The sequence below is a fragment of the Malus sylvestris genome, chromosome 10, assembly GCF_916048215.2.
Source record: "Malus sylvestris chromosome 10, drMalSylv7.2, whole genome shotgun sequence".
NCBI lineage: Eukaryota > Viridiplantae > Streptophyta > Magnoliopsida > Rosales > Rosaceae > Malus > Malus sylvestris.
The window spans coordinates 20,634,480-20,778,658 of record NC_062269.1 but is presented as its reverse complement, the minus strand read 5'-3'; the positions used below and the strand labels follow the sequence as shown (position 1 = coordinate 20,778,658).

At 38.3% G+C, this 144,179-nt stretch overlaps 5 protein-coding genes, 1 long non-coding RNA gene and 1 pseudogene across 26 annotated transcripts; 3 read left to right on the top strand and 4 right to left on the bottom strand.

The window, feature by feature from the left end:
* Positions 1 to 15,532: 15,532 nt before the first annotated feature.
* LOC126587247 (aspartate--tRNA ligase, chloroplastic/mitochondrial) lies at positions 15,533 to 20,523 on the bottom strand. Of its 2 annotated transcripts, none has more exons than XM_050252283.1 (13): positions 19,850 to 20,523; positions 19,654 to 19,765; positions 19,474 to 19,545; positions 19,178 to 19,269; positions 18,980 to 19,100; positions 18,046 to 18,168; positions 17,288 to 17,483; positions 17,006 to 17,193; positions 16,840 to 16,911; positions 16,445 to 16,543; positions 16,254 to 16,334; positions 16,092 to 16,149; positions 15,533 to 15,955 (listed from the first exon to the last, which is right to left on the bottom strand). In XM_050252283.1, exons 1-13 carry the CDS (start codon positions 20,467 to 20,469, stop codon positions 15,786 to 15,788), a joined length of 2,004 nt encoding a protein of 667 aa, XP_050108240.1. In that variant the 5' UTR covers positions 20,470 to 20,523; the 3' UTR covers positions 15,533 to 15,785. The 2 variants fall into 2 exon arrangements, with proteins under 2 accessions (XP_050108240.1, XP_050108241.1); XM_050252284.1 differs by having other exon boundaries at positions 19,654 to 19,779; positions 19,850 to 19,985.
* A 9,612-nt stretch (positions 20,524 to 30,135) lies between these two features.
* On the bottom strand, positions 30,136 to 42,781 carry LOC126586565 (protein GAMETE CELL DEFECTIVE 1, mitochondrial-like). Of its 17 annotated transcripts, none has more exons than XR_007610847.1 (13): positions 42,477 to 42,777; positions 41,908 to 42,002; positions 41,293 to 41,383; positions 40,695 to 41,173; positions 39,961 to 40,005; positions 38,583 to 39,151; positions 38,100 to 38,208; positions 37,248 to 37,359; positions 36,540 to 36,806; positions 36,034 to 36,092; positions 35,445 to 35,726; positions 35,034 to 35,223; positions 30,136 to 30,994 (listed from the first exon to the last, which is right to left on the bottom strand). XR_007610847.1 is itself a non-coding variant. In XM_050251420.1 (4 exons), the coding sequence occupies exons 2-4, from the start codon at positions 35,627 to 35,629 to the stop codon at positions 34,440 to 34,442; spliced, it is 432 nt and encodes a 143-aa protein (XP_050107377.1). In that variant the 5' UTR covers positions 35,630 to 35,726; positions 36,034 to 36,521; the 3' UTR covers positions 34,355 to 34,439. The 17 variants fall into 17 exon arrangements, 1 of the variants encoding a protein (XP_050107377.1); XR_007610851.1 differs by lacking the exon at positions 30,136 to 30,994 and having other exon boundaries at positions 34,580 to 35,223; positions 38,571 to 38,623; positions 39,006 to 39,151; XR_007610857.1 differs by lacking the exon at positions 30,136 to 30,994 and having other exon boundaries at positions 34,580 to 35,223; positions 38,583 to 38,623; positions 39,006 to 39,096.
* Positions 42,782 to 47,902: 5,121 nt separating this feature from the next.
* Positions 47,903 to 50,556, top strand: LOC126584714 (uncharacterized). Of its 2 annotated transcripts, none has more exons than XR_007610097.1 (3): positions 47,903 to 48,211; positions 49,647 to 49,706; positions 50,421 to 50,556. It is a non-coding gene; the product is annotated as an uncharacterized LOC126584714 (long non-coding RNA). The 2 variants fall into 2 exon arrangements; XR_007610096.1 differs by lacking the exon at positions 47,903 to 48,211 and adding an exon at positions 48,233 to 48,828.
* Positions 50,557 to 53,566: 3,010 nt separating this feature from the next.
* Positions 53,567 to 79,850, top strand: LOC126585412 (serine/threonine-protein kinase TOR-like). Its single transcript, XM_050249842.1, has 56 exons — positions 53,567 to 54,044; positions 54,333 to 54,671; positions 54,757 to 54,831; positions 55,068 to 55,339; positions 55,875 to 56,034; positions 56,158 to 56,301; positions 56,435 to 56,604; positions 56,708 to 56,912; positions 56,990 to 57,169; positions 57,732 to 57,884; positions 58,127 to 58,248; positions 58,354 to 58,453; positions 58,549 to 58,644; positions 58,807 to 58,937; positions 60,225 to 60,327; positions 60,404 to 60,586; positions 60,803 to 60,895; positions 61,022 to 61,057; positions 61,430 to 61,528; positions 61,621 to 61,719; positions 61,855 to 62,017; positions 63,650 to 63,774; positions 63,877 to 63,929; positions 64,704 to 64,827; positions 64,933 to 65,118; positions 65,744 to 65,896; positions 66,220 to 66,372; positions 67,441 to 67,512; positions 67,629 to 67,763; positions 67,870 to 67,931; positions 68,197 to 68,294; positions 68,477 to 68,586; positions 68,657 to 68,830; positions 70,046 to 70,111; positions 70,807 to 70,875; positions 70,971 to 71,081; positions 71,556 to 71,696; positions 71,788 to 71,919; positions 72,050 to 72,215; positions 72,295 to 72,509; positions 73,017 to 73,223; positions 74,519 to 74,632; positions 74,727 to 74,930; positions 75,166 to 75,246; positions 75,720 to 75,794; positions 75,882 to 75,948; positions 76,028 to 76,188; positions 76,331 to 76,504; positions 76,850 to 76,978; positions 77,068 to 77,151; positions 77,677 to 77,738; positions 77,848 to 77,920; positions 78,008 to 78,142; positions 78,567 to 78,740; positions 78,816 to 79,078; positions 79,634 to 79,850. Exons 1-56 carry the CDS (start codon positions 53,925 to 53,927, stop codon positions 79,650 to 79,652), a joined length of 7,410 nt encoding a protein of 2,469 aa, XP_050105799.1. The 5' UTR covers positions 53,567 to 53,924; the 3' UTR covers positions 79,653 to 79,850.
* A 7,736-nt stretch (positions 79,851 to 87,586) lies between these two features.
* Positions 87,587 to 89,186, top strand: LOC126587347 (GRIP domain-containing protein RUD3-like). The gene is made up of 3 exons (XM_050252381.1): positions 87,587 to 87,713; positions 87,789 to 88,288; positions 88,362 to 89,186. Coding segments are annotated over exons 1-3 (1,173 nt in total). The 5' UTR covers positions 87,587 to 87,712; the 3' UTR covers positions 89,034 to 89,186.
* Positions 89,187 to 98,565: 9,379 nt separating this feature from the next.
* LOC126587348 (inositol-tetrakisphosphate 1-kinase 3-like) lies at positions 98,566 to 103,170 on the bottom strand. 3 transcript variants are annotated; one of them, XM_050252382.1, is made up of 10 exons: positions 102,602 to 103,160; positions 101,435 to 101,516; positions 101,172 to 101,204; positions 100,655 to 100,775; positions 100,427 to 100,555; positions 100,005 to 100,124; positions 99,737 to 99,913; positions 99,502 to 99,557; positions 99,338 to 99,422; positions 98,566 to 99,210 (listed from the first exon to the last, which is right to left on the bottom strand). In XM_050252382.1, exons 1-10 carry the CDS (start codon positions 102,793 to 102,795, stop codon positions 99,119 to 99,121), a joined length of 1,089 nt encoding a protein of 362 aa, XP_050108339.1. In that variant the 5' UTR covers positions 102,796 to 103,160; the 3' UTR covers positions 98,566 to 99,118. The 3 variants fall into 3 exon arrangements, with proteins under 3 accessions (XP_050108339.1, XP_050108341.1, XP_050108340.1); XM_050252384.1 differs by having other exon boundaries at positions 100,463 to 100,555; positions 102,602 to 103,145; XM_050252383.1 differs by lacking the exon at positions 101,172 to 101,204 and having other exon boundaries at positions 102,602 to 103,170.
* A 38,064-nt stretch (positions 103,171 to 141,234) lies between these two features.
* Positions 141,235 to 142,059, bottom strand: LOC126587798 (uncharacterized; annotated as a pseudogene).
* Positions 142,060 to 144,179: the final 2,120 nt, after the last annotated feature.

Here is a 144,179-nt window from a genome sequence, read left to right as displayed (position 1 = left end):
TTAAAACTTTTATCATGGAGAAAAATATTAACATTGGGAAAAGGAAAATAAAGGAATTTTGAAAAGCAAACTGAGAGTATGGATTATATTGAATGGAAACCACGGACGGTAACCAAAGGAAAAATGAAGAATAACAATTGAAAAAATATATATAATAATCGATCGAACCATAATCGAATAAGCTATCTGGTTTTGAATATTACAATTATGAAGCACTACTTATAAGATGAGTCAATCGAACTTACAAAGCAGTGAGGAGTGTGCAATCTCGGTATCAATTTGCTAAGCCATGATCATCTACACAAATGACAACATTTTAATCCTTCAAACGGCTCCTAAAAAAAAGGAAATTAGATGAGGGAATCTATACCTTAAGACAACGGAAAACATAGATTAAAATTGGAAAGTATCAAACTTTACAATTTTCTCCAAAAGCATATATCGCTAAAAAAAAGTATCAAATTTTTCGCTTTAATAAAAAACTATACACTATTATTTCATATTTCCAATGAATTTTAAACACTGAAATTGTCACACTTAGACGTTCTTTTACTCAAAAATGTATTCAAAAATCACTTGTCATATGTTTGACAAATTTTGGGAATTCGAACAAAATCTGCACAATGGAGTGATCACAATCCTCAAGACCAACATTTGAAAAATGCAGATAAATTCACTAAAAACATTCTTATAAATTCACTAAATACATAAGAAAAAATTAATCTAAACTTATAACAAAAACAAATAATAAGCTGACAACAACGCTAAATAGTAATGTTAGGCTTCCTGTCTCCATCAACTTTAATATGCCACACGAAATACATAGGTTGTAGATGTTTGTGATCACATTGTACGAGAATATATAAAATTTATTAAAGAAATGGATATCCAAGTTTTCAGACCAAGAAATCAACACTGAGTTAGGCTCAGCAACACCAAGAGATGCAAACAATAAACCTAAAAGTCACACGAAAAACAAATTATGACAGAACAGAATCTCAGATAAATAACATTACACAAAAATTGGACCATAAAAACATCAAACCCAAACCCATTTATTAATCAGTGCGAATCTTGTTGCATAACAGAAAACCAAACCTTTTTTTTCAAAAAGATACAAACTCTTGTCATCCTTGGGAGACCAAAGTTGGACCCAAAAGAAAAACTCTCACAGGAAAACAACTATACTCCCAAAATGACCACCTCACAACATAAATTTTTGCTTTGACTTTTCCATCAACTAAACAAAGCTTATTGCATTTTCTTTCACTTTACCAACAAGCATACAAACCAAAGATTGCTCAAACATAAAAGGAAAAAAGCAAAATTCTGATTGAAAGTAACGCATTAACAAATGCAATACACAATCAAAACATCGAAAGACCATAACTGATCAAAACAACGGAATTCCAAAAAAGACAACGCCAAAACAAGCACACCCTTGTTTTTGCCCAACACAGAGGTCAATCTTTGTCCACACAGTGTATACCCCTCAACAAATCAAAACTCCTCAATGCAATTGATCACCAACTGAATCAGTGCTCTTTGTCTCCTAGACACAACGAAAGCATAACCAAATTGCCCAATAATATATAAAGTTCGCAAAACTAATAGGATTTCAAAATTTTGAGACAAGGAGATTAATACCTTAGTCAATACCGGAAATGTTCATAGCTAGAACAGAGAAATGATGAGCCTAAAAATCATAACCTAAACAAATGATAAGATAACAATAATCTCACACTGACACGCCCCGATCCTTGTGTCCGAAAGACAACAGGAATGCCACATGTTGGCCGCCATCTGAGGGTGACACAAGTCATTTCATGAATGCATATGCCAAGAACATGTGAAACATGCATAAAAATTTCGCACGTAACTACACAATGTAATATTCAAATACAAACCCTACAAAATAATATAATAATAATCAATTGCCAGCAAAGTAATAGTGATAATGCATGACATGTTCAAAGCACACTACTAATTCAGAATACAAGCGGAAGGTATAATAGAAGGTGCTATTACAAGAGATGTCCAACGCGGAGAGGAAGACACAAGTTCACTGATATGGGAATGCCTCGTAGCTTTGATCGTATGCCTCGTAGCTTGGATCATATGCCTCGTTCCTAAGTCCTGAGGGGGTGCAAAACAAAACATAAGTGGACCAAATTTATATATAAGTAATACTAAAATAGTTGTTCATCTACGTACTAACCCTCATTTTATGAAAACTCATATAGCATAATAAGTAATAGGTTTTCTGAAAACCCTAGCATGCCATAAAACCTTTGTAAAACATATATCATATAGCGTGCTTAGTAACGGTATCACAATCGCCCGTAGGCACTACATCTCCTAGCCAAAGCCATATATAAATATCTTCCGTCCGAAGGTGCTACATCGCCCGGCCAAAGTCATATATAAATATCTTTTGCCCGAAGGCACTACATCGCCTGGTCGAAGCCATATATAAATCTCTTCTGCCCATAGGCACTACATCGCCCGGCCAAAGCCATATATAAATATCATTCGCACATAGGCACATAGTATGAATAACCACTAATTAAGCACAGAAAATCATGAACATAATATTTCCAAAATATATCTCATCGGAGCTTAATAGCTCAAATATCATATCATAAATCCATGTTCATAAATATCTCAGAAAACATAAATTCAATATAGTATGATATCTCATAAAGCGTAAATCCAATTTACTCATAAACGTTTTATAAAACGCAGTCATAAAATCATGCTTTTCATGTATGCATTTCTAATAATAAAATAATGTATTTTGGAAAGGGTCTACTCACAGATACTCCTTCGTTGAAGAGCCCTGTGAACTAGGGTGGACGGAAACGCCACTAACAAACGCACCTAAGCACATAAAGGGACTAATTAATAAAAGTATATTAAAATGATTGAATTTGGGAAAACAAACATCATAAACGGATTCAGGATGTCGCAAAACCTAAGGGGGAACCTCGAGTACCCCCACGCGGTGCCACACAAGCCGAGTTGGGTCTCGGAAAAAGTCGTTGGCGCCACCGTGGACGGCAGTGGAGCACAGTACCTCTGGTAGAGGCACGTGTGCTCCACGCGCTGGTCATAGTAGGCACCCATGCATAGGCCTATGCGCGGACCAACATGCTGACTGGAATTTGGGAACTGATTAGGTCGGATCTAGGTTTGGGTTTGAGCTTGGATTAATCGGCCAAAGGTTCTGGGTTAGGTCGGGTTACATAGATGGGTTTGGATCTGGTTTAAGGGTAACGGGTCGAGTCGACCTGGTTTCAGGACGTGGGTCGGCAGAAAACTGGGCAAACCTTCTAAAGCTCTGTTCGAGCTTATTTCTTCACCATTTTCAACATACGATCTATGGAAATGAAGCTTAGGATAAGAGGAAGAAGTTCATACCAATTTCGAGACGTGTCGTGGTCAGAATTAGCCGAAAAATCACTTAGAATACACGGGTTCTCGCCGAAATCTAGGGAAAGCTCACTCTAAGCTATTTCTGCGTCCAACAAACTTAAACAACTTACAACAAGCCTTAATTTAACCTTAAAACACACCCCGAGGGTTTCAAGGATCTTATCAAAGTTGGAAAAATTACAAAAGTCATCGGAGCTCGTCGAGGGAGATAATGAATGGTGACCACGTCACTGTTGAGGTTCCACGGTGTTTGCCTGAGGTTTTGAGGTCACCACGTCTTGTTGGTGAGGGATGTGGTTGTTGTTGTGGAGCTCGGAGATGAGAGTGAGAGTTTGCAGAGAAGAGAGAGCTCGAGGAGAGTTAAAAGGGAAGGAGAGAAAGTGAGGGGGAGAGAGAGAGAGATAAGAAAAACTGAAAATGGGGGGTAATCCAGATAGGGAAAGGGATAAAGGAACCAAAATCCGAAGTGGGTCCCTTTGGTTCACAATTTAAGAACGCATAATACGAAACACAAAATATTCAAAAACGTTTGACGTTTCAAACGTAGAATCTTTGTTGCAAAACCAATTTTGAATCCATTCATGCTTACACGTTCGTGGCAATACGTATAACAAGAATAAATTAATAAAATTAGAAATACACGTTTCGACGAAACGGTCAATGAAAGTCAACTCAAGGGAAAAATGGTAATTTCATAAGTTTGACAATATGAAAATACAACAAATTAGGGGTGACTTTGTTCTCAGGGTTTTATCCTGTCAGTCGATAATCGCCACTGGTTCTTCAACATAATTCATGTCCTAACTCAGTTCTAATGGTTGCGGCTGAATAACGTGAGAGGGATTTGGTACATACTTCTGAAGCATTGAAGCATGAAATACGTCGTGTATTTGTAACAACTATGGTGGTAACTCTAATCTATAAGCAACCGCGCCAATCTTCTCTGTGATTTTGTAAGGGCCAACATATCGAGGACTCAACTTCCCTCGCTTACCAAAACAAACCACACCTTCCAGGGCAATAACTTCAGAAAGACAAAATCACCAATCTCATACTCACGATCCATGAAATGTCAATCTGTGATGCTTTTCTGTTGATCTTGTGTCGTCTTCAATTTTCTCTTTATCAACTAGATGTTAGTATTAGTGGTGTCAACAATTTTTGGCCCCACTAACACCCGCTCACTGACCTCAGTCCAACACAATGGTGTCCGACACGCCTTCCTATACAGTACCTCAAACGGTGTCATGTCGATACTAGAGTGGTAACCGTTATTGTAGGCAAACTCAATCAAAGGCAAATAGATATCCCAACTACCCTTTCACTGGAGAACACACACCCTCAACATGTCCTTGTTGGAAATATGCCCTAAAGCCAATCATATGATGATACTTTACGGACATTTCACATGTTAAACTAATCTAGTTTAATATAAAGGGCAAAGATTATTGTTTAAAGCATTTATATGAGAATATTGTTTAAAGCATTCTCATATAAATGTTATACGCTTAAACGATAAGTCCAAGGAATATGTAATTGGGAGAATGTGATCTAAAGAAATTAGATTCATGAGACAATTCTCTTTCGTATACATACCCTAAACGTTCCTGATCATAGGATTGCCAATTAGGCATTGACAGTCAGTTAAGATCAATACGTGTTATGTCTTCTCTTATAGAGAGTGACTAGTCTCGAGTCATTGGTGTGGCTAACACCAAGACAAACATGTAGGTGCTCAATAGAGAATGAGTCCACTGAACTCGATCAACGAGGAGTTCTCATACTCATGTCACATGAGAACTCATGGTTGGGATAATGCAAAGTAGTCATTTGATCTGAGGCATCATAGTTGTCTTATGGTTAGGTCATTGATCTTTGACTATATCAAAGTCACTCTGTCAAAGGGTATCCACGGCATAGTTGGGGTTAAGCCACTTAGCCATGGAGGCAAGTGAATGCACAACAAGAAATCTCTAACCTTCAAACCGTTTGAAGGATAATGCTTTATAATATGATTAAGAATCTCTGGTCAGAGTATGAATGAGATTTAGGAAGTCGTTCCAAATCACGTTCAAGGTAATCATATAAGTAAGAGAATCACATTAGATGGTAGACATGAATAAACTATCAAACCAAACAATGTGGTCAAGAGTATTGTATTAGAAAAAGACCGTATTGCATTGTAATCCTAAACTGAATAGGTTCTCCACCTCTTCTGATTTACTTGGGTAGTCATGACATACTACTAGGTGTCACTCATGATTTGTGGAAGCACTAAAGGTGTATAATCACTAAAGAGAGAATTGAAAGTTTGTTTCAATTCACAATCGATTTGAAGAGTTCTAATCGCTCATTGCCTCGCTAAAAGGAACCTAATGGATCGTACACCGTGTAAGGTAGAGATTGAATAGACAACAGAGATGAGTAAGGATAATTAAATGGTTTAATTATTTATGGCTATGATTAATTAATATGTTAATTAATCAAGCGAAATAAGTTCGTTTTAGCTTTTGAGTAATTATTGGACCTCAAGGCCCATTGGGCTTAGAACCGTCAAGCCCATTAACTTAAGTTGTATGACTACTTAATGACTAAAGACTCAAAAGGGCCCAAACAGCCCAAAGCCTTGAGAAGGCCGGCCATATTATGAACGACAGGTTTTGTTCCTTTTGTCACTTAATTGAAGTGACTATATACTTTATAGCCAAAAGTCATTAGGGTTCTCTCTTGAGGAAATTGGAGAGAACAAAAGCTCTCTTTTTCTCTTTAGGAGGCCGGGCCCCTTGGAGGGATTTACTAGTATAAATCCTTCTCCAAGGTCACTCACCTCTTCTTCAAGTCCCTCCTTGGTGTGGAAACTTAAAAGTTCCCTTTCTTGGGAACTTGGAGAATCCATTCATCCATCCTCCTCCAAGAAATCCATGGAGCTAAGAAGTAAGGAATGAAGGCTCTCTCTCTTGGGTGATTAGCCTATGCTTATGCAAAGAGGAATTAACAAAGGTATAATATTTCTCAACTCACTTTGTTCTTGAGTTGAGTCTTGGTTCACCAGAACGACTATACCTTGAATTTCATGGGTAAAGTTTTGTTTTTTAGTGCATACAAGCATGATTCCGTCTTTTAATTGTTAATTGCATGCATAGATGTTGCTCAAATGAACTAGTTTTCACAAATATTTCCTTCAGTCCTCCAAAGTCTAAATCGTCCTCTCAGATTGACCATCAGTTTGTAGGTGATAAGCAATGATGTACAACAGCTAAGTATTCATGCCGTCAAGGAATGCTCTCCAAAATCTGGAGGTGAAGTTTAGATCTCTGTCAGAAATAATGGTGACGGATACACCATGAAGCTTAACAATATTATCAATGAACAACTGTGCTAACTTCTCCGATGTGTAAGTCTGTCGAACCGGTAAGAAACGAGCAGTCGTAGTGAGTCTATCCACAATCACCCATATGCCATCAAACTTTGACAACATGCTCGGCAAACCATACACAAAATCCATGGTGATATCATCCCACTTCCAAGCTAGTATAGGGAGATTTTGCATTAGCCCTTCAGGTTTCTATATGTCCGTTTTCACTTGCTGGCAAATTATACGTCTCTTCACATACTCCGCCACATCCTGTTTCATCCCATACCAGTAATAGAATGGACGAATAGTGTGATACAATTTTGTACTTCCCGGGTGCATAGCATATGCCGAAATATGGGCTTCATCAAGAATTTCCTTTTTTCACAACTTCATTGTCCTTGGGCACAAACAACCTATTTCCCATCATCAAGGCTCCATCTTTCCAGATCCTCAAATCTTGCCTCGAACCATTCTGCACATGTTCCTTCAGATCTATACACTGTTGGTCGTGCTCCTGAGCTTCCCGAACCAGATCCACCAAAACAGGCCTAACCTGAAAGTGCGCCAACAATGATCCATATGAATCTAGTGTCACTGCAATGCCGATTTTTTGATAAGAAAACAATAGTGGAACATAGATAGCTCGAAGGGAGGCAAGTTATCCATAGGATTTCCAGCTAAGTACGTCCGCTACGACATTTGCATGACCACCTCCTCTGCCTTAAAATCAACTCATTTTGGATGAAAACATACTTTAAACTCTTCATCTGTAAAGATGCGACACTTCTCGTCGTATAAGTAATGTCGCCAGATCTTCAAAGAAAAAACTAATGCTCTAAGCTCCAGATCATGAATGGGGTAATTTCTCTCATGGCTTTTGAGTTGTCTAGAAGCATAGGCGATGACTTTCCCATGCTGCATCAGAACACAACCCAATCTCGACAATGATGCATCACTATAGATTTCAAACTCCCCGCCACTGTCTGAAATAGCAAATACGGAGGCATGAGTAAGACAATGTTTAAGCTCCTGAAAACTTCATTCACAATTTTCATCCCAATCGAATTTGACCCTTTTCCAGGTCAATTTAGTAAGAGGCAAGGTGATCATCGAGAAGTCCTGCACAAAACGTCAGTAATAACCAACTAGCCCTAAAAAACTCCTCACTTCAGAAACATTCCTCGGTTATTCCCACATAAACACTGCATAAATCTTCTAAAGGTCCACATAAATTCCCTCAGCAAAAACCACATACCCGAGGAAACTAATCTGGTCCAACCAAAACTAACACTTAGTAAACCTCGCATACAGTTGATGCTTCCTCAACCTCTCCGACACCAATCTCAAATGTTTCATGTGCTCAGCATTACGCTTGGAGTAGATCAAGATGTCATCAATAAATACAATCATAAATCGATCAATATACTGTCTGAAAACTCTATTCATCAAATCCATGAAAGTTGCAGATGCATTCATTAACCCAAAAGGCATGACATGGAATTCATAGTGTCTATACCTAGTGCGAAAAGTAGTCTTCGGTACATCTTCGTCCCAGATCAGCAGTTGATGGTAACCTAAACGAAGATCGATCTTAAAGAATACCTGAGCACCCTTCAGTTAATCAAACAAGTCATCAATCTGACGCAAGGGATAACGGTTCTTCACTGTCACTCGATTAAGTTACTTGTAGTAGATGCAGAGTCTTATCGACCCATCCTTCTTTCTCACAAATAGTACATGAGTGCCCTAGGGAGACATGTTGGGTTGGATATAGCCGTTATCCATGAGCTCCTAAAGTTGAATCTTCAACTCCCTCAACTCAACTGGTGCCATTCCGTATGGTGCCAGGGAAATAGAGTTGGTACCTGGAAGAAAGTCGATGGTGAATTCAACTTTCCTTGTATATGATAACCCCGAAAAATCCTCAGGAAATACATCGGTGAATTCATTCACCACTGGCACATCTCCAGCATACAGAGAAGGTCCACCCTGCATAACCACGTGAGCTAAGAATCCCACACAACCCTTCTGTAATAACTTCGTCATCCGGATGGCGAAAATAATATTATTTTGAAAGATCCGTCGCTCACCCTGAAACGTGATCACTAGTCGTCCAGGCCGATCAAATGTCACCATTTTCTTTCTACATTCGAAATAAGCATTGTGCTTAGATAGCCAATCCATTCCCAGAATGATATCGAATTCCACAAGTTTGAAGGGAATCAAATTGGCCTCTATGAGTTCCCCTTCAACTATAAACAGGCAACCCCTAAACTCCCACTATGCACAAAATAAATCTCCAGGGGCAATTGTATGAACATATCAAATCCGAGTGATGTAGGTTCCGGGTTCACAACTCGTGCAAATTATGGAGATATGAATGAATAAATCACACCCGGATCAATCAGAACATAAGCTCAATTACCAAAAACAAGTAATGTACCGGTGATAACTCTGGGATTCTGCTTTGTCTCCCACTGAGTCATGGCATTGATATGTCTATGGGATTGACATCCAGAACCCACGTCATAGGATCCATAAGTCCTAGCACCCTAACTATTGCTGCCTGCTCAGTTCCCCTAAGCATGACTGCCTGAAGCTGCACCAGAATACTGTGGTTGTCTCTGAGCTAAAACAAAACCTAAGTACTTGAATTACTACTCCCACCATAACTCTGAGTACTCAGATTATTACCCTCACCGTAACCTGAACCAGAAGCATAACTCTCTGATGGGCGCTCAGAAAAGTCATGTGCCACCACATTTGAAACATGGGCCAGCATTTGCAATGCATTCACCCCGATGACGCCTACCACAACGCACACAATCCGCGACTGCTAGATTAAAATGGATAAAAGACTGCTTTATTATCTCATTGCCTGAGCCCTCACTGGAAGATCACGAACGTTGACCACATCGTTTGAACGACTGAGAGTGTCTAGGGCCGAAGGAAGAAAAAGAATTGGAAGATTCCCTCATACTCCGGGATAAGAAGCCATGACCCCACTGATTCTGATTCCGAGGCTGGTTCTGGTTTCAGTGCTGGTCCCCGATTAAGTCTGTTCCATCGCAACTGCTCGACTCTCAAAGCCACCTTAATCATCTCCTCGTAAGATGCATAAGTCTGTGATGCCAAAATCTCGCAGATATCATCGTTTAGAGCAATCTCCAGCTATACCAACATCTCCTAAGGGTTCCCATAAACCGAGAGATGGTGTCTCGCCAACCGTCGAAATGTGTTATCAAACTCTGTAATAGTCAAGTTTCCCTGGTGAAAATTTAGGAATTCCTGTCTCTTCCTCACCTTATACTCGGGGCTCAAAAAGTGTTTGCTAAAAAGTCTCATGAACCCAACCCAAGTCATCATAGAGTTACGTGGGCGAGAGTCATTCACTGACTTCCACCAAAATCTTGCATTACCCTGGAGAAAGTAACCAGCGGTCTTCGCTCACTCAGCCGCTGGGCAATTCATACCCTCCAGAGTGTCCTCCATCTTCTCTAGCCAATCATCTGCCTTCTCACATGCTCCAAATACATTAAGGTCAGTAACACCATGACTCCAAGCAATCTCTATGTAAGTACAACTTTGCCCACTATTCCTAGGGAAAGCATGTCGTAGAGCTGAAGTTAACTGCTAGATTCCACCCATCAATCCAGAACAAGGCCAACAAGGCACATTCCTACTAGTAGGATCCATAATTTTGATAAGAGGCAAATAAGATTTAGAAGAACAAAAGATTGTAGCTACAGGAAAGATTATGATTACCAAGTGGAAGAATGAAGTCCTAAGTATGCTCTTATACTAATCTGACATGCCCCGATCTCGGTGTCCGAAGGACTATAGGATGGACACTTGATGGCCGACACCTGAGGGTGACGTAAGCCATTTCATGAATACATATGCCGAGAACATGTGAAACATGCATAAAAATTTCTCACGTAACTACGCAATGTAATATTCAAATACAAACCCTACAAAATAATATAATAATAATCAACTGCCAACAAAATAATAGTGATAATGCATGACATGTTCAGAGCATACTACTAATTCAGAATACAAGCAAAAGTTATAATGGAAGGTGCTGCTACAAGAGATGTCCAACGCGGAGAGGAAGACATAAGTTCACTGATATGGAAATGCCTTGTAGCTCGAATCGTATGCCTCGTTCTTAGGTCCTGAGGGGGTGCAAAACAAAACATGAGTGGACCAAGTTTATATATAAGTAATACTAAAACAGTTATTCATCAATGTACTAACCCCCAATTTATGAAAACTCATATAGCATAATAAGTAATAGGTTTTCCGAAAACCCTAGCATGCCATAAAACCGTCGTAAAACATATATCATATAGTGTGCTTAGTAATGGTATCACAATTGCCCGTAGGCACTACATCTCTTGACCGAAGCCATATATAAATATATTTCACCCGAAGGCACTACATCACCCGGCTGAAGACAAATATAAATATCTTCCACCCAAAGGCACTACATCACCCGGCCAAAGCCATATATAAATCTCTTCCACTATAAGGCACTACATCGCCCGGCCGAAGCCATTTATAAGTATCATTTGCCTGTAGGCACATGGTATGAATGACCACTAAGTAAGCACAGAAAATCATGAACATAATATTTCCAAAATATATCTCATCGGAGCTCAATAGCTAAAACATCATATCATAAATCCATATTCATAAATATCTCAGAAAACATAAATTCAATATAGTATGATATCTCATAAAGCGTAAATTCAATTTACCCATAAACGTTTCATAAAACGTAGTCATAAAATCATGTTTTTCATGTATGCATTTCTAATAAAAATCATGCATTTTGGAATGGGTCTACTCATAGATACTTTGTCGTCGAAGAGCCGTGCGAATTACAGTGGACAGAAACACCACTAATAAACGCACTTAAGCACATAAAATGACCAATTAATAAAACTATACTAAAACGATTGAATTTGGGAAAACGGACGTCATAAATGGATTCAGGACGTTGTAAAACCTAAAGGGGAACCTCGGGTACCTCCATGCGTCGCTATGGGGCGGCGACCCAGAAGCCCACACGCCCCCGCACGCGCTGCCAGGCTCCGAGTTGGGTCACTGGAAAGTTAGCCTGAAAAGTCGTCGGCATAGCCGTGGACAATAGTGGAGCACAGTACCTCCAGCGGAAGCGTGTGTGCTTCACGCGCTGGTTATAGTAAGCGCCAACGCCCAGACCCACGCGCTGACTGGAATCTGGGAATCGATTGGGTCGGGTCGGATCTAGGTTTGGGTTTGGGCTTAGATTAATGGGCCAAAGGTTCTGCGTTAAGCCGGGTTACATAGATGGGTTTGGATCCGATTTAAGGGTAGCAAGTCGAGTCAACCTGGTTTCAGGCCGTAAGTTGGTCGGAAACTGGGCAAACTTTCTAGAGCTCCGTTCAAGATCATTTCTTCACCATTTTCAACATACAAGCTATAGAAATGAATCTTAGGATGAGAGGAAGAAGTTCATAACAATTTCAAGGTGTGTCATGGCCGGAGTTGGCCGAAAAATAGCCTGGAATGCACGAGTTCTCGTCGAAGTCTGGGGAAAGCTCACTTCGAGCTATTTCTGCGTCCAACAATCTTAAACAACTTACAACAATCCTCGATCTAACCTTAAAAAACACCTCGAAGGTTTCAAGGATCTTACCAACATCGGAAAAATCTCAAAAATCGTCGAAACTCGTCGGGGGAGATAATGAACAGTGACCTCATCACTATTGGGGTTCCAAGGTGTTTTCTTAAGGTTTCGAGGTCACCATGGCCTATTGGTGAGGGCTGTGGTTGTTGTTGTGAAGCTCGGAAAGAAGAGTGAGAGTTTGCAGAGAAGAGAGAGCTCGGGGAAAGTTAAAAGGGAATGAGAGAAAATGAGGGGGAGAGAAAGAGATAAGAAAATCTGAAAAATGGGGGGTAATCCAGACAAGGAAAGAGATAAGGGGACAAGAATCCCATGTGGGTCCCCTTGGTTAGCAATTTAACAACGCATAATACGAATCTGTTCGCGCCTACGCGTTCATTTCTATGAGTACGATAAGAATAAATTAATAAAATTAGAAATGCGTGTTTCGAAGCTACGGTCAACGAAAGTCAACTCAAGGGCAAAATGGTAATTTCATAAGTCCGACAATATGAAAATACAACAAATTAAGGACAGGGTTTCACACACACAATAACATTATACAAAAGTTTAACCATAAATAGAAAATTGATTTATTAATCAGTGTCAATGGTCTTTTATGAAAACAACTACACTCTCAAAACTATAGACATATAACAGTTTATTTAAAACCATAACTGATTAAAAGAATGAGATTGCTAAAAGGAAAACCCTTTAAACACCAAGAACCAAACTTTCTGTCTAAAACGTTCGTCTGTAACCACACTCTTTATATCCCATTTCTCCATTTCTCCAACCTCTGCTTCAACAAATCACACACCCGAACCTCTCTTTCCACATTTGCTGACTCTCTCAACAGTTTAAAACCCTAAAATCTAGTCGAACCAAGCTTAAATATTTGTAAATACAATAGAATAATATTTTTTTTCAAAACCAATATAAAAATTTGAAGAAGAAAAATCTCACAAAATGCAAGGTTCTCCAAGGAAGGAAAAAGTTGCGAACTGTAGAAGACAACAGTTGAGAACGACAAAACACAAATTCACCATAAACCGAAGCAAATTTTTTTGAACGAACAAAAAGCAAAGCTTGAGAGTGAAAGACAATGACTTATAGAAATAAGAAACAGAAAGAAAAGTGAAAAAACACAACCCCAAAGGAGCAATCCACGATGATCGACACATGGCATGGACAATTCTGACCTTTTCATTGTAGCAATGAGAAAAAAACAAACATAAACCAAAAAGAACGCAAAGGCAATTCGGGCACTCGTAAACACCTGGCCAGCATGGGCATACTCGACATTTCACTGTAGACAAATAGGAAACAACACAACAAGAATAGAAGAAACCAAGGGCATTTCCGCCCTTTCACTATTAATGAATAGTGTCGGCCTCAACTAAGTTTTAGTATATATAATTTGAAAAGAAAAATGGTATTTGATGGAAGAATGGTATCTCAAGGTGATGGGCATATGTGTCAGCTTTATCATGATAAAATTGGCAAATAAGTCCTTTAATAAAGGTGCGTCAATTCAAACAGACATAAGACTTCAAGGATTTAGTCCTTATAAATGCAAGGCACAGTGTAACAAGAAAAGGATCTTCAACTCAACACACAAATTAACGCTCCACGCAAAATTCTCTCACACCCTGAGAAAAACACTAACTGATCACTAACACTTCCCATTGGCAGATATTCAGTTTGGTTCAACATCAATGTGCCACAACCGGCTACACCTTCAATTTGGTTAAACAACATTGGACCGTAGAACCTACCTTGCTTAAGAGACTTTCAGTTTTGTTAAACAGCACTCTCATATCCTTGTTGGTTATCTACCCAAGTCTCGATAGATGAGGAATTATCTATTATTTCGTCTCAAGAGGTCATCTCATCACCTTCGGCGAAGTGAGGTATTCTCAGGTTACCCCTTGTTCGGCAAAACAAAAGCTGAATCATTTATTAAACTTCGCAGCGAGGTAGCAACCTTGTCTTCAGGTTAGCAGAACCCTAAACCGAGGGTGTTTCTTCCTCGACGGTAATTGATCGGTCTAGAAATCAGCAGCTCGATTCAACATCACCACCACATTCATCTCACTTGCCCAATTCACCACAGCAGCGAGTTGGCACGCATGCATTAACCACAAGAAGAACGTAGTTAGCTCTTAGTTACTCAGCATGCCTACCACGTAGGCTTAGGGTTGGTTTGGTATTACTGTGCTTTGGAAAAAAACTGCTTATGTTGTGCTGTGAGAATAAGCTCATTTTTTTTGCTTCACGTTTTCAGCTTTTTCACCAAAAACTGTGAAAATAAGTTGTTTTTAAATGTTTACCAAACACATTTTTGAGCTCAGCTTTTTTTTATACCCACCTTTTATAAAAGCATCTCAGTACTAAACAAGTACTTAATAGTTTTTAAGGTGAACAATTTGACATTGCAATATACAACTTCCCAAGAATTTTCTATGTTGATGAAGTTTTTATGGTAGTCGTGGCCATCCCGTGGCTCATTCTCCTCAAAATCCATAACGGGGAACGAATTCAAGGCAGAACAGTACTACTTTGCCATTCGTTGGTAAGAAAGCTAAAGCGGACAGCATATTAGCGGGAAGCAATTTCTGGGATCTTTTCGTGTTGCTTTCCAGGCCTTTTGTTTGAGTTTGATTGCTTTGCTGTTAGGTTGCGATATATGTGCCTCCGCGGTTTCAACCCCACCATACCCTAGCCCTAACACAAATTCGTATTTCTAACTTGAATTGCAACTCTATTTTCAATTTGTTTTGGTAGCCCTAATAGGCATTTTGATATAGATGCCTCATTTATGTTGGGTGTTCATTTTCCAAGCACGATTCCAAATCACTTATTGGACTAATTTCAATCCCAAGTTAGGCTTAACCTTAGGCCCAAATATGTTGGAAGCCTTGTACTCTAAATTTTTTTCTTCATTTCCTCTCCAATTTCCTTTTCAATTTCTAGATTAAAAAGAAAAGGAAAAAAAATTTTGAAACCGAATAGTAAATTTGGTTTGATTTTCTGCCTTGACAAAAAAAGAGACAGAAAATCAAACCAAATGAAACCGAACTCAAAAATTCAATGAACAAGATCTCCACCTAATTTCATTATAATTTCACTTCGAAGAAAATAGAGAAATATAGAGCATACAGTACAATGCAGAAGCTGTGAAGACGAACCACATCAATCTACTTTCTTTGTTCAACTATGGGTCAGGAATGAGACGATGGTATCGTAGGGTTTATGAAACAGATAAAAATAATAGACATTATGGAACAAAATAGGGGTCGCTATATCTCTCTGAAATGGATAAGTTGATCGAAGATCGTACTACTGAGTCCGGTATGATAGGTCTTTCAGCTGCTGGGGATCCACTGGAGATGGTGTTCGAGTGAGAGCACACTGTGCGGTGGTTGTCTTTGGGAAAGCTATGACGTCCCTAATGGAATTAGCACCTGCTAACAACATAACCAATCTGTCCAAACCATATGCAATTCCCCCTGTACCAGAAAATTGAACATATACTCAATTAGTAATCATTCGGAAGATTTAGTCAGTGATGTACAGATATTACTCCTATTTAAGTAAAGTAATTAGGCTGTTATACAGCCATGCCCTATGTATAGAATTCAATACCATGTGGAGGGGCACCCATGTCTAATGCCTCAAGAAGATAGCCAAACTTCGTTTCAGCCTGCAGGAAAAATACAATGCAGCCACATAATTGAGAGAACAAGGTAAAATATTACTGGCTAGTTATATGTCCACAAGCCTAAATACTATCTAAATTAGGTGTACCTCTTCAGGGGAGACGCCAACAATCTCCAAAACCTTTTGCTGTACATCACGTTTATAAATTCTCAAACTTCCCCCACCAATCTGTTGTCACCATAGGAAACAGTGCATCAATTTATTTTTAAGGAGAGAGCATTATCAAATGCATTAAACATAAAGTTGCTGGAGGAGAAAAATAACAAAAGAGTTTATACCTCAACTCCATTGTAAACCATGTCATAAGCTAAAGCACGAGCAGAAGACAGATCTTGTATGTCTTCAGGATTCGGGGCAGTGAAAGGGTGGTGCAAGGACTGAAAAGAAGTGATGCAATAAAGAATTACGACTTACTAAGAGGTTCACCAACACTTGCCCACTAATCCTGTCTTCAAATTCAATTACAATACTGAACACATAATTCCGATTAATTGTTTTCGTCTTCAATCAATTTCTTTCATCGACTTTAGATGCTAAGGGTATCTTGACATGCAGGGATTAATGTCTCATGCATAAAATAAGTTCCCTTTGTTGACATATTTTTCATTAAGTGAAACATATAACACTTAGATCAATATAAACTGCAAGAGACAAAAACAAACAAGAAACAGACCTCAAGCCTTTGCTCAGAATCATTCCATTCAAACATTGGGAAATCAGTCACCCATAGAATTGAATGCCTCGACTAGATATCAGTCATAAAATCCACAGGAAGAAGAGTCAGAAAATGAGAAGAACTAAGACCATATTGACCTTATACTGTAAATGGTAAAACTTACATCATCAACCAAACCAAGTTCATGTGCCATAAAGAGCCGTAGTCGATCTAGAGTTTTATTAACCGATGTATGATGACCCACTGCAAACAAGATAAGATCACCTGGTCTGGCAGAGCAACGACTCAGAAACTGCTGTGTCGTTGTTGGGTCCAAACTAGATACCAATGCAGGAATTCCCTCCATTCCGCCTAAGAGAAAAATATAGAAACTGCCAATAGTGAGATACTAAAATAGAAATATATGTTAACCATCATAGGTAAAGAATAAAATTACTCTTTTTACCATCATTCAAGACCTTCAGGAAAGGCAAACCCTTTGCTCCAGATTTGATTGCTTCATTGTAAACTTCGCCCTTCTTTAGCGCCGTGTTTGAATATCTTTTACCACCTGAAGGTATGCATAAAACTTTGATAACTCCCCCACTTTTCAAAGTATCAGCAAAAACCCGGAACGGGGAATCTGAGAAAATATCAGATACCTGAAATTCAAATATAAAAAATAAAAAAATAAAAAATAAAAAACCTCATTTTAACAAGAAGCCAAATTAAATTTTATGTAAAGATACTGTAAAAAAGATTTACAAAAAAGAAAATTGTTGATTAGGTATAACATGTAATGTACATTGAAATGATGCAGGCAATTACGGAAGCTGTGATAAGGAAGTGTGTCTTGACATTCAAAGGGTCCTTGTAGAGTTTTATAATGTAGCAAGTAGAGGATCGGAAGACTACAGATTATTTAGAAATATGAAGAAGAAAAGAAGTCTTTCATGTTTTATTGGGATATTAAATGTCTATCATATATTCTATCAGGGTGCTTGGGAGAAGGAAGAATCATTAGAAGTAAGCTATACCAGATAAATCTTTTGAAGTTGACACAAAAAAAAATTTATAAAGATGTAAACATCATATATTGAACCATATCCAATTTAAACTTAAAGAAGCTGTCAACTGCATCCAGGGATGCCTATAAGTAATCTGCTATCTGCAAAATAGAATACATTAAATGCTAAAAATGTAAGACAAGGGAAAGATGATTACATCTTTTAACTCTAGTTCAAATCTAATATCTGGCCTGTCCGAACCATATCGACTCATTGCTTCAGCATACGTAAGCCTAGGAAAAGGGTTTGGGAGATTTACGCCTTTGATCTCTAGAAAAACCTGCAAAAAGTACAGATAGATTTCTAATTACCAGTAAAGTGCAGATGGATGTACAAGAGATGTAAAACATAACATAAATCTGCACAAACAAAATATGTAAGATAATCTTACATGAAAAAAATGATGCATTAAAGCCCTTAATTGTGGGAAAAATGTCAAAAATCCACCAAAGTCAGTAAGCTTTCAAGGGTTACTTGGTGAAACAACTCAAGTACATACTTATGGTTACAATGAACTTGGCCAGTTTCATTTGTAAGTTTGAATCATAGAATGAGGCCGAGGAATATTAGAAAACGCAAATGCTACATAATTATGATACTCACAAACAGCAATGAGAAAATTATAATAACTAATTAAATCATCAGGCCTTGATAAACATTTATCTAAATGACTCTACAAGGGGGAAAATGGTTTAATATGCAAACTAGACATTGAAAAGGCTTGTGAATGTTAAACTTGAGGCTTTTTATTTATATCCTAAATGGGGGTAAAATACATGTGGAGAAAGTGGATTCAGTCTTCAACTTCCATGCTACTACTGGCTGCCCTTGGTTCCTATACAATTTGTCCTGCCTCAATTACGATGATTCCTTTTCACCTTTACCATTTTCGGTTATCTAGGTCCTGCAAAGGTTTAATTTTTTTGTCACTCGAGTCGTGGAGGCGTTTAACAAAATCATTTGTAGGGCACTTGAAAGTAGTTTAAAATTTCCAGGGTTCCAAATTGGACAGGGGGAGAGTCATATTTCAAATCTGTAGAGCTCTCTCACCCTTTACCTCTCTCTTTAATCAATAGGAAGCAAAAACTGACCTTTCTAATCAAATCTTCATTAAGCTTCAGCATCTCCTCCAAAGGAGTGAAAGCAAGCTCCATATCAAGCTGTGTGAACTCAGGTTGTCTATCAGCTCTTAGATCTTCATCTCGAAAGCACCTGCAGGAAACAAACAGAAGGTTGGACCATCCCGATTATGGTTAAAAGTCTGCATAAATATCTTGCACAAAATTTACCTTGCTATTTGATAATACTTATCAAAACCAGAAACCATCAACATTTGCTTGAACAGTTGCGGACTTTGAGGCAAAGCATAAAATGTTCCTGGCTTCAAATTAAACATAGAGAAATAAGACCTCCAAGCCAAGATAAATGGAATCAACGAGTGCATATATCCCGTGTAGCATGTGTGTATGTGTTTGTTTTTGTTGGGGAGAAGAGGGGCGGGAAACGCAACAGCTTTCTTTAGAAGTGTATGGTACTCCAGACATCAAAACTTTAAATGAAAGTAAGGTGAATAACTGCAAAGTACCTGAACTCTCGAGGGCACTAAATAATCTCGAGCACCTTCGGGTGTAGACCTAGAGAGTATTGGAGTCTCAATCTACCTTATAACCATGAGCAGAAATCAGAATCCAAATAAAACTTAAACCATTTCTATCTTTCTTTCTGAAAATTCAAAAAAAACTAAACAACGAGTATCGGAATGTACCTCCACAAAACCATGTGCATCCTCTAGATGTCTTCGAATCAATTTCACAACTTTATGCCGCAACATTATGTTCGAATGCATTTGCTGCCTGCGTAAATCAAGGCACCGGTACCTAACACCACGTATCTGAATAGATTTAATTCAAGTCCTTTCAATCAAAAGACAAACAATAGAAAGTGTGAGTGAGATTTGTTACCTTAACCGTATCTCCTCCTTTGCAGAATCCTTAGCATCATCAGCAGTAGTGACCAAAAATGGCAGCTTTGTTCTAACGGCATTCAACACTTGAACGCTCTCCGCCGCAACCTCAATTAACCCGGTTTTCATCTTCTTGTTGATGGAGTCGGCCGGTCTAGACCGGACGAGTCCTTCAATGGCTACGACGTACTCGAGCCTCAGGTCGTTAACGGCGGAATGAGCGTCGGGGAAAGTGTCGGGGAGAGTGGTGACCTGGACGGAACCGGTGTGGTCACGGAGGTTGAGAAAGGTGAGGCCGCCGTGGACACGGTGGAGGGCGACCCACCCGCAGAGAGTGACCCTTTTGCCGACGTCGGCGGTGGATAGGTCGCCGCAGGAGGCGGTTCTGGTGACCCATTGGAGTTGGGTTGGGGAAATTGGGGGATTGTGGGTGGGATTGGGAATGGGTGTGGAAGTGGAAGTGGAAGTGGAAGCGGAAGCGGAGGAAGAGAAGATGGAGGTGTGTTTGGGAAGGGGTTTAGGGAACGATGGTTTGAGGAAAAGGAAGGAGTGGGATAGGAGAGGGAGGTGTTTGGGGCGGAGGGGGAGGAGAGGGAAGGTTCTGCGGAGGAGGGACATGGCGGATGGCGGATGGCGGACGGCGGATGGCGGATGGCGGATGGCGGATGTGGATAGAGAAGAATGAGACTTTGGGGAGGAGCGTTTAACGATTGAGAGTAAAAAGAAAGGCCTCGGAATATGGGCTTCTTCGTAAGACCCAATAGGCTTGTTGGACCTAACCAGCCAATTGAATTTACAATTTTTTTTTCTTCTTTCTTAATGTTCTTATGTGCGAAATTAAAAGTGTGTTGATAAAAACCCACCACAGTGTTTTATCTCCTGATTCACTTTTTATTTAAAATTTTAATACCTATTTTACCTTCTTGTGAAATGACATCTAAGACCAAAGCAAAAATAAAGGTGCTACTTGATACACTCCGACCCAGAATGTCCACTAGAATTTTGAATCGAGGTGTGCTGGCTGACACTTGGAAAGTAACGAAGCCATAAAGTGTGATGATGTGAAAAAATGTGAATAAATTTAAACCTAAGAGTGCCTAAATACCAGAGTGCATTGGTGAGCAGGAATGAACCCTCTTCACACGTGACGTTAGAGCATAAGTAAGTACAGAATAGTGAATTAAGAATCATACCCTCGAAATAATCTCCAATACTAAGAATTGCCACGAATCTTCAACGATAAGAAAGCTCAACTAATAAGACCTGGAGGGTGAAGACAAGACAAAGGTAAATGGCCCTGTAAATAAAATTTTAATAGAACCCATATAAAACATTATAATCCCTCGCTACAACACATGCATAATTTCCAGAAAATATCATAAATATACCACAATACAGCATCTCGTCAGCAATGTCAAATAATCATGTGATTAATAACTCATATTAGTACGCAAGTCGGAGTCACCTATGGTGACCTGTACGACTTACCCGTATCTCATCACATATACTAGTTCATCACATATTTCATCACAGATGCTAGCTTATCACATATTCATCACATATGCTAGCTCATCACATATTCATCACATATGCTAGCTCATCACATATTCATCACATATGCTAGGTACGACTTACCCGTATCTCATCACATATACTAGTTCATCACATATTTCATCACAGATGCTAGCTCATCACATATTCATCACATGTGCTAGCTCATCACATATGCTAGGTACGACTTACCCGTATCTCATCACTGATGCGTAAAATAACTAAACACACAAATTAAACCCTCTTTTTGACAATTGTAGTATAGATGTAAGTAGGGTATCGTTCTAGGCCGGGGATTAGGAGGGATTGCTAATCTATTCTAAATTAATTTAAAAATATTAAATAAGACTCAAGGACACAAAACTAGGCTAAAAACTCTAATAACTTGAAACACACTTAGAATGACTCAAAATAATGGAAACACTCAATTTAGACACTATGAACTGAAATGGACGGAAATTGAATTAAAAGTCTAACAACAATGAAAACTAACTAAATAATATAATTTAATAATGGGGGGTGTTTGGTTTTGACGAGAAGTAAATTAAACTTAAATAAATTACAGAATTGACAAAAACATGAAATTAAGGTGAAAGGATAGGTGATGGATTAGCTAGAGGGTTCTTCTCTACACATGACACATATGCAACCTAAATTGATTTTCAGTTGTTCTTTCAATAAGTTGTGAATCTCAACACTTCAGATTAACCGTGAACAGCACTTTTTTAATCTTCAAGTTTTCCTTAAGTTATTGAATTGGACGGGAAAACGCATACAACAATTCAAAACATTCTTCAAAAGTCCCCTACGTGAAAAGCACAATAGAGATACAATCAAAGATCATTAAACTTTGTGAAAACTATAAGCATTGATGAGGCATTCGTAACTATGAAAAGCATGATACTCTTGCCAAGAATTCACTTAACACGATTGTGGATAACAACCTTCACTACTTGTGAATATAAGTTCATAACGATTAGGTGAAATTCACTTATATTCTAGCATCAAATTCATGCATGTAAATTAAGTATGCATCCTTAATCGACATACAAAAATAAGTTATCAATCAAGCAGTCAAGCAAATTAAATCACAACTCATAAATCACAACTGAAGGTAATCAATTCATATTACAAATATATTCATGGCTTTGAATTAACCTCTAGCCAAAATAAAATTAGTTACACATTATTATCAAATTAAACTAAAAGTAAAATATAAATTTGGAGAGAATTAACCGAGAGAGGAGAGAGTGATTCAGTGCCAATCTGCCCCTCGGTTTCTGCTGCACCGTTGTCAGGGCTTCTTCCCACTCTTACTGTGCTCGCTCTGTTTATTCTCCTCTCTGACCTGCTGACAAGTCCTCCCTACTTCTTCCCTGTTCCGTAGCTGTCGCACTCTTTCTTCTCTCCCCTGACTTGCCCACGCTGCCCTTCCTTTATTTTTTATATTTTTTTTTCTTTCTTTTCTGGCAGCCTCGCTGCCTTCCGATTTCCTCCTCTTTTTTATTTTCTTTTTCTGCTGTTTTCTTCTTTCCCGTGTCTATTCCTTTTTCTGCTGCCTTGCCAGTTGCTGTCTCCTCCTTTTTCAATTCTGCGCCTCTGCCTTGCTTTTATTATCTCCACATTTCCTTTTTTTCTTTCCGTTTCTGACCTCCCCTTTCACGTGCTCTCCTCTCCTTCTATTCACGCCTACTACTCTCTCCTGCCTTTGGATTCTTTTTCCGTCCCCCGTGTGGACTCCTCCATTTCCTCTGCTTTGCCAGTTGCTGTCCCCTAATTCTTCTGACTTCCTTGGATCCCTTTGTCGCTGACCTGCTTTCCTCCAGCTGCAAAGGCAGCTTGCTTTCCTCTATATTCTCCTCCCGATGCTCTCCTTTTATTTTCATTTAGTTTCTAGCAGCCCCACATAGCAGAAAAATAAGTTCTTTGGATCATGTTACTCCTACAAACACAATATATCAAAAGTATCATAAATACTTAAAGCTTCCAAATAAATTAGACAAGAAAAGAAATATAAAATGATGAAATATATAGTTTAAATATTGGTTTATCATTTAGCGTCACAATGGGTTAGTAATATTGTAATTTAAATTTGCTTTTCACGAATAAAATTTCACTTGTTCTATTTTTATTTTCTTTGCATAACAAATCCTATAAACACAAAAATAACGTAAATAGCTCAAAAATATAAGGAACTAACTAAGAAAAGACGAGTGAATTCGAAGTAAAAATATATATAAATATGATCCGATCAAATACCCCCACACTTAACTTTTGCTAGTCCTCGAGCAAAACAAAGAAAACATGAAAAACATTAGCTTCCCTCTATGTGACCCTCATAGAATTTCATTTAAGAAAACAAATCATCAAGAACCATAGCTAGCATCAAGGAACTAATCCAAGTTCATCTTCCTTATTCAAATATTAGCAGTAATCTTTGAATCATCCTTGAGGTGTAGTGTGTGAGATAGCCATGCTAATGCAATTTCAAGTTTTTATTTTTAAAATCATCATATGCGAACTAGCGACCTTCTCACGGGATATGCACTCAATCACACATGTGTTTAGTTTAAATGTGTTTCGCTCAAAGAATCAAATGTGAAATTTCTACCATAAGCTTGCATAAAGATCTCATCTCCACAATCATAATTGCAAAACTTAAATCAAGAGGACTTTTATTGGATGTAATGAGGCTTAGGGATAGGGTTATTGAAACGAAAGAATAGGAAAACACAAGTTCCAAGCTACATTGCAAGCAATTATTTTCTTTAGATTTATAAAAACTCAAGCTCTCCAACGATTCTTCTGAAACCTCCAACCACACCCTTAAACTGAAACTTTAAAAACTTTTTATTTTCTTTGTATACAATCCTTCTTTTTCTTTTCTTTTCTTTTTTTTTTTTTTTAAATACAAACATGAAATACCCCCACACTTATTCTTTTGCCAAACACCTTCAAAGTACTTCACAAACATTTCTCATAAGACAATCTCGCATTGCTCGCTTGGAAAGGGTAAGGAAAAATGTTTCAGGTATAAGGGTAGACATATCTGGTGATAAGAAATAAAAGGCTCAACAAACACGGCTCAAATTGGCAATCTAATGATATCATTTTTCTTTGGGAAACATGGTTATTTGGGCCATAGTGGTAAACCTAAAGCCTCTATCATTTCCAAATTCATGCAATCAATGACAAACATTTCGAAAGATCGTTACGCAAGTTCTAGAGATGTATCTCACATAAGTTCATCACACATAAAAAAATAGGAGTGTATGAAAAATGCACACACTTTCAATAGGCTCAAAAACTCACATAGGATGTATATGGTCACTAAATTCACATATGAAGCTTTAAGTCATGCTTTAGTTTCACATTAACAAGGCTATGTGCATTTGGTTTTTCAAAGATGATCAAACATGTACAAAACTAACAAGAGAATTAGAAATTTCACAAAACACATGTTAACTAAGTTCTTGATGATCATGATTCAAATTTGATCCAATTATATCGTTGGGTCGGGAAACTAACAAAAATCTAATTCAAAACAATAAGGGAAACAAGACAATATTTTTGGATTTTTTTTTTTTTATTTTCCCATTTTTTTTTTAAATTTTTTTTTTTTTTTTAAGAAAACAAAAAGCAACAATACAGAAACAAATGAAATTCTAGAGATTTCTACCCCCACACTTAAACTTGACATTGTCCCCAATGTCAGAAAACACTATAACGCAAATAAAATAAAATAAATAAATAATAAGAAGCAAAATAAAGCAATTGGACTGAAAACTTCCCTAATTTGCAGTAAAACCAAGCGATGACCCCCCAAGCTAAAATTCTGCAATCAACTTCAAGGGTGGAAATAACCAAAAGTTCCTGCAAAAAAAAGAAATAATTCAGTTAAGTAACGCAAGAAAATAAAATAATAATAAAAAATAAATAAAAAAAATTGCAAACGAAAAATTGAAAATCACGATAAAAGACAATGAATAGAACTAATAAGTGATCATTGGTCGTGCTTGTTGACTTTCCACAGCTTTCCTCTTGAACGGGGTGACACTTAGCTTTTTACTTGCAAGTGATGATTTGATGATATTGTACGGCGGAGCTTTGCTCTTTGGTGATGTTGCAGTTCCTTATTTGTTCTCCAAGCAGATGTGGCAGCTTCTCTAATTCTTCATCTCAGACTCCTTCTGCTGGGATGATTGTGCAAGCTGCATTCTTCTCTGCTTGTTTCTTCTGCACGACGGGCGGGCACGAGGTAAAGGTGTTGGTCTGTTTCTTTCTTCAATATTTCCAAGTGCCCACCTTTTGCTCTCTTTCTCCTTGTCCTTAGTTGAGGATGAATCAGCACGTTGTCTCCACATGCTTCGAGGTATCATCTTCACTTCCCTTATAAGTGAGAAACAAAGAGAAAGCATAAGATGATGAGTACTCGAGAGCAAGGGCTGGCTGGAGAAAGGACAGGGAGAAAGCATGATATGAGATACTCTTGCTTTCAACCTTCATGATATGAAATACTTTTGCTTTGGATGGGTTGTTTGCAGAGGTACCCCAAGGAATAAGGAATACAGAGTAACTCGAAAGGGTTCTTTGGGAATGCATTCTTGGAGATGAAGAAGTGCTGAGAGGGTGTGCCTTTGCTATGGAAGGCGAAGGTAAATACTTATAGGACTTTTCTTCACAACCGGAACTATTCCCTCACTCATTGTCGGCAGCCGGTGGATGGATGAATAGTACAAATTACGCGCTTTCTGACAAAGCTGCCCGTAATTTCCGCAAAGCAGATTCCTCATTGATATCTGGAATCGGCGCTTCGAGCTCTGAGCATCGTCGATTGTAGAGGTAGCATGTGACACGTGCAGATAAATCTGGAAAAGAAGATTTGCCCGTGGGTTGAAGCCCAGCTTTTGAGAAAGCTAGCGTGTCTTTGACTGTTGAATTTCCCTCTTCGATTTCTGAATTGGTGCTTCGACAAACTGCCCGAGATTTCCGCAAAGCAATTTGCGTGTGACAAGTGACGACACGTCTGGACAAATTGATCTTTTGAAATCCGGGGTTCGGCTCGTGATTTTTGAGCAAGCCCAGCTTTTGAGAAATGCAACGCCTCTTTTGAGAAAAGAATCCGGCTTTTGAGAAAGGAAACTCCTTTTTTTTGAGAAAAGAATCAGGCGTTTGAGAACGGAGCCCCGACTCTTCGATTTGCGAGAGGACGCTTCTCTGAGGAGCGCCTCTTTGATTTCTTCTTTTTATAGAGGCGTTAATTTTGTTCCACAACACACTTGAGCTCCCTCCTGTAAACACTCCCTCCTGTAAACTTCCAAAATCTTAATCAGTCCGACTCTCTTCTTTCTTCACCACCTTCAGAAAATGTCTGGCCCTTCCGATCGTCGTTTTGACTTGAACATTGGTGAAGAGGCAGCTCCGCCTTCACCAGACAACATATGGCGCCCATCTTTCATATCCCCTACCGGTCCTCTTACCGTTGGAGATTCGGTGATGAAAAATGACATGACCGCTGCGGTGGTGGCCCGGAACCTTGTCACCTCAAGAGATAACAGACTGCTCGCTAGACGGTCTGATGAATTGGCGGTTAAGGAGTCTCTGGCTCTTAGCGTGCAGTGTGCCGGTTCCGTGTCCAACATGGCCCAACGTCTATTTGCCCGAACCCGTCACGTTGAATCGTTGGTGGCTGAAATACAGAGTCTCAAAGAGGAGATTAAAGGACTCAAGCATGAAAATAAACAACTGCACAAGCTTGCACACAATTATGCCACAACCATGAAGAGGAAGATTGACCAGATGCAGGACACTGATGGTCAAATTTTACTGGATCATCGGAAGTTTGTGGGTCTGTTCCAACAGCATCTGCCTTCATCTTCTGGAGCGGTACCGCGTAGTGAAGCTCCAACTGATCAACCTCTGTTGCCTCCTCCTTCTGTTGCCCCGCCGACTTCTGAAGCACCGCCGACTACTAAAGCACCACCTGACCAATGAATGTTATTAGTTCACACATCATTGTAAAATATTTTTAAGTTTATGTTTTTTTTTTTTTTTTTTTTTTAAATTATATGTAAATTAATGTAGAAAGACTTTGGTTAACCTTCCCCCCACACTTAAACTAAATAACACAAACTTACAGAAATTAACCAAATAACACAACTAACTAAACAAAACAAAATGAAAGCAGTAAAGATAAGGGTGTAAGAATTCAAATCTGATTTGGTTAGCGATTCCAAAGTCTCCCTTCGTTGAATGCTTGGGTTGCCTCCCAAGAAGCGCTTGATTTAACGTCTTTAGCCGGACGAATCTTTCCTTTAAACTCCCTTCGGCTCCAAAGCATGGAATTTATCTTTTAATGGGAGGTGATACTTGAAATGATTCGGCAATGGTTTAAATTCAAGAGTGGGTGCCTGAATCATCAAAATCAGAAACATGTTAGTATAAGTTAAAATTAAATTTGGAGAAGATGGCTTACTTTCTTTTTCCGACATAAACTCAATGACAAACACCACATTTGTGAACATTTCCGGGACTTTGAACTTGGCCAGGTTTACTATGATGGTTGTGGCTTGTCCCGGGTCATCAAACTCAACTGCTTTGGGCTTGATTGTCTCATGCACAGCCCCTTGGATGAATTCTTGATATGTTTCAACCACTTCATTCTCTTGAATCCCTTTTCTTGGTGTGCAAGGTTCTTTGAAAGTTTCAATACCATCGGGAATTTGTTTTGGTGCACCAAGAATTGGGATATCACTTTGCACCTTTGGAAGAGCTTCCACAATGTCTTTTTCACTCTCTTTGATATTTGGAATCAAAAACCTGCAAGGACAAAGGACATTCGGTGGAATAATGTTAGAATGAAGTGAATTTAGAACTTCCTCACCTGAGTTGGATGACATAGGGATTTGAGGAGCTTGCAGCAAGAATTCTTCTAAACTGCCCAGGTCGTCCTCCTCCTCTTCTGCTTGCAGCAGCAATTCATCCATGTTCGGGCTGTGTTTGGATGGTTCTGGGACAGCTTCATCCTTCATGTCACCTTCCAAAGTGATGGCTTCATCGACTTCACTTTCTGCCTTTGAATTTGCAATGTTTGAGTTGGAAAGTTCACTTTGATCTCGAATCTGTGCCATGAATTCCACAATCTGCCCAACTTGCATATCCAATTCGTCCACTCTTTTGACTCGGTCTTGCATCTCCTGGTTTTGATTTTCTACTCCCTGATTCAAAGAGGTGAGTAACTTATTAAGTGTATCATTATCCAAGGACGTACCTGAATTGAATTGGGTTGATTGTTGTGGTGGCTGTGACGGTTCATATGGCCAGTGATAGAACTCCTCCGATGGTGGCAGATATTCTTCTTGTTGTGAGCCCTGCACCATAGAGTTTAATTCATTAAGAATTTGATTGTAATTTATTGACGAGTCTGAGTTTGATTGGGCATATTGTATATGAGGTTGTGGTGGCTGCATAGGTCCTGAATAGAACTCCTCATATGGCTGCCAATATCCTTCATGTTGAACTTGTTGAGCTTCCCACCACATAGAGTTTGAATGATCACTCCAATCTCTTTGTGGGCATTGATTGGCTTGATATCCTTGCCTATAAGACGCACCAAATGTAGGGACACTTTGCATTGTGGTCCTTTCGGCATACTGTGACAATTGAGAAGTAAGATTTGCCAATTGAGTTTGAATGCTAGCAAAATCCATGTCTTACTTCTCTAGTACCTAAAATCAAAGAGAGAAAACTAAATCAAATATCAAAAGTAAAATACACAAACACCAATATAAACATAAACAAAAACAAAAATAAAGGGATTAGCAAAATTGCTAATCCCCGGCAACGGCGCCAAAATTTGATGCGTAAAATAACTAAACACACAAATTAAACCCTCTTTTTGACAATTGTAGTATAGATGTAAGTAGGGTATCGTTCTAGGCCGGGGATTAGGAGGGATTGCTAATCTATTCTAAATTAATTTAAAAATATTAAATAAGACTCAAGGACACAAAACTAGGCTAAAAACTCTAATAACTTGAAACACACTTAGAATGACTCAAAATAATGGAAACACTCAATTTAGACACTATGAACTGAAATGGACCGAAATTGAATTAAAAGTCTAACAACAATGAAAACTAACTAAATAATATAATTTAATAATGGGGGGTGTTTGGTTTTGACGAGAAGTAAATTAAACTTAAATAAATTACAGAATTGACAAAAACATGAAATTAAGGTGAAAGGATAGGTGATGGATTAGCTAGAGGGTTCTTCTCTACACATGACACATATGCAACCTAAATTGATTTTCAGTTGTTCTTTCAATAAGTTGTGAATCTCAACACTTCAGATTAACCGTGAACAGCACTTTTTTAATCTTCAAGTTTTCCTTAAGTTATTGAATTGGACGGGAAAACGCATACAACAATTCAAAACATTCTTCAAAAGTCCCCTACGTGAAAAGCACAATAGAGATACAATCAAATATCATTAAACTTTGTGAAAACTATAAGCATTGACGAGGCATTCGTAACTATGAAAAGCATGATACTCTTGCCAAGAATTCACTTAACACGATTGTGGATAACAACCTTCACTACTTGTGAATATAAGTTCATAACGATTAGGTGAAATTCACTTATATTCTAGCATCAAATTCATGCATGTAAATTAAGTATGCATCCTTAATCGACATACAAAAATAAGTTATCAATCAAGCAGTCAAGCAAATTAAATCACAACTCATAAATCACAACTGAAGGTAATCAATTCATATTACAAATATATTCATGGCTTTGAATTAACCTCTAGCCAAAATAAAATTAGTTACACATTATTATCAAATTAAACTAAAAGTAAAATATAAATTTGGAGAGAATTAACCGAGAGAGGAGAGAGTGATTCAGTGCCAATCTGCCCCTCGGTTTCTGCTGCACCGTTGTCAGGGCTTCTTCCCACTCTTACTGTGCTCGCTCTGTTTATTCTCCTCTCTGACCTGCTGACAAGTCCTCCCTACTTCTTCCCTGTTCCGTAGCTGTCGCACTCTTTCTTCTCTCCCCTGACTTGCCCACGCTGCCCTTCCTTTATTTTTTATATTTTTTTTTCTTTCTTTTCTGGCAGCCTCGCTGCCTTCCGATTTCCTCCTCTTTTTTATTTTCTTTTTCTGCTGTTTTCTTCTTTCCCGTGTCTATTCCTTTTTCTGCTGCCTTGCCAGTTGCTGTCTCCTCCTTTTTCAATTCTGCGCCTCTGCCCTGCTTTTATTATCTCCACATTTCCTTTTTTTCTTTCCGTTTCTGACCTCCCCTTTCACGTGCTCTCCTCTCCTTCTATTCACGCCTACTACTCTCTCCTGCCTTTGGATTCTTTTTCCGTCCCCCGTGTGGACTCCTCCATTTCCTCTGCTTTGCCAGTTGCTGTCCCCTAATTCTTCTGACTTCCTTGGATCCCTTTGTCGCTGACCTGCTTTCCTCCAGCTGCAAAGGCAGCTTGCTTTCCTCTATATTCTCCTCCCGATGCTCTCCTTTTATTTTCATTTAGTTTCTAGCAGCCCCACATAGCAGAAAAATAAGTTCTTTGGATCATGTTACTCCTACAAACACAATATATCAAAAGTATCATAAATACTTAAAGCTTCCAAATAAATTAGACAAGAAAAGAAATATAAAATGATGAAATATATAGTTTAAATATTGGTTTATCATTTAGCGTCACAATGGGTTAGCAATATTGTAATTTAAATTTGCTTTTCACGAATAAAATTTCACTTGTTCTATTTTTATTTTCTTTGCATAACAAATCCTATAAACACAAAAATAACGTAAATAGCTCAAAAATATAAGGAACTAACTAAGAAAAGACGAGTGAATTCGAAGTAAAAATATATATAAATATGATCCGATCAATCACATATACTAGTTCATCACATATTTCATCACAAATGCTAGCTTATCACATATTCATCACATATGCTAGCTCATCACATATCCATCACATATGATAGCTCATCACATATGCTAGCTCATCAGTCAAAGTCACCTCTAGTAACCTATACAACTTATCCATATCTCCTCATATATCTCATTAATCATTGCTAGCATATAAGTCGAAGTCACCTATAATGACCTGTATGACATATTCGTATCTCATCACATATGCAAATGATATGTCAGCCGAATCCACCTCTTGTGGCCTGTACGGCTAAGTCTATAGCTCATAGCTCAATCTAGCCTGAGTCACCTCTAGTGACCTATACGACACTACATCTGCACACGAGTCAGAACCACTGTAGTGGTATGTACGACAGGACTGGTGTAAATGAATACGCTCAAGTGCTACAATCACGTGAAGAGTCACCTACGAGTCGGAACCACCTATAGTGGTCTATACGACAAGCATGTGCACCTACCTTGAATTCAAGGTGAGCGTATGGTGCAGCATGTGAACATTACGTGAAGGACTGTGCCCTGGCACGGGCGGAAGCACTAACACCGAGGTGCAGGTTTATGAGCTTTAAATAAATCTAATACAAAATGTACGATTCATAAGCAACATGTACGACAATGCCGGAGTTGCCTACTATTGCATCTTGTACGACAGTGTCGGAGTTGTTTAAAACATAAATGTAGTCATAACATAACCCCATCAGTTCAACTAATACCGTATACTTACCTGAACTTACATGTGTGTCATGCGTTCCCCTTTGCACTTCAGAGCGTTCACAATAATTATGTACAAGGAATATACATATGAATATGCCATGATGAAATCTAAAATTAAAACATTTCCTAGTATTTCCAATTATATAATATGGCGTACTAACTATTAATCACCAAAACATAAGGTTAAAACACACAGTTTTCACCAATGTCCCTCACATTGCTCAATTCCCCAAACGATGCTATTGTCTCAATTATTTAATCTCATTTATTATATGGCTGCATCTAACGTCTCGTTAGACTATCTACGTACCCTAAATAGGGATCAAGCCATTTGTAGTTCACCATAATTATGTGCAGGTAACATGCATAAATCAATTTAGAAGTGTTTGTGGAACTATCAATTTTATATATATATATATATATATGATAAAAAAAATAAAAATAAAAAGATCCACTCACCTGGAGCCCACGGTATAATTCTCTAGAATGCACATCGAGGCATCCCGAACGATTAGTGCATGTAACCAATTATCGAATCACATCTCAGAACTGTTATTGATAGAATACGTAATTCACATAAGGCACATTCTCAAGGACATCCCAAAATAGTTTGAGACTCATTGACCATAAGTCAACCGTCGATCAAAAGATCGACGGTAGGGTCTATAACCTTGTTGAACTCGATCCGGAAGATCCGCATATCATATTTCTAATCCGTAACTTCCAAATATCCACATTATGCTTCTAGAATAATATACTAAAATTTCATTTCGATCCAACGGTCGGATCTTCACCAGTTGCCCAAAACCAAGTGGCGGTTAACGTTTTATTTTATTAACTTACAAATCCAATTCAGAAAGATTTGTTGATCGGATTCCCAATTCATAAGTTCCTACATTCTTCAAATATTACGTACTACAATGTAACAAAGTTTGGTGACGATCCAACGGTCGGATCGTTGATTCATATAAATACCTAGTAACGTATCGTAGAGAATTTAGGTTCCAATGATCAACCTACGTCATTCCAATATCCAAAATGGAATTCAAGACATTTAATATAGCCTAAAAATAGCATTGGTGGCCCACTGACCACGCGCTGCCGGTGGTGGTCGGCCACCCCAACTCGCCGTAAAATCCAACTATTTCTAAAAATTCTCAAAAATTACAGAAATGAAAATCTCAAAGAGTAGAGCAACTTTCATACCTGTGACCAATGTCAATTTGGACTGGAAAAGCCCCAATTTCGTAAAAACCCACCGAAACCCTAGATGTGGGTGGTTCTTGATTCGTTTTCAAATCAACTCCAACGTCCCAACCAATGAATGGGCTTTGTTCCATACCTTAAGGAGAGTCTAATGGTGGTATTAATAGGATGGAATCGTTTCAAAATTGGGGAAATCGAAGACACAAACCACCCATCGGTGCATTTCTTGCGAATCCAAGGCCAAATTGCGTGAATTTTGGGATGGAATTAGTAGAGGGAAGGCTAGAAAGTTGTTTCCAGGTGGTGATTTGGCTCAATTTGCCGTGAAATGCCATGAATGGCGTCGGGAAGCATGGAGTGCCGCCAGTTAGGTTGAACCAAAACGGGTCGGGAATCTGATACCGTGCGCCCTCTCTCCCTTCTTTCCCTGCTTTCTTTCTTCCCTGATTCGTCCTCCTGCTTCCTCTCTCCTCCCCTGATTAGTCCCAGCTCCTCCAATTCTCTCCAATTCTCTCTTCTTTCTTCCTCCCCGTAGACCCCCCATTCCTTTTCCAAAAACCCTTAATAATAAATATAATAATAATAATAATATGAAATGAATGAAATAATAAATAACAATCCTTACCAACATACTTTTGGAATATAGTAAGGTAATAGTTCATACGCGTCATGAACTAACGACCAACGAAAATCAATACCCTCGCCTCTAGGGTATTCTCATAAATTTGACCTTCTAGGATTTATAAAATAATAAAATTTGGGACGGGTTGTCACACTACTAAATTCAGCCCACATCCACTCAACTTTTTCCTTCACTTAGAAAAACATATTAAAAAAGAATTTAGATATATACTAATGGTTATTTTAGGAATAATAAGGGGTGGGATAATAATATTTTACTTTTTTAACCTTTTATGGTGAGCGAGATTATAACGTGGGTGAAGAAATAAGATAATGATGTTAGGTTTAGCAGCACGCAATTAAATAACTCGTAAATTTTAAATGCATAAAATTAATTTAATTAAAAGAAGATATATATATACAAACGGTTTCAGTTATGATTACAAAGGGTTCAACTATGATTCTTCATCTAAGTTTAGGTCTACATGTTAATGATACTATGGCCTCCTCTAGGAATATAGTTGTGGTAGAGATAAAACTAGGATATAGTTAAGGACTAGAAAATAAGCCCGCGCGTTGCGGCGGGAACCACTGTTTCAGGCGTAACTACATAAATAAAACACATTAAACTTGAACAAATTCAACACAATCATGAATGAACAAAAGGGCACATAAGTGAATGAGATCGATAAGATAAACAACTTGACTTTTATATACATTCAACTAAGCTAACATGTAAAGACATTGCACAATTAGTAGGAAGAAACTGAGTTAAGACTTGCTAATCTATCACCTTGTCTTACAGAAACCCACTTAATACTCTCATAACCAGTTTGCTTGTACACCGCAAAGTCCATCAGTTGTTCGTATAAAGAGGTATGCAGAGGAGAAATACAATAACTATTGATGCCACTTTAGTGGGAAAAAGAAAAGCATGATGGAAAAACATATATGCTTCCAATGATTCATCCTCGAAGACAAAAATATGAACAAAGAGAAAGAAAAGCTAATAATAATGAGAGACGTAACAGTAACACCAATAATAGCAGTAAAACTTTGTAGTATAGAACTATGCTTTTTTCTTAATTATTAATGTTGGATTGCTTTCTTTTCTCATGGAAAAGTCAGGATTATGGAACTTACTTTCATTTTGTTGAAGTTCATTCTCTGGACAAACTCTTGATAGAGCATTTCATTTTCTTTCTTTGAGATTTCACAATGAACTTCATCCAAATCTCCGGTGGTACCGTCCCAACCCTCTGGCATAACCTTGAAATCAGGTTTGTAGGTAAGGGATACCACGTGGAATTCGCGGTCATGAGAATTAAAAAATCTGAAAAGAGGAAAGGAGTTATGCACTATGAGAAATAAAATCTGGCTATTAGATCAGCCAAGCACCACTAAGCTTATAAATTTGCGACTACAATTAACGCAGCAGGAAACCTTTACCATCAGTATGAAGTATGCACAGAATATTGATATCATTACAAAATTATTAGAACTACAGGACCCATTGTATATAATAGAAGTAATGCTTGTGAATTGATATCTTACTCTGGGCAGGTGTCAAGCAGGAGCTCAACAGAATCATCTAAAGGACGACCAAGCTTTTTCTCCTCTTCCCCCTCAAGCTCTTTAAGCCAAAGCATAGCATGCACTCTCTGCCTCATAATCCTATAATCCTTAGCCAGCCTCTCAACAGTATAAACTTCAGGGATTTCCTTGTGCTTCTTATACATCTCAGCCTTCTCTGAGTCTTTGAGATAAGACCCTCTCGCACCAGGCTCACTTCCAGTTCTCTTATCCTATCCTCAATTTCTTGCAAACCAGATACCACTGATGATTGAGATAAAGAAACATAGATTATGAGATTAAAACAAAACTGACCAAAAAGGATACAGAGCCGACGACTTAAAATGTAACTATTTACTGTGTTATGAAATACGAATTTAAAATGTAACTATTTACTCTGTTATCAAGCAACCAAGTTATGAAATACGAATTTAAAATGTACTATTTACTGTGTTTGTAATGAATCTGTGAAATCAAATAGTTAAACCCTAAAAAGCACCACTGTAAATAGCATAAGAAAATTGAATTAACCCTAAAGAAATTGGGAGAGAAGAATATGAAAAGGGAATACCTTTCGGCCCTTGTTTTTGGAAAAAAACCCAACAGAGCAAAAGCCTCCAACTCCAAACACTGTTGTGGGATTTTGAAGAGAGCAAGAGAGAGAATATATCAGAAGAAATAAAGCCAAACTGCACTGCTTTTATATATCAATGTTTCAAACAATCTTTCAAATTTCTAAAAAAAATTAATAATACTTTTAAATAATGAACAGAATCTCCCTTTTGGTCCAAAAGAGAGAAACAAATAATAAAAGAATAGAACCCAGAACCCTTTAAAGCCAATTATATGTGGGGGTGGGGTTGTGGGATCACAAAAAGTCCAAAAATTTTTTGCACCACCCATGAAAATTAAACATTGACATTGATTCACAGAGAAGAATATGGGCAACGACAAAGATGGGATGCAGGAGGGTAGGATGAGAATAGAGGGAATAGACACAGACCAAAAATATAATTAACAACTAATGGCATATATATATATCAAGGACACAAATAGTTGCAGAGGCGTGGATCATACCTTTTCATCTTGGATTTGAGAACTTCGTGGCCTCCGCCTTATTTTTGAACACCAGATTTGAGCTGTGTGCTCAAATTAAATGAGTTCATCCAGGCATGGGCTTCAGATCTCACTAACTCTCTGCAAGCATGGGCTTCCTCCTCAATTTCCGTCATATTCTCTCTGCGCTCTATCCCTCCTCCCTCACTCAATCAGGTCAGAGAGCAGACAAATCTGATGTAGACTTCAATGTATACGAATCCATGGTTGAACTCATTTCGTGACAAACTGAGTGAAAGAAATGAATCATCAAATTAAGATCCACATAATTAGTTGCATTTGTCACTCTTAGATATCTACAATTTAAGATCCGCATAATTAGTTGCATTTGACACCAAAATACCAATCATTCCAAAACACCATTGAAGCACTGACAAATCACAAATTTCATCAAATTCAAAAGCACCCAACACCCACCAATAAAATTTGGAAAAAGTCCGATCGAAAGGATGAGATTGCTTGAAACAAAACCCCCAAAATCACAAAAATGAAATTTTAACAGAAAACCCATTTCTAAGCCCAAACTTAACACTTCTAACACATAATTTTCAAACCACAAAATTACCCACCCTAAAAAGTGAACCTGTTCGTAATGGTAGAGAAGGGTTGAGTAGTGAAACCCATATGATCAAACTCACCAAATACTGAAGAAAAAAAATTAATAATTACCTCAACAGCTAACGGAGCCAAAGCCAAACCCCAGAGCTTCGAATGGCAGAAATGATAACGGAAACATGAATGGTCCTTCTTCCTTCCCCACTACTGCTGCCACTTTCTCTCTCTAAATGAGTTACCATTACACCAAACCATTAGCATGCAAGTATTTAACTACAATGTTTAGTGCTTTGCAACTGAGTCATGATACTGAATCAAAAGAATAAAAAATCATATATTCTTGGACATTTTATCATGAGATCATACCACCACAATGCTCAAAATCCTAAATTAGTATACATTTGCTTACGCAAAATCTATGCTCGTCAATTCAGACCAACCCTCATACATTTGCAACTCAAATCAGCACAGGAAAAAAGTGCTAGGCATGTTCCCCCAAAAGTCAATTTATCAGTCTTTGAAATGGGCAATAAAAACCCATCAACATTGTGCTTTCAAGAATCATTTTTCTTTAAAAATAAATAAATAAATAGAATAAAAAATCAGCTTTTTCGATAATGAATCCAATTAAACAGTTCAGAAGTCAACAGAGCAAAAAACAAAAATCAAGTCACTTTTTATATACATTTTAAATCAATTAGATCAATCAGATAACAGATAGAAGATGGAATTCCACAAAAACTATAACAAAAGTCAGCTCATTTAGGTACAATTACTACGAAGATTGAAGTTGAAAACATAAAAGGAAGTAAATTTAAATCATTTTGCCCACACTTTCCCAGCAACCGAGCAGAGAATTAAGAAATTGAAAGCAAATGAACTGATTGGCGCAATCAATTTAACCAAAGAAATCCGATTTTACTACGATGGGGGTAAATATGAAGAAAAGGGTGAGAAATTACTTACAGAGAGAGCTTCGACAACTTGGCCCAGAAAGCCAGAGAGGAGATCCTTTCTTATGAGAGAATCAAATCAGTGTTATGAACCTCACGAAATTCGCATTACAGAAACCCATCTGAAACATTTTCATTCAGAAGAATCATTAGTTTCTCTCGTTCTAAATTGAGAATATGTTGAAGAACTGACCAACTGCATACCGCATAATAAAACCTAAAACTAAAGCCAACCCAGTTCAGCAAATGAACATACTATTAGCTAAAGGGATACAAAATTTTGTGATTAAATCAGATAACACATATCTACTTTCAAATTGCAATCATATGAGAAATTGGTATCTCTATAACAATGTAATATTTGAACTCCAATTATCGAAATCCAATTAACAAATACACTAATATCTGTACACAAATATAATAACCCAATAATTTAGCAAGAATGAAAAGGAAATAATATGAACAGAGAGATATGTATAATGACCTGGAGGTATACCTTACAGACAGAGTCATTCTTTCGCTTCTTCCCTCTTGACGCTTTACATAATTTCATACCAACAGTAAGAACAATGCAGATTATATACACTTTCAAATTGCAAGAGAAGTTAATAAAACAGGATATATTTTCAGTACCTAACCTCTTGGCATCCTAATTCAAGAACCGTATTCAAGTTATGATCATAAATGAAGAATGCATGTTGGTAAGTTAGTTAACTACATTGTTACTTTTTCAGTATCCCATATCCATTATATTTACCCCTATGAAGGGTATGACCGTTAAACCTCAAAGCTCGCCCAAAAATAGGATGGTTCATGTCACATGCCAGAATTACACACCCTACATCTAACATTCAAGAATAAATCCAAATTTCATGATTGGGCAACAACAAAAGAAATGTTAAAAGATGATAAACCCAACCATGATAACTTCTTAGTTTAGTATGTGTTGTGTGTATTAGCATTGCATTCTTGTCTGTTCTCTGTTTCTGGTTGAGGTACTCATGCTTCTTCTTATTCTCGTCAGTGTTTTTCATCAGACGATCCAACCCTACCCATTCATCCCAACTGTTGAGAGAAAAGGTCAATAAGATAAATGAAATCAAAAGTTTCAAGAGATATTAACCACTGAAAGCTTAAGCATTAGCCTTCATCTCCGATAAACCTCCGTCATCATAATCGATTACAATATAATGGTCTCATAATAACATCTGCTGTGGTCTAATAAACTAAGGTGAAAGGACCACTTAAACTGAAGCGAGATGGCAAATGATAACCGAAAAATTAAAAAAACATACAAACTGAAGTAGGGCATGGCGCACCAATTAAATGAGAAATGTAAAACATTTTGAATAAAAGAAATAGAAGAACAATCACAGTAAGAGCTCCAAGAGGACATTTTAGAGACGAAATGAGCTCAAAAGTTCAGAACACGCAGGTCAAATACTTTAGTAAAATGCAATGATTTACCAATCTCACTACCACAAAGGAACATACAACACAATCTGAGAATTAGGAACTTCTGGATTGAATCCAAAATCACCTGGTCAATGAATTTAATAAGCTTAGTGATTAGGTTGCTGAAAGATAATTGAAATTATAAAGAAACGAAAAAGGGGTAAAATTATACACATGGAAAGACAGTGAACCCCAAACCCTTATTTTCAAACTCAATATATTAGCCATTTTTATCATGCGAACACATGAAAAGCCAAAGTTGCTGATAATGTTTACAACAACAAACACATCACAACTTGGTGTTCTCACGCAAAACACATGCAAAAGTCAATACATTTGGTTGTTTTTATTAAAGAACCAGGCTCAACTTAAGACATAACGATTGCACATTCCACCATAACAACCGCAAATAAATATACCTCAAAAGCCAATGGGCCAAGTTCTCTGTCCAATGATCCAAGTTCCTGAAAATCGCAACACAGCAAAGCCATTAACACTAACTCACAGAACAGCAACGAAAATAACAGCTAAGAAATAACAATGAAAATCTATTTGCACCAATCAAACACCGCTGGAACAGGGATCATAGCAAAGGCACAACAATTAAACGATTAAAAACCACTAACTCAACCATTTTCTCGTGCAAACAAAATTGTCATCTGCATCCACTTTAAAACCATGCTTGTTCAACGATATAATCACACCAAACAGAAAGACTCGATCCATTGTTAACATCACCAACCATAATTCCCCACCAAAAAGAACACAGCTCCATACATTTGTTAGGAAATGATCACAGTCGCTGCGAACCACAGAAAGGGGAAACAAATAATAGGGTAATGAACAAAAAGGGACAAATTGCATACAGTTTGATTTCTGCAGAGAAGCTATAACACTAAAAGACCAACACAACAGGAAGAAAAAGAGAAATGAAGAGGAAGTGGTATTATCAGACAGTGAAGAAAGCAGCACAAAATATCTGTTTTTCTGTCCCAATTTAATCATTTAAAAACATATCTTGCACTCCCAACTAAAAGTTGAATAACCGAACCAGAACTAGACAGAAAAATAAAGCAGGAAAAAAAAACAGGTTCCTAAGCAGGTTCAAACCAGAAGCAGTGAAATAAGGGAAAATTCGGTTCAAAAGGGACACCTAGATTTGAAAGGAATTGAAGCTGCCAGCTGGGAGAAATCCTCATCAATGCTTGCAGAGATAGCTTCCAGCTGGAACCAAATCTCTGAAACCAACCCTCGGTTTAGGCGTCTCTTCATGCCTTACCGCTTCTCTAAGCATACCTCACCGAGAAAAAACAAAACCCAAATTCCGGGCAGCCCTACCTATTGCATTGCTCATCCTACCCCTCCCTCTCTCCTCCAATTTTTCCTTCCAGGAGTCCTGCTCTCTCTTCTCTCTGGCATCGCACGACCCCTCTCTCTTATCTGCCATCGGACGACTCCTCTCTCTCTTCTCTCTCGCATCACACGACACCTCCCATCTCTTCCCATCTCTTCTTGCTAGCATCGTTGCAGGCTAGGCCTGCCCGTGGCGCCATCCATCCGAAAAACCCAACCACAAACAAAACCCACCAACCCAGTCACAGCCCAAACCCGCAAAAGCCCATACAACTAAATCTGAAAAGAAAAAAGCCCAGCTGAAATCCTTAGTGAATGGTAAGTCCGTAAATAGAGTGAAACCAGAAAAACAAAATATTATCAAATAAGTAATAATTGGAAAAACATAAACAACTTACAGCCTCCAGCTGTATGAAAATGCTTGTTTAATTTTCTTATGCTGCTTTTAGGGTGCTCAATGATATCAATTTCAGCTTGCTCCCAAACGTACTGCAAAAGCTAAAAGAAAGTTACAGACTTTGCAAGTAAACAATAGCCACTAATTTTTCTCCAAAATTTTCAGATACCTCATTCCCAACCATACACACAAATAAAATAAAAGTAAAAACTCCACAGTACCAATACACAACCAAAATTTGAACCTGAAAATCCATCTTCAAAGTTCTATCAAATGCGAGCATTTACTCAATTTTAAGAAGTTGTATTGTTAAAACTTAAATCCCATGATGAACCCACCTTCATTAATCTTTTCTAAAGAAGCAATAATTCACATAATGTATCCAAATTAGAAAATAACATATGATTCATGATATCTTATACTTTCATATCCAAGTTATGTTTATGCAAATCATGAGAGGCACACATTTAAATCTCATCCCACACTCCCTAAGTAAAAAAGAAACCAGTTCCTCCATCATTCAATGTCCAAACAGATTTAGCATGTGGAGTAATAGAATATCAAAACGCAAGTTACAATTTTTAATGTACTTTAATAATTATTTCTTCAACATTACCTCCAAGTAGTTCTTCCGATGGAAATAATTGATTTCAAGTGCCTAACCAGTGAGGCACCCTTTCTTTCCCACACTCTGCTTAACAATCCATGAACCTGAAGAGAGAAGAATCAGTTATAAGTTAATTGATCTTTAGTTGGTTCCATAACTTGCTAAAAAGAAAAGAGAACAAAACAAATAAAGTTAATCGAAGGATTTTACAAAAGCTACAAAAATTAACTAAATCTCACATCAAAAGAAACCAGAAATTTAATGAAGAATTCTCCAAAACCCACAAATTAAAACGTAAAATTCTACAAAATCAAGAAAAATTTAATACAATCTAATTATATTAATCACCAAATTGAATTAGATCTTCACATCCAATAAGTAACAGAATTTGAAAACATTATACCCCAAGAAACCCCAAATTTACAGAAATTGGGAGCAAAGATCGAAGAGATCTCACGAAGCCGACATCGAAATCGTCAATCGTGTTGCAGAGCACAGCCACACCAAATTTAGATCAAACCCTAATTTCCAGAATAATGATAAAAATCGACAAAAAATATATACAATTGGCACGTTACCATTGATTCGAGTTCTGGTAAGGAGTGCAGCGGCGAGGTAAGGCGAAGTGTGCGACGGCGAGGGGAAGGCGAGGTGTGCGACGGTGAGGCGCCGAATCGACTTTGTCGTTGAAGAGCTCTGGAGCAACATGGGTTTGTCGTCGAAGAGATCTCTAGAACAAAAGTCTGGGTTTGCTTTCTACGATGCTCGAAACGTGCACGCTGAAGGGTGGTAATTTCGTAAATAAATCGAAATTTTCAATCTGAAACTGAAGAGGCGGTGGCAATCTTGTAAATAAACTGAAATCAGGTACAATGAACAGTAAGGAACAGTGCCAATTGCAATGCTTTCTTTAGACTAAAGTAATTTGAACTTTGGCTCTCATTCAACTAATTTTAGTTAAGGATTTGCTTTTATTTATTTATTTAATTTTACATTGTTAAAATATTACTTCATTACTTTTTATTTTTTTGTCAAAGGTGAAATGATATTAAATCTAAATAGCAACGTTTACATCGAAAATCAGAGTATTAAACAACCAATCTTGTTCAAAACTATTCCAAATATACAGACCACCCATTCCAGAAACAAAAGAAGCCACTAGATACGATGCCCTATTACATAATGTAATAGGAGCAAAAATAAGCTCTACGTACCTCAGTTGTTGTTGGATACATTGTATATCAAAGCGAATACCTCCAAGAACACCATCAGGAGGCGTGATCCCATTAAGCATTTCCACAAGGCTTCTGGAGTCCGTTTCCAATTGAACCAAATTAAATCCTCGCTCCACAAACCACCCATCTCATAATCTTTCCCACCTCATTTGCACTCTCATATCGTCGGCAAAGCCACTACCAACACTTGAAAAAATCATCACTTTCAGGCTTGAACCAAATTCGAATCAAGTTGAATTTGTGTCCCAAACAAAAAAAATCGTGCAAATCCAATGCAACACCGCATTGTACGTCTCCAATCGAACCCCACGCCGCTGGAGATTGGTTCTCACAAGAATATTTTTACAGCAACACCAAATAAAATGCCTCAACACTTGATTCACCCACCCCCTTGCAACCAAGCTCTCCATTACGATTTAAGTCTTGAGCAATCATGAGTTTAGCAAGCATAGCGAGGTTGAATGAAATAATTTTCTTAAACCCGAGCCCTCCTTTTGATTTTCCATTTGACACCTTGTTCCACACCATCCAATGCACTCCTTAATTTGTTTTTTGGTCCCTCCACCAGAACTCTTCAATCACCTGCTTACTTTCCTTTGCCAACTTTATCGGAAGTTGGAAACATGACATTGTATAATTTGGTAAAGATGAGGCTACACTTTTAATAAGTATTTTTCCGGCTAAAGAAAGATTGCTTCACCCTCCTCAAGTCTAATGCACATCACCGCCGCCCGTTGTGACTTGCGCCGGAGTAAATTAGAACTGAAATGGATAGAACTCTTGTCCAATTTTATGGATTGCCCAGATCCCTCAGCATAACGCCGGAGTAAATTGTTTACACACACTGTCTCAGATTCTGTTGCTTGACAAAAGAAAACGGAGTCGTCTGCAAAGAAAACATGGGACAAAGGTTCAGCATTGGCTGACACTTGGAGTCCCCACAACCTACCATCCCGCTCCTCCCTTCGTATAAGTGATGAAAAACCTTCGGAACAAATGCGGAAAAGGAATGGGGAGAGAGGGTCCCCTTGCCCAAGTCCTCGACTTGGTGTTATAAAACCAGTAGCCTCACCATTTAACATCACACTGTACGTAACCGTCATCACACATTCCATCACCCAATTACAAAAGACTTCATCAAATCTCAACTTACACATAATTGCCTTAAGAAAAGACCATTCCACTCGGTCATAGGCCTTCGTCATATTAAGAGTTCCTTCTTCATCTCCACATGTTTCATCGTATGTAATAGCTCATGTACAACCAAAATATTATTCGAAATTTGTCTACCCATGACAAACGCGGACTGGTTTTTGCTAATCACCTTCAGAAGAACTCTCTTTAATCTATTCGTAATCACCTTCAAGATAATCTTATAAGCCACATTACATATGGAAATTGGTCTAAATTGAGACATCATTGTAGGACAATTAACTTTAGGAATGAGTACAATATTCTTATGATTCAATTCCTTTAGCATGCGTTGAGAATGAAAAAAGCACTTTACCATACCCATGACATCCACTCCAACTATCTCCCAATGATTTTGAAAAGAAAAAAACAACCAATAGTGAAGCCATCCGGACTTGGTGATTTTGTAGGATACATTTGGATAAACCATGTTCAATCTCCGCGTCATTCACCAGTGTCATTAAGAGAAGTCGAGGGCCTTGTTTTTACTGTAGCTGTGAACATGCAACCCCTCCAACTTTAGAATAGATAATGAAACGTAATTTTTTTCATTCTAATTAGACTACTTTAACTTTTGTTCTCATTTAGCAAGATCATCCTAAAATGATTTGTACTAATCATGTTTGACATGACCCCTAACTTGGACATTATAATTTATAATGTAATAGTTCTAACAACGATTGGAACATATCCAATGTTTCACAGGTGAGCCATTAAGGCAAGTCGATTTTTGTCTTGCAAGGCAATGCAACATACCGCACTATTTTTTGGAACAAAAACAAAAAAAGTTAAGAAATAAATTATACTCTATAAAATTGATAATTAATCATATCCAGAATATATTTTTTGCATTCACATTGTTTATGGAAAAGTTGTGGGTGTTTAAACATGTTAGTTAGCTAATGATTTGCCTAATCCTATTACTACATAACCATACGAGGAAATAAGGAGTTGAACATGTTATTATTAGCTACATAATCATACGAGGAAATAAGGATTTGAACATGTTATTATTAGCTAAGAATTGATTTACATTTAGACAACATATATGTGTGTATATATATATATATATATATATAATTTTAGATTTGTGTTGGTGTAGTGATAAGATTTTTACCACCTGCAAAAGTAGGAATAAAAATACTTAAAATACTTGCAAAAGTACAAGGTAATAGTAGTATAACAGCTCTAGCAATGTCATTCTCCACAAGGATTGAATGACTAATTTTATGCCAAATCAAATCTTAATTAATTATTTAAAACAAAGTTTGGAAAAAAAGTTGATTTTGTAACTTAAGATATTAAAAACGAATTTAATAGAAATAATTAAATGAATAGACAAAATAAAATAAACTAAAAGAAAACGGTTTTTGAAAATTAAATTGTGAAAGCACTAGGGTTCCACCTTCACCTTAACAATCATACATAGTTCTTCTAATTACTTATGACTTACACATGCATATTCTGAAGGTTGGGTTTTCCTAAAGTATGCTTACTTGGACCCCTAACATAAAGCATATATCAAACATGCAATCCGTCTGTGGTATTCATATCAAATCTAAACATGCGTGACTTATTAAGTTTTGTGAAACTTTTTGAAAAACCATGCAACCCTTAAGGCGTGATATTCATCCAAAGTGAACTTACATATATTAACCACAAGAAGCTTTCGTCAATTTCAATGACCAACCTCCAACCAAAATTGCATACTTTTCTAGATATTCTAATGGGGATAAAGCATTAAGACAAGTAGATAGTTTAAACCGATGATTAATAATTCAAAACCTGCATGCATAACATCATAAGTAAATTGAAAATAAACTACATATTCTTGCTAAGACTTATGGCCTCGCCCTAGCAAAAGGAAATTAGTTACGAACAATCATAAAACAAAATATTATTAAAAAAAAAGATAGAAAACACCTTGAAATATAAATCTAATCGTCAAAACCTAGCAAAGTTCTCCAAAATTTATGTGTTATTCTCCCTCCCTCCTAGTGGCTAAAAAGCCTTATTTATATTACTAGAAATTAAAATCCTTACTAGAAAATGTGTTCTAAAAATTAGGAAACATAATAGAATAAGATAATTAGGAAATACATTCCTATTTTAACTTTGGGAAATCTGCCTAGTCACAAAGAATTCCACCTTTCTGGATATTCAGGGCTCCAAAACAGGCCCAAAATGACTAAAATTAAAACTTAAGATATTTCGAACATATTTTAGAAGGTCTTAAACCCAAAAGACATCATCTTGGATGCCAAATAAGCTCAAAATGTCACTTTGACAGCACTGCGCACTGCTTCTTTATTTCATCGCCAGAAAATAACTATTTGGTAGAAAATTTTGAAACTATGATACAATTATCTTGAAAGACTCACGAACATCCTCTAATTGGAATCACTCCAATATTGTCTGTTTGATTACTTTTTGCTCAAGAGGAAGTTGAATGTCTTACATTATAAATATAAATCAAAGTATCAAAATTCTCATAAAATAACCACTAAATTAATACTAAGATTAGGATATAATATATAGTATAATATCGAATCATGTGTAGATGGGGTATATGTGAATGGATGTTAGGTTGGAAGGTCTACTCACAATGAAGACCAAATCTAAGCATAGTGTGAAACTGAAAGCAACCAAGCTCAAAACGTAATTTGACAGAGAACAGGATTCAACCTTTGTTTTAAAATTTTCATACTTTACTTTCATTCTTATGAATGACTAACATGTATTGAGTTTAGAACTTTAACCAAAATCATTTGGTGGGTGTTTGGAATTTCGAAATTAGATTTTCAATTGGTTTTGTGAATTCTTAATTTTAATCTCATTTGGGTCTGACCCTTTAGCTGTTTTTATTATGAAGTTGTTAATTGATTGCGTATTGTTAATTTGATACATTTTGTTTGTGTTAGCTCCAATTTCTTGCTTTAAGAAAACCACTTGGTTCTAAGTTTTTCTACTTTTCGTTGTTCTGTTTGCATAAAAACATGTTTTACAAGTTTAGGGACTTATGTAAAATCATTTGATGGATGTTTATAATCAAAGTTTTCGATTAGGTGTGCTTTAATCTCAATTGGGGTGGACTTTTTTTGCCCAAAAGGTTGTTAATTAATAGAGGCTGCAAGCATAACTTGGTGTTGTGTTGGATTTTGGTTGGTTTAGAGTGTAGAAGGTGTGGGCTATATTGATTAAATATTTTATATGTACATTTTTTTCAACGTTTTGAATATAACTAGTATTAATCTTCTACCACACAATCTTTCATATCTTACAAACATAATCTTCCATATAATTTATAATCTGTGACGACCCGTCCCTACTTTTCCTATTTACTTTCTTCTCAAGTATGTGTATTAATGACTATGCCCTTATCGGCAAGTGACGTGGACTTATTCTTATCACTTTCCTTTTTATTTCTCGCTATCGCATTTAAATTGTACACGCTAGTACGAGTAGGCGTAAATTTTAAAGTGTAAAAATATCTACTTCGGATAGATTTCGATTTCCTTTTACTGTAGGAAATCTAAAAACCTATCCTTGGATTCCTTTTAAACCCATCCCGTGCACTTCCCCCTTCATTATTCACTGTCACCTATCCCATCTCTTCTTTATTTTCTGTTCCCTCAATCAGAAAAAGCATCTCTCTTTCTCTTCTCCCTCTCCCACGCCACATTTCTTCTTCTTCTTCCTTTCTGCAACAACCACAAAACACACCAAAACTTACAAACGTGACAAACCAACTACACCATTGTGATCATCTCAGTCCCACGATCACAACCATGTCCTTGAAATCTGATGTAGACAAGTTTTGACTCACCAACTCGGAAGGTCGACTCGGCAAGTTCGACATATCAATTTCCAGGCCATGCATGACTTAGGTAAGCCTTGAGTGTGAGGACCTGTATTTTCAAAAATAATTATATATAATTATGTGTTGTATATACTTATTAATTTCAGAAAGTTTTGTATTACTTCTTAATTAATCGTTAATTCCTTTATTTCATTTTTCTATACTCGAATTTACGATTATTTTGAACCAAATAAGTTCAGTACACCATTACGGTATTCATATTATTCATTTTCTTTTCTTTTACATTATTTTATTAAGCTGCATGTTTTGTTCTATTCTAATTGGACCAAAAACCATAGCCAATTAAAGGGCTTTTAGTTCATTCCTATCTAAGAATCTGCCGACTTTGTAAGACTATAAGTAGAAACCCAGGGCTGTAGAGCAGTGCGGTCTGCGAGAGCGAGAGAGAAGTGATAACTGGATAAAAGAGGGAACGTTTACAGAGAAAGATGTAGAGGCACATAGGGAGAGATTAATTTGCTGGAAAATACAAACTGTTAAGTTGTTTATGAGGCTATGGTATTGAGAAGGCAACTCTTAGGGAAATAGATGAAAATGCAAGAGAGGGAGGTTTTGTATAATCAGTAAGCCACTGCTTGTTCTCGTATGCTACTTTACCGAAGGAGTATTTGATGTCTGAAATAGGTATGATGTTCAATTCGAATTCGATTAACTACCAATTTACCAAAGTCGTGGTTGGTCTCTTCTTATGTTGTGATTCAGTGTGTGCTTTGTTCACTAGTCCTGATCATAACATGGATTTTGTATGATATGATGGATTGTTGCAGTGGAGTAAATTTATCCCTTATATATAACTACTAATAATTAGGGCTAGTTTTATGCATATGCTTTCTTTAATTTGCTTTATATAAAAGTTGTTGGTTGAATGCAAAAGACTGTTAGGCTTATATGGATACCATTTCTACTGCATCTTTTATTAGAGGAGCTGTTGTGCAAACAGTTGTATAAATATGGCATCAGCTCATCAGTTTATGAATTGAGTAATTTCAAAAGAAAGCATGTTTTGATTTTAAAGGATAATATATTTACAACTGGTTTTATATCTACACTATCTATGCATCCTTCAAGTAAAGCATTTGGTTGAAGTTGCAATTGCTAATATACACATTCCATTATCCATGTTTTCATCACAAAGACTATATATGCATGTATGTATTGGAGTTAGAACCAAACTTATGGCTCACGTTTTCAAGCTATATGTCTACTATATTAATAAACCACCTTATGTTTAGAGTTGGAATGATTATATTAGCTACATATATTTAATTCGGATAAAGCAGTATTTTGATGTACTGATCCTTTATCAACTATACAAACACATCTTATTTATTTCTTAGAAGTATTTGAATCTATTTGTGTTGAATTAGTAGTCACAAGTAATTATTCAAATAGGATTAGAGTTGTAGTTGTGCATTTAGTGATTTTCTTATACATGTGAATAGGACTTTATCAAGGTGGTGGATTCTTGTGTTAATATCTCAGAGCAATGCTTTGGAATCCAGGTAGGGGAAATACGGCAGACCTTTACGGAGATTGGCTTTATTAAATTTCGTGAAGCATTATATTGTTATTGATATTGATCTTGTTGGTTGATTAATGTGATCTGGTTTACTAAGTGGACAAATACTGCTCTTGCATGTTTACTTGTTGGTTATGGAATTATTGGTGAAATGCTATTCACTGAGAATATGTTGTGGTACATGTGAATGATGAAATGAGATTATTTGTGCATTACTCATGTATGAGAATAGTTGGAAGTTCGGGGTTGAGAAAGGAACTGGAAATGAGGGTTGTTGGAAAGGATCTTTTGTGTAGTTGAGCCAAACTCTTAGTAGGTACCAAGTCTCAGGCGAGCCCACAATGCACAGTTTCTTTGAGGGTAATTTGGGATTGGCAACGAAGGGTTTTGGCAAGATGACTAACAAAAGGGGAAATTGGGATGATTGAGTTACAGGGGTTAATTTGTATAATAGAACATTTGAACCACCACTGCAGAGGTAAAATGCACGGTATAGGACGTGTAGGTCCGCGTGTTTTATTATATGAATTAACGGGTAGAGATGAAGAGTATTGTATTGCACTCATGAATTGTTGATGATAATGGTTTGGTACTTGATTACATGATTTTATGACACGTAATTTAATATTGTCAATTTACTGTGATAAGGTTATGTCCCTACTGAGCTGTTGAAGCTCACCCCTCTATTGTTATGCAGGTTCACGAACTAAACAATCTAAGAGGGTAGACGGGATGAGATCGGATTAAGTGTGAGGATATAATTATGTATTTCTTTATTTTAGCCTTGTAAAGAATTATTGAGTTATTTTAAATAAGATGAATTTTATTTTTCACTCCGTTATTTCAGTTTTACTTTAATTATTTAGTTTTTAGTTCGTGTTTCGGATTCGGGTTCAAATTTTTACTACCGACCCCGGGTTCGGGGCGTGACATTGAGAAACCCTTAGAACCTTCATTTCACTTCTATGGGTTGTTGTTGATCCTTTGTTTGTGTTTTAAACGTGTGGTTTTACCCAGAAACTCGAGAAGAAGGAGAACCTGCCATTTTTCACTTAAGAACTGTGGCCATTTGGTCACTTTCATACCATTTTTCTGGTCAACCTCGACCACAATTGGACTTCTTCTAGGTACAAACTTGTTCTCTACATTCCTAACTTCAAAATGGCTTTTGAATCACTGAGTTTGGTTAAGTAACGAGTTAGAAATCAACTCTGGAAGTTGGGAAGAAAATTTTAGTTTTCTGGAAAATTTCAACCATGGTCGTTTGGCCACTTTCAGACCAAATTTCTGAATAACATGGACTATATTCGAACTTTCTGTAAATTGGGATCGGTAGATCATATTCCTAGCTTTAATTTAACTTTTGTAGAAGTGAATTTGGTTGAGAATCGAGCTCGTTAGGGGTTCTGGAAGTTGGCCCAAAAATCTGCAAAACTGCAGATTTTCGCGAAGAAGACGAGTACAGTGTACTTGCGGGGGCAAGTGGACGCGTGTGGACAGCCACTTTGGAAGGCTCGTCTGGCCTCCGGGCGACGAGTGGTTGACACATGTGTGTTTGTGTTGTCGAGTAGATTGATTTCATATATTTATACTCTAGGTTTGAGCAAATTATGGGGGGTTTTATTTAGGTTTCCGTTATGTACTTTAATTAATGTTATTTAGTTATTTCACATATAGGGGAAACTTATTCCAAAGATTTTCGAGGCCAAGCTAGGCTCGGGGGCTACCACCCAGCGACGTACTTGTGAGTGGGCAGTTGTTTTATACCTATATATATTTATAGTTTCCATAAATGCGTATTTACTTCACTTTTACGCCTATATTGCCTAGTATCATTATTGTGATATAAATTGTTATAAATGCTGCTATCTGGTTGTGATATTACTGTCATGGCATTCATACATACTTGTGTACATGCTCATCTTGCTGCACCCCGTGTTAGTACTCGCCCCAAGGCCAGGGCCAGTCCTTCACGTGTATGTTCACATCCGCACCGTTCGCTCACCTTCGATCCAAGTTTAGGTGCCAGTCTTGTCAGGTAGATTGCATTAGGCGATCCGACTTGTATGTGATGTGCTTTTGCACTAGTCTTTACGTGATCGTAGTATTAGAGCATATTGATTACACTCAGTCCTGTTCGTATTAGAAACCATCTGTTCCAACTTGTGTGTCAGCTTAGATGGATGAGCACTTAGTTATATTGATTATCACATGATTATTATTGTGGCATATGATACATCATTTACTTGGCATATTTCTGGTTATATAGCTGATATATTGCATTTCATACTTACGTAGTATGTTTTGAGGAAACTATACTTGTTTTACGGCGATAGGTTAGTATATTCAAATATAAAGGTTTTCTTATAAGCATTGTTTTGCTGACCCACTCAACTTTGTTTTTCACCCCTCCAGGACCTAGATAGTTGTACTCTATGTGGCACTCGAGGAATCATAGCAGTTCCGACATTTCCTTCTGTTTAGACGTACAAACTTATCACTATTATATAATAAGTGTACTTTGGTTGCTTTGACTACTCTTTCGTAGTCTCACTGTCTATTACGCTATGAATAATTGTAATGGGTTCAACCCACGAATTGCGCACTCTTTCACTGTTTAGTTCTAATTAGTTTTAATTTTATTCACTTTTTGCATCACTTACCCTTATGGTTACGTCACCTCATGGTGACGGCCAGCATGCTTCGACCTTTCCAGGTCGGGGTGTGTCATAATCTGTAGCAACGCATGAGCATAATTTCTAGTATATACTAAAACATCAATTTTTTTTCATTTATTTGACATAAAGGCAATTCATTCAATAGGGTTCTACTTTTTTTTATAGTTCATCAAAGGTATAAATTTATTCCCAAAAAAAAAAACTAGTTAAATTAGAGAGGAGATGCAAAAATATTCTCGAAGATTCACCAGTTTAATCTTTTTCAAATTATGATAATGTCATTGTCGTTTAAGTTACGCTTGCAACTAATTGCCAGTTACATTACATTTAACTTGAATCTATGTCTAAATTACATATTAATAAAACATTCTTTGTCAACCAAAAGAAGGTGAAAAAACTATTTAGATTTCTATCACAACAAAAAAGTTAAGAGTAGTAACGTAATTTTACAAAACAAAATTTGCTGTTTTTTGCTTAAACCTTAACTACAGGTAATTTTAACACCTCTAATTTAAAAAAAAATTAAAAATTAAACCTCTCTCACTCTCTCCCCAAAACAATATTAACTAAAATTAAAAGAAATAAAAATAAAAATGATATCGTGAGGCTAAGCCAACCTCCCTCTCCTTTAGTGTAGATAATATTGTTTGTTAAAAAAATAAAAATAAAAACAATATAATTATCAGACAAAAAACTAAATAATAAAATAAAAAGAGTCAATTACCACCTATACACTATATGTGGTTAGTAAGTTTATTATTTTCTAGAAATAAATTTATCTGCTAATAGTCTAGTAGTGGACAAATTGGCGTATTACACTCCCATGACATGATTCCAATTTAAAGTATACTCCGATCTACTGATTTAATATTTCTAAAATATTATAGACAAAAAAAAAATGTTAATTGTCACGTATGCATGTAGCAAGAGATTAATAATTAATTATGTTAATACATATTATACCCAAGAATTTGTGTAGTGATCGTTGCAGAATATTCATATACGCAAATGCAACAACTTTTGGAAGTATATATTTTTTCGTAACAGGACTGACGGGTGTATAATAACTTTTTTGGAAGGAAAACTGTTTTGTATTAAAAAATTACTTTACCCTTTATACTTGGTAGTAAGTGAATAAAAAATGAAAGAAAGTTTGAGTCGGTGGAATGAATGATGAGCATGATCGGTCTAGTGCGTTCACAAAGCCCAAGAATTAACGAGATTTACACGCACAGCCGCAATAAGCCCCCACCCCAGAACCCCCAAACTACCCTTTTTTCCTCCTTTCGCTTTCGATTGCGTTAATTCGAAGCGTAATCTGCAGACAGCTGTTGGTACTCTCTCCCCGCTTTAGCCCGCCCGCAACTACTCGCACGCCTGCATTTCCCATCGTCTCCGGCGGAAGAATCAATCTGCCATTGCTCTCTCGGCGGAGCTTCGATGCCTTGAAGATCCGATTGCTACAGAGAGAGGGGGTGGGAGAGACAGATTGGGGGTTTTAGGGTTTGGGGAGCCTGAGACACATGGCGGCCTCGGGGCAGTCCCTCAGGTTCTGCGGCCCCGGCTCTGCCGGACCCAGTGGAGGAAGTTTTGACGCGCTCAATCGCATCCTTGCTGACCTCTGCACCCGTGGCAGCCCCAAGGTCAGTACTTTGTGCTCTCTATCCCTCTCTGTTTCTTATTTTCTGTTTGGTTCCCGAGACGTTCGAACTTTTCACTTTCTTGTTAATAGGTTAAGTGGATAGCTAATAGGTTTAGTGGATAACTAATAGGTTTAGTGGATAGTGTAAGCTATGAATTGTGTGATTTGTTAGGTATTATGTTAGTGTTATTGGAGCTAATATAATAGGCCAATTTTAAGCACTCCTCACTCACTATAGGCAAATTCGATAACAGAGGACTTAAACTGCTTAAACTGTGTTGTTTCCTAGGATGGGGCTTCGTTAGCATTGAAGAAGCATCTGGAAGAAGAAGCCCGTGACCTCAGCGGAGAAGCATTTTCGCGTTTCATGGATCAGTTGTATGATCGAATTTCATCTCTACTGGAGAGCAGTGATGTTGCAGAAAATTTGGGAGCTCTAAGAGCTATTGATGAGTTGATAGATGTGGCACTGGGAGAGAATTCCTCCAAGGTTTCGAAGTTTGCTAACTACATACGGACTGTTTTTGAGGTAAAGCGTGATCCGGATATTCTGGTGCTTGCTAGTAGAGTTCTGGGCCATCTTGCTAGGGCAGGGGGAGCAATGACTGCAGATGAAGTGGAACGCCAGGTTTGTTGCATTTTTGTGTACCCCCTTGACATGAAAGAATATGATTTAGAATAGTAAAGTATCTGATAAGCCTTGGTCCTCTTAGATAAAAATTGCTCTGGATTGGTTGCGGGGAGATAGAGTTGAGTATCGCCGTTTTGCCGCTGTCTTGATTTTGAAAGTAAGTGCAACAATTTTACTTTTGTACTCATTTATTTATTAGCGCTCCTGAGTTTGTTTCTCCGAGGACACTCCATTTATAGGTGAAGAAACTTTTCATATCATCCCATCAAAGTTCTATTCTTAAAAAAAGTTTCATAACATAGAACTTTTACTTTTTAACTTTAAAATTCTTTTTAGCTATTCTCATTAGATTTTGATATAGGAAATAGTTAACTCTATGTTTTCTTATTATAGGAAATGGCAGAAAACGCTTCAACAGTGTTCAATGTTCATGTGCCTGAATTTGTTGATGCTATTTGGGTTGCTTTGAGGGATCCAGTGTTGCCTATTCGAGAGCGAGCTGTGGAAGCTCTACGTGCTTGCCTTGGTGTTATTGAGAAACGTGAGACACGCTGGCGTGTGCAATGGTATTATCGTATGTTTGAGGCTACCCAAGATGGGTTGGGTAGAAATGCTTCCATTCACAGCATACATGGTTCTTTGCTTGCAGTTGGAGAACTTTTAAGGTTAGTAGAGTTCGTGGGGATGATAATTTTCATTTTTAATTCTATTTTTTTAATGTGAATATGATTGTCATTCACTAGAAGTATCATATGTACCAGATTGGCCAATTGTAAGTGAAACCCTACCACATATGTACAAAATGCATACTGTGATGATTTTTTAGCTCATGTTGATGATCAGTTCTTCAAGAGACACGTGAACATATGTTCATGCAATTCTAACTACCATTTTGGAATAGACTTTGTTATTGTGCACATTCATTTATACGAATGTGTAATGGATTCTTGTTGGCTTGAATAAAGTTTTTGTATGAATTTTATATGACCCTGTTGTAGTAGTGACTCTATTCTATTAGGTGGAGCCTAGGAAAACCAAAATGGTTACATGTGGTTCCAATGTGTGAGCAAGGAAAACCTAAATTATTTTAAGTAATGTAAAAATGTAAATGTGCTGTGTTACTTTGTGCTATCTTGACATTTTGACCCAGCCATCAACTGCTCCTTCATCAGTTTAAAAAAGTTAATTTCATCTGGGCAGGAATACAGGTGAATTTATGATGTCTAGGTACAGGGAAGTTGCCGAAATTGTCCTTAGATATCTTGAGCACCGGGACAGGCTGGTTCGCCTGAGCATAACTTCGCTGCTACCTCGAATTGCTCATTTTCTGCGTGATCGATTTGTCACAAACTACTTAACGGTTTGTCAACTGTCCTTTATTATTATATTGTAACTGGTGGGCAGAATGGTTTGGGTGAAATCTGTTTCATTTATATTTTCTGTTTGTCATCCTGAATGTGTAAGGATGTGCTATTTCTTGCAGATATGTATGAATCATATTCTTGCAGTTTTGCGAATACCGGCAGAACGCTCCAGTGGTTTTATTGCCCTTGGGGAGATGGCTGGTGCTTTGGACGGGGAACTTGTCCATTATTTGCCGACAATAACGTCTCATTTACGTGATGCGGTATGTTGATTGGAGTGATTGTGGCCATCACCATCATATTTATCTCTGCTGTGTTGTGTATGTAGACTGCAGGTTGAGTTATAATTGTGATAGTGGACACATCTGTGACTGTTATTAATCATTTGTTCTCCAGATTGCTCCACGTAGAGGTAGACCCTCTCTTGAGGCTTTGGTTTGTGTTGGAAACATAGCAAAAGCAATGGGGCCGGCTATGGAACCTCATGTTCTTGGTCTTTTGGATGTTATGTTCTCTGCTGGTCTTTCCCCTACGCTTGTTGAGGCACTTGAGCAAATAACTACCAGGTACACTGGGTTTTCAAGAGCTTCTCCTTGCACAATTTTGGTGATTAGTCTATGTCTTCCATGTGCACTGACTGGTTCCCTGTTCAATTGGTTGTTAATTCAGTATCACATCTTTGCTTCCTACCATCCAAGATCGGTTACTTGACTGCATTTCGGCGGTTCTTTCAAAATCCTACCAGTCTCAGGGAAGGTCGGCTGTTGGCATGGGTAGAGGAAATTTAATGAATGTCCCTCAGCCAGCGTCAGACCTCAGTGGTTCAGCCCTTGTGCAGCTTGCTTTGCAGACTTTAGCTCGTTTTAATTTCAAGGTTTGTGTGAATACCGTTGCCCATTTTGAATCCTAAATGCACCTTTAATCTCACATAGAAGCTGATATATGAATTAGGGCCATGACCTTCTTGAGTTTGCAAGAGAATCAGTTGTTGTATATTTGGATGATGATGATGGAGCCATCCGGAAAGATGCTGCCCTATGTTGTTGCAGATTAGTTGCAAATTCCTTTTCTGGTATGCAATATGCTTCTGGTAGGGCAAATCGGGGAAAGCGACGACGTCTTATTGAGGAGGTTTGTATTTGTACATTAAAATTTATACTAAACATTCCAACCTGTGTTTCTTTTGAACTGTTTGTAGACTGTAAAACCAATTTTGTGCTTATCTAGTATATTCAATAGTATGTTTAGCATAACAAATTTTTTTGTCTTTTCGTATTTCGCCAATAAACGCCTACCTTTAGGTTCCAGTTCAAATATGCTGATATGGTCATATGACAACTATTAAAGATGTCCATTGGCTGTGGGGACATTCCTTTTTTTCTTTCTTTGCAATTTGGAGGCTTATAGAAGGCAATACTCTTTAGAAATGTTTTGTATCTCATTAAATTTAAGATCGGTTCTAGTGGACATGTTGCCCTCTGTAATATGTGATTACGCAAAACATGTTTTGAAGATATGCATTAGACTTAAGAATTTGGATAGCTTTTTTTACAGTCTGCTACTGTAATTATAATTTTTCAATGTCTTTATAGTAATGTATCATGTGAAGTCTCAAAATCTCATTGAGTATTATTAATTTTCTTTTTCTCCTTCTTGGTATATGCGTGTTAACTAGAAATCGGCCTTTCTGCAGATTGTGGAAAAGCTTCTCAGTGAAGCTGTTGCAGATGCTGATGTTATTGTTCGTCATTCAATATTTTCCTCCCTTCATGGGAATAGAGGTTTTGATGATTTTTTGGCGCAGGCTGATAGTCTGAGCGCAGTTTTTGCTGCTTTAAATGATGAGGTGTCTTTTTACTCTGGATAGATGTGTTCATGACTTAATCTGTGATATTGGAAGCATAAGCTTTGCTGCTTATGCATGTGATATTAGATACTATTTTCTTTTAGTTTGCTTTCTCTACCATATAACTGTGCAGTTTTGATGTATGGTTTTGCTGGAATGTATACTTGTGAAATAGAGTTTGTGAAAATTTCTGTTCCTTTGTGTTTCCCATCTTAAAAAAAAAAAAAATGATGTTGTTATAGGATTTTGATGTTCGAGAGTTTGCAATTTCTGTGGCTGGGAGGTTGTCAGAAAAAAACCCTGCTTATGTTCTTCCAGCACTTCGTCGGCATCTTATACAGTTGTTGACTTACCTGGGGCAGAGGTGATGTGAAAGGATTATCAATTTTGGTTACATACAGTTATGGATATCAATGCTAGAATTAACTGTCAAAGTGTCAGATATTGACTTGTTTTGCTATGTCAGCAGTGCAGATACCAAATGCCGGGAAGAAAGTGCGAAGTTACTGGGTTGTTTAATACGAAACTGTGAACGACTAATACTTCCATACATTGCTCCGATACACAAGGTTTAATAAATCATTTAGTGATTGTTTATCTTAGTCCTTTATCATTTATTAATTGTATTTTCCCCCTATCTCATTGTAAATGTCTGATTGTTCAGGCACTTGTTGCAAGACTTAATGATGGCACTGGTGTGAACGCAAATAATGGCATTATTAGTGGAGTTCTTGTAACTGTTGGGGATCTGGCTAGAGTGGTGGGTATATTTGTGTTTAGCCTATCATGGTGTTTTTTTTATTTGTGTTGAAGGTTGGTGCGTAAAGCGGGAGCCTTGTGCACTGGGTACGACCTATAAAATTGTTTTGTGTTGTCCTGATACAAAATAGTGTTTTCTTTTTTGTTTTTGACTTCTGTCTAGGGTGGTTTTGCAATGCGAAAATACATTCCTGAGCTTATGCCTTTAATTGTTGATGCTTTATTGGATGGAGCAGCCGTCACCAAACGGGAAGTGGCTGTCGCTACTCTTGGTCAAGTTGTACAGAGCACTGGGTATGCACTCTGTTTGTTACATTGCTCTATGATAGGTTCTGTTATATATATATTTTTTGTTTTCATCTTTAATCTTGAGTTAGAAACAGCTTCACTGAGGCTTATGCTTATATAATTATTTGATGCAAATATCTGATTGAATAACTATTTAATTCTCAATTGGGTCTTTAAACTTTGGGCTCTTTTTCCTTTTTGTCAATATAGTAAAAAAGAAATAAATATAGGGTAGGTAGCAGCACTACTCTTAGGTTCTGATACCTTGTTGAGTTGTTTTAGTAGTATTCAAGTTAGTATGTGAGGTTATGCAAACCATGCCTCCTCCCTTCCGAACAAAAGATTTCTTGGCAACCAAATCTCTTATGCCCAGTAACTGTTAATCTCAAGTATTAAGCTGTTAAGAAGCCCACCAACCATAGTTAGATGTCGTAGTACTATCCTTAACAGAGGGGTCTTTCCCTTGAGGTATGAGCCGACAATAGATGATATTGCATTAGGTCTTGCATGTGCTGTAGTGAGCTAGGAAGACAGTGGATTACCTTATTTTACTGGAGTCAGTTTGTCACTGCTTTATACTTGCATCTCTTTGGTTTTAAGAAGCTTGTTTGCTGGAGAGGGAGAATTGGTAGATGGTAAAATAAGGGTTGAGTCTCTAGTTCCTGAAATTGATGTATGCATGGTCAAGGCTCTAAAAGACGCTACGCGCTAGTTGGGCGGCGGATTTAAGTAAATTTATTATATATCGTATAAATAAGTGTCTTTCATTGGGATACATAAACTGCAAAGTAAACTGACGTATAGATTATAAAGTATTGGAACATAATGAAAACATGGGGAACAAGCATATAATGTGTTTTCATCTAAGTAAGTATTCAACAAGTCTCTTTAACAATTTATTGAAAAAAATAAAATGCAAAATGAAAGTTATCTATTTTCTGTTTGAGTGAGAGTTGCAACCTAGGCGGGTGCCTAGGTGGTCAAGGTGGGCGCCTAAGCAGGTCTAGGCGCTCTTTCTTAATTTTCAAACACCTAGGGATTAATCAGGGTGGTGGCCAGCCGCCTAGTGCACATGTGGGGATTTTTAGAACAATGTGCATGGCCAACCACTTCCATTAGAATATAATGTTTCAACTTACTTTTGGGCGCTGTGTACCATAGAAGATAGACTCGGTCCACATATTTGGTAACATGGAGCATTGATTTGAGATACTTTGTTGGCATCGGGTTTTGTGAAGTCCTGTATTATATTTTGGTTTGTATTAGGAAACTTTTGTTCTTTGATTTTGACAGGTATGTCATAACTCCATACAATGAATATCCACTGTTACTTGGCTTACTCTTGAAGTTACTGAATGGTGAATTAGCATGGTCTACAAGACGTGAAGTACTAAAGGTAACTTGTTAATTAGATTGCATGGTTGTTAACTGTAGCCAACTTTTTATGTTAACCTGTTCTTGGGCTTCGCCAGGTTCTCGGAATTATGGGCGCTCTAGATCCTCATGTGCATAAACGAAATCAGCAAAGCCTGCCTGGGTCACATGGAGATGTTACCCGTAGTGCGAGTGAATCTGGTCAACACTTTCAGTCTGTGGATGAATTGCCTATGGACCTTTGGCCATCATTTGCAACCTCAGAAGACTATTATTCTACGGTAGCACATCAAACCTGCTAGGACCTTTGTATTTTATTATATGGATGTGTATAAATATATATTTGATTACAATGATGCTCCTCATGGTCGCTGATTGCGTTTGCATTGTCCACACAATCAATGGACTATGATGATCGGATCCACAACTTAAAATCCATTAATATGCACATCAATATTATAAGTGACTGTCGTTGTGTTACAATGTTATGACCACAGGTTGCAATCAACTCGCTCATGCGTATACTTAGGGACCCTTCACTTGCTACTTACCACCTAAAGGTGGTCGGATCTCTTATGTTCATATTCAAGGTATTTAGCATACAGTCATGTGGTTATTGTTTTTTGATTTACTCTTCTTATAAGATTGTATTTTGATATTCTTACCATTTGTGTAGTTTTTGATGTCTAATATTATCTTTTTTGTTGCGAGGTTAGTCAATGGGTCTTGGTTGTGTTCCATACTTACCAAAGGTCAGTGTATAAACATTTCAATTGTGATTGGTTTCGTTTTAGGTTTTATGCACATGTATTAACATGTGTGTGAATGCAGGTGTACAGAAAAGCACGTGTACTCTCCTTTTAAATCTTAGTTTGATGGATGTGAATTGTGTTATACGTTCTCTTTTTTGTACAAAATACATATTAAGTTTCATGCCTTTGCAATTCCATTTATCAATTTTTCGAAAAGAAACAAGATTCATTTATCATGACTATTCTACTGTCCATTTTCATCTCGAATTAGACCTGTTATTTAGCTTATCGATGGTTCATGTGCTGGTGCATTTGCTTTTGATTTTGTCTTTTTGGCTTTAAATGGTGCGTCTTTATTTTTCTTACCTATAGGTTTTACCTGATCTCTTACATATAGTCCGGACATGTGATGATGCTTTAAAGGATTTTATAACATGGAAGCTTGGCACACTAGTGTCTATTGTGCGTCAGGTATAAATGTCTTGACGGCTTTTAAGTTTTCATACATGTAATGATTGTGCATGATTTCTTGATGATCACATATGGTATGATGTGCTGTGCAGCATATTCGGAAATATCTGCATGAGTTGCTCGTTCTAATTTCAGAACTATGGTCAACCTTCAGTTTTCCTGCTGCTGGCCGTCCTCAACTTGGTTATCCAGTAAGTTTGGCCTTTTCTTATTGGTTACAATCGGTTGTATAATGAGATTGATCTATTGTGTTTGAAATTGTAGTACTTTTTTTGAAAAGAACTTCCCATTGTCATTTTTTTCTGTTCTCTTGTAATCTTTCTCAGGTTCTGCATCTGGTGGAGCAGCTTTGCTTGGCTCTCAATGATGAATTTCGAACATACCTTCCTGATATTCTTCCATGTTGTATTCAAGTTCTAAGTGATGCAGAACGGTATAACGATTATACTTATGTTCTGGACATCCTCCGTACCCTTGAAGTGTTTGGTGGTTAGTACTCTTCATTTTTCATTTAATATATTGATATTTATTGATATTAGAAACTTATATTTCAAGTCTCGTAAGAAAAGTCCTTGTAAGACTGGATTAGTTTGTTAATGATATGAAAGTATCATAGATATTTGAGAATTAAATTGGCAACTTGAAGAATTGGATGGAGTGTAATAGAAGAATTTTGGAAGATTTTAAGGGAGTGGGAGTAGGTGAACTATGGGACCAAACTAGATACTGGGCAAACTTTGGGCATCTGTTTCAACTGAGTTTAGGGATTATTCTTTCTTCTATAATGCTGGATGGTTAGCAACTGTAGTTAGTTTCAAGTTTAATTTTTGTAAATTAGTCCTATTTGAGAGGTCTAGTTTAGTACTTTAGGTTTGATTTTAGTTGGTGGATTTCTTATCCACTTTTTGTACATTCTTCTTTTGTTAATAAAATTCTTTAAAAAAATAAATGGTGGCTTGAATTTAAGGAAAGTGGTTGTGTAGATATGCAAGTTCTCCAAGAGTAGTGCAAGTAAGAACCAGATGAAAAAGAAGGAATTTCATTTAGGGAGTTACATGTAAAATACATGCAAGAATTAGAAAATTTGACCCCTTCTTTGTAACATTCACGAATAGAATATTCATATTTGAAAATCCTGCTTGAATATTGGTTTCTTTTTTTTTACTCAAGAATCAAGATGGAACCAAAAATAGTGGGCAAATGTATGCTCCTATTATATTTAGAACAGTTACTTTGTGTTGATTATGAGAGGTATGAAAATAATGTCCAGGCAGTTTAAATGCATGATTTTAAATCATGGTAAAGTGAGAGTAAGTGGATTTGATTTATGGATGACTTAATAACTGCAGGGTTAAAAAGAAAATTGCTGAAGATAATATGATTCCTTATTAAAAAATACTGTACCTTTGTTTTTTTCATAAGTTTTATTAATGTAGCTGTCGGAGATGCATATTAAAAATTTGGAACAACTCGGTTCCATTGGTAACTACAAAGTCTTGGGAGCAAAATTACTGCATATAAGCACAACTTGAGATTCGAATTCTGCGATCTAAGAATAAGCATCAAGTGGTATTCAAATATTGGTTAACAATTTGGATAGTAATTGTTGACCATGAGTAGTTACTGACCTGGCAACTTCAAAGTGATTGGGTATGAAGTTTATAGACTGATGGAAGAAAGCCTTCCATCTATAAGCATAAGGCTCTGGGTTTATTTGTTTAATTTGTGTCTGCATTCTGATAAATAGATTAGTCATCAGATGTTGATGGAGATTTAAAGTGAATGGGCATCAAATTTTTAGATACCTTATAATGTTGCATTTATAACTGATAGCTTTATTGTGCCTTTTCTATTTGCATTAACGGATTGTGCAAAATTGCTTGTTATCTTTTTAGATTTGGAAATACAAAGACTTTTTGGGTTTTTGTTTCAAAGGTCCCTGAGGCTGGCTGTATGGGACTTTTTAAGTTCCAAAGAGCATTATGGTTTCCTCTGTTGGAGGCTTGGAGCCCAAAAAGCATTTTATTAAACATTTTTTTTACCATGATGAAAATGTGAAGCTGCTATTCTTGAGTATATATATGCCAACCTGTATAGACTCATTTCAGTTTCAAAATGTAGGAACATTGGATGAACATATGCATCTTCTTCTTCCTGCACTCATTCGCTTGTTTAAAGTTGATGCTTCAGTGGACATAAGACGTGCTGCTATTAAAACTTTGACGAAACTTATTCCTCGTGTGCAGGTTATCATCACACCCCGTACTCTCTTTTTTTACTCCAGTTATATTTGGATATATTGTTCTTGGACAACATGTTGATTGTAATGTGTGATTATTATTTTTCAGGTTGCTGGTCACATATCTTCTCTCGTGCATCACTTAAAGCTAGTGTTAGATGGGTCCGTTTCCTTTTCATCACCTGTCCATTAGCTATATGATCTGAACTTGTTGTGCAACTGTTGGTCTTTTTAGACATTGGTTGAAAACTGTCTTCAAGTTTCTTAAACACATCCTCCTTTTCTGTTTTATATGACTATTTGAGTTTTAGATAAACTTTCCAGATGATTCAAACTTTGTTCTGGGTGTTTCGCAACTACGAAATCTATTTTTTTGGCTACTATTATTGCTTGTTTTAGAACAGATTCCCCTTCCTTTGAAGTGAATTCCAATTAATGACAGCTCGCTTCCGTTTCATTGTAATTCTCTTATATTTATTTTATAAATATTTGTTTGAGACCATTTTGTAATGTATAATATGGATGGTTAAACTGTGAAGGTCAGGACTTCAACTTTGATCTTTCTTTAACTTAATGCTCATTCTGTCACTCTGATTCTGTGATTGCATTGCCTGAAAGTTGAGGATGTGAGTTCTGTTTCACTTTTTTCGAGCTTTCCATTTTTTTTTTTGTGTATGTTGTTTTTTTGTTTTGTTTTGGGGTTGGGGGGGGGGGGGGTGGTGACTTGTGGATCAGTATGCATGAGTTCCTTCTTGTTTGGTGTGTATCCCCTGAATATTTCTGAGGTTGTTTTTAATGGTTTTACGTTATGAATAATTTGGGAGAACCTTTTCTTCTGTTTGATGTTATAACTTGTGGCTTAAGACTGCTCTGGGATCTTTAGTACCGTGGAATACTTATCTACCAATCATAGCGGTTTAAACTTTTGTATTACAGCAAGAACGATGAGCTCCGGAAGGATGCTGTTGATGCCCTTTGTTGTCTAGCTCATGCTCTTGGGGAGGACTTCACAATTTTTATCCCATCAATACACAAACTTCTGCTGAAACATCGTTTAAGGGTCTTCCTCATTCCCTGCCTTTAGTGCCTTATTTTTATTTTAAAAAGAAATTGTTTGTGGTTTCTTACTTTTGCTTCTTAAGTAAAAAAGGTTATTTCATTTCAGCATAAGGAATTTGAGGAAATTGAAGGGCGGTTGAAGCGACGTGAACCTCTAATTTTGGGGAGTACAACTTTTCAAAGATTAAGCAGACGGCTTCCAGTAGAGGTTATTACTGACCGTTGGAATGATTTAGAGATTGACCTTTATGATAATGGGTCAGATATGCAGAAACAACTTCGAGGCCATCAGGTATCTCTCCCGTGGCTACACGTTCTATAAGTTGTGTGCTATAGTGGTTCTCACTGCTGCAGTCAAAACTTCTTGGAAGACCAATGTTGTGAGATCGTATTTAGATATATGAATGTGCTGAGTGCAGTGGCTAGCAGTTCCTAGGCATTTAGATGTAAATATTACTTATTAGGAATGACATGTCAGCAGATCGTGTACTGCATAGCCAATTCAAATTTAGTGGCAACTGTTTTGCAAGTATAGAGGTTGGTGTCAAACACAGTGCATAGGGTATATTACTGCAGAACCTTTTCTTTGAACTTTTGTTTATGTAATTGGTGAATCTTTACGTTGATGCTACGTTCATCTAACTTAGCACATAATATGGTTGTTAAACATGACAATCTTTCCTTTTATTCGCTATTGGAATTGGCTAGGGTTATTATGACATGATCTATTATATTTTATTCAATGCTAGTATTAAGTGTTCCTGTTTTGCTGTGCTGCTTATTTATGTCTTTGAGATGCATATATCTAGTTATGTCTGTTTGGCTTTACCCTCATATTTATTTATTTATGCTAATACTATTTTTCTATATTTATTTTGGCTGTAAGTTGATTTTTGACTTCTACAAATTATATACAGGTCAATGATGGTCGATTACGCACTGCTGGGGAGGCTTCTCAGCGCAGTACCAAAGAAGATTGGGCAGAATGGATGAGACATTTTAGTATTGAACTTCTGAAGGAATCTCCTTCTCCTGCCCTACGAACCTGTGCAAGGCTTGCACAGTTGCAGGTATTACCAAGGTTCTAAATGGCGTTAGGGTCTAGTCAGGTGGCGGGCAAAGGGCCAAGCACCTAGATGTATGGGCGGGGCCTAGGCTGTTTTTTGAATTTTAATTAAATTTGTTATATGACATATAAATAAATGTCAACTTATACTTTAAAAGAATACATAATTGTATTGGGATACACAAATTGCAAAATAGAAAGACATAGATTATAATTATTAGAACATATTGAAAGCATGGGGAACAAGCATATGATGAGTGTTACATATTTACTTATTTTTATATTACTTCTTTTGGAGTTTGGGCTCTGATATCCTCCTTTTTGTAGCCATTTGTTGGGCGGGAGCTATTTGCAGCTGGTTTTGTCAGCTGTTGGGCACAGCTGAATGAGACTAGTCAGAAACAGTTAGTTCGAAGTTTGGAGATGGCATTTTCATCCCCAAATATACCTCCTGAAATTTTGGCAACACTTCTTAATTTGGTATGTCTTTTTCATTATATTATAACTGGACATGAATCATGTGATTTTAGCTTGGAATGCTTAAAGCCTCTGTTGCATGATTACATTTACATATTTGTATGTACGAATGTATATAGTTTTCTCTGTTGAGGGTGTCCATTTATAGTTAAAGCAGGAACGTGTCAGTAATATTTTGCTAACAAATGTTAGGAATAACATGATTATTGTCAATTTATCCCCATTAGTTCAGTTTTTATTGGAGACAGCGTGTTTGTCTATTTGTTTGATCATAATATGATAACAAAACTATTTCAAACTTTGCTGACATTTTGTAAGAATGATCCTTAACTATAGACAGCTTGCATCATCAGATAACATTTAAGTTGGGCCCACCAATGTGATCTCTTACTTTCCCTTATAAAAGGATCTCCTATACATACACATCACACACACACACACACACACACACATTTGTAGTCGAGTCCAAGCTATCTATGTGGGACTGATTTTAAGTGAGAGAAATATTCTATTGGGATCTCATGGGCAAAAGTGTCCATAAAAAAAACCTACAGTTCAAATTCGAACATACAAAAAACTAGACAAGCACTTGTCAAATAAATAAAAGGTAAAGGTCGTACCCAGTGCACAAGGCTCCCGCTTTACGCAGGGTCTGGGAGAGGTGAATGTCGGCTAGCCTTACCCCCATTTATGGAGAGGCTGCTCCCAAGTCTCGAACCCGAGACCTACCGCTCATGGGCGAAGGCACTTGCCATTGCACCAAGTGCGACCTCTCACTTGTCAAATAAATAATGAAAAAAAAAAAAAATCTATTAGGAATGTTAACCATCACCATATTTCTGCTCTAAGTCTAAATGTCATATATGTCATGGAGAAGAAAAGGAATCATGTATGTTCTGTATGTCATATATATATATATACACACACACACAAACTAAACAACTAGAGGTTCTGTATGAAACAAGGAGAAGAAAAGAAAGGAAACTATGTCCTGCATCAATTTCTCTTGCATGAGATTCTGTTTCTCTGGTTTGACTTTTGTTGATTTTGTTTAATTAATTGTGTCTGAAGGCAGAGTTCATGGAACATGATGAGAAGCCTCTTCCTATAGACATTCGCCTGCTTGGTGCTCTTGCAGAAAAGGTGTAGTTATATAATTTTTTTTACGTTTTTTTAGGGGAGGTTGGGTGGTGGTGGTGCCAGTTTTTGTTCTCTGTTACATGTTTCACGTATGCTTGCTTATCTATTTTACATTTCAGTGTCGTGCATTTGCAAAGGCATTGCATTACAAAGAAATGGAATTTGAAGGAGCTCGCTCCAAGAAGATGGATGCCAACCCTGTTGCTGTAGTTGAAGCACTTATACATATAAACAACCAGTTACACCAGCATGAGGTTCTCTGGAAAAGAAAATCTTTATACCACTTCCGTACTATATTTTGAGGTTTGACATTTCTGTGAACATTGGCTGCCATTTATGAATAAATTTGTATTTTCTCAGGCTGCAGTTGGAATATTGACCTTTGCCCAACAAAATATGGATGTCCAACTCAAAGAGTCATGGTAACTTTCAGTAGTATACATTCCAAGAATTTTCTTTCCCTTGTAACAAACCCTTTTTTTTCCTGCCACTCTTTGACAATAGGATTTTCAGGAGCCTTTTTTCTGTTGTAAATAATGTAATTTTCTTTTGTAATTGTGTTGTGCCTTTTCCATGCCCTTTGCTGAATTGTCATTTATTTTAAAGAAAGCAACTTTAGTTTCGACTAACATTGCAGAAGAATATGACTCATAATACCTGGTCCACTGCATCTCTGTACGTGTTTAGGTATGAGAAGTTGCAGCGATGGGACGATGCTCTCAAGGCCTACACAGCAAAAGCCTCTCAAGCGTCGAGTCCACATCTTGTTTTGGATGCCACTTTAGGTCTTTGTTGCTTATTTTATTGTTGTTTTGGATGCCGCTTTATATTTAATGTGCTATTAAATATGCCGCTTAATATTATTAAATATCTTTAAATCTGTTAGGATCTTGTGACCATTTATCTTTATATATATTATCAATTTTCCTTGCATTTTGAATATGCTTTGTGTTGGTGGCTTCTTTAGGTCGGATGCGATGCCTTGCTGCTTTGGCACAATGGGAGGAGCTTAACAACCTGTGCAAGGAATATTGGACCCCAGCTGAACCGGCTGCTCGATTGGAAATGGCACCAATGGTTGGTTTGTGATTACACATGGCTTGTTGATGTCCTTACTTCCCTAATTTAACAAATTTGTTTGTGCTAGGCTGCTAATGCTGCTTGGAACATGGGGGAGTGGGATCAAATGGCAGAATATGTGTCGCGGTTAGATGATGGTGATGAAACCAAACTTAGGGGCTTGGGGAACACTGCTGCTAGTGGTGATGGAAGCAGTAATGGCACATTCTTTAGAGCTGTTTTGTTAGTTCGAAGAGGAAAGGTATAATTAACTTTTCCTATAATCTACTTTTTGATAATTTAATATATAATTCTATTGATAGATTCTACTTTATGGCATTTAAAAAAAAAGTTATATATCACCTTTTTTAGGTCATGGAATATTTGTTGAAAAACCCGCACGCTAGACCTTGTTCTTTAATGCAACCAACGGCAATAGACTAAACTAGCAAATATTAGAAAACTTAGAAACACACAAGAATTATACTGGTTCGGCAGAACTTATGCCTACGTCCAGTTGTGATTTCTCTAGGCAGAGAAATCACCGCTCATTTGATTAATAATAGAGATTACAGAACTTTTGCAAACCATAGAACTAATTTCAAAACTCTTGGCTGTCTGGCTGTTTTCTTTCTCTGTCTACAAATCAGCCTTGCCGCACCCTATTTATAGACATAGGGTTGGCTTACATGTCCCAAGGCTGATTGAATTCCTATTTCTAAGTGGACTAGGAAATTACACTATCCATATCCAAATAGACTTCTAGAAATCCAAACCTAAATTGAATAAGGAAACTGAAATTCTTTCCTAATCCCTCTAGGACAAGAATCGGTATACCTCTAGGTTTCCTAAAACAATCCTAAACCAACTAGGACATATTTGACGAGCCAAAATCCTAACAATATTCATGTTACTGTTTTCTCTAATATTTATTAAACCTAACATGAGTAAGAATATTTGTGAATCAGCAAGGATCAGCCTTACAAGCCATTAGAATATTAAAACCATTTGAAACATTTATGCCTTTCATTAATAAATAGTCAATATAGCTTGTTTTAATATATGCAAAAAATCTACTTTAGTTGAACTTTTTATTTACAGATTAGACAGTGTAATAAATTGTATTTGCTGGTTAGAAGGACCACTTATTTGAATGAAACAGAATGTCTCTTTGTCCATCATGGACCTGGGATCATTGAGGATTTCCAAGTTCACGTTTTGTTATGCAGTCAAGTCAGCTTCTTAGTTTTCATATTATTTGTGCGCACACACACACAAACACACACACACACACACACACATATATATATATATATATATGCTGATTACAGAGGAGAAACATTTGAAGTTCTCATTGTAGCTAAAGGATATATTAAGTGGCAACCAGTAAAAGGGTGCCTGAACACTTTGGGAACATTCTTTATTTCTTATTGTATTTGACCTATTCTATTTTGTTTTCTATTGTTTCCGGACACAGTATGATGAAGCACGCGAGTATGTTGAAAGAGCTAGGAAATGCTTGGCAACAGAGCTTGCTGCTTTGGTGAGTCTTCTATTTTTTTTTTTCTTTATTAACTCTTTCATTTGTGTGTTATGTCTACGAGTCGATGTGATTGGGTTTCACATGCTGAGGTTGAAGCCTTCTGTTGGGATTTAGAAATAATGACCATATTGATTTAAATGCTAACATATTGTCTGTCTGATCTGAGCTTTACTACCAGTTTGGGACCTTTGTGCTTAACTACAAACGACCTATATACAGGAGAAGAGGAAATAATGACATCTATTGTTAGAGTCGTGTCTTCGTCTAAGTGTTCAGTATGTTGGATTTTCTAGTCTTAGGTGCAGAGATTGGGAGGACAAAGTCGTTACCTCTTTCGATATGCTTATTTCCAGTGGTTTGATTATGTCTTTCCTTTATGTTTTGCGCTTGATTGGCCGTTTCTTCCTGTTAAGACGTGTTTTTACTAGATAATAATATTGGGGTGTTATGTTTATAAGTTATGTTTGTATTACTGATGTTATGCTAATCTGAAAGGCTGAAAAAAATTACGTGCAATTCTATGGTTTGAAAAACTTGGTCAGAGGAAGCCATACATTCCATTTTCAGCAGAACTTTCTGAGTTACTTTCAATATCATTATCTTGGCGATGTAATATACTGCTACTACAATAGCACTCCGCATGTAATAGTTTTTCCTTTCGGATATTGTGATTATTGACTTTCTTCACTTTGTAGGTTTTGGAGAGCTATGAACGTGCATATAGCAATATGGTCCGTGTTCAGCAGCTGTCAGAACTTGAAGAGGTTTGCTCTTTGTTTTTTTCTTTTTGGTTGCGAGGCAGGAGGTTGTTCCCTTATATATTTGTTGCATGAATTTTAATGTGAAAATCTATAATCAGGTCATTGATTATTGCACACTTCCTCTGGGAAATCCTGTTGCTGAAGGACGACGGGCCCTTATTCGCAATATGTGGAATGAGCGGATACAAGGAGCAAAACGTAATGTTGAGGTGAACATGCTTTATTTATAACTAGTTATTTATAGCTGAAATATGAAAGGATAATGTTTATGTTAAACTTCTGCAGCCCTTACTCTTGTTTGTTTTTCTACGAGGTTTGACATGGCCACATTTACTTGGTCACGGCTGGGAAAAAAAAGGAAAACTAAAACTCAGTATTTATGTATTTTATTGATATGTAGTTGTCGGTGCATCTGTGTGAATATATAGTATGGTATTTACAATCTTGATATCTACAGATACTAGAAAGTAATTGTGTGATTGCTGCTACTCCAGAAAAACCTAAGAGAACTAGATTGTTCCATCAAGTTCTGTTTCATGCCTCCATACAATCGGATTGGGGTTATCAGTAATTAACACCAGCTCAAGAACATATGCATGCCAATACACATCTCATGGTTGGTGTACTGAAACTTTTCTGGCTGCATCAGCTACTTCTAAATGCGACCATACTTGAATATGCAGGTATGGCAGGTACTTTTAGCAGTTAGAGCACTTGTTCTACCTCCGACAGAAGATGTTGATACTTGGCTTAAGTTTGCTTCCCTTTGTCGGAAAAGTGGGCGAATTAGTCAGGCTAGATCTACTTTAGTCAAACTCTTACAGGTTGGTGATGCATAATTATCGAAGGATGTTAGCTTGCATTTATTCTCATTTTGTTTGTTTGTTTATTGAACATTGTTTAAATTGTGTTCAGTATGATCCTGAAGATGTTACTCATGAAAGCCTGCGGTACGATGGGCATCCACAAGTGATGCTTGCATATTTGAAGTACCAATGGTCGCTTGGAGAGGATGTTAAGCGCAAGGAAGCATTTGCAAGGCTACAGGTAGAAAATGTTTCCCTTTTTGTGTAAGCACTAATGAACAAGTACTTCTGCTTCAACTACCTATGCACTACCTGCTTCCAAAATTTCTTATTGTGTAATTCTGGCAAACGGCTGTCGGAATATGGGTCAGAATTTGGCAATAGAGCTTTCAAGTCCACCTAGTATTCAACCAGTTACACCGACTGGCTTGATGAGCTCTAGTAGTCCAAGTGTTCCACTTATCGCCCGTGTGTATCTCAAATTGGGAGTCTGGAATTGGGCTCTTTCTCCTGGATTGGATGATGATTCTATACAAGGTATTTTTTACTTATCTAAGTTCCAGATAACGGCTGCAGAAATTATCAATCTTTTGTTGATTAATTATAATTTGTGTAGAAATTCTCAATGCCTTCCGCACTGCAACTCAATGTGCCAATAAATGGGCTAAGGCATGGCACAAGTGGGCACTGTTTAATACAGCAGTGATGTCACTTTATACTGTAAGAGGTTATGCAAGTGTCGCGTCACAGTTTGTTGTTGCAGCGGTCACTGGATATTTTCACTCAATAGCATGTTCAGCGAATACCAGAGGTGTTGATGATAGTTTACAGGTAAATATTGTTCCTTGACCAAGCCTTATTTGCAACACGAATGCCATTCTGGACTTGCCTGTTCAGCCTGAGCCAGATTTGGGTATGTTGTATGATGTGTTCAATTTGTCTTTGTACTGCCTTTGAAGAGCTGGGCTTTTCACTTGATTTCTGTTCTAAAAATTTCTCTTTTATACAAAATCACCTGCTTTCTTTGAAATTCAGTAATTTTTGATAACTTTCTAGTTTCTATGTATTGCAAATTTTCAATGGCTTTACAACTTCAGGTTCTTGCATGCAAATTGCGCTTTCTATAATCTGAGAAAGGCGTTGCTGTGAAAATTGGGTTATGTGGTGGGAATCTAAGTATCTTCTGCTATCTGTGATTTGTGAGGATTGTAATAGATATCTGACTATGCATTTGTATATCCTGATAAAAGCATAAAAGGAAAGATATTATTCTCATTTATAATATCTGTATTATTACCTAAATATTGTTTGTCATATAATTTCTGTTATGTGCTTCAGGATATTCTTCGTCTTCTTACATTGTGGTTTAACCATGGAGCTACTGCAGAAGTGCAAATGGCACTACAGAAAGGGTTTGCACATGTTAATATTAACACATGGCTGGTGGTTTTGCCTCAAATAATCGCCAGGATACATTCTAATAACTATGCTGTGAGGGAACTGATACAGTCGCTTTTGGTGCGAATTGGACAAAGTCATCCACAGGTATGCTTTTGATGATCTTTTACTTGTATTTTGATGATTTTGTACTTGTACTATTTTGTGAATATCAAGATTGCGAATTTGGTTTGTAGGGCTAGATGTTGATGGACCAGTAAAATTTCTTACATTGATTTTTTATTTGAAGTTTCGTATGCGTGTTTTTGTATTTGTTTGTTTACCATAATATGTCAATTAAAACTAGCATGTGCTTCAAAAAGGATCTATCCTTGATTATCTCCTGCATTGTTTGTTATTTGTGAAGGGGAGGGAGAGTCCTTGTCATTTGTCTTTTTGCATTGATCCTTCACAACACAAAGTGATCCATTTTCAGTCTTGAGTTTTATCTATTTTACTGATAAAAGAATAGAGATCAAGCATGTGAACGTTATTCTACTGATTTTTGGTATTTTTTAATGACAAATTCTTGGATGGCATTCCACTTTCAGTCTGAGTTTCACAATGTGTAGAGGAAAACCAATCATGTATATGTTATTTAATAAGAAACAACACTATACAATAAATAGAAATATACCAAGGACAAGATGAGGGATTTGCAAGTACCAAGGGATTTAGGATAAATCAGTTAGAAATGAACTACAAAACATTAGATGGAGGATTTGAAATGCACCACATGATCTAGAAAGACATAAACAAGGAATTTACGAATGAATCTTTTCAAGTAGTCATGTGTAATTCACTTTCAAAGTGTACTAGTTATTCAAGTGCCTCCTTCTAATCTTTTATTGTGCTCCACTACAGATCTCTCACCCAAACATACCATAAAGGAAACAAAGCAGAAACTAAAACTGTCGACTACCTACACAAATGAGCTAAAGCATTCTTCAGTCAGACTAGTTCTTTATTTTAGTGACTCCTTTTCACTTTATAATTTTGGATTTCACTTGATATACGAGATGTAGCCTCCAAGTGTGTTGTGCCTTTGCGCTGCCTTGTATAGTTATTCATTCTTCTGTTATCGAATTTCATGTTGTATGCAATTGTGATAGCTGCTCCTTAATTAACTTGTAGGTTAAATCTCATTGGTAGTGCTATCCACACACCCTTTTTTACTTCTCACACACCCCTCTCAATTTCCGGTTGTTGGATCGAATAAATTGAAGAAGATCAATGGCCAAAAGTTAACAAGGGTGTGTGGGAGGTAAAAATGGGTGTGTGAATACTACTATCCGTATCATTTTGTGAAGTTCCTGTAGCATGTCTTGCAGCAACTATAAATGCCAATAATTTATATAATTGAGACTTGCTGAAGTACTATAGTAACTCAATTCCTTTCGCAGGCTCTTATGTACCCTCTTCTTGTAGCATGTAAATCAATAAGTAATTTACGTAGAGCTGCAGCTCATGAAGTGGTTGACAAAGTTCGACAGCATAGTGGTGTGCTTGTGGATCAGGTGAATAGTTCAATTTAATTTCCATCAACTTTCCAAGTTCTTTCTCCCTGTTTGGCAATAGAAAACCCTTACAGAAAGTTGATTTTGGCTACAGGCACAACTTGTGTCAAAGGAACTAATCCGGGTCGCAATACTTTGGCATGAAATGTGGCATGAGGCTCTGGAAGAAGCTAGTCGCCTGTATTTTGGCGAACATAACATTGAAGGAATGCTAAAAGTATTGGAGCCACTGCATGAAATACTTGAGGAAGGAGCTAAAAAGAACAAAACCACCATAAAAGAGAGAGCATTCATTGAGGTTGGTTTCATTGCTTTTGCTGCAATTGGTTTTAAAATCATTTCTGTATCTTGTGCCAGTCAACATTAATTTTCCAACCTCTTGAATAATTAACTGTGAAATTAAACGCCAAATCAGAGTATTAAATCCTACCTGAAATAAACTGCTGTTTCACTTTCTCACCCTTCAAACCTTCACTGGAACCCTATGCTTAAGTTTTTAACTTAGGAGTACATCACCATGGTGTGAATCTCAGGCATATCGTCATGAATTGCTGGAGGCCTACGACTGTTGCATGAAATATAAGAGAACAGGGAAAGATGCTGAGCTTACTCAGGTATGAAGATTTTCTAGAGCAAAGTGTTTGGTGGTTTTACTTTTTGAACTGGTTAAGCCTTTTCTTTCTTCAAGAATGACTTGAATTCATTAGTATCTTTGAACTGTTAGGTCATAATGGTCAATCTGTTATCGTGTGTGTGTGAGTTGGATCCTTATTCTAGATACAATGGAAACATACTTGCTAATTATTGGTTTTCCTTCATTATTTTGTTTCTCCACTATTGAAGTCAGATGTATTGTGTGAGCCTGCTCTTTCCAACAACTTACCTGTTACACTTTCCAACTGATCTCACTTACATTCAAGCCTACACTTGCCTTATCTTTTGTCGTTAGTTTTAAAGTTTGTATAACTATACAGTTAATGGATTTAATATGCATGTTAACTGCTTCTCTACAGCAATGCATAGGTTTGTGGCATCAAATTTTTTTTAGAGTTTTGTATGCTAATTATTTAAATTATGCGTTGATCAGGCTTGGGATCTTTATTATCATGTATTTAGACGAATAGATAAGCAGCTGCAGAGTCTTACTACACTGGACTTAGAGGTAAGGACATCTTTTTCTCCTTTCATGTTTGACTTCTTGCATTGTCATTATATATGCATTGACATTTTCTCTACATATGGTTACTAGTCCGTCTCACCAGAGTTGTTGGAATGTCGTAATTTGGAGCTTGCTGTTCCTGGCACATATCGTGCTGGTAAGCACACAATTTCACAATAGTTGACATGTATTGGTATTCAACCTGAGTTAATAAATTGATAAATTTCATATTGCAGAATCTCCAGTTGTAACAATTGCATCATTTGCGCGCCAACTTGTTGTCATAACATCCAAACAAAGACCAAGGAAATTGACGATTCATGGGAATGATGGTGAGGATTATGCCTTCTTGCTGAAGGGACATGAGGATTTGCGCCAAGATGAACGCGTCATGCAGGTATCTCTTCCTCTTTACCTAAATAATGGTTAAATATTTGGATACCGAGGTTCCTAAGTTTGTATTTCTTCTTTCTGTATAGACCTTAATATTTCTCCTCGCTATGTTAATAACACATAAAACCTGACATGGACATTTTTAGCTTTTTGGTTTGGTGAATACGCTACTGGAGAATTCAAGAAAAACTGAGGAAAAGGATCTCTCCATTGAACGATATTCTGTCATTCCATTGTCTCCAAACAGTGGACTAATTGGTTGGGTTCCTAATTGTGACACCCTTCACTATCTCATCAGGGAGTACAGAGATGCCAGAAAGGTGAGTTGGTTCCCTTTGATTGCTTTTTTTTTTCTCTGACAGTCCTATATGTTAACATAGCACCACGTCATATTGTTAACTGTGAGAATCATGGTTATAAACATATGGACAGTATTTCCTTTTAAGCTGATTTGTGAGGATAATTATACCCATGGATAAAATCAGCTGTTCTGATGGGTCAGTTCATATCTCCTGCCCATATAGGGGGGTAGCAGAGTGTCTCCAGCCTTACATTAAGAGGGAGTGTTAGCATAGGCTTGCATTGTCTGTGTATGTAAAGGGGCGTGTTCCTAGACCGGTGTAGTTGTATTTATCAGAGTGTTATAAATGCTTTCTCGGTTTCAGATCACTCTAAATCAAGAACACAAGTATATGCTAAGTTTTGCTCCGGATTATGATCATTTGCCACTCATAGCTAAAGTGGAAGTATTTGAGTATGCCCTGCAAAATACAGAGGGAAATGACCTTGCAAGGGTATGATTCTTACCAACTGCATATTTTTCATGTATTTATTGGTTGCTTTGAGTGCCTTTTCTCAAGGTGTATAGAGCTGCTTTTGATAGGTTCTTTGGCTGAAAAGTCGCACTTCTGAGGTATGGCTGGAGAGGAGGACAAACTATACGAGAAGTTTAGCAGTCATGAGCATGGTAGGTGTTTTATTTGTTTTTTGCAACACGCGGTGCACACACGCACAAGCATATGTGTTTTTCTTTGTAGTATACATACATACGTATGTACATGAGAATGGGAATGCGCTGATTTTAAGAAAAGTTTAAGACTACATTGCCGAATGAGAATGCCCTCATTTTAAGAGATGTTAGGACCACATTGTGGTACCAACTACCAAGTGATATGGTGATTCCAACCATATCTTTAGTTATCTTTCAAAGATCATCCCTGTCAAAGGTCTAGTTGTTTCCGAATAAATATTAAATACATAACACCTATGTTTTCAATAAACATAAAAATGATAAAGATGATAATTAAATGATTAAACTATTCCAATTTGGAAAAAATTTCTAGGGATGATCCTTTCATGGGTATCTAATACCTATGAAAATGAACGGATTTGACTATGGGATTTGTGGGGTGGTGGATAACCGTAATCTGGCCATTAAACATCTCACATGTTTCTGCTTGTGATATTATGGACTAACTGAATTTTATATCAGGTTGGGTACCTTCTTGGCTTAGGTGATCGCCACCCAAGCAATCTTATGCTGAACCGCTATAGGTATGTAATTGTTGATGCATGAAATTTGGACCAACAAGTAGTGGATTGGTAACTTGGATCTGATATTCCCTTGTTAACTTTGGAGCATCTCATATTCTGTGGCTTACAGTGGGAAGATCTTGCACATTGATTTTGGGGACTGCTTTGAGGCCTCTATGAACCGGGAAAAGTTTCCTGAGAAGGTATAACACTATATTGCAATGTGGCTTTAGTTAATGTTTAAAACACAGTTCCATATATAATCACTATAAATATTTATGTATTTTCAGGTCCCCTTTCGGTTGACTAGAATGCTTGTGAAAGCAATGGAAGTTAGTGGTATAGAGGGCAACTTCCGTTCAACTTGTCAAAATGTGATGCAAGTTCTACGAACACATAAAGATAGCGTTATGGCAATGATGGAGGTATGGTGACAAGATTGTTGTGTTGTTCATTAAGCCTATATATATACATATATATGTATATTATTTTATTAGGATTTAGGGTAAATTCATTCTGAAGCATTTTACGTGGCACCGATTCGACTATGATAATAATCGGCCATTTTCTGAATAAACCTGTAAGGAAAATTGATCAAAGAGTTGTATGAACTATTATTTACAGCAATATAGGTGATAACATCCAGGTCAAGATATCCCATAGCTGGGTCTTCATATAATGCCATTGAAAAGCATCCATTCACAGCAAGCAATAGTAATCTAAAATTTCAAAGTAATGGGGTGGAATTGTGGGTGGGTGTGGTTTTGTTAATACTGATGACACTGCCCAATTGAACGAACAACAGTAAATTGTTTCTCCTCTGAAATATTTAGTTTTACCTGTTTTCAGGCCTTTGTCCACGATCCTCTCATCAATTGGCGTCTCTTCAACTTCAATGAAGTTCCTCAAATGTCAATGCTTGGAAATAATAATGTTACTCCTGTTGTGGATGCTGAAGAACCTGCTCAAAATAAAGAGCTTCCCCACCCTCAACGAGGTGCTCGTGAAAGGGAACTTCTTCAGGTATTTCAGAAATTCAGCTTGGGATGCTTCAAAATGATGCTTTTGGTTATGCTCATTATATGGTTTTCCGTGCAGGCTGTCAATCAACTGGGTGATGCTAATGAGGTCTTGAATGAGCGTGCTGTTGTTGTCATGGCTCGGATGAGTAATAAACTTACTGGACGTGACTTTTCTACCGGCTCCACTGTAGCTTCCAGTTCTATTCATGCAATTGACCACAGCACGCTGATTTCTGGAGAGAGTCGAGAAGTTGATCATGGTTTATCTGTTAAGCTGCAAGTTCAAAAGTTGATTATCCAAGCATCATCTCACGAAAATTTATGCCAAAATTATGTCGGGTAAGATGTTTCCAAATTTTCCTCTCATCTCCAGTTTCTTTAAACATAAACAGGTCGTACCCAGTGCACAAGGCTCCCGCTTTACGCAGGGTCTGGGAGAGGTGAATGTCGGCTAACCTTACCCCCATTTATGGAGAGGTTGCTCCCAAGTCTCGAACCCGAGACCTTCCGCTCATGGGCGAAGGCACTTGCCATCGCACCAAGTGCGACCTCTAGTTTCTTTAAACATAGATTTAGAATAATTAAAACACGTGTGCATGTGTATTCATTCAATCCTTTCTTGTCCGACATGAATGGGGCTTTGACGTATGAAGTTTATTGGTTTTAGACAACCTATGATTGGTTTGGGATCTCGATGCCCTAAACGTCGCATCTGACACACAAATTTGGTCGGATCAGAGCCACCTAATGCCGACACTCGTTGTTGCTCGATCAGCAATCGGCTTGTGGATGGCTAAATTATTACATAACGGATGAAAAGTTGAAAACCAATCTAGATGTGGAAGTCATGCTGAATGTCCGTTTGTCTAACGACGTTTCTTGTGCTTCTTGCAGGTGGTGTCCGTTTTGGTAAGCAGCGGTCGGCTGTACATAATGTGTATACGTATATATTCTTTGTACATACTGCGTGGGCCACAGCGTGGGCTGCTTAGGAGTATGCTGTGTTTCTTGTAGAATATGTGCGGCCAACCAGTGGTATAAAGTGGCTGGTGGATATGTTATTTGTGTAAATAATAAATTATTAATTAAGTGCAAATGTTTTGAAGTGCAAGACTCGATTTGTTTGATGTTATTGCATCTTAGTGATGAGTCATGTTCTCCTAGACTCCAAGACCAAGCCATTCGCCATTTGATTTTAGCCCAATGGTAGGTGATTATTTTGTTTATTTTTGTTGTTGTACTTTCTCCTCTACTATTGGATTGAAGATTTAACGGATCACGATTTCCTTGAACCCTTTGAGAATGGGACTCTCCTAGTAAAATATCAATGTGGTGGATTGGGCCATTAACTTATTTTATTCTTATCGATGGGTTCCGGGGCAAAGGCCAGCCAGCAAAGTACAAAGAGCAAAATACAAAAGAGGGCTCAGTTAGCTAACCAAATTTGCACGAGTGAAGGAGAAGACAACTCCAACAACATCCAAAGACCACCACAAAGATGGGCAAAGCAACCAGAAATCGAAGGAAGCTAGTGAGAGATAACCCACCAGCAACAACTTCCCGGGAGAATCGCGTCAAAACTCGTTGATGGTCCAAAGTTGCAGATCCAAAAATACATGGAGTCAAGGATTGTTGGAAACAGGTGGGAAGGGTAAGAAAAGGATGGAAGAAAATCATGGAGATGGATGGTGGGAAAAGAAAAAAGAGGACGGTAAAGGGAAGGTTGGAGGAAATGGCAGATCGAAGCGGAAGAAGCAGGAAAAACAGAAACTGAAAAAAGAAAAGGAAGCAAGGAACAAGGACCACTGACCCTGGCCATAGCTAGGGCCGGTGGCGAAGAGACTCTCACAGCAGGGGCAGGGAGAGAAAACCTCTCACACGAGGGAGAGAGCAATAGATTTAGATATAAAATGTTTATTGTCCAAGGAAGATTTAGGACATGAGAAGATATAACATGACAGGGAATTCACAAAACGACATGGGTGGCTCCGGAAGGGTTACACAGTTTCTTCCCCCGTCTTCAGCCACGGTTTTAGATGTTCTAGAAATTTCGCAAAGCATCTAAACCCTGGGCAGAGGTATTGTGATCAAACGTACGCAAAACAAAAAACGAATTGGTTACCAAACCAAACCTAATTAATACCCAAAAACAACATATGAGACTTTTAACCCACTTGCTTTTCCACTTGTCTCTAAAAAATAAAACTCCGCCTTACGTAAAGTTGCCAGAGCAAGCTTAATCTCTAGATTTGAAATCATTACTTATATACTTGGTATTGGCCATAATTTACAAGAACATTATGTGGTCTTAGTAAGAGGGGGAAGGGTTAAGAATTTACCAAGTGTGAGATATTCCATTGTTCGAGAAACCCTAAATGTTGTCGGAGTAAATGATCGTCAACAAGGGCATTCTAGTGCGTTGTAGATTCTTATCTGTATTCCGTAAGTTGGCCTAGTTATGCAACCGTTAATTTCTTGTGGTGGTGAACTCCAAGTTAACTAGAAATAAATTAATCTCTATTGATACACAAAATTAGTGAGGACTTTGGTACAACAGAAAGTGTTAAGTTTGTGACCTTCGCTAGATTGCTTCGGTCACTAGTGTGGATAAGTATGTAAATGGATGGAGACAGGGAAGCAAACACAAGATGTACGTGGTTCACCCAGATTGGCTACGTCCATGGAGTAAAGGAGTTTTCATTAATTGTGAAGGGTTTACACAAGTACATAGGTTCAAGCTCTTCTTTAGTAAGTACAAGTAAATGATTTAGTACAAATGACATTAGGAAATATTGTGAGAGAATGATCTCTATTTATAGAAGAGAGTTTCTAGTTTCATTATGACATTGACACGTGTCATGTTGTGATTGGCTTCTGATGTTAACATGTGTCTCGCTATGATTGGCTTCTGATGTCGACATGTGTCGCGTTGTGATTGGCCTCCTGGTTGGAGGGAAACTCTTCTGGGTCTTTGACGGTATAACGTTGACCGGTGCTCAGTAGTTTCGGGATTGGTCAAGTATGGTACAAACAGTGCTCCCCTAAGTTCCCGAGTGAGGGAAGCTCCTCGGTTGGGGACTTGCAAGATCCAAGCCATTGAGTAATCACGAAACTTCTAAGTACCGAAGTGTGGTATCGTTTTCACTTGCCTTATTTGTCTCATATGTAGATGTGACATCTACTTTGGAAGTACTTTTCCTCCATCCAGGGGTGGCATCTTTAACTGATGAAGATGCATAAGATAATGTATCAATTTCACTTGAAACTTTACTTGTAGTTTCAGGCTTGGTCAAGTGCGATACAAACCCTATAGTAGGAGTCCCCCAAGTCGCCGAGCTAGGAGATTTGACGAATAAGGTAACAGACAAGGTAAGCAATCAGACTTCCAAGGAAGCAACCTGGATCGGAGGTTCGACTTCGGCTTCCGGTTGATTGTTCTCATTCTCTTTGTGTCGTAAACAGCAACAAGGATAAGGAGAAGCAAATGGAGAAGAGATGATATGAGATACTTTTGCTTTTGAAGAAGTAACTTTCCACAGGCTTATTCTTAAACTGGGCTGGAGGGTTTTCGGGTTTCCTCCAGAGTATAAGGTCGACTCAAGAATTTGAGGGTCAAAACAAGTCCATCAAATCTAGAGTACGTTCGATCCTGATGATATGAGATATTTTTGCTGTTGACAAAGTAGTGGATGTATCGGCACTTGTTCTGTTACGCTTGTCTCCACATGCTTCCTTGTATCCTTCTCACTTGTCCTATCTGTTCCTCAGGCAGATGTAGTATCTTCTTTGGAAGCATAAGATGTTGAAGATGAGCACTCGAGAGCAATGCCAGGTAAGTAATCAGGCAAGGGGTTCCAGGCAGTCAGTTCCTGATTGGAAGCTTGATTCCAAGTGCTGACTAATTGCTCTCTTTCTCCTTGTCTTGCAGATAAGAACAAGGCCAAAGGAAAAGACAGAGAAAAAGCATGATATGGGATACTCTTACTTTTAACCCTGATGATATGAGATACTCTTGCTCTGGTGTGGGTTGTTTGCAGAGGTATTATCGAGAGTAAAAAAAGCTGAGTATTTCGAGAGACTCTGCTAAGAGTGCCCTCTCGGATGTGAAGAAAAGTTGAGCATTTTTTATTTATTTTCAGGTCTGCCTGGCTGTGGAGGATGAAGGTCGACATATATAGGAGTCTCCCTAACAACAAGTAGTAGTGCTATTCCTTTACCCTTCTTGGTCATAGCAATGTAGTAAGAGCTGCAAGCTTAATGTGTTTTAACTTTGTTAGAGCACATTGAAAAAAGTGATCTGTGGTATCTGGAAAGCTGATGTTGCGTGTAAAGATTGCAGACAAGCTTTATCCAAGGATATCTGGCTCTCGAAGTTCGGAGAGCGGTGCATTCGGTTTTCGAATAAGCAATCTTGTCGAGGATCTGGCTCTTGAGATTCAGAGAACGATGCGTCTTTGATTTTTGATAAAGCAATCCTATTGGGAGTCTGACTCTTAAGATTCGAAGAGCAGTGTCTCTTCGATTTTTGAGAAAGTAATCCTGTTGGGAGTCTGGCTCTCGAGATTCGGAGGGCGGTGCCTCTTCGATTTTTGAGCACATAATCCTGTTGGGAGTCTGGCTCTCGAGATTCGGAGAGCGGTGCCTTTTCGATTTTTGAGAAAACAATCCTGTTGGGAGTTTGACTTTTGAGATTTGGAGAGCAATGTCTCTTCGATTTTTGAGAAAGTAATCCTGTTGGGAGTCTGGCTCTCGAGATTTGGAGGGCAGTGCCTCTTCGATTTTTGAGCACGTAATCCTGTTGGGAGTATGGCTCTCGAGATTCGGATTGCGGTGCCTCTTCGATTTTTGAGCAAGCAATCTTGTTGGGAGTGTTTTCTCGAATGTGAGTAAAGGTTGGGCATGTTTGCCAGTCTGTCTTGCCACAGAGCACGGAGGTTGACACACATTGGGACTTTCTAGTTATCAAGCAGTGGTGCTGTTCCTTTACCCTTGTGGGTAATAGTAGGGTAGCTGGACCTTCAAAATTTATGTGTCTAACCTTTGTCAGAGATATTTGGCAAAGTTATCTGTGGTACCCGAGGAGCTGATGTTGCGTGTGGAAAGTGGTGCCTCTTCGGAATCCGGAGAGTGGTGCCTCTTCGATTTTTGAACCAACGGCCTTGTTGCCCTTTCTTTTATAAGGGCACCAATTGTGTGCAAGAAATACATTCAGAGAGTTATTGCTTGTAGGAATTTTCCCCTTACTTCAGAGATTTATTGCACCTCATTTCTCCTTCATCATTTCTGAGAATGTTTGGCCCATCCGACCGTCGTTTTGACTTGAACTTTGGTGAAAAGGCAGCCATGCCTTCTCAAGACAACATATGGCTCCCATTCTTCTTATCCCCTACTGGTCCTCTTACCGTTGGGGACTCTGTGATGAAAAATGATATGACCGTTGCGGTGGTGGCCAAGAACATTCTCACTCCTAAAGATAACAGACTACTTTCCAAACGGTCTGAAAAGTTGGCTGTTAAGGATTCTCTGGCTCTCAGTGTTCAGTGTGCAAGTTCTGTATCTAATATGACCCAACGCCTATTTGCTCGAACCCGCCAAGTTGAATCATTGGCGGCTGAAATGATAAGTCTCAAACAGGAGATCAGAGGGCTCAAGCATGAGAATAAATAGTTGCATAGGCTCGCACATGACTATGCTACAAACATGAAGAGGAAGCTCGACCAGCTGCATGAATCTGATGGTCAGATTTTACTTGATGATCAGAGGTTTGTGGGTTTGTTTCAAAGGCATTTATTGCCTTCGTCTTCTAGGGTTGTACCGCGTAATGAATCTCCAAATGATCAACCTTTGGTGCCTCCTCCTTCTGGGGTTCTGCCTAGTACTGAGGCTCCGAATAATCACCCTCTGGTGCCTCCTCTTTCTGGGGCTCTGCCGACTGCTGAAACTTTCTCCTGAGAAACCTTTGTGAAGGCTCCCTTTTGTTTGTTTATTTTGATTCATGTATATGTATATATTTGTAACTTATCGGAGATATCAATAAACAAGTTTTTCTTCATTTCAATGTATTGTGTTAAATACACCAAGGCCTTCTTCACTAAGTTCTTTGAATTTTTCCTTTTGTTGAAGCTTGTATGTTGAATCTTTGTAAGTGAAGCATGTAGGTTGAGGTAGTGCTCCCTTAATTTCCCGAGTGAGGAAAACTTCTCGTTTGGAGACTTGAAAAATCCAAGTCACTGAGTGGTCGTGAGACTTCCGAATATCAAGGTGCTGTAGCATATGGTAGGAGTCCCCCAAGTCTCCGGGTGAGGGAGTTGACGAATGAGACATTTCCTTTCTAAGTGGTGGCGACTCCTTCTTCATATATATTTGTTATAAAAGTTGTTAGGCCCAAAGAAGAGGAGGCCTATGCTTTTTGTTTATTTTTTTTGAAATTTTTTTTTTCGAAATTTCGAAATTTTAAATTTTTGAATTTTTGAATTTTTGAATTTTTGAATTTTTGAATTTCCGAAATATATATATATATATATATATATATATATATATATATATATATTAAAGCTTTGGTGTTGAAGCTTTATAGGTGAAGCTTTGAGGTTGAAGCTTTATTGGGCACCATGAATTGATTTTGCTTCACACTATGTTGATCAAGATAGTGTGAAGCTTTTGTAGGTGAAGCTTTTGTGTTGAAGCTTTGTAGGTAAAGCTTTTGTGGGTCAAACTTTTGTAGGTGAAGCTTTTGTGGTCAAGCTTTTATAGGTGAAGCTTTTGTGGGTCAAGCTTTTGTGGGTGAAACTTTTGTGTTGAAGCTTTTGTAGGTGAAGCTTTTGAGTTGAAGCTTTGTAGGTGAAGCTTTGGAGTTAAAGCTTTTGTTGGGTACCATGAATTGATTTTGCTTCACACTATCTTGATCAAGATAGTGTGAAGCTTTTGAGAATTTGTAGTTGTCCTCCATTGATGAAGCTTTTGTGGGTGAAGCTTTTGTATTGAAGCTTGTGTAGGTGAAGCTTTGGAGTTGAAGCTTTGTAGGCGAAGCTTTGGAGTTGAAGCTTTTGTTGGGTACCATGAATTGATTTTGCTTCACACTATCTTGATCAAGATAGTGTGAAGCTTTTGAGAATTTGTAGTTGTCCTCCATTGATGAAGCTTTTGTTGGTGAAGGTTTTGTGGGTGAAGCTTTTGTGTTGAAGCTTTGTAGGCGAAGCTTTGGAGTTGAAGCTTTTGTTGGGTACCATGAATTGATTTTTCTTCACACTATCTTGATCAAGATAGTGTGAAGCTTTTGAGAATTTGTAGTTGTCCTCCATTGATGAAGCTTTTGTTGGTGAAACTTTTGTGTTGAAGCTTTGGAGTTGAAGCTTTTTTTGGGTACCATGAATTGATTTTGCTTCACACTATCTTGATCAAGATAGTGTGAAGTTTTTGAGAATTTGTAGTTGTCCTCCATTGATGAAGCTCTTGTTGGCACCATAAATTGGTTTTGCTTCACACTGTCTTGATCAAGAGTGTGTGAAGCTTTTGAAAATTATGGTTGCCTTCCATTGATGAAGCTCTTGTTGGCACCATAAATTGATGAAGCTAATGTGTTCACCTCCTCCCCCCCCCATTTTTTTGAGGGGGAGAGGGGTGCTGCAAGTGTGGAAGTTTGAAGACTTTCCATATGGGGTTTTCTCATGGTTTGAATTTTGAATTGCTTTGGCCATGTAGAACCCTATAAGAATGAGAAGTTTCCACTCTTTTCATTGTCTTCATTTGCTCATTTTGTAGTGATTTTTGGAGATAGAGTGCTCTTATAGTTGAGAGGGATTCCGGCATTGCTTTGCACTATCTTCAGGTTGGTAGTCTTCTCCACTAGATCACATGCTTTCATTCTTGTTGAATTGTTTGAGTGTTCATGTATTTGGTTGAGATAATAATGAATTGATTGAGCTTTTCTCCACGCCCTAGGAACTTCCTTATGTTTCGATCTTTCATGTGGTGATAGAGTTTGTTTTTGTTTGTTGTAGATGTCAGAGTTTGGAAGTCCTAGTGATGGGGGCTCCCCTAACTCTAACTCTAGGTTTGAGCTTGCAATGTTGGAGTCTTCAGGGCCTTTGTTGGAGTCTTGTACAAAAAATTCAAGATTGGGTGATCTTTGCAATTGCCAAGCATTAGCCAATATTGGTTCTTCCTCCTTTATGTCAGTGGGTGAGGGGCTTGTTTGTGACGCCATACCCATATTTCACTCTGAGTTCACAACAGACCATTTAGTGCAAAACTTGTTAGATAGCGAAAAACAGCTTGAGGCCCTAAGGCAGTCATGTAGTATCCCCCGTAGTGTAGGAATGCGTTTGGTGCATCATGAAGAATTGTCCTCTGAACCACCCAAGGGTCATGTTATGTTCTATATCCAGATATTATTGACTTTAGGGGTGAAGCTGCCTTTGCACCGGTGGTTGCAACGGATGTTGTCTTTCATTGGATATGCGCCTGGGCAACTCTACCCTTGTTTTTGGGATACCTTGATCGGGTTTTTTAGGTGAGCCTTCCTTTCATCAATGGCGCTACTGCTATAAGATGCGCTCGGTGAAAGCATGCACTGGGTATACCGAGTGTGCATGTCGTAGTGAGAGAGAGCGTATTGTCTTTGGTAAGAAAAAGGCGTACTGCACTTGGAAAAACCGTTGGTGCTTTCTTTAAATGATTGGGAGTATGCTAAAGATGTCACACCTGAGCGACGTGTTCCTACTCACTTCTAGACTGTAGGTTGTAATGTATCCATTGTTTGCATTATTTTCTATTTGTTGTGATTTTCTCTTGCCTCTAACATTTTTTCTTCATGTAGTGACGCAAGTGACCATCAAGCTATCTAGACGGGAGCTAGCTGACGTAGAGAAGGTGTTAAGGGTGTCCAAAGATGATAGACATTTGGGCAAGCTACGACCCTTATTTCGAAAGTACGGTTTCCAACCCCTAGTGTCGGAGTGCCAGAGACGAGAAAGTAAGTTGTGTCTTTCATTTCGCCCCCTTTTTCTTTTACAAAGTTGCATTCCTTACTTTGATTTTTCTTGTTCAGTGGAGAAAGTGGGCAAGAAAGGGGAGACTAACGCCAAGAAAGGGAAAGCACCCATGTTAGTTCCTGTAGACGACATTTTGTTTCACAAGGGAGCTCGTAAGCACCGAGTGAGGCCAACTCCTAAACCTAGGTCGCAAAAGGAGGTCCTCAAGATTGCTACCTCAAAGAAGGCTAAAACTGAGGCCATCGGGTGTGCCGCTGCCATAGTTGCAGGGGATAAGAGACGACTGTTGCCTCATCTTTCTACCATCAATCCCATATTTCCTCCAACCATGGAGTCTACTGACCAATACGGTGGCCCTAGCTGTAGCCGTAAGAGAAAGTATAAGGAAGAGGTTGGCAGCATTCATTGGAAGGACTTGAAGGTTGCCATGCAGCCACGTAGTTTTAGGTATGTCAATAATTGCCTGGCAGGACGTCGATCCACTGTTGATGAGCTTGGCGAGCCGCTAGATGAGAACGAATCAGATCGTGACTGGATGATGAGGCTATCTTCTTATGTAAGTGTTACTTTGTCATTTCTTTGCTTTATCCCTTCTTTTTCCTGGTAGTGACGATTATCTTGTCATGTAGGTCATGACCGAGTACAATGACAGATTACGAGAAGTCGAGCGGTACAAGGTAAAGTTTAAAGAGAATAAGCAGTTTGTGAATGATGCCAGAAAAATGAGCAAAGCTTTGGCTGATGCCATCCGCCTTAAGGATGAAAACTTTGAGAGTTTGAAGAGGAAGAATGGTGAGAACGTGAAGCTCAAGAAACAATTGGAAGCGACTAAGGAACAGTTGGAAACAACCATCCTTGAGGTTTCCAAGGTTAAAAAGGAGTTGGATAGTGCCTTGGTTGAGGTTTCTGGGCTGAAGAGGAGTATCCTAACTGAGAGGGATGCTGCTGTGCAGGAGTTCTTAGGTTCCCAGGCCTTTCATGATGCTTTTAGACCTCACTACATCCAAGCGGCTAATTTTGAGAAAAGGAAATGGATGGCCGTCCTTGAGCGTTACGACAATGGAAGCATTATTCGAAAGTACCGTGATAAGATGGATGAGTACCGACAAAAGGGTGAAGCCTTCGTCCTCACAGTTGATCCTAGTAGTGATGATGACTCTGATAATGAGGCTAGTATCAGTGAGCAGTCTCAGGATAGTGAGGATGATCCTAGAGATACTGATGAAGGTGGTGATGACGATGGGGTTGAAACGCAGAGTGATATTGTCAAGGGTTCAGCCTCAGATGAGGATGACTCGTAGTGCCCTCTTTTTCTGCATGTACTCTGGATGTACGAGTTTGTTGTTTGTATGGCATGTGCCATGTACTCTGGATGTACTAGTTTGTTGTTTGTGTGGCATGTGCCATGTACTCTGGATGTACTAGTTTGTTGTTTGTGTGGCTTGTGCCATGTACTCTGGATGTATGATGCGAAAAATTACTTGACACACAAATTAAACCCTCTTTTTGACAATTGTAGTATAGATGTAAGTAGGGTATCGTTCTAGGCCGGGGATTAGGAGGGATTGCTAATCTATTCCAAATTAATTTAAAAATATTAAACAAGACTCAAGGACACAAAACTAGGCTAAAAACTCTAATAACTCGAAACACACTTAGAATGACTCAAAATAATGAAAACAATCAAATTAGACACTAGGAACTGAAATGGACAGAAATTGAATTCAAAGACTAACAACAATGAAAACTAATTAAATAATATAATTTAATAATGGGGGGTTTTGGTTTTGACGAGAAATAAATTAAACTTAAATAAATTACAGAATTGACAAAAACATGAAATTAAGGTGAAATGATAAATGACGGACTAGCTAGAGGGTTCTTCTCCACACATGACACATATGCAACCTAAATTGATTTTTCAGTTGTTCTTTCAATAAATTGTAAATCTCAACACTTCAGATTAACCGTGAATAGCACTTTTTTAATCTTCAAGTTTTCCTTAAGTTATTGAATTGGACGGGAAAACGCATACAACAATTCAAAACATTCTTCAAAAGTCCCCTACGTGAAAAGCACAATAGAGATACAATCAAAGATCATTAAACTTTGTGAAAACTATAAGCATTGACGAGGCATTCGTAACTATGAAAAGCATGATACTCTTGCCAAGAATTCACTTAACGTGATTGTGACTAGCAACCTTCACTACTTGTGAATATAAGTTCATAACGATTAGGTGAAATTCACTTATATTCTAGCATCAAATTCATGCATGTAAATTAAGTATGCATCCTTAATCGACATACAAAAATAAGTTATCAATCAAGCAGTTAAGCAAATTAAATCACACTCAGAAATCACAACTGAAGGTAATCAATTCATATTACAAATATAATCATGGCTTCGAATTAACCTCTAGCCAAAATAAAATTAATTACACATTATTAAAACAAAAATAAAATAGGAGTTTGGAAAGATTAAACCGAAAGAAAGGAGAGTGCTGCGTTCTGTCTGTTCTTCCTGCGCCTTATCTCAGCTGCACACATGGCAGCTTTCCCTCCGGTTTTCTCTAGGCTGTCCTGCGAGCTCTCCCCACGTGGACTCTCATTCAAAGCTGCATGGGCAGCTCAGTTCTATCTCTCCCCACGTCCTCCTTTGTCTTGCTATCCTCACGTGGACTCTCCTTTCCTGCCCACCGTCTCTGCACAGCAGCAAGTGCTGCTTATTTCCTTTCAAGCTGCCCAAAGGCAGCTTGGCTGCTTCTTTCCGTCCCTCTCTCTCCGCGCTGTTTTTTCTACAGCTGCCACGGGGCAGCTCTCTCCTCAAGCTCTCGGTTCTCTCCCCGTTCTCACGCTCCCCGCGAGCTGCCCAAAGGCAGCTCCCCCCTCCGCTGCCCTCTATCCTCTTCTACTTTCACCCTCGTGTCTCCACGTCTTCTTCTTCTTTTCTGCACGTTCCCTGGACTCTAGCTGTCCTCACGTCCCCTCTCCCTTATTTCTGTTTTTCCGCACGTTCCCTCTGACCAGCTGCAAAGCAGCTTTCACACTGATTTCCACTCCTCCTTTTCTTTTCTATATTTTTTTCTGCCCCTCTGTCTTCCAGCTCACTGCTGCAAAGGCAGCTCCTTTCTCCTCCTTGACACGCTGCACAGCAGCTTTGTTTATTCCTGCCCAAGGCCTCATCGAGCTGCCAAGAGCAACTTCTTCTTGTATTTTCTTCTTTTCTGTTTCGGTGCACCGCCAAAGCCCCCCAGCTGCTCAGCAGCTCATTGCCCTTTTATTCCTCGGAGACCTTTATTTCTGCTGCAAAGCAGCGTTTGTTTCCCGTGCTCCCCTTGGATTCTCCTTTTTCTTCTTATTTTTCCACTGCCCAAAGGCAGCTTCCCTTATTTTATTCTTTCACGTTTTGCTGTCTCTTGGATCCCTTTTTTTTCCATTTGTTCCAGCTGCAAAGGCAGCTTCTTTATGTTTCTTTTCTTTACTCACCAACTGCAAAACACTTCAATTTTAGATATATCATATAATTTCTAATGCCATATAATTTCTAATGCATACCTAATAAATTTAGCCTAACTTCCATGACCTATAATCCGTGACATAATTCTACCAATAACCCATGACAAAATGAGAACGACTAAAGCAATTTTCGATGAATTTATTATTTAAAACTTATTTGTGCCATTTTTATTTTCTTTGCATAAACAAATCCTATAAACACAAAAATAACGTAAATAGCTCAAAATATAAGGAACTAACTAAGAAAAGACGAGTGAATTCGAAGTAAAAATATATATAAATATGATCCGATCAATGTACTAGTTTGTTGTTTGTGTGGCATGTGCCATGTACTCTGGATGTACTAGTTTGTTGTTAATTACCAAGTATTTGCACTATCATTGATGAATGCCTGGCTATGTTTGAGAAAATCCTTTGTTTAGATATAAGCCATATCTTGGATGTACTAGTTATGTCTAGTACTGTTTGTTTATTTGTATAGTCTTGTTAACATATACTTAGACTTGATTTCCTGTTAGAAGCATTCATGTTGAAGCTTTGAACCCGAGTGTTTCATTGCTAGGAATGTAAGAGGATTATGATTGAGTTGTCTAAATCACCTTTTTATTGAATTCATGCCAAATAGTCTTCGTTACATATGATGCCGAACGGCTGAAGCTTAACACTTGTACAATGTGAGTTTACTTGTAATCGTACTTCAAGTGATCAGCGTTCTATCGATGGCTAAGGGTCTTGCTATCAGAGCTTCTAAGCTTGTAGGAGCCAGGGCGACTAATGCCAACAACTTCAAACGATCCATCCCAGTTTGGACTAAGTGTTCCTTCACTCGGGACTCTGTCGCAGAGTAATCTTTTCTTCAATACCCAGTCCCCCACTTTGAAAGAACGAGGTTTGACCCTGAAGTCATAGTAGTTGGAGATGCGCTGCTTGTAGGCGACATTCCTCAAGTGAGCCTGGTTTCTGTGTTCCTCGACTGGATCTAAGTTGAGGGTAAGTTGTTTGTCATTTTCACTTTGCACATAGTTCTGAACTCGGAACGTTGCTTGCTCAAGCTCAACTGGGACAACTGCCTCTGTACCAAAGGCAAGTGAGAATGGGGTTTCTCCTGTTGATGTCCGATATGAAGTGTGGTATGACCAAAGAACTTGGGGTACAAATTCTGGCCAACAACCTTTAGCCTTATCCAAGTTGGTTTTCAAAGTTCGCTTGATTATTTTGTTGATGGCTTCAACTTGTCCATTAGACTGGGGATGAGCTGGGGAGGCAAAACATAAGTTGATGTTGAACTTAGAGCAGAACATCCTGAACTTATTATTGTGAATTGTCGCCCATTATCAGTGACTATCGCATTGGGAATGCCGAATCTGCAAAGGATGTTCTTCTATATGAAGTCTTTTATTTTTGCCTCAGTAATGGTTGCCAAGGGTTCTACTTCGGCCCACTTTGTGAAGTAGTCAACTGCAACGATTGCATAGCGGACCTTGCCCTTCCCTGCATGCATTGGGCCGATCAAATCAAGTCCCCATTGGGCGAAGGGCGAAGGGCTGATCATAGGAGTGAGCGGCTCGAGAGGGGAGTGAGGAATAGTTGCGTAGTGTTGACACTTATCACATGAGCGGGATATTTTGATGGCATCTTGGTGGAGCGTTGACTAGTAATATCCTTGGCGAAAAGCCTTGTGTGCTAGGGATCGAGATCCAGCATGATCTCCGCATACTCCTTCATGTATTTCTCGAAGAACAGTTTCCGCCTCTGCGGGCGTAAGGCATTTTAGGTATGGTAGCTTAAAACCCCGTTTGTAGAGTTGGTCATTAATGATCAAGTAACGGGTAGCCTTGTATCGAATCTGCTTAGCTTGGACTTTGTTATTTGGAAGGGTGCCATGAGCAAGGAATCTATAAATCGGGGTAATCCAACTATCCCCCTGTTGTAAGTTGCACACTTCCGCAGCCATGGTGCTTGGTGCTGCCAACAATTCGACCTGAATTTTTCTCCCAATCTTGTCTTCCACCGCTAAGGCGAGGCTAGCCAAAGCATCTGCATGACTGTTTGCTGCTCGAGGAATTTGGGTGATTCAGTAGTGGAAGTGCTTGAGCAACAATTGTGTTTGTGCCAGATATGCTGCTATTGAGCTATCCTTAGCGTCAAAGTTGTTGGTGACCTGGTTAACCACCAATTGGGAGTCACTGAAGATATCAATTCGTTTAACCCCAAGGTGTTTGGCCAAACGTAAGCCTGCTAGGAGGGCTTCATATTCGGCCTCATTGTTTGACACCTTGAATTTGAAACGAAGAGCATACTCCATCGCCACTTTGTCAGGGGTCGTAAGGACTAGTCCTGCTTCACAACCTTGTGGTTAGACGAGCCATCAACATATAGACTCCATGCTGGGGCTGTTAGTTATATTTTCTGAGATTCCGAGGGTAATGAAACCACTTCTTTAGGCGTAGAAACAATGTCAACGGGATATGTGAAGTCGGCGATGAAGTCTGCCACTGCTTGGCCCTTCTCAGTTGGCTTTGGTTGGTATGTGATGTTAAACTCACCCAATGCTATCGCCCATTTGATCATTCGCCCGGAAGTGTCAGGACTTTGGAGTATCTATTGAAGAGGATGATTGGTAAGCACGATGATGGAGTATGCTTGGAAATAAGGGCGAAGTTTTCGAGCAGATATGACCAATTCTAGAGCCAATTTCTCAATGTTGGAGTATCATGTCTCCGCATCTTGTAAGGCCTTGCTAGCGTAGTAGACAGGCCGTTCGACATTATCATCATTTCGAATGAGAACGGAGCTTACTGCTGAAGCCGATACCGACAGATAGATAATGAGAGTGTCACCAACCTCAGGTTTGGAGAGCAGATGGGCTTTACTCATGTAGTCTTTGAGGTTCTTGAATGCCTCAGCACATTCATCAGTCCATGTAATGTACTTCTTACTTCCCTTAAGTGCTTTGAAGAAATGAGCAAATCTGTCTGTGGCCTTAGAGATAAACCTAGTTAAGGCTGCCACCTTGCCAGTAAGGTTTTTGATGTCTTTTGAAGTTACCGGTTCCTTCATGTCGAGGATTGCTTTGATCTTCTCGGGGTTAGCCTCAATGCCTCGCTGGCTTATCATGAAGCCTAAGAATTTGCCAGAGCCTACACCGAATGCACATTTGTTGGGGTTCAACCTCATTCGATACCTCTTCAGAATGGTGAAAGTTTCAGATAGGTTGGTGATGTGTTGGTCAGCATGTTTGCTCTTGACTAGCATATCATCAACGTAAACTTCCATGCTCTTCCCAATCTGTTCGGTGAACATTGAATTGACCAGTCTCTGATAAGTTGCTCCTGCATTCTTGAGGCCGAAGGGCATGACTTTATAGCAATATAGTCCCCTGTCAGTAGTGAATGCTGTGTGTTCTTGGTCTGGAGGGTTCATGAGGATTTGGTTGTATCCTAAGTAAGCATCCATGAAGCTCAAAAGTTCACACCCTGCCGTAGAGTCTATAAGTCTGTCTATGAGAGGAAGAGGAAAGCTATCATTCGGGCATCCTTTGTTTAGGTTGGTGTAATCGACACACATTCTCCACAAGACCTTTTGGAGCAAGAGACTTTCCTTGGTCGGATTCTTCTTAAGAAGGACAGCATTTGCCACCCACTTTAGATAATTGATTTCGCGGATGAAGCCTATGCCTTTGAGTTTTTCAACTTCTACCTTCATTGCCTCGTATCGTTCAACGTCATAAGATCTTCGCTTTTGTCTCACTGGCTTGGTCTTGGGGTCAATACTTAAACTATGACAGATGATACCTGGCATGTCCTCGTATGACCAGGCGAAGACCATAGTGTTCTCTTGCAAAAAAGAGATCAATGCCAACCGAATGGGTGGTGATAAGGTGATGCCAATTTTCACCATGCAATCTGGATAATCTTTTGAGATAGAGACCTTCTCCAACTCTTCAGCAGGTTATGCTTGCTGGGTGAAAGAGTCATCTCGAAGATCGTCGGGTTGACTGTTGCCACTGTGAAGATCCAAGTTGGCTTCGTCTGGGCTGGTCTTTATGACTTGGTCATGTATAGAAAAGGTTTCCTTGGGCACAGACAGGTGCTGTTGTTTGACCAAAGTGTTGTAACATGATCGTGCACTAAGTTGATCTCCTCTGATGTAACCATTGCCATAGGGGGTTGGAAATTTCATCAACAACATATGTGTGGATACCATGGCCTTGAGATCATTGATGCCTGTGAGTTCGAAGATGACATTGTATGCCGTTGGGCAATCAACCACCAGGAAGTTGGTAGCTGTGTAAGGACCTGTACCAATGGTGAAAGGTAAGTGTATGCTCTCCAAAGGTTGCACGATATCACCGAAGAAGCTTATTAGAGGGGAAATCGAGCGATCGAGCAAGTGTTCAACTACATTAAGTGCCCTGAAAGCTTCATCAAACATGATATTGACCGAAGCCCCCATGTTTACCAGGATTCGTCGTACTTCAAAGTTGGCTATGTGAGCTTCTACAATAAGTGGGTCGTTGTGAAGGTAGATGATACCTCTTTCTTCCTCAGGGTAGAAACATATTGGATCCCAGTTAGGCTTTTGATACTTACCTCTCTTGATGTCTTCCACGTGAAACACTTGGTGGCCAGACCTTAAAGCTCGTTCACCATTTTTCATGGCCCTGTTGGAAGATTTAGATATGGGTGTGCCCCCACTTATGGAATATATCACATTCACCTGGCATTGGTTACGGTTACCCCTTGGATGGTGAAGGAGGAATTGATCAATTTTTCCTTCACGTGCCAAAGCTTTAATATGATCACGAAGGGTGATACATTTCTCGCCATCATGGCCGTTATGCTCGTGGTAGCAGCAAAACGTGCCCGTGTTCTTTGTGGGCTTGTAATCCGAGTGCCTCGGCTTTGGCTTCAGTATCAGGTGTGCTATGCTAGGGTAAATGGCCACGCATGTGGCGTTCAAAGGTGTGTATGCCTCATACCTCGGGGTAGGGGCTGTCTTGACACATGCTTGACCCACTTTGTTGACTGCTTGGGGTCAGGGATTATCATGGCGATACCCTTGGTTATCGCGGTAGTGTCCCTTACTCCTTTTACTAAAATGAGACTGGTGAGGATGTAAATCTTTCCTTTTGCCCTGAGATTGATATGTCTGTTGAGTTGGCAAAGTATTAAGTAAGGCATGGGGAGGCGCCGCTGCCGTTTGGAAGGTCGATGTCTTCTCATTTGGTTGGATCTGGCTTCCACTCCCTACTTGCTGATAAAGGGTGGTTGTGGGGGGTTTCCCTTGATATGTCCTTGCCTCAGCGGAGGCATGGTTGTAAGCCTGTGCCATCGGCTCATAGTAAGTCTTCCAAGTGTTGGCATTTATCATGTACTTGAAAAAACAATCACGTAAGCCTGCCGTGAAGGCCTTGAGGGCGGTCTTGTCATATGCCTCAGCGCAGCGAGAATACTCATGGCTGAAACGACCGGCATACTCTCGTAGTGACTTGTTCGGCTTTTGGCGAATAGTGTACAAGTCATCTGCTGAATGTAAGCGATCGGTCTGGAAGATGTGTTGAGAGACAAACAGTTTCCTCAGTTCCTCAAATGAGTCTACTGTCTCAGGTGGAAGACGACAATACCAATTTAGAGCTCCGCCAGAGAAGGTGGATGGGAAGAGAAGACATCGCTCTTCGTCGGTGTGCATCCGATATGCCATAGTGGACTAAAAGAGGTTAATGTGTTCAATTAGGTCTTCCCTTCCAGTATAGAGTTGTAAACCAAGCTTTTGTTTTGTCTTTGCTTGAAGGGGGTGTCGAGGATCCTCCTTGTGAGAGGGCCAGACCTGGGTTGGTTCCAGTCAGGTATCTCAGCCTGACGTTAGGCCTTCAACTTGTTTACTTCCTCAAGGAGCTATAGGACAATAGGGTCCTGAGTGAAGTCATGTACCACTGGGATTTTCTTTCGTAAGTCTCCATCGCCTCTTGGAAGTAGGAAAGTTTGAGCAAAGGCGTGTGATTTTTCCTTGGACTCGCCGTACTGACTTCTAGGGCGAGTCTGTGGGAATACCTCAGAGTCCTCTGTACCTTCATGTTCCTCTGGGACCTGTCGTTCCTTCCTTAGATTGGCAGCTGGCCTGGGTTGTGGGAAGGGACCGAGTCTTTCAGAAACCCTTGGGTCATTGATCTTCGAGCATATGTGGATGGGATTCTCTCGATGTTGCTTTAGGAAGTCTCGGCAGTCACGATAAACGGCTTTCGATCCTTGCAACCCTTCTGCAATGAGGTGTCTTCCTCCACTTCTCCTGCTTCAGGTCGAAGCAGCTGGGTTGAGAGATGTCTTATGTTGATCAATGTTTTGATGATTAGCTCGCTCTCATCAGGGATACCCATGTGAAGGAAGGTGACCCTCCGTGTTGGAAGGCACCCAGATGATGGTTGATGTCCACAAGGGCAACGAGCTCGCGTGTTTGAGTATGCCTAGTTTCGTGGAGCGTCTCAAATAGCTTCTCATACTGCTCCTGAAGGACCTCATTCTTCATTGCTATCTTGTTGTTATGAGCTTTCAGCTTATCGACTTTAGCTTGGAGAGCAACCCTCTTTCCTTCCTTCTTTCGTTGCTTCGCACTAGGTGCAAGATGGGTGTCATTCTGTGTGTTGTGGCTTCCTTCGCACCCCATGTTGGAGAGGGGTGCCTGGTCAAAAGAGAGTGTACGAATGGTGGAAACCAGCTTGACAAAGCTGAAGAGAGTGGGAATAAGTGTCGTTCCCACAGACGGCGCCAAATGTTGATGCACAAAACTAGTGAGGACTTTGGTACAACAGAAAGTGTTAAGTTTGTGACCTTCACTAGATTGCTTCGGTCACTAGTGTGGATAAGTATGTAAATGGATGGAGACAGGGAAGCAAGCCCAAGATGTACGTGGTTCACCCAGATTGGCTACGTCCACGAAGTAGATGAGTTCTCATTAATTGTGAAGGGTTTACACAAGTACATAGGTTCAAGATCTCCTTTAGTGAGTACAAGTGAATGATTTAGTACAAATGACATTAGGAAATATTGTGAGAGAATGATCTCTATTTATAGAAGAAAGTTTCTAGTTTCATTCTGACATTGACACGTATCGTGTCGTAATTGGCTTCTGATGTTGACACCTGTCTCGCTATGATTGGCTTCTGATGTCGACACGTGTCACGCTGTAATTGGCCTCCTGGCCTCTTGGTTGGAGGGAAACTCTTTTGGGTCCTTGACGGTATAACGTTGACCGGTGCTCAGTAGTTTCGAGATTGATTAAGTATGGTACAAACAATCTCGATTGAATTCTGATCATGTTAATCAAATTTCCAAATCTTTTCCACTTCAAAAATCAATCAGTAAAGTACAAGTATTATATACCAAATTCATGTAAGAAACCTAGTGACAGAGAAGTGGGAGTGGGAAGAGGGGCAATGGGATGAGAAAACATCTAATTAATTGACTCGAATCGGAAAGTAAATTTTCGGACGAAGAGTAGAAGGAGATGACAACGCAGCTTCTCTTATTCGTCTGTTATTGAATTTGCTTTATAACACAGACAGTTCCGGTAGATGGGGCGGTGTCGCCAGGCCGAATCCTTTACGAGAAATGCCCCACATGAAATCGAATTTTACACGTACAGGAGAGACATTTGATACTTCTAAGCCCAGCAACAACATAAAATATCACAAGTTTTTATAGGCCTTGGACAGCAAGAACGTTCTGTACAGGGGAGTGTTACTTGAGCAAGGGGCATTTCGTACCAATCGGTAATTAAAGAAGCCAAAGCAAGATGCGAATGTCCTCAAATTCCAAGGAGGCCTACATCTGTCTGCGCGAAACATCATATACAGTGGGTACTTGCACTGGTTACGCAGCGAGTCTTTTCTTATGCTGGCTCTGCACAAGGCTTAGTAGGAAATCTGTAAATATGTGCTCATAGTCTGGCATTTTGCCGTAACCTGTAATTCGTTCAAAACATTCAATACACAGCATGGATACTTTGCAACGGTCAACATACAGTAGGTTAGGTGACGTGATACAGATATTTGCGAGGATATAGAGTAAATGCAAACAAACTGTACTTGCCTGGAAAGTAGTTGATGTCAATGACATAAAAAACATCCTTTGTCCCATGCTCTCGAATCATATCAACATTGAATAGCCGAAGGCCCTAGAAAAAGTCGAGTCTTAACTTCTACCATTGCACAACGAGAGAGAGAGAGAGAGAGAGAGAGAGAGAGAGAGGTTACCAATCGTTGGCGGAGCTCCCTTGCAAGGTTCTCTAACAAAGGCCGTTGAGGAAGTTCTGCAACAATGATGCCATTTTTAAGTAAGGGGTCCAAGGACCAATAAGGTAGTTTTAGCAACGTATCATTGAAACAGCATTTTGCAAACAGCAAGGAAAATCATACAAGTTGGAAGAAAACAGGGAAAAAGCTTTTTATTATAACAACCAATATATTAAACATTTTTAAAGGGTTTTACCAGCAACACTAGGGTCAAGGTCTGCATCGTCTGCTGAAGCCGCAGCACATGAAACCCTTGGGAAACGGAAGACACCAGCAAGCTTTTCTAGTTCACGTTTACTGATATTGGGAAGAGAGAAACGCCTTACAACCTTTATGGCTTCCCCAACGATATAAACTTTAAAGAGAACACCACCTACAATGCGGCAAACAAGAGGTAGAAAAAGTATAACTAACAATGTGGTTGAAAAAGAAATAGTAATCAAGTACCAGTTACCACATTATACCGTGATTTACAAACTCCTGCAGGACCAAGGGAGGTTCGAGTTCTGAGAGGGAGCATTGGTCGTAAGCAAGAAATAGTTCATGTGACTTGGCACTACCATCCACAACCAGTGGTTTGACAACTGAAATACAAAATAAACAGAGGTCAATAGTTGAAGTATCCAAGTCGGGATTCATCAGTCTGCAATAGCTGACAACAAAGCTCCCCTACCAAATTGTTCAAAGAAGCCTGCCTCCTGCCAATCATTATGACTATACATACCATGAAAACGTTAGCCATGGAAATCCAGAGGATCTCCAGGCTATATCAATAAATCCTTGTGTGACCATCACGTTGGTATGTAGATGCCATAATCGGTTTCATTCAGAGGAGGAAACTGTGTCCTAACACTAAAAGAAAAAACCAATGCCCCTGAAAACATACCCAAAACACACGAGAAGAAGGATAAATTAACTCTACCCAGAGGCAATTTTAGCCCAGCTTTATCAACTTCATTTGGAATAGATGATGGATCTTTAGTGACAATCAACTGCTTTGGAACACCAACCTTGCCTATAGGAACCAAAATGAAAACTGGTCAGAAAATCTAAACACAACTTTTCCTGTATACAATCCACAGTTTTCATAAGGAGTAAATGAGAAAAAAAATACCATAGCAGTCAGACAAGTTTAGATCAGCCACTTCCTGAAGCATGGACTGCCGGTTGTATAGATGTTCTACTGAATTTGGGGGATCAAGAACAGTTACTTCTGGATGTTTTTGTCTGTAATCCTACAAAGGAAAGGCTGGGAAAGTAAACACCAACAACAGACAGATAAACTCCCAGGACTTTGCTCAGGTGGTTTAATGGGGAAGATGAGATTGACTTTTCATGAATAAAGGATAGACCAAAAGAAAACTGGTATGTTGTACTTGGCCTGAGGATCTACAAATTTTAACCAGAACCTGCATTTTAAACAACAATGGAGTTCCTAGTCTCCAACTCACTGCATTCATAACATCTTTTAAACCATCTCACAAACAATATTCCAGCACTAATACAAAGCAACCTTTTATATCATTCACAAGTACATACAGCAAAAAAAGTGCAGCACCACAAGTTCATTTCCAATACAAGACAAAGGAGAAGGAAGACAAGAAAGCATTTTGGAGTTTGTATGGACAAACCTCAATAACCTCGGACCACTCTTTTCCCGACAACTGGAAGGAACTAAGTTTTGTCAGATATATTAAATATGGTATATACTTATCAAAATACAACGAACAAATTAATTAGTAAAACAAAAGGGGAGGGGGATATTGAATGGCATGATCAACGAATCCAAATCATACAACCAGAGGCAGCCTTTAACTAGAAAAAATGCTTTTAAATTTGGAAAAACTGTCACAAGTGAGAACCAAAGGGTCTAAAAGAACATATGAGCACTCACCTTATGCAAAACAACATCAAAGGGTCCTTGATCTGAAAGTGGCTTGTTTACATCAATTGCAATGAAGAAGATCCCCTTATTCCTGCACCCCAGAAATGTTTTACTAAATCGAGTGTCCAATCAGTTTGCACCAGTTTCAAAACTTGGGTTCAGCGGCGTAAAAATTATAATAATGACAAAATAAAAAATAAAAAAACCAACACACCAAAGAACCATTCCAAAGATGTGAAAGGGCAGGAGGTAGCTAGAAAATCCTTTCAATTATGATGCCAAAATTATGAGTTAAAACTCAAACACTTTAAGATAAATTTATCACGTAACTGAAGGACGTAGGTAATATCTTTGCAGTCCTATACTTTCTACAAGGTTTGAAAATGTACAAATATCAATTCAAGCTTATGGCTGCTACTCGTCAAGAGTCTGACTCTCAAGCACAAGTAACAATCTGCAGTAGCAAACCTGTTTATGTGCAGCTCATCTCTACACAAACAGGTAAGTTTCAAATCATTCAACCACAAATGTAAAGGCACCTAAAAGAAGGGGCAAATTGTCCACCCCACTTAGTCCCAAATTCATATGTGCAATTACATAGGGATGAAGGACAAGATTGTAAATAAGTACTCTAAGTAAGACAGAAGTGGGAAAATCATTATTGTTTTTAGAAGTTTTTGGAAAACAGAAGCAAGCACCAAGAATTGACTTTGGGTTCCTCTTAACCCCCAAAATGGTATATGTGATGGAATATTCCCCCCATTTGTCTCAGTCAGAAACACCAAACACCAAGATTCCAAAACCCACTGGAGAAGAAGCTTGGATGGAAAAGCCAAGCAAAACACACTTTTCCCTTTGATCAATATTGCCAAAGCTTAAAACAATATAGACAAAAACATCCATATCCCCCTCCAATCACACACCCACTGCAACCCAAAAAAAGCCACTCTCTTTTTCCTTTGTTTCTTCTTTTATGCTCATAAAATCAAAGACATACAAACTGAAACTAGAAAACAAGAGATACCCACACATAAGGAAACTACACAACAAAACCTCACAAAGCTTCAAAATTTCACATACATACAAATATATAGTTATATATATATGCAAACACATGATAAGAATGTGTAGTGTGTGCAATTGGTAAAAAGATTTGTGGGTTCTTATACAACATACCTAGCCAAGACAACGAGTTTGGGCTGCAAGAAGCTCTTCTTCTTCTTGGAGGTCAAGGCGTACCCGACGACGAGTTTTGGAGGCAGAGAAATCCCAACGCTGCCGATTGAATTCAATTCTCTCTCATTTTCTCCATTCTCCTCCCCCTCCGCTCTTCCGTCGTAGCACGGAGGAAGCTCGCCGTTCAGCCTCATTTCGGCACCAAATCAAAATCCGAAAGAACCCCAATTCAGAAATCGATTCACGCGTTTCAAATTCCCAATCTTTTCCAGGAAATGAAAATCCAAATACGAATCCGGAAGCGGGAAGAACAGGGACGGACAGATATAGATAGATTGGAGTGAGGAACAATTGGTTTGCTTGTCCCTGTCTCAGACCAAGGTTTTATCTCTTGTATATATATAAAATGGGCGTCTGCACGCGACTATATATAGATGCGCGAATGGCGTCGTGTGAGGTGGATCCTACTGCGGAGACTAGTTAACGAACGGATCAGATGCTCCACGCGGACGCGTGCGCGTGCGCGAGTGGGTTGTGGGAATGGTGTTCGTGCTACAGTGAGAGTAAAATGAGGGAGGAAATGGAGGAGGAAGGAGTGGATATTGCGAGGGAATATTCAATTTGCAGGCGACACACGAGAGAGATACGCCTCATTAGTCACTCACTGTGTGTGCGTAAATTATAATATTTCTTCTTTTTGAACATGACTAACAGTGGGTAGGGATGGGCAAATATCCATTGGTCATGGATAACTGCGGTTACCCACCTATTTAAATTAAACAGTTATGGTTATGGATAACCGTTTAAATAAATAAATGGTTATGGGTATAACTGTTTACCCGCGAAATTTAAATAGACGGTTATGGGTATTAACCACGGTTATAAACGGGTAATCATTTACCCATTTATTTTATATATGTAAAATTAACACAAATCATGTTCCCTATCGGATAAAACTTAGATCAATGCTATTAACTATAGTGCATGATTTATGTAGCATAAAACCTATATGATGTGCTCAATAACCTATATTTCTATTGCTCCAATTTTTAATACAAGCCTACAAAGCATAAAACCTTTTTGGCAAGCCACACACTGTTTGGCACTCACCAACATGTATCATTTTATTTTTTACACTATGCTAATTACAAGTGCATATTGATTATGTCTGTAACATATATATGCTTATATGTCGAGACATAGCTATCACGGTTTTACATGAAATATCGTCCGTAAACTCTTATTTCAATTATTGGAAAGGTATAAGAACTTAAAAAATTAAAATACGAAAATGTATTATGAATATACCTATAACGGTGTATAATTGTCAAAAAGAAAACAAATTTTTTTTTTTAAATTTTCAAGTTGTTAAAAAACATGTAGACGGGTGAAAAAGGGGAAATGGTAAAAAAAAAAAAAAAAAAAGGGTTAAAAATGGTAAATGGGTAAACCGGTATTAAACGGTTATGATTAAATGGGTATGTGGTTATGGGTATAGTTAACCGTTTATAAACGGTTATGGGTATGGGTTTAACCATTTAGGCAATTATCCAACGGGTAAACGGTTATGCGGGTATGAGCATAAACGGTTATGGGTAAATAACTGTGGTTACCTGCCCGCTATAACCATTGCACATCCCTAATCGTGGGTTTGTCACGGTAGTTTATCTTTTGGTAATAGGAAATATTCATAGAAACATTTCAGACTCCTTTAACAATTATCGTGCGGATCATTAGCTTTAGAAATCAAACTTATAATATGCCGTGTTCTAAAATTCGTCCTTAACAACAGGACCACTCTACGGTGGTTGTAATAATTATAATATTTAAATATAAATAAAAATTTAATAAATATGATTTATGGGAATTGGCCAAACGCTCGTTTTCCCTGTAAGTGCTCTTTATTTTTTTTATTTTTTTTATGCTTTTGCAGAGGAATCGACAAAACATCGGATTCTCGGTGGAAATCTGTTATTGTATATGGTATGTGAATGGAACTACTTACTATCGTGACCAATGATCATTAATTGAATAGATTCATATTTAAATGTAGGATTAGTTAATTCGGATTCATATTTAAATGTCAATTGCTTTACTTTAATGCAAAATGTTGATGCACAAAATCAGCGAGGATTTTGGTACAACAGAAAGTGTTAAGTTTGTGACCTTCGCTAGATTGCTTCGGTCACTAGTGTGGATAAGTAAGTAAATAGATAGGGACAGGGAAGCAAACACAAGATGTACGTGGTTCACCCAGATTGGCTATGTCCACGGAGTAGAGGAGTTCTCATTAATTGTGAAAGGTTTACACAAGTACATAGGTTCAAGCTCTCATTTAGTGAGTACTAGTGAATGATTTAGTACAAATGACATTAGGAAATATTGTGAGAGAATGATCTCTATTTATAGAAGAGAGTTTCTAGTTTCATTCTGACTTTGACATGTGTTGTGTTGTGATTGGCTTCTGATGTTGACACATGTCGCGCTATGATTGGCTTCTGATGTCGACACGTGTCACGCTGTGATTGACCTCCTGGTTGGAGGGAAACTCTTCTGGGTCCTTGATGGTATAACATTGACCGATGCTCAGTAGTTTTGAGGATTGGTCAAGTATAGTACAAACAGTGCTCCCCTAAGTTCCCGAGTAAGGGAAGCTTCTCGGTTGGGGACTTGCAAGATCCAAGCCATTGAGTAATCACGAAACTTCTAAATACCGAAGTGTGGTATCATTTTCACTTGCCTTATCTGTCTCATACGTAGATGTGACATCTTCTCTGGAAGTACTTTTCCTCCATCCAGGAGTGGTATCTTTAACCGATGAAGATGCACAAGGTAATGTATCAATTTCACTTGAAACTTACTTGTAGTTTCGGGCTTGGTCAAGTGCGATACAAAACCCTATAGTAAGAGTCCCCCAAGTCGCCGAGCTAGGAGATTTACCGAAGGAGGTAACAGACAAGGTAAGCAATCAGACTTCTAAGCAAGCAACCTGGATCGGAGGTTCGACTTCGGCTTCCGGTTGATTGTTCTCCTTCTCCTTGTGTCGTAAACAGCAACAAGGATAAAGAGAAGCAAATGGAGAAGATATGATATGAGATACTTTTGCTTTTGAAGAAGTAACTTTCCACAAGCGTATTCTTGAACTGGGCTGGAGGGTTTTCTGGTTTCCTCTAGAGTATAAGGCCGACTTAAGAATTTGAGGGTCAAAACAAGTCCACCAAATCTAGAGTATGTTCGACCGTGATGATATAGGATACTTTTGCTATTGACAAAGTAATGGATGTATCGACACGTGTTCTGTTACGCTTGTCTCCACATGCTTCCTTGTATCCTTCTCACTTGCCCTATCTGTTCCTCAGGCAGATGTGGTATCTTCTCTGGAAGCATAAGATGTTGAAGATGAGTACTCGAAAGCACTGCCAGGTAAGTAATCAGGCAAAGGGTTCGAGGCAGAAGCTTGATTCCAAGTGCTGACTGATTGCTCTCTTTCTCCTTGTCTTGCAAGTAAGAACAAGGCCAAAGGAAAAGACAGGGAAAAAGCATGATATGGGATACTCTTGCTTTTAACCCTGGTGATATGAGATACTCCTGCTCTGGTGTGGCTTGTTTGCAGAGGTATTATCGGGAGGAAAAGAAGTTGAGTACTTCGAGAGACTCTGCTGAGAGTGCCCTCTCGAATGTGAAGAAAAGTTAAGCATTTTTTTATTTGCAGGTCTGCCTGGCTGTGGAGGATGAAGGTCGACATATAGGAGTCTCCCTAACAACAAGTAGTAGTGCTATTCCTTTATCCTTCTTGGTCATAGCAATGTAGTGGGAGATGCAAGCTTCACGTGTTTTAACTTTGTCAGAGCATTTTGAAAAGTTGATGTTGCGTATGAAAATTGCAGACAAGCTTTATCCAAGGAAATCAGGCACTCGAAGTTCGGAGAGCGGTGCCTCTTCGGTTTTCGAACAAGCAATCCTGTCGGGGATCTGACTCTCAAGATTCAAAGAACGGTGCCTCTTCAATTTTTGAGAAAGCAATCCTGTTGAGGGTCTGACTCTTGAGATTCGGAGAGTAGTGTCTCTTCGATTTTTGAGAAAGTAATCCTGTTGGGAGTCTGACTCTCTAAATTCGGAGGGCGGTGCCTCTTCGATTTTTTAGCACGTAATCCCGTTAGGAGTCTGGCTCTCGAGATTCGGATAGCGGTGCCTCTTTGATTTTTGAGAAAACAATCCTGTTGGGAGTCTGACTCTTGAGATTCGGAAAGCAGTATCTCTTCAATTTTTGAGAAAGTAATCCTGTTGGGAGTCTGGCTCTTGAGATTCAGAGGGCAGTGTCTCTTTGATTTTTGAGAAAGTAATCCTGTTGGAAGTCTGGCTCTCGAGATTCGGAGGGCGGTGTCTCTTCGATTTTTGAGCACGTAATCCTATTGGGAGTCTGGCTCTCGAGATTCGGAGAGCGGTGCCTCTTCGATTTTTGAGCATGCAATCTTGTTGGGCGTGTTTTCTCGAATGTGAGTAAAGGTTGGGCATTTTTGCTAGTTTGCCTTGCCATTGAGCACGGAGGTTGACACACATTGGGACTTTCTAGTTATCAAGCAGTGGTGCTGTTCCTTTACCCTTGTGGGTAATAGTAAGGTAGCTGGACCTTCAAAATTTATGCGTCTAAACTTTGTCAGAGATCTTTGGCAAAGTTATCTGTGGTACCCGAGGAGCTGATGTTGTGTGTGGAAAGTGGTGCCTCTTTGGAATCCGGAGAGTGGTGCCTCTTCGATTTTTGAACCAACGGCCCTGTTGCCATTTTCTTTTATAAGGGCACCAATTGTGTGCAAGGAATACATTCAGAAAGTTATTGCTTGTAGGAATTTTCCCCTTACTTCAGAGATTTATTGCACCTCATTTATCCTTCATCATTTCTGAGAATGTCTGGCCCATCCGACCGTCGTTTTGACTTGAACTTTGGTGAAGAGGCAGCCATGCCTTCTCAAGACAACATATGCGCCCATCTTTCTTATCCCCTACTGGTCCTCTTACCGTTGGGGACTCTGTGATGAAAAATGATATGACCGCTGCGGTGGTGGCCAAGAACCTTCTCACTCCTAAAGATAACAGACTACTTTCCAAACGGTCTGATGAGTTGGCTGTTAAGGATTCTTTGGCTCTCAGTGTTCAGTGTGCAGGTTCTGTGTCTACTATGGCCCAACGCCTATTTGCTTGAACCCACCAAGTTGAATCATTGGAGGCTGAAGTGATAAGTCTCAAATAGGAGATCAGAAGGCTCCAGCATGAGAATAAACAGTTGCACAGGCTCGCACATGACTATGCTACAAACATGAAGAGGAAGCTCGACCAGCTGCAGGAATCTGATGGTCAGATTTTACTTGATCATCAGAGGTTTGTGGGTTTGTTCCAAAGGCATTTATTGCCTTCGTCTTTTGGGGTTGTACTTCGTAATGAAGCTCCAAATTATCAATCTTTGGTGCCTCCTCCTTCTGGGGTTCTGCCTAGTACTGAGGCTCCAAATAATCACCCTCTGGTGCCTCCTCTTTCTAGGGCTCTGCCGACTGCTGAGACTTCTCCTGAGCAACATTTGTGAAGGCTCCCTCTTGTTTGTTTATTTTTATTCATGTATATGTACATATTTGTAACTTATCGGAGATATCCATAAACAAGCTTTGCTTCATTTCAACATATTGTATTAAATACACCAAGGCCTTCTTCACTAAGTTCTTTGAATTTTTCCTTTTGTTGAAACTTGTATGTTGAAGCTTTGTGAGTGAAACATGTAGGTTGAGGTAGTGCTCCCTTAATTTCCTGAGTGAAGAAAACTTCTCGTTTGGAGACTTGAAAAATCCAAGTCATTGAGTGGTCGTGAGACTTCCGAGTATCAAGGTGCAGTAGCATATGGTAGGAGTCCCTCAAGTCTTCGGTCGAGGGAGTTGACGAATGAGGCATTTCCTTTCTAAGTGGTAGCCCAAAACTCCTTCTTCATATATATTTGTTATGAAAGTTGTTAGGCCCAAAGAAGAGGAGGCCTAGGCAATTTTTTTTTTGAAATTTTGAAATTTTGAATTTTCGAATTTCCGAAAAAAAAAAATATATATATATATATTTTAAAGCTTTTTAGGTGAAGTTTTGTAGGTGAAGCTTTGAGGTTGAAGCTTTGTTGGGCACCATGAATTGATTTGCTTCACACTATCTTGATCAAGATAGTGTGAAGCTTTTGTAGGTGAAGCTTTTGTGTTGAAACTTTGTAGGTGAAGCTTTGTAGGTGAAGATTTTGTGGGTGAAGCTTTTGTGGGTCAAGCATTTGTAGATGAAGCTTTTGTGGGTCAAGCTTTTGTGGATCAAGCTTTTGTGGGTGAAGCTTTTATAGGTGAAGCTTTTGTGGGTTAAGCTTTTGTGGGTCAAGCTTTTGTAGGTGAAGCTTTTGTGGGTGAAGATTTTGTAGGTGAAGCTTTTGTGGGTGAAGCTTTTATGGGTGAAGCTTTTGTGGGTGAAGCTTTGGAGTTGAAGCTTTGTAGGTGAAGCTTTGGAGTTGAAGCTTTTGTTGGGTACCATGAATTGATTTGGCTTCACACTATCTTGATCAAGATAGTGTGAAGCTTTTGAGAATTTGTAGTTGTCCTTCATTGATGAAGCTTTTGTTGGTGAAGCTTTTATGGGTGAAGCTTTTGTGTTGAAACTTTTGTAGGTGAAACTTTGGAATTGAGGCTTTGTAGGTGAAGCTTTGGAGTTGAAGCTTTCGTTGGGTACGATGAATTGATTTTGCTTCACACTATCTTGATCAAGATAGTATGAATCTTTTGAGAATTTGTAGTTGTCCTCCATTGATGAAGCTTTTGTTGGTGAAGCTTTTGTGTGTGAAGCTTTTATGTTGAAGCTTTTGTAGGTGAAGCTTTGGAGTTGGGGCTTTGTAGGTGAAACTTTGGAGTTGAAGTTTTTGTTGGGTACCATGAATTGATTTTGCTTCAAACTATCTTGATCAAGATAGTGTGAAGCTTTTGAGAATTTGTAGTTGTCCTCCATTGATGAAGCTTTGTTGAATTTCCTTTTTTTTTTTGGTTGGGAAACTAGAAATTTGAAAATGTGGGAGAGACAACATATACAAATTTTGCTTCCACACTGTTGAGCATGAGATTGTGATGCAAGCCACATCTTGTAGTAATCGAAGGTTTGGATAAACCATATAAATTGAATTTGCTTCGAACAGTTTTGAATTTGCTTCGAAGGTTTGAGAATTGTAGTTGCCCTCCATTGATGAAGCTTTTGTTGGCACCATAAATTGGTTTTGCTTCACACTGTCTTGATCAAGAGTGTGTGAAGCTTTTGAGAATTGTGGTTGCCCTCTATTGATGAAGCTCTTGTTGGCACCATAAATTGGTTTTGTTTCACACTGTCTTGATCAAGAGTGTGTGAAGCTTTCTACGTGTTGTAGTGTTTGCATTGTTACAGAGGGGAAATGTTTGAAGTAGATGCAAGAGAGCTGAATAGCTTGATCTTCGTATGCCATGCACTGAAGTTGTTGTTGGCTTGCAATAAGACTTTGTTGGTGACTATAACTCTTGTTGGGCATAAGTCTTCCCCTAGTTGAGTTGTCAAGCTTGAGGGTTTTTGATTATTTGTGAATGCTAGGAGTTCACATGTACAAGTTGTACCATTCGTTTTCTGGTAGGTGGAATGAATGGTGAGTTGCTTTCATCACTTGGTTGGTGGTACGAAGGTGATTCCTTCTTCCCCTGGTTGGTGGCATGAATGGCAAATTGCCAAATGATATTAGAGTAGGGGTTGTACATTTCATCACCTGGTTGGTGGCACGAAGGAGAGTACAGGTTGTACATTTCATCACCTGGTTGGTGGCATGAAGATGAGTTCCTTCTTCACCTAGTTGGTGGCATGAGTGGCAAGTTGACAAATGATATTAGAGTACGGGTTGTACATTTCATCACCTTGTTGGTGGCATGAAGGAGAGTAGGGGTTAAACATTTCATCACCTGGTTGGTGGCATGAATGGCAAGTTGCCAAATGATATTAGAGTACGGGTTGTACATTTCATCACCTGGTTGGTGGCATGAAGGAGAGTACGGGTTGTTGGTGGCATGAAGATGAGTTTCTTCTTCACCTCGTTGGTGGCATGAGTGGCAAGTTGCCAAATGATATTAGAGTATGGGTTGTACATTTCATCACTTGGTTGGTGGCATGTAGGAAAGTATGGGTTGTACATTTCATCACCTGGTTGGTGGCATGAAGATGAGTTCCTTCTTCACATTTCATCACCTGGTTGGTGAGAATAAGGGCAAGGTGTCTAGGTACATTGTAGCAAGTGTCGAATGACACAAAATATGTTGAACCCTTTCAAAGCACAGTTGGCTTATGTATGAATGTGTTGGAATGTATGATTGAACGAATATACTGTGAAGCTGTTCGTTTATTTGTATAGTCTTGTTGACATATACTTAGACTTGGTTTCATGTTGGAAGCATTCATGTTGAAGCTTTGAACCTGAGTGTTTCATTGCTAGGAATGTAAGAGGATTAGGATCGAGTTGTCTAAATCACCTCTTTATTGAATTCATGCCAAATAGTCTTCGTTACATAGGATGCCGAATGGCTGAAGCTTAACACTTGTACAATGTGAGTTTACTTGTAATAGTACTTCAAGTGATCAGCGTTCCATGAATGACCAAGCGTCTTGCCATCAGAGCTTCTAAGCTTGAAGGAGCCAGGGCGACGGATGCCAACAACTTCAAACGGTCCATCCCAGTTTGGACTAAGTGTTCCTACACTCGAGACTTTGTTGCAAAGTAATCTTTTCTTCAATACCCAGTCCCCCACTTTGAAAGAACGAGGTTTGACCTTTGAGTCATATTAGTTGGAGATGCGCTGCTTGTAGGCGACATTCCTCAAGTGAGCCTGGTTTCTGTGTTCCTTGACTAGATCTAAGTTGAGGGTAAGTTGTTTGTCATTTTTGCTTTGCACGTAGTTCTAGACTCGGAACGTTGTTGGCTCAAGCTCAACTAGGACAACTGTCTTTGTACCAAAGGTAAATGAGAATGGGGTTTCTCCTGTTGATGTCTGATACGAAGTGTGGTATGACCAAAGAACTTGGGGTACAAATTCTGGCCAACAACCTTTAGCCTTGTCCAAGCTGGTTTTCAAAGTTCGCTTGATTATTTTGTTGATGGCTTCAACTTGTCCATTAGACTGGGGATGAGTTGGGGAGGCAAAACATAAGTTGATGTTGAACTTAGAGCAGAACATCCTGAACTTATTGTTGTCGAACTGTTGCTCGTTGTCAGTGACTATCACATTGGGAATGCTGAATCTACAAAGGATGTTCTTCCATACAAAGTCTTCTATTTTTGCCTCAGTAATGGTTGCCAAGGGTTCTACTTCGGCCCACTTTGTGAAGTAGTCAACTGCAACGATTGCATAGCAAACCTTGCCCTTCCCTGCATGCATTGGGTCGATCAAATCAAGTCCCCATTAGGCTAAAGGCCAATGGTTGATCATATGAGTGAGCGGCTCGGGAGGGGAGTGAGGAATAGTTACGTATCGTTGACACTTATCACATGAGCGGGATATTCTGATGGCATCTTGATGGAGTGTTGGCCAGTAATATCCTTGGTGAAAAGCCTTGTGTGCCAGGGATCGAGATCCAGCATGATCTCCGTAGACTCCTTCATGTATTTCCCGAAGGACAGTTTCGGCCTCTGCGGGCGTAAGGCATCTTAGGTATGGTAGGTTAAAACCCCACTTGTAGAGTTGATCATTAATGATCAAGTAACTAGTAGCCTTGTATTGAATCTGCTTAGCTTGGACTTTGTCATTTGGAAGGGTGCCACGAGCAAGGAATCTATAAATCGGGGTAATCTAACTATCCCCTTGTTGTAACTTGCATACTTCCGCAGCCTTGGTGCTTGGTGCTGCCAACAATTCGACATGAATTTTTCTCCAAATCTTGTCTTCCACCACTAAGGCGAAGCGAGCCAAAGCATCTGCATGACTGTTTGCCGCTCGAGGAATTTAGGTGATCTGGTAGTGGAAGTGCTTGAGCAACAATTGTGTTTGTGCCAGATATGCTGCCATGGAGCTATCCTTAGCGTCAAAGTTGTTGGTGACCTGGTTAACAACCAATTGGGAGTCACTAAAGATATCAATTCGTTTAACCCCAAAGTGTATGGCCAAATGTAAGCCTGCTATGAGGGCTTCATATTCGGCCTTATTGTTCGACGCCTTGAATTTGAAATGAAGAGCATACTCCATCGCCACTTTGTCAGGGGTCGTAAGGACTAGTCCTGCTCCACAACCCTGTTGGTTGGACGAGCCATCAACATATAGACTCCATGCTGGGGCTGTTAGTTCTATTTTCTGAGCTTCCGAGGGTAATGAAATCACTTCTTTAGGCATATAAACAATGTCAACAGGATATGGGAAATCGGTGATGAAGTCTGCCATTGCTTGGTAGGAGATGTCAAACTCACCAAGTGATATCGCCCATTTGATCATTCGCTCGGAAGTGTCAGGACTTTGCAGTATCGGTCAAAGAGGATGATTGGTAAGCACGATAATGGAGTGTGCTTGGAAGTAAGGGCGAAGTTTTCAAGCAGACATGACCAATGCTAGAGCCAATTTCTCATTGTTGGAGTATCGTGTCTCCGCATCTTGTATGGCCTTGCTAGCGTAGTAGACAAGCCGTTCGACATTACCATCCTTTCGAATGAGAACGGAACTTACTGCTGAAGTCGATACCGACAGATAGATAATAAGAGTGTCACCAACCTCAGGTTTGGAGAGCAAAGGGGCTTTACTCATGTAGTCTTTGAGGTTCTTGAATGCCTCAGCACATTCATCAGTCGATGTAGTGTACTTCTTACTTCCCTTAAGTGCTTTGAAGAAAGGAGCACATCTGTCGGTGGCCTTAGAGATGAACCTAGTTAAGGCTGCCACCTTGCTAGTAAGGCTCTGGATGTCTTTTGAAGTTACCGGTTCCTTCATGTCGATGATTGCTTTGATCTTCTTGGGATTAGCCTCAATGGCTCGTTGGCTTATCATGAAGCCTAAGAATTTGCCAGAGCCTACGCTAAAGGCACATTTGTTGGGGTTCAACCTCATTCGATACCTCTTCAGAATGGTGAAAGTTTCAGATAGGTTGGTGATGTGTTGGTCAGCATGTTTGCTCTTGACTAGCATATCATCAACGTAAACTTCCATGCTCTTCCCAATCTGTTCGGCGAACATTGAATTGACCAGTCTTTGATAAGTCGCTCTTGCAATCTTTAGGCCGAAGGGCATGACTTTATAGCAATATAGTCCCCTGTCAGTAGTGAAGGCTGTGTGTTCTTGGTCCAGAGGGTTCATGATGATTTGGTTGTATCCTGAGTAAGCATCCATGAAGCTCAGAACTTCACACCCTGCCGTAGAGTCTATAAGTCTGTTTATGAGAGGAAGAGGAAAGCTATCCTTCGAGCATCCTTTGTTTAGGTCGGTGTAATCAACACACATTCGCCATAAGACCTCTTGGAGCAGGAGACTTTCCTTGGTCGGATTCTTCTTAACAAGGACAACATTTGCTACCCACGTTGGATAATTGACTTCGCGGAGGAAACCTATGCCTTTGAGTTTTTCAACTTCTGCCTTCATTGCCTCGTACCATTCAACGTCATAAGATCTTCGCTTCTGTCTCACTGGCTTGGTTTTGGGGTCAATACTTAAGCGATGACAGATTATATCGGGAAAGTTGCCTCGCATGTCCTCGTATGACCAGGCGAAGACCTCAGTGTTCTCTTGCAAAAAAGAGATCAATGCCAACCGAATGGGTGGTGACAAGGTGGTACCAATCTTCACTATACGATCCGGATAATCTTTTGAAATAGAAACCTTCTCTAACTCTTCAGCGGGTTGTGCTTGCTGGGTGAAAGAGTCATCTTGAGGATCGTCGGGTTGACTGTTGCCACCGTGAAGATCCAAGTTGGTTTCGTCTGGGTTGGTCTTTATGACTTGGTTATGTATAGAAAGGGTTTCCTTAGGCACAGACAGGTGCTATTGCTTGACCGAAGTGTAGTTACATGATCGTGCACTAAGTTGATCTCCTTTGATGTAACCATTTCCATAGGGGGTTGGAAATTTCATTAACAACATATGTGTGGATACCATGGCCTTGAGATCATTAATGCCTGTGCGTCCGAAGATGACATTGTATGCCGTTGGGCAATTAACCACCAGGAAGTTAGTGGTAATGGTAGCTGTGTAAGGGCCTGTATCGATGGTGAAAGTTAAGTGTATGCTCCCCAAAGGTTGCACGATATCACCGGAGAAACTTATCAGAGGGGAAATCGAGCGGTCGAGCAAGTGTTCAGCTACATTAAGTGCCCTGAAAGCTTCAGCAAACATGATATTGACCGAAGCCCCCGTGTCTACCAGGATTCGTCGTACTTCAAAGTTGGCTATGTGAGCTTCCACGATCAATGTATCGTTGTGAGGGTAGATGATACCTCTTTCTTCCTCAGGGTAGAAACATATTGGATCCCAATATGGCTTTTGATACTTACCTCCCCTAATGTCTTCCACATGAAACACTTGGTGGCCAGATCTTAAAGCTCGTTCATTATTTTTGATGGTCCTGTTGGAAAATTTAGATATGGGTGTGCCACCACTTATGGAATATATCATATTTACCTGGCGTTGGTTACGGCTACCCCTTGGAGGGTGAATGAGGAATTGATCAATTTTTCCTTCACGTGCCAAAGCTTCAATATGATCACAAAAGGGTGATACACTCCTCGCCATCATAGCCGTTATGCTCGTGGTAGCAGCAAAACGTGCTTATGTTCTTCGTGGGCTTATAATCCAAGTGCCTCGACTTTAACTTCAGTATCAAGTGTGCTATGATGGGGTAAATGGTCACGCATGTGGCGTTTAAGGTGTAAGTGCCTCATACCTCGGGGTAGGGGCTGTCCTGACACGTGCTTGACCCACTGTGTTGACTGCCTGGGGTCAGGGATTATCATGGCGATACCCTTTGTTATCGTGGTAGTGTCCCTTACTCCTTTTACTAAAATGAGACTGGTGAGGATGGAAATCTTTCCTTTTGCCCTGAGATTGATATGTCTGTTGACTTGGCAAAGTATTAAGTATGGCAGGGGGAGGCATCGCTGACTTTTGGAAGGTCGAGGTCTTCTCATTTGGTTGGATTTGGCTTCCATTCCCTACTTGTTGATAAGGGGTGGTTGTGGGGGGTTTCCCTAGATATGTCCTTGCCTCGGCGGAGGCATGGTTGTAAGCCTGTGCCATCACCTCAGACTAAGTCTTCCAAGTCTTGGCATTGATCATGTACTTGAAGAAACAATCACGTAGGCCTGCCGTGAAGGCCTTGAGGGCGGTCTTGTCATCTGCCTCAGCGCAGCGAGAATACTCATGGCTGAAACGACCAGCATACTCTCGTAGTGGCTCGTCCGGCTTCTGGCGAATAGTGTACAAGTCATCAGTTTAGAGCTCCGCCATAAAGGGTGGAGGGGAAGAGAAGACATCGCTCTTCATCGGTGTGCATCCGATATGCCATGGTGGACTCAAAGAGGTTAAGGTGTTCAATTGGGTCCTCCCTTCCAATATAGAGTTGTACACCAAGCTTGTGTTTTGTTTTCGCTTGAAGATGGGTGTCGAGGATCCTCCTTATGAGAAGGCCAAGCCTGGGTTAGTTCCAATCAGGTATCTCGGCCTGACGTTCGGCCTTCAACTTGTTTACTTCCTCAAGAAGCTATAGGACAATGGGGTCTTGAGTGGAGTCATATACCACTGGGATTTTCTTTCGTAAGTCTCCATCGCCTCTTGGAAGTAGGAAAGTTTGAGCAAGGGCGTGTGATTTTTCCTTGGACTCGCTGTACTGACTTCTAGGGTGAGTCTGTCGGAATACCTCAGAGTCCTCTGTACCTTCATGTTCCTCTAGGACATGTCGTTCCTTCCTTGGATTGGCAGCTGACCTGGGTCGTGAGAGGGGACCGAGTCTTTTAGAAACCCTTGGGTCATTGATCTTTATGTATATGTGGATGGGATTCTTTCGACGTTACTTTAGGAAGTCTCGGCAGTCACGATAAACGGCTTTCGATCATTCCAACCCTTCTGCAAGGAGGTGTCTTCCTCCACTTCTCATGCTTCGGGTCAAAACAGCTGGGTTGAGAGAAGTCTTATGTTGATCAATGTTTTGATGATTAGCTCGCTCCTCATCAGAGATACCCATGTCGAAGTAAGGTGACCCTCCGTGTTGGGGGGCACTTAGATGATGGTTAATGTTCACAGGGGCAACAAGCTCACGTGTTTGAGTACGTATAGTTTCGTGGAGCGTCTCATACTGCTCCTAGAGGACCTCATTCTTCATTGCTATCTTGTTGTTTTGAGCTTCTAACTCATCGACTTTAGCTTGAAGAGCAACCCTTTTTCCTTCATTCTTTCGTTGCTTCGCACTAGGTGCAAGAGGGGTGTCATTCTGTGTGCTGTGGCTTCCTTTGCTCCCTATGTTGGAGAGGGATGCCTGGTCAAAAGAGAGTGTACGAATGGTGGAAACCAGCTTGACAAAGCTGAAGAGAGTGGGAATAAGTGTCATTCCCACAGACGGCGCCGAATGTTGATGCACAAAATCAGCGAGGACTTTGGTACAACATAAAGTGTTAAGTTTGTGACATTCGCTAGATTGTTTCAGTCACTAGTGTGGATAAGTAAGTAAATGGATAGGGACAGGGAAGCAAACATAAGATGTACGTGGTTCACCCAAATTGGCTACGTCCACGGAGTAGAGGAGTTTTCATTAATTGTGAAAGGTTTACACAAGTACATAGGTTCAAGCTCTCCTTTAGTGAGTAATAGTGAATGATTTAGTACAAATGACATTAGAAAATATTGTGAGAGAATGATCTCTATTTATAGAAGAGAGTTTCTAGTTTCATTCTGACTTTGACACGTGTCGTGTTGTGATTGGCTTCTGATGTTGACACGGGTCACGCTATGATTGGCTTCTGATGTCGACACGTGTCGTGCTGTGATTGGCCTCCTGGTTGGAGGGAAACTCTTCTGGGTCCTTGACGGTATAACGTTGACCGGTACAAACACAAAATATTCAATATTTTAATTTTAGGAGAAAACATGTAAATTGCTTGTAAGCATTTCTTCACTTTAACTGTTGAATCTATGACATTTTAACCATTATGTTATATAAATATGTTGTGTGTATGCATTTTTTCTCTTTAACGCTCAGATCTTATCTTATAAAGTAAAATAATAAATGTTCTTGTTTAACTACTTAAGATGTGTATGTACTACTAGCACTCTTATACATGTTGTGCATGTACTGCAATTATTGCTCAAGTGTTTTAAAATCAACGGTGTGTGCAGTGGAATAAATGAAACAAGACACAAAATTTACGAAGTTTCTCTACAGTCAGTGTTACTGGAGTATGTCCTCGGGGCAGCAGTGGTGCTTTTATTATAATTTGGAATAATAGGAGTACAAAGATAACTCTCCGTAGTATCTTTCTATTCTTCCTCTCTTTTTCAGCCATGTTGCTTCTATCCTCATTTGTATCTCTCCTCCTTCTTCACATCTCATTCATTTTATAAGCAAAAAGAACACTATTCACTTTACATATTTTCCACAAATGAATAGTGAAAATACTGTGCATAAATAGTAACAAACCATTCGTGTGGGCTATCCATATATTATTTATAACACTCTTCCTTAGATGGCCACAAGTCTTTGATTGACTCGTTAATATCTTGATCTGTTTTGGATGCTTTCCCTGATGAATATCTCCCCCTGATTTCAAATCATTTAGTCTGATCGTTGATCATTCTGCTTTAGTCCCTTAGCAAGAAGAGTTGCCGAAAAAGGTAATTTACTTGTTGTGAACTTTCCACAGGCTTGTTCTTGAACTGGGCTGAAGGGTCTTCTGACTTGCTCCAAAAGTCTAAATTTACTTCATTTATCTGGAGCTAAATTTGATTCAAGGGTGGTGGACACTTGATCTTGAATCAGACTTGTGATTTCTTCAAGGACCTTAGAGTCTTGATCGTGAATGAAATTGAACCATGAGGAGCTTCACGTGGTAAGTGATCTTTGGCTTTGTCGGGGATGAATCAACACGTGTTTGTTGCGCTTGTCTCCACATGCTTCAATGTATCATTCTTGCTTGCCTTATATGTTCCCTTTGCATAAGTGTTATTTTCCCTGGTTTTCCCCAATACATGTGTGACATCTTCTCTTGTAGTATTTGTCCACTGATGCAGGAGTGGAATTCAACCTTTGCATTTGAATGGTTCATCACTTCTTGGTGACTCATCCATGTGTAGCAACGGAAGTTTGATTGGAGGTTCCGACATATTACTTTCTTTATCTTTGTCTTTGCAAGTAAGAACAAGGATAAAGGAAAAGACAGGGAGAAAACATGATATGAGATACTCTTGCTTTTGACCCTGATGATATGAGATACTCTTGCTATGATGTGATTTGTTTGAAGAGGTATTCTTGGACAGGAAGAAAACTGAATATTTCGAGATGCTGTGTTGAATATGCATTCTCGGAGATGAGGAAGAGTTAGACATTCTTGCAGGTCTGCCTTGTTATGGAGAACGAAGGTTATGTCTGCCTTGTTATGGAGAACGGAGGTCGACATATATAGAGATTTTTCAATAGCAAATAGTGGTGATGTGCCTTTACTCTTGTCAGTGATGCGAAAATTAACTTAACACACAAATTAAACCCTCTTGTTGTCAAATTGTAGTATAAATGCAAGTAGCGATCGTTCTAAACCGGGGATTATGAGGGCTTGCTAAAACCTCTAAACTTACTCAAAAACATAAAAACAAAGTTAAAAATGTTTGAATAGACTCAAGGGACTCAAAACAGATTCTAAAGACTCAAAACTGCCTAAAAACACAAACTGGGCATATTTGACTCTAACACAATTGTGGACGAATTTAGTGTTTTGGTTTGAATCAAAACACTCAAAAACACAAATCAAAACAGATTTTGACTAATAAAACACTTTAAAGTAAAGGGGGTTTTGGTTTTGACGAATTTGAAAACAAAACAAGTAAATTAAAGAACTAATGAAATATGCACGAATTTAAGTAAATTGAATGGATGGAAGGCTAGCTAGGAGGTTCTTCTCCACACATGACATACTTGCACATAAACCAATTTTTAGTTGTTCTTTCGATCAATCATGAAACTCAACACCCCAGGTTAATTAAGTCTGCTTAAATTAACCTTCAAGTTCTCCTTAAGTTATTGAATTGGATGGGAAAGCGCATACAACAATTCAAGCATTCTTCAAATGTTCTTTACGTGAACAGCACAATAAAGATACAATCAAAGATTATTAAGCATTATGAAAACTATAAGTATTGACGAGGTATTCGTTACTATGATGAGCATGAAACTCCTGCCAAGAATTTATTTAACATGATCGTTTATAAACGACCTCCACTACTCGTGAATATAAGTTGGAACTATTAGGTGAAACTCCCTTATACTCTAGCATCATATTCATGCATGCAAACTAAGTGTGCACTCTTAATAAACATACACAAATAAGTTATCAATCACGCAGTTAAACAAATTGAATTCACAACTTATAAAATCACAATTGAAGGTAATCAAATCATATTGCAAGCATGAACATGGTTTCGAATTCCCCCTAGCTAAGGGGGGTTTAGTTCCTCATACTCACAAAGCAAAGATAAACATATTTAGACATTGAAAACAAAAGAATGAAAACACCTAAAAACGCTCCAACAATCCAACTTGAATGGCAAGCACGTCCAAGGGTCCTCATTCTTCTCTTTGTTGCGGCACAATGTGTGGTTTGATGGGTGAGTGGTAAATTATGGTGGTGGATGGATATAGGTGAGTTATGGTGAAGGGTGGATGGGTCGATTGTGTTCTCCCGGCCAAGGAATGAAAGTGTAAGTGTATGGAGTTGTGAGATGTGAATGTAGTGTCTTTTGATGGATCTTTTCTCCTCTCCCTTGTTATGGTGAAGGGTGGATGTATTTATAGGCTAGGGAGAAGACCACCATCTAATTAAGGTGGTAGTGGTGTATGTTGTGGTAATGAGTGGATGTAATGGGTGTAGTGGGTGAATGTTTGGTAATGAGTGGATGTAATAGGTGTAGTGGATGGATGTTTGGTAATGAGTGGATGTAATGGGTGTAGAGGATGAGTGTTTGGTAATGCGTGGATGTAATGGGTGTAGTGGGTGGATGTTTGGTAATGAGTGGATGTAATGGGTGTAGTGGATGAATGTTTGGTAATGAGTGTAGTGGATGGATGTTTGGTAATGAGTGGATGTAATGGGTGTAGTGGATGGATGTTTGGAGTTGTAGGTCAACACACTTGCACACATACATGCTGATTTCTAGCCTTCAAATCTTCAAAAATGTCCATCCTCATGTCTCCATGCTTGCATTATCCAATCTTGGCCCAAAAATGCTCCAAAGTGCTCCACATAGCACTTTGTTGCCAACTTTGTTATTTGAACCTACAAACACACGAAAATAGCTTAAAATACATAATTAACTAAGAAATAACAACACAAATGCACAAGAACAAGCTAACTAAGTCGCATAAATATGCTTCTATCAGTCAGCAACTGTGGTGTAATTAGAATGGTAAGATTTGCACGTTTTCAATTTTGTCAGAGATCTTCGACAAAGTTGCACGCGATATCCGAAAAGTTGAGATTGCGTATGAAAAATGCCAACAAACTTTATTCAGGAAAATTTAGCTTTTGAAATTCAGAGAACGTGGCCTCTTCGATCTCTGAATAAGTGGCTCTAATGCCTATTCTTTTATAGAGACATCAATTGTGTTCAAGAGTATGCTAAAAAAGTTGTTGCTTGTAAAAATTTTTCCCTTCTTTCACTTCTGAGATTTTATTTGACCTCATTTTCCTTCATCATTTCTAAAAATGGCTTGCCCATCTAATATTTGCTTAGATTTGAGTCCTAGGAGTGATATAGACGAGCAGCGTTAGGATAATATATGGCGCCCGACCTTCTTATCTTCTAATGGTGCTTTTACATTTGGGGACTCTGTGATGAAGAATAACATAACTGCTACTGTGGTAGCTAGGAATCTTCTCACTCCAAAGGATAACATAATACTTTCAAAACAGTCTGATGTGTCGGCCGTTCAAGACTCCTTGGGTCTTAGTGTTCAATGTGCGGGCTCTATATCCAATATGGGTCAACGCCTACTTGCTCAAACTCGCCAAGTTGAATCATTGATAGCTGAGGTGGCAAGTCTTAAATAAGAGATTAGAGGGCTCAAGCATGAGAATAGAGTGTTACACGTGCTTGCAAATAATTACTCGACGAGCATGAAAAGAAAGTTCGACCAGTTGCAGGAATTCGAAAGTCGGATTCAAAGTGATCACCAGAGGTTCGTTGCTAGATTCCGAAAGCAATTGATGCCTTCCCCTTATGGTGTTTTGCCAAGTATTAGGGTGCCACATGATCAATCTCCAGTGCCTCCTCCTTCTGGGGTACTGTCGAGCACTGAGACTTCACATGAGCAACCTTTGTGAAGGTTTCATCCTGTTTGTTTGTTTTAACTTATGTGTATGCACATATCTGTAATTTCTCGAAGATATTAATAGATAAGATTTATTTCATTCAATGTATTGTGCTAAATACAATAAAGCATATACTTCACTAAGATGTGGTACTTCTGGACCAAATATCAATTTATCTTTACCCTCACGAAGATAAATGATCATTCTTAGTATCGACATTATTTGAGTATTTAACTCATAATCTTCAATCCATATGATTCTTTAATATCATAAACATTATGGATAAGATTTGTGTTGGCATATTGTTCGATCTGCAGTTCGAGACAATATTTCTCTCAACACTTTATATTCTTTCTAGACTCTTAGGGAGTGTTAATTTAATATCATCAACTCTTCAGGAGTTCTAATTTAATGTCATTGACTCTTGTAAGAGATTTTAGTACGTCGCAACAATATCATAATGATAGTACTCACCAAGGCAATTTATACCATCCATTGGTATTAAGTACATATTTTATGCTTTACCCTTCCGGGGCTTACTTCAAGCAATTTGAATCCTTCAAGGATTTTCTACACTTCATGACACATTTTCCTTTGGAATAATACAGAACAACTTGCTCCCATGTATAATTGAGGGATTTACTTATGAAGATAGGATGTGGGCGACTCACAACCCTTCGTATATAATTCTCCATTCATATGAACTCATTTACAAGAGTATAATTTCAGGTTTCAATACCTTGTGTCATATCATGTGAGCATTTCACTGTATTACAAATGCCCAATGTAACCTCCTTGGTTCAACATTTGTTTGGCTATTTGTATTCTATTCAAATATATAGGTCCATTTTTCCACGTTCTTACAAAATTGTAATGGAATTGCCTTTCTCCATTTTGGGCAATAATTTTGTTGACGAAAAAGAACGGGACTCAATATCAATACAGTTCATTGATGAGTTTAGTAGCTATTTATAAAAACCAACATTACCATTGGTTATCATAAATCTGTGATCCCATATTCTCATGTGCATGCGCATGCATAAAAACTTTTCATTTCTTTTGGATACCCATTGCCTCTTTAAGGGCAACACTATCTCTTCAAGAATAGTTGTAATTTAGAGAATGTGGATCATAACCTCCTATTGAACGTTATAGAGCTTAGATTTTAATCTCCACTTCTAGGAGTTGAGTCATTTGAAACCTATACGTCTATCATGCTTCATGATTGAGACATCAACATTCCCATGTCTACGGATTGTCGTATATCCATGCGGCGACTGTCATGCTTCTGGCATGCAACAGTTATGCTTCGGGAATGCAATAGTTTAGGAGTGCCATATTCTTCCTCTTTCGGAAGACTGAATCTTTTTTGAGTCTGAGGGTCTGCCACTCTTTAGGCGTGCAACAGATAAATCATTTGCTGCCTCATTATTTTTGTCCAACAAGGACATCAATTCTTGTAGGCACATTTGCAGCAAATATATGTGATTTCATCACTTTCTTGCATGATTAAATGCATTTGGCATTTGATTGGTATATCGTTGCATCATTCAATTATTTTGTCTTCATTTTCATGTAGATTGTTTCTTGAATCAAAATAAGACAAATTCTCTTCGTTCTTCTGGAACAGTATTTTCTTATCATTCTTCTAGAATGATATTTTCTCATCGTTCTTCTGGAACGATGTTATTTTCTCCCCCTAACGGCGGGAAAATTGTCGTATCAAAATGATAGTCCGCAAACCACGCGGTAAACATATCCCCAGTCAAGAGTTCCAAACATTGAATGATAGATGGTGTTCAACATCAATGCCTAATCCGCGATGATGCCTTATTTCAGTACGTTGTGGCAGTGCAATAGGCACATAGATAACACAACTAAAAACTCGTAAATGTATAATGTTTGGCTAGTTCCCAAACACGAGTTGTACTGAGAACTATTGATGGTTGGTAACATGTCTCAACTGAATGAATAATGCATCATGCAAAATAGCATGTACCCATGTAAAAACTGGCAATTTTGTTTTCATGAGCAGAGCGCGGGTAATCAATTTCATCTACTTAATAAAGGTTTCTGCTAAACCATTTTGAGTATGGACATAAGGAACTTCTGGTCCTTATTTAATAGTTTGTAGACTGAGACTCTTATGACCTTTATTACAATTAAGTTGAGGCATTGCTGCACTTCAAACTTATGGTGCTCATCAAGTAACTTCATGTCCTGATCTTTAGGATCAAGGGACTTCATGCCTGATCTTTCTGTATGATGGAACTTCGGGTCCAATCATTTTATATGATGAGGATCAAGAAACTGTAGGTTATGATCTGTTCAAGGAACTTCGGGTCCTTGTTATATACTCATCGTAACAAAAGATAAGTACAATAAATAAATTAAAGCAATAAATGGTAATTTCAGCTGATCGGATCATATTTATATATATTTTTACTTCGAATTCACTCGTCTTTTCTTAGTTAGTTCAATATATTTTTGAGCTATTTACGTTATTTTTGTGTTTATAGGATCTGTTATGCAAAGAAAATAAAAATAGCATAAATGAGTTTTAAATAATAAACAGAAAGAATATTGGTTTTAATTTTTGATTGGGTTTTATTTTGGTTTATTTTGGTTTATTTTATATGCATTGAATTGATTGTTTCATAGAATATTGGTTTTGGATTTGTTACTTGAATTTGTTCTTAATTCCCAACTGTTACTAATTTAGAGTTTATGATACAAATTAGTTTTGTACTATAGAATCCAAGGACAGCTGCCAGGAAGGCATACGAGACGAAAAGAAAAATAAAAGAGGGGTCTTGGAGCGAGAGAAGGGAGCTGCCCTTTGGGCAGCTCGCAGAGATGCAGGAAGAGGACCGAGAGGACAGGAGGTCAGCATGAAAATGCAGTTCAGAGTCCAAGCAGCAGATCCTTTCTTTCGGTTTAATCTTTCCAAACTCCTATTTTATTTTTGTTTTAATAATGTGTAATTAATTTTATTTTGGCTAGAGGTTAATTCGAAACCATGTATATATTTGTAATATGAATTGATTACCTTCGGTTGTGATTTCATAAGTTGTGATTTCAATTTACTTATCCGTTCGTATAAAAACTGATTTGTGTATGTTGGTTGAGAGTGCACGCTTAATTTACATGCATGAATTTGATGCTAGAATATAAGTGAATTTCACCTAATCGTTATGAACTTATTTTCACAAGTAGTAAAGGTTGCTAGTCACAATCACGTTAAGTAAATTCTTGGCAAGAGTATCATGCTTTTCATAGTTACGAATGCCTCGTCAATGCTTATAGTTTTCACAAAGTTTAATGATCTTTGATTGTATCTCTATTGTGCTTTTCACGTAGGGGACTTTTGAAGAATGTTTTGAATTGTTGTATGCGTTTTCCCGTCCAATTCAATAACTTAAGGAAAACTTGAAGATTAAAAAAGTGCTGTTCACGGTTAATCTGGAGTTTTGAGATTCACAATTTATTGAAAGAACAACTGAAAATCAATTTAAGTTGCATATGTGTCATGTGTGGAGAATAACCCTCTAGCTAGTCCGTCATTTATCATTTTATCTTAATTTTATGTTTTTATCAATTCTGTAATTTAATTAAGTTTAATTTACTTTTCATCAAAACCAAACACCCATCCATTATTAAATTATATTTTTTAGTTAGTTTTCATTGTTGTTAGTCTTTTAATTCAATTTCCGTCCATTTCAATTCCTAGTGTCTAATTTGATTGTTTTCATTATTTTGAGTCATTCTAAGTGTGTTTCGGGTTATTAGAGTTTTTAGCCTAGTTTTGTGTCCTTGAGTCTTGTTTAATATTTTTAAATTAATTTAGAATAGATTAGCAATCCCTCCTAATCCCCGGCCTAGAACGATACCCTACTTATATCTATACTACAATTGTCAAAAGAGGGTTTAATTTGTGTGTCAAGTAATTCTCGCATCATCAGCCATAGTGAATAAATTGCATTTAAGTAAATAAAACTTGTGACAAGGGCTTTAATTTAGCACCATTCACATAAATCAAAACTTAGGCAGTAAAACCGTCCATGGTAAATAAATTGCTTTAAAGTAAATATAACTTGTGAAAGTGTTTTAAGCCAACACCATTCACATAAATAAATATATATTTTTTCTTCTTTCTTTTCAGGTGGTGCAACACCATCCAAAAACCTTACCTTTATTATTTGTTTTTCTTATTCATTCACATGCTGCAACATTCCAAGAAGCCTTTGTTCTTTTTTTTTCTTCCACATGGTGCAACGCACCTTTCCAAGTGCTTTGGCCCCATTTCCCCCTTTTTAATTATTATTTTTCATTCAAATGGTGCAGATGCACTATTGTCTTTTTCAGATGGTACCATGCATATTCCATAAACTTCCTTTTTTTTCTTTCTTTGTCTGTCTCTACCAGTCTTAAAACCTAGGACCAACTGGGTTATTGTGGAGGTCACACAAAAACCAATTCAATATAAAAAGGCTACCAGAGACTGGCGTTGTTCTTGCATGGCCCAGAGAACATGGCATCGCAAAGCAACAACCTCCCTATAGAGACATAGATGACAGTGGGGTTAATGGAGGCACAAGAGAGGGATGCCTGTGTGGATTCATTCTTGCCATCATCTCAGACAACCGAGTATTCATGGGAGTTCTCGAGATCTGTCGAAAACGACGCGATCTAGGTTTCCAAGTCTGATGAGATTCTTCTGGATCTCTGGAAACCAGTTGTCAAGTACGAGTTTTCTCATTTCGTGATGACTTCAGGTCGTTGTAAATTTCAATTCCCACCCGAATTCGGTGGGGCGCTTCAGGCATGGTGGGAGAGACAGAAAATGGACATACCTTTTATTCTGTGAGATTTTGGCTAGCAGAGGTGAGAGGTAGGTAATGCTTCACTGGATTTATGGCGTTGTGCTTTCCACTTACATGAGAGCTTCTCGTGCTGATAATGTGTTGTAAAATCGATGGTATGTGCAGTGGAATAAATGAAACAAGACACAAAATTTACGAGGTTCCTCTATAGTCAGTGTGACTGGAGTACGTCCTCGGGGCAGCATTAGTGCTTTTATTATAATTTGGAATAATATGATTACAAAGATAACTCTCCATATTATCTCTCTCTTCTTCCTCTCTTCTCAACCATGTTGCTTCTATCCTCATTTGTATCTCTCCTCCTTCTTCACCTCTCATTCATTTTATAAGCAAAGAGAACACTATTTACTTTACAAATTTTCCACAAATGAACAATAAAAATATTGTGCATAAATAGTAACAAACCATTCATGTGGGCCATCCACATATTATTCACAACATCAAAAAGTTATTTATTTATTTTTTATTTTTTATTTTTTTTAATTACTATTATTTAGGGGATGGGAGAGTTTGCATGCATGGGTAATCTCGAGCCAAGGTGCATGGGAAATCATAACCGCGGAATTGGCCTTTGAGGTTACAAAATATCATATCATTAACAAAATGTTTTTTTAGGAAGGAGGAATATACTCTTTGCAAAAGAGGCAGACGATATGCTCGGAGTTAGGCCTACTTATCTTAATCCCAAACGTGAGCATCATCATTTTTTATTTTTTTTTCTTGTTTGTTTTCTCCATTTGCCGAAATGACAATACTGAAAAATTGGTCATCCATCGTTAGATGTTTCTTGTTATTAGTTATATTCATAGGAAACCTTTAAAGAGAACGGATCTTTTTTTTTAAATTTATTTATTTATGAATTATAATTATTTTTTTATAAAAATGGAGATTAGTTGTAAAGTCCACACCACATCGAACTTTAACGATCCGAACATCTATTTTTCAAGTTGTACCTCATAGATTATCCTTGCAAAATATTACCCAAATCGGAAATGTTTAAGACACCTAATTGAGTTCAAAGAAATTAACGAATACTTTGTTATATAAGAAACAATGAAATTTTATCTTGATAATTAAATAGGCAAATGGATTCGGGTTGAATTGAATTTTTGCAAGGATAATTTATGAATCGAGACTTATAAAATAGACTGTTCAGATCATTAAAGTTCGATGTGGTGTGAGCCCCACACCTAATCCCCATTTTTTTAAAATGGAAATTTCTTTGCATAAAGGGCTTGTATATTCATATAGGTAAATATTAATGGTCATTCACAGACACATGAAAATAATTGTTGGCCATTTATGTATGTCGTGTATATCAACAAATGACAGTCGTCTACTCTATTGAGACAAAAAGTAAACTCGATATATATAGGGGTAGAGATGCCAATTTGTTATGAAAATACTTACACAGTTCGAACTTAAACTTGTATGAAAAAGTTAAATAGTGATCACTGATCGATGAAAAATTCCGCTAATAATTAATCTTTTGCACTTGGATTAGATTAGATGCTTTTAAACTTAGTTTGGCTGTCACAAATATTCTGTTTGCTTATCAATATGGTTTACTTGTACCGAAAGCCATCTACTAGCAAAAACAAGTCCACTGCAGGGTTGTTAATATCAATGTTATATATATATATATATATAAGAGCATAGATCTTCTCCAGATCTAAAAAAAGGAAGCCCAAAGATCAAATGATCAAGACCGTTGAAATTTGATCAAACGACTATAATTATTATAATTTTAGAGAAGCACCTGTTTGTAGTCGTTGGATCAAATTTCAACGGCTCAAATCATTTGATCCTTAGGCTCCGTTTTTTTAGATTTGGAGAGGATATGTACTCTATATGTATGTATGTATGTATGTATGTATGTATGTTTATATATATTTAAGCACCACTAGCAGCACAAGACAACTTTATTTTATTTTATTTTTGAACAAACGATATTATCTACATTAAGGAGGAGGGAGTGGGCTTAGCCTGACAAAGGTTAGCAATAATGTGGTTCAAATTCGTCTTTGACGAGAATTGAATCTAAGACCTTTCACTTACAAATGAAGAGGAATACCACTAGATCGCATTTCTGAGTGGCACAAGACAACTTTATTTAGCTAGCTAGCATTTTATAGTGAATGAATTAATTAATATTATGCATGAGATAAGACGATCAGTACTGTGAGGCCTTGTTTAGATATTGATTTCTTCAGTCGTCGTCTGTCACCATGTCCAAGTCAAGACGACAACCCCAATTGGAGTATTCATTCGTCCTTGGTTACGACTGATGCAACTTCAATGAATTTTCGTTTTTGGTATAAACTAGGCGGTTTTTCCCCTCATGCACAGCGAGATGACTCGGTATTGGGTAATGACGTCAACAATTATACTGTAATCAAATATCAACGTCATATCAACACCATGTTAACAACGTTCATTTTTAGTGGATATTTAATTGGTAGAGATTGTTGATATATACATCTATATTTGATACCTATACGTCAATATAACGTTGTTAATATGACGTTGATATTTGGTTGCAATATTGTTCCGAGTGGCTCCATCTTGACTATTAACTAAGAGACCTAAGAATGGAGAGGGCATGACTTGAACTTTAGCATTAGACGCGGGGATAAATTATCTTTCGCTATACTTGAGGTTACAAATTTTACACGAGTATGAATTTGGATCGTGAGACGTCAATTTAGAGATGGAGGTCAATTTCAAGATGACTCATGTGGAGGCTTTGGTGGCTTTTGATTAGAGCCACAAATTTGTCCCACATCGGCCATGAGGAGAGTCATCTAGTGGGTTATAAAGAATGGTTCCACACACATATTGCCGAGGCCTCACTACTACAAAATTATCTATAACTGACGGTTCAAAAACAGACAAAAAACGTATATTACTGTTGGATTTTGCCTATAACTGACGGTTCAAAAACGGACAAAAAACGTATATTACTGTCGGATTTTAGGCAAAATCCGACAGAAAATGGATGCAGTGGCGGATATAATAAGCGACAGAATTGTTTGCGTTAGGAAATGAATTTTCCAACAGAAAATACTCTAAAACTGACAGAAATATTGTCGGTTATAACCGACAGGATATATATTTATAATAAATAAATAAGAGAATTTCTGTCGGATAAAACCGACAGAAAATCTAAAACCTCCAGGAATTCTGTTGGCTATGACCGACAGAAAATTTATCAATAACAATAAATAAAAGCATTCTTTTCGGCTGAAACCGACAGACAATATATTAATAATTAAAAAAATATAAACAACGACTTTCTGCGCAATAATCTCTTCTTACGAACTACAGAGGAGGAACCAAAACACATACAAATCACACCTCCAGTGTATTCATTCTACACAACGAACTAACCTAAGCTTGAGCAATGAGCTAATATACATTGAAAATGAGAACAACCCAGTAGCATAATTTCAAGGTTCAATTCAACAGACTGCAAAGAAATCAGTACAATGTTACCTTCGACACATGGCGACAGAAGCTCCCCGGTTTCAGTGTCCTCATCTCGCCGGATAATCGTGTTAATCGAGTCATTTGCTGTCCCATAGCGTGTCGAGATTCATGTACTCAACCTTCAACAAAACAAAGCAAAAAATGACCGACGGAACAACCAAAAAGAGCAAATGCAAAACTGAAAAGGAAACGAGAAAACCCTCAGAATTGGCTTTGGAATACATAATTTCCTTTGCTCTTAAAACCACCAAAGGCAACTTCTTTTGCCACTCCTTGTTCTTCTACGTTACAGAGATGTGAACCTCATTGACGACCCTAATCAAACAGGTGGTGGGCGGTCAGCAAAATGTGAAAAACATACACCTTTACCAAGAAATCCATGGAAACAAAGATGACCCAGTGCCGGAAAATCTGCTGAATGATGGCACTTCTCATGGGTTGGTGCCTATCACTATGCCAAGCTCGCCGGACACACTCATACGGCCTCGGGCCCGACCAAGGCATCTCGGCAGAGCAGTAGCAGGGCATCTCGACAGATTCAAAACAGAGATTAAACCCCAGAGAGTTTCGCCATAATACTCATCACAGATGGATTAGAACCCACACAACCAAGAGGGGAAAATAATTCATACCTGAGATGGAGTTCGAGAGAGCTGAAGCTCTCAGCATTAATGGTAGAGCACACGGTGATGCATCGATGATACATGCAACGCTGCAGGTTGATTCCCTATGTCCCAAGGGTTCGAGGTTCAGATTTTTAAGGGTTGATTTGGTTAGAAATGAGAGGAATGGTGGGGGTTCCTTCTCGGAGCTTAGAGAGAGAGAGAATGTCGACAGTTAAAGAGTTATGTTTCAGAAAAATGAAGGAGAGGAGTGGGGGCCGGATGTAGGTATAAGAAAGGGTTTAGGTACTGTCGGTTAAAACCGACAAAAACATTTTTTAAAATATAAACCGACAAAAAAATTTCATTCCTGTCAGTTATAACCGACAGAACAAAAATGGCGGAAAAATTCACCCCACAAAATTCAGTCCCAAAATTTTAATTCCCTCCCAAAATTTTAATTCCCTCCAAAATTTTAAATTCCCCCCAAAATTTTGTTACGATTTTAAAAAATAAAATAATAATTGTTTGGTTTAATAAATAAATAAATAATATGTATTTACGTAGAATACGCTTTTAAAAATTAAATAAATAAATTTTTTTTTTGGTCGAAAATAAATAATTGTTTGGTTTAATAGATAATAACCTATGTAAAATATGCAATAAAGAAACAAAAAGATAATTGTACACGGAAAATGTCATCACACAAACGAAATATTGTCTAATCAATACTTGAAAAACTTAAATAAGAATGCAATGACCGAATTCGATCTTCAATTTGAAATATTTACACTAGTGTATTCCACAAAATCTTATTTTATACTTAATGGAAGTATAATAGTAACTCTAAGTGTTTGTTTAATCTATCATTTTGACGTGATATGCCTTCTACGAAACTTTTTTCAACGATCCAACCGTCAAACTTATTTGTACACACTCCGAGATTGTATACGTAACAAATCGTAAAAAACAAACATTCAGAGATTACGTAACGGAACAAAAGTTTTCGACGGTTATAAACAAAAAATCACAATTTAACGGTTATTTTAGCTCCGGTTTTGATGATTTTTTTTTACAGCTACACTCCTCAACCCTATAAGAATGCAATGAACGAATTCGATCTTCAATTTGAAATATTTACACTAGATTTTATACTTAATGGAAGTATAATATTAACTCTAAGTGTTTGTTTAATCTACCGTTTTGACATGATATACATTCTACGAAACGTTTTTCAACGATCCAACCGTCAAAATTATTTGTACACACTCTAAGATTGCATACATAAAAAATCGTAAAAAACAAACGTTCAAAGATTATGTAACGGAACAAACGTTTTCGACGGTTATAAACGAAAAATCACAATTTAACGGTTATTTTAGCTCCGATTTTGATGATTTTTTACAGCTACACTCCTTGACCCTATAAGAATGCATTGAATGAATTCGATTTTCAATTTAAAATATTTACACTAGTGGATAAATCTTATTTTATACTTAATCGAAGTATAACATTAACTCTAAGTGTTTGTTTAATCTACCGTTTTGATGTGATATGCATTCTACGAAGCGTTTTTCAATGATCGAACCGTCAAACTTTTTTGTACACACTCCGAGATTGTATACGTAAAAAATCATAAAAAACAAACATTCACAGATTACGTAACGGAACAAATGTTTTCGACGGTTATAAACGAAAAATCACAATTTAACGGTTATTTTAGCTTCGATTTTAATGATTTTTTACAGCTACACTCCTCGACCCTATAAGAATGTAATGAATGAATTTGATCATCAATTTAAAATATTTACACTAGTGGATACCACAAAATCTTATTTTATGCTTAATAGAAGTATAACATTAACTTTTAAGTGTTTATTTAATCTACCATTTTGACGCAATACACATTCTACGAAACGTTTTTCAATGATCTAACCGTTAAACTTGTTTGTACATACTCCGAGATCACATATGTAAAAAATCACAAAAAACAAACGTTCAGAGATTAGGTAACAAAACAAAAGTTTTCGACGGTTATAAACGAAAAATCACAATTTAACGGTTATTTTAGCTCCGATTTTGATGATTTTTTACAGCTACACTCCTCAACCTTATAAGAATGCATTGAATGAATTCGATCTTCAATTTAAAATATTTACACTAGTGGATAAATCTTATTTTATACTTAATGGAAGTATAACATTAACTATAAGTGTTTGTTTAATCTACCGTTTTGATGCGATACACATTCTACGAAGCGTTTTTCAACGATCAAACTGTCAAACTTATTTGTACACACTCCGAGATTGCATACGTAAAATATCGTAAAAAACAAACATTCACAGATTACGTAACGGAACAAATGTTTTCGACGGTTATAAATGAAAAATCACAATTTAACGGTTATTTTAGCTTCGATTTTAATTATTTTTTACAGCTACACTCCTCGATCCTATAAGAATGCAATGAATGAATTCGATCTTCAATTTAAAATATTTACACTAGTGGATAAATCTTATTTTATACTTAATGAAAGTATAACATTAACTCTTAAGTGTTTGTTAAATCTATCAATTTGATAGGATATGCATTCAACAAAACTAGTTTCAACAATCCAACCGTCAAATATGTTCGTATATATTATAGATAGCATGTGTAAAAAATTGCAAAAAATATAATATTTAAAACATGTATTTATTTATTTATAATCAATATAACATTTTAAAATAATAAAATCAGACATGATAAAGTACACCAGATGTTCATGTGTGTTTATGTGTCAGACAATGTGCATTGTGACGCATTGGAAAAAATTGTTTAAATTTCTTTGTATCTTGTTGCTTGCCTGTGAGGGAGCATAATCCTTATTACAAAAATAATAGAGCTTTAGATTGTAGTCTGTTGTTATTATTCTCTAAGAAAATTTATGGCTTGTGGGAATTGGATTCATTAGACTTTAGGGTCATGAGTGAAAAAAAAAATTAAAATATGTGTTTATTTATTTATTTTTAATCAATATAACATTTTAAAATAATAAAATTTTCATTTATGTCGGTTATAATCGCCAGAATACTAAAATAATAACTGCCATAAAGTAAAATAGTCAATTTTTGTCGGTTATAACCGCCACCATTAACTTAAAAACAGCCAGAATATGTAAAAAATATTAAAAAAAAGATTCAAAAATACCGCCAGTAAATATCCGCCAGTATTTTCTTGATATCCGCCAGTAAATATCCGTCAAGAATTTATGTCGGATATATCCGACAGAATTTTTCTAATATTCGCCAGTAATTAAATGATGTGTCAGATATAATTTATCCGACAAAATTTTCTATTATCCGCCACCTAAAGCTAATATTGTAGTAGTGCCTTTTGATAAAAATTCCACACCCGTTGCTCTTGGATGGCTAAAGTGAAGGGAATATCGGCAATTCGACTTGTGGGTGTGGGACCCGTTGGCAACCCGTTGTTGTGTGTGCTTCCGCACAACAGTAGTAGTGATGCATGTATTATACTTAATGATCAACTACATTTACCTACATTCGAATCAATAAACTCCACAGGAGTACATAGTTGAATGAAGCTATAGTAACACAATGAACCAAATTAGTCTTGAATCATGCATGGAAAAAGCAACACAATTTTCACGTGCCTCGCTTGTTTTTAATTTCATGTTCACTTGGGACAGGAAAAGGATCCTATGGTCATAACCGTTCATCGTATATTGTGCGGTCAGAAATTATTTCAAAATTTAAAATTTAAAATTAAATATAAATAGTACCTAACGAAAACTGATCACACGATATACGATGAACAATCACAATCATGGAATACTTAGGAAAAAGATCTGGCGAGGATCCTTTTCCCTTGGGACATATCCGTGGTGTGGACGCGTTTGCTTAGTCGTCCCCTCGTGATAATGCATGTTAACTCGAACACATGCATGCATGGGAATGATACAGACAACAAAGAATCGTAAGAGGAAAATATGGACTAGCCCTAGCTGTATGGATTCCGAATGGTATGATTAACTTGTGGAAAAAGTAGACAATATTCCTAGCTAAAAAGAAGATAGAATTTAGAACCCTAGCATGTATATGGAATCCTTTTGTGCTGGAATTTCTGGATATATATAATAATAGAACGAAGGAAAGTGATTTGGGTATCAATCATTATCTTATATATGGAACATAGAATTTAATGCCTCCATCAATATATGGGGTATCTTTGAGCTGGAGTTGCTGAAATATATAGCTCGAACTAGCACCAAACTTGAGGGGAAAATGACATAAACCCAACAATATTCTAGTTAAAGCTGTTGAGAGTTGTCCCACATCAGTGAAAGACAAGATTTGCTATGTGCTTATATGGTCTTGGGCTACTCCCCATATTACCAATTGGTTTTATGGTGGAACCCCAATTTCATCATGGTATCAGAGCGGGTTGTCTTCGTGTGAAGCCAAACGGCCACACGCGCTCCATGTCACCTAGTTGTTGTCCACGTGTAGGCTTGAAAATCCGCCACACGTGCGGGGGCGTGTTGAGAGTTGTCCCATATTGCCAATTGGTTTTATGGTTGAACCTCAATTTCATCAAAAGCAACATATATTGTTGATGCACAAAACCGGATGTCTTGGAACAACGTAAATTCGACCGTGAATCTGCAAGAAATGTAAATAACACAAGATGTATCGTGGTTCACCCCAAGGTTTGGGCTACGTCCACACTGGTTATGTATTTATCTGAGGGAGAGAGAGCTCTGAGAGTGAGAGCTTTGAGAGGGGGTGAGGAGCCTTAGGAATTGGCCTCCTCTAATTATGAGGGTGAAGGGTCCTTTTATAGAATAAGGACTCCTCACTTATTACATATTTGCCCCTTCCTTTATTACATAATTACATTTAAGTCCTCCGAGTATTTATACGAGGTCTAAATACGGAGGCCCTAAATATGGTATAAATAGTAGTCCCCCAAGTTTTCAGTCAAGAGAGTCTTTTGGCTGGAAACTTGAAATTCAGTCCATGTGTGGGCCGAAGTAACTAGATGTTGTCTTGAATTGATACTCGATATGAGGCGGTGCTCAATCTGAAATGATGCTCAACTAGAAGTAGCACATGTTGCGAGGCTGCTTGGCTCGTGGCTTATGTTGCCTTGGTTGGATCGGCTTGTAGCGTTGAAGGTGAGGGAGTCCCTTTTATAGAATAAGAGCTCGCTCCTTAATACATGAATAATGGGTTAGGAGTGATGCTCGCGGTGAGGCGGTTGCTCAGCTGGCGGATATGCTCTCTAATGATAGTGAGGGAGTCCCTTTTATAGAATAAGGGCTCGCTCCTTAATACATGAATAATGGGCTAGGGTTGATGCTCTTTAATGGTGGTGAGGAAGTCCCTTTTATAGAACAAGGGCTCGCTCCTCAATACATGAATAATGGGCTAGAGTTGATGCTACTCTAATGATGGTGAGGAAGTCTATTTTATAACATAAGGGCTCGCTCCTCAATACATAAGTGATGGGCTAAGTCCCCTAAGTATTTTTCATGAGTGCTCTCTAATGAAAGTGAGGGAGTCCTTTTTATAGAATAAGGGCTCACTCCTCAGTACATAGATAACGAGCTAAGTCCCCCAAGCATTTTCCATAAGGCCTAATATTTGGTACATAATGTAGTCCCCCAAGTCTTTGGTCAATAGAGTTTGTTGGCTGGAGACTTTAAATTGAATCCATGTATGGGCCGAAGTGGCGGTTGTTCGGAGGTGGTATTTGTATACCCTGCACTGAAGCTTTATAGGTGAAGCTTTGCAAGTGAAGCTTTGAAGCTGGAGCTCTGTAAATGAAGCTTTTGAAGCTAGAGCTATTGTAAATGAAGCTTTTGAAGTTGGAGCTCTATAAATGAAGCTTTTGAAGCTAGAGCTTTTGTAAATGAAGCTTTTGAAGCTAGAGCTCTATAGATGAAGCTTTTGAGGCTAGAGCTTTTGTAAATGAAGCTTTTGAAGCTAGAGCTCTTGTAAATGAAGCTTTTGAAGCTGATTGACATGAGTGATGCTTATGAATGTTTATGTTGATTGACATGAGTGATGCTCATGGATGTTGACATGAGTGATGCTGATAGGAGCATATTTATGCGACTTAGTATGTTTGTTTTCGTGCATTTATGTTATTAGTTCTTAGTTATGTTAGTAGTTTAAGCCATTTTTGGGTGTTTGTAGGTTCTATGGGCCAAGGATGCAGGAAGATGCATTTTGGAGCATTTTGGAGCATTTTTGGGCCAAGATTGGATGGTGCAAACATGGAGACATGAGGATGGACGAATTTGAAGTCAAATGAGGCTAGGAACATGCTAAAAATGTGGTGAAACAAATACAAAGTGCAAGAAGGGATAGGTTTCTAGAAGGATTGGCCAAAACTTCACTCAAAAACCTCAATGCCGTGGCTTTTACTTCAAAGCAACCAGAAATTTGAGTGGATGATGCAATGCTTAACTCACCATGACATGTGAGTGGATGATGCAATGCTTAACTCACCATGACATGTGAGTGGATGATGCAATGCTTAGCTCACCATGACATGTGAGTGGATGACTCAAAACCTACCCCAACAACAATTCTCCACCATTGCCGTGAGTTTACCTACCCATTCCACCAGAAATTTGTGCTTAAACAAGTCCATCCTCTCCCTATAAATACCATGCAGCAACCTCATTCAATTCATCCAGAAATTAACCATTCTCCAAGCCTTTCCTTGCCTCTCCTACATATCTAAACCCCTTCCCATCCATTCCTCCAAATAACCAACCCTTCAACATCATTCCAACCTTGTTGTTGCGGCAAGGAGAAGGAGAAAAGTCCTTGGACGCGCTTGCTATCCAACATGGATCGTTGGAACGTTTAGGTGCTTTCTTCCCTTTGTTTTTCAATGGTTAAATTTGTTTATCTTTGTTTTGTAATAATGAGGAACTAAACCCCCCTTGGCTAGGGGGGGATTCGAAACCATGTTAATGCTTGCAATATGATTTGATTACTTTTAATTGCGTTTCATAAGTTATGAATTCGATTTACTTATCTATTTGATTGATAACATGTTTATGTATGTTGATTAGGGATGCATACTTAGTTTGCATGCATAAATATGATGCTAGAGTATAAGGGAATTTCACCTAATCGTTATGAACTTATATTCATAAGTAGTAAAAGTCGCTAGTCACGATTGTGTTAAGTAAATCCTTGGCAAGAGTAACATGCGTATTCCATAGTTATGAATGCCTCGTCAATGCTTATGATTTCCATTGAACTTAATGATCTTTGATATGTGTCTCTATCATGCGTATTCCATAGTTAGGGTCCTTGATAAGAATAATTTGGTTGTAATGCGTATTCCATTCAATTCAATGAGCCTAAGGAAATCTGAGAATTAATTTATGCAATTCATGGTTAATTTGGGGCGTTGAGAATTAATAAGTTATTGAAATGCAATTGGAAATCATTTTGTATGCAAGCAAGACATGTGTGGAGAAGAACCCCTTAGCTAGCCTTCCATTATCCATTCAACCCAAATTTGTTTAAAATCTATTTAAGTTTTTAGTTTATTCGTTTTTACTTTCAACTTCACCAAACTCAAATCCCCCTTTTACTTTCTTGTTTTAAAATCTTTTGTTTACATTTTTAACTTTGTTTCTTTTTGTTTTTGAGTCAGTTTAGAGGTTTTAGCAAGCCCTCCTAATCCCCGGTTTAGAACGATCCCTACTTACATACTTTGCTACAATTGTCAAAAGAGGGTTTAATTTGTGTGCCTAAATTCAAATAGGTTTTTCTTTTTGAGAAAAGATGAGAACACAAAACTCTCTTTTCTCTCTAAAGAGGCCGGCCACCCTAGAGGAAATTAACTAGCAATCTTGCTTCCTCTAGGTCACTCATTTCTTCATCCATCCATCCTTGGTGTGGAAACTTAGAGGTTCTCAATTTTGGGAACTTGGAGAATCTATTCTTCCATCCAAATCCATGGATCTAAGAAGCAAGGAATGAAGGCCCTCTCCTTGGGTGATTAGCCTTTGCTTATGCAAAGAGGAATCTACAAAGGTATAAATTTCTCAACTCATTTTGTTTTGAGTTGAGTCTTGGTTCACCAATCTACTAGGCTTTGAATTTCATGGGTAATGTTTTGTTTTTGAGTGCATGCTAGCATGATTCCGCCTTTAATTGTTAATTGCATGCTTATAGATGTTGCTCAAATGAACATGTTTTCACAAAATCATCCTTCACTCAAAGCTCTCACTCTCAGAGCTCTCTCTACCTCAGATAAATACATAACCAGTGTGGACGTAGCCCAAACCTTGGGGTGAACCATGATACATCTTGTGTTATTTACATTTCTTGCAGATTCACGGTCGGATTTACGTTGTTCCAAGACCTCCGGTTTTGTGCATCAATAAATATAATTGTCAATTGATAAAAGAAACAAAAAGCTGCTAACTATTTTCACTTTGCAAATGTGATACAAGCGAAACAAAATAGCATTAATCGGATTCAATAGCAAGACATCGAAGAAAATGTTGCTTGTACACTATTTGCTTGCCTCACCCAAAGGGGACCTAGCTTTTTTCCTTGCTTGGTCTTTTACGATGAGAATTGGGGCATGTTTGGAATTGCTTCTCTTATTATTTTCTTAGATTTTCGGAAATAAGGACTTTTACTTTATGGAGTCTCTCTCCCCGTTCGTTGTAGAGAGTTGGCGTCACAATTTGTTGTAGAGAGTTTTGTTTTTCTCAATTTTATTGTAAGGCTATATCACCCTAGATTATTCTATGGGTCTTGACCAAATTTGGTTACTTTGAAATGGGTACTCTCTTCTTGACCCTCTTTTTTGGATGTAGATCATTTCTAGATCAGTCCCATGAGGATCTCACGGACAGCTTAATATCATCGTTGAGACAAATTCAACAGTTAAATTATTTCACGTCAAACAAGGCTCTCTTTTCACTGCTATCTCTTCCCCTTTCTTTCTTTTCCCCTCAACTCCTCTCTTTCTCCCTCACTTTGAATCACCCACCAACACTACATCTTCTCAATCTTCTTCAGTCCCAGCGCAATCAAATTCTTTTTAATTTTGTATACTTATTTCTGAGTCTTTTATACCAAGATGCTTTTATCATCTTTCAGTGTGATGCTCCGAAATCCGTCAAAGTTGAGGCTATGATCAGTGGCGAAGCAAGGAATTTTCAAGGAGAGGGGTAAAATTAAAAGAGTGTAAGGGTAAAAAATGGCAACAACCAAATTCTTTTATAGAGTAATGTTGTCCATAATTTACCAATACTAATAATGGGAAGGCGGAATATTCGAAGGAGGACTACCCAAAATATTTGAAGGAGAGTTTAAGCACTGTTTCTTATGTATCATTTCATTACGTAATTGCATAATGGGAAAAAAAAGTCTTAATACTCTTAATCCTAGAGTAAAATATACTATATGACTACTAAACCAATAATTCAATTAATCAATACCAATAATTATATTAAAAAAACAAGAATTCAATCAATATCAATAATTAATTAATTAATTAATTAATAATCAAGAATTCAATTTCTACCCTAACACTTCTAAATTAAATAGTTTGCGCGACTAGGGACATTTTGTCGCGCAAAGAATTATTTGGTCGTACATAAACTATGGCGACCAGAAAATCGTTGCGCATATTTTGTCGTGCAAAGCTTGTGAAAAAAGACATTGTGCGATGAATATCTTTAAATTTTTCGCGCGTCTTAACAATTGCGCGACACTTTACTAGTCGTCGCGCGAAAGTTATACGGACAAAGGTTTTCGTTGTACGATATAAACGAGTACAAGTGCGTTTGTGGGTAATTTGTCTCAAAACTTTTTGTACGAAATCTATAGTAGGCGCGTGGTAATGCGCGATGAAGAGTAAGACGCGCTTAATTTTGCGCCACGACATTTCATCGTCACAACCATGTAATTTTTAATAAAAAAAAATAGAATAAAAGAAAAAAAAACAGATTTCATACTAATGAGAAAGAAAAAAAAAGAAAATTAATGAATAATTTTTTTATTTATAATATAAATCATAATGTACGTACAAATATAAAGTTTAAAAAAAAAAGGAACAAAACTATGAAAATAAAGAGGCAAAATCTATAGAAATGTCATTCGGAGCTGCTTGGTAATCTTGATGTGGGTTAGGGATGGGGTTGGAGGTCGACGGGCCTGATTGCTGTGCTTGCTCGGTGTGGAAGGGCTGTGAGGGCGATGGTGTAGAAAAACCGGGGATATGTATTCCAGAGGAACTAAGGGCTTGTACAAGCATTGACATTCGAGACTTGTACGATGCCAGCTCACTCCTCAGCCCAGCGACTTCCTACATCAAAGTCGTAACCTTGGTCTTTGACTGCGAGGATGGCGAGGCTCCAGTCTCCCAATGCCTGACATTTCCCATCCCCCGACAATATGTCCCTGGCCTCCGACCGAAAGTCTGGTCCAACGTCTCTGTGACGATGTGAAACCCTGCATCCTCAAGGGGATCCACAGACTCGATCGGCATGTCCAAGGGAAGGTGGGAGGCGGACTCCTGAAGCACCACCTGTCGCTTCTCCACCATAGTTGCCTGTGAAAAAAATCCATGTATTATTAATAGAAAACAATTTGAAAGAATTAGTATAAATGTTTAATGCATAAGAAATTACTTACATGAAGGGACTGGGTCAACTCATTCCCAGGCCGAACATAAACGTCAGCAAAGACATCGATCTTCTGAAATTTTAAACCCTCCTAAAATCGAAAAAGATAAGGAAAATGTTAGTACGAAAAAAAAATTATTAGCAACATTTTAAAATTGGAAATGAAAGTTGTAATATATACCTTTCGTCGCGCCTCCATCCTATAGGAGAAAGGCTTCGAACTCGAATGGTGGAGAAGAGTCTTCTTCTCTCGATTGATCTTGTTCGTCATTAAAAACGCACCACATATGTCGGGTCCTTAAAATGACCGCAAAAAAAGCGCTTTAATTGAATTTTCATGCACGTGGGCGACGAATACATATATTTCGTCGCGCAAAGTATATTTGCGTGACCAAAAAAATTTTATGTGTCGCGCAATTGTGCTTTAAATTGGTTTTTTTTAATTTTTTAATTTTGTTTACAATTTATTATAAAATATAAACAAAACAACTTTATTTACAAAGTAATTCACATATAAAATGGGAATCATTCATACCATTTTTTTCCATCACTCTATATAATGCATTAAACATTTCATGTGTTTTACAAAAAAATTACAAAAAAATTGCCTTAATCTTAATCCGAACTATAATAACTTTCACTTTCATCGCTATCATCATTTTCAGTGTCCCATTCCTTATCATCGATAGGTACGTCACCATCGTCGTTCGTGTGCACTGGACCATCGTATTGTGGAATATTACCGAGGTCAATCGTGATGGACTGAATCGGTATTTTAATTGAAGATACTCTATCTATCTGAAATGGTTCTTAGATAAGATTAGTATCTCGGAGTGTTTCCGCACCACTTTCCATGAAATATTCAAGACGTTGGTTAGCAACATTGTTGATGTCATCGTCAGTATGGTCTTGTTCTGGTATAGCATACACGTTTCTATGATCCATCTTCTGAACAACTTTCCAACCCCTCCTAGATTTAGGGTCATCTAGATACACAATTTGTTTTGCCATGGTTGCTAATATGTAAGGGTCATCAGCGTACCAAGTTTTGGTAGTGTTCATTGATAGTAATCCATGATCTGTTTTCACACTTCCATGCCTATTTGGGTGTGTATCAAACCATCGACACTTAAATAGGATCACTTAGCACCGGTCTTTATAAAGCAATTGCATGACACTTGTTAGTTTGCCATAAAATTCAATGTCTGTACTTTCACCTCCTCCGGGGACATGAACACCGTTGTTTTGGGTACACAACTTGTCATCTTGTGCACCCGCTAAGAACTTGACGCTGTTGACATGGCAGCCCGAGTACAATTCAACACGAATTGGTTCGAACACTAAGTTATATAACTCTTCACTGTACGCGGGGGAATTCGATGCTTTCAGTTGATTCACCTAATATTAGACAAACATTTAAATTTGTTAGTTCGAGCAACTTAATTGGTACAATATATATGTCCAATACAAAACACTTCAAACTTACATATTTGAGAAACCACTGCGGAAACAATTCGTGGTGTTTCTTGGCATATAAATGTGAAGGATGTGCCTACTTCATCATATTTTCATGCTCGTCTAGGTGTGACAGTGTCTCGTCACAATTTTTGAGTATGAACCAATGTGCTACATCCATGTCCTTCTTGGAAAACGACTTGCCACAAATAAGATCTCTGAATGGTCGAGCGACCTGGGCAAAAACTGAAAGTTTCTCCTTTCTCACACCCCTGTCATTATTGCGAGGAGGACGATTGAAAGTTGTCTCAACATCTTTTAAATACATTCCACAAAATGTAAGTGCCTCATATGACACCCAAGCTTGTATAATAGATCCTTCGGGCTTCGCTTTGTTTCGTACACTTTTCTTCAAGTCTCCGAGAAACCTGCCAAAAGAAAATGATACGATACACATATTACTAATCGTAATATATTTAATATCGATTAATAAAAAAGATGATGAATATATACCTTTCTATTGGATACATCTATCGAAAATTGACTGGTTTAGAAAGCAATGCCTCATCTGGTAAGTGAACCAACACGTCTATCATACTTGTGAAGAAGGCTGGAGGAAATATCATCTCAAACTTGCATAGAACTTGCACAATGTCATGGCGCAACTGATTAAAGTTCGTTCTTCGTAACATTCTTGACGTCAATTGCAAAAAAAAAAAAAAACTGGACAACAACATGATTGCTTTCATTACATCGGGTGGCAAGAGATGTCGAATACCCACAGGAAGTAGGCATTGCAGAACCACATGGCAGTAATGACTCTTTAAGCCAGTTAATTTACCCTCGTCAACGTTCATGCAACATGCGATATTTGAAGCATACCCATTGGGAAACTTTACAGACGATAAAAACTTTAAAAATTCTT

Coding starts and splice junctions, on each gene's coding strand:
- LOC126587247 (XM_050252283.1), bottom strand. CDS start 20,469: ATGTCCCTCCTCCGCAGAACCTTCCCTCTCCTCCCCCTCCGCCCCAAA. Junction 19,270..19,473: donor TAGTGCCCTCGAGAGTTCAG/GTACTTTGCAGT, acceptor TTTAATTTGAAG/CCAGGAACATTTTATGCTTT. Junction 16,335..16,444: donor TGGTTTACAATGGAGTTGAG/GTATAAACTCTT, acceptor TGGTGACAACAG/ATTGGTGGGGGAAGTTTGAG.
- LOC126586565 (XM_050251420.1), bottom strand. CDS start 35,629: ATGTATAAGAAGCACAAGGAAATCCCTGAAGTTTATACTGTTGAGAGG. Junction 35,224..35,444: donor CTGCTTGACACCTGCCCAGA/GTAAGATATCAA, acceptor TCCTCTTTTCAG/ATTTTTTAATTCTCATGACC. Junction 34,497..35,033: donor TGAACTTCAACAAAATGAAA/GTAAGTTCCATA, acceptor TTATTTATGTAG/TTACGCCTGAAACAGTGGTT.
- LOC126585412 (XM_050249842.1), top strand. CDS start 53,925: ATGGCGGCCTCGGGGCAGTCCCTCAGGTTCTGCGGCCCCGGCTCTGCC. Junction 54,672..54,756: donor CAGATGAAGTGGAACGCCAG/GTTTGTTGCATT, acceptor TGGTCCTCTTAG/ATAAAAATTGCTCTGGATTG. Junction 74,931..75,165: donor AAGAGAGAGCATTCATTGAG/GTTGGTTTCATT, acceptor TGTGAATCTCAG/GCATATCGTCATGAATTGCT.
- LOC126587347 (XM_050252381.1), top strand. Junction 88,289..88,361: donor TGATGAGGCTATCTTCTTAT/GTAAGTGTTACT, acceptor CTTGTCATGTAG/GTCATGACCGAGTACAATGA.
- LOC126587348 (XM_050252382.1), bottom strand. CDS start 102,795: ATGAGGCTGAACGGCGAGCTTCCTCCGTGCTACGACGGAAGAGCGGAG. Junction 100,125..100,426: donor CTTCTTCTCGTGTGTTTTGG/GTATGTTTTCAG, acceptor TTTGTATTTCAG/TTGTCAAACCACTGGTTGTG. Junction 99,558..99,736: donor CCTTGACCCTAGTGTTGCTG/GTAAAACCCTTT, acceptor TCATTGTTGCAG/AACTTCCTCAACGGCCTTTG.